At 45.2% G+C, this 144,179-nt stretch overlaps 1 protein-coding gene across 3 annotated transcripts; it reads right to left on the bottom strand.

Moving 5' to 3' along the window:
- Positions 1 to 22,694: 22,694 nt before the first annotated feature.
- Positions 22,695 to 123,608, bottom strand: MBOAT1 (membrane bound glycerophospholipid O-acyltransferase 1). Of its 3 annotated transcripts, XM_080918304.1 has the most exons (13): positions 123,470 to 123,608; positions 72,729 to 72,874; positions 71,665 to 71,742; positions 65,014 to 65,109; positions 49,693 to 49,748; positions 46,651 to 46,705; positions 44,870 to 45,053; positions 43,062 to 43,254; positions 37,451 to 37,554; positions 33,849 to 33,913; positions 31,071 to 31,203; positions 27,743 to 27,894; positions 22,695 to 23,856 (listed from the first exon to the last, which is right to left on the bottom strand). In XM_080918304.1, exons 1-13 carry the CDS (start codon positions 123,563 to 123,565, stop codon positions 23,736 to 23,738), a joined length of 1,479 nt encoding a protein of 492 aa, XP_080774430.1. In that variant the 5' UTR covers positions 123,566 to 123,608; the 3' UTR covers positions 22,695 to 23,735. The 3 variants fall into 3 exon arrangements, with proteins under 3 accessions (XP_080774430.1, XP_080774431.1, XP_080774432.1); XM_080918305.1 differs by lacking the exon at positions 65,014 to 65,109; XM_080918306.1 differs by lacking the exons at positions 22,695 to 23,856; positions 27,743 to 27,894 and adding an exon at positions 30,404 to 30,507.
- Positions 123,609 to 144,179: the final 20,571 nt, after the last annotated feature.

The raw sequence follows: 144,179 nt of genomic DNA, 5'->3' as shown, positions 1-144,179 counted from the left end.
CCAGTGTCTGGCACAGCACTGGGCAGACAGAAGGCACTTAGTCTGAGTTGCTACAACAGTAAAAGCCACAGTTTCTGGTAGATTGTCCTGAAGCTGTTTGTATTTTAATGTTAACTCCACTTCCCCAAGAAGGACTGGCTAGTCACCTGACTCCAATTGAACCTTCCCATTTTAATTAGTAAAATAAAGGAAAGCCAGTGACTGGCGGGTGAAGAGAGGTCTGAGGAGGTCAGAGGTCAGAGGGTGAAGGTCGTGAAACATGGAGCTTCCCAAGGGCCAGCTGGACCCAGGTGGGATTTATTGGTGTTAAAAGGCTGTGAACATCAGGGATTTTACAGGTCTAGTATCTCATATGGAAGGGCAGTTTGTATCTTTGTCTATTTGATGCAATTTTGTTGTGTAGAAGGTTTGTGGGTTGAGAGTTGAATATATAAACCTGTATGAAAAGCTATTGGGCTGTAGAGTTGTGTTTGTGTGGGATTTTAGGGTACAGAAATACCCCGGGACAGAGGTGGAGAACAGGCGGTAGTAAACCGCCAAGGGAAGGGAGTTTCGCGGACAAGTTGGGCAGTGTTGACAGCTCAGACTGGCCTCCAGAGGTGCACACGGCTCCGTATCAGGGTCGGGCCTGAGGAGTGAGACCTCAGGGCCGGTAAAGAGATAAACTGATTTTTATTTTTTTAACATTTAATGCAACATTTCTAAAATGCCACAGGCAGTCATGTTATGGTCTGAGGCGCTAATCTCCAAATACTGAGCCAAACTATCATCTGTCAGTGAAGAGTTCCAGGGCCCATCTTTATTGTCTCCCCAAATACAAACAATTCAAGTGCTTCCACGGACCACTGGATGAAATTAAACTCTGCTGAACTTTGCTCTACCTCTTCCCTCCATATCAGACTCTTTGATCTCCCTCTCCCTCCACATCAGACGGCTTCTTCTAAGGCTGTTGCTGGGCATCTGGAGTAGACGCTCCTATGACTGTACCATTCTAAGACCCGTGGAACCTGGGAATTCCCAAGTCAGTTCTTATCCTCTGTTTGGTTGGTTTTTTTGAAACGGTGTCTTCTTGCAGCCCGAGCTGGCCTCAAATTTGGGACATAGCCACAGACGATATTGAACTCCTGATCGTCCCACCTCCAACTCCCAAGAGCACCAACGTTCCTGGTTTTATGTAGTGGTGGGGTTGAATCTTTGTCTTCCTCCACACGCTGAACCCAGGTCAGAGCTGCATCCTCAGCCCATGGGACAGTCCTTGCTCCACATTAAAGAGGTTCTCTTCATGAATGTTTTATAAGGGATGGAATTGTACAGGATCATTTGACTTCTCTAGTTTGGCAAATTATATTATACCTATTGGATCAGAGGAGTTTGGTGTGTTCTTTGACGTAACTACTTAACTGAGGTCAAAGGGTGTAGTGTTTGAACACATAAAGCCTACCACAGAGTTGGAATGTGTGTGTCTAAGGCTTGGCAACAACAGGCCAAGGGGAAGTGAGTGTAAACAACATGCTGGGGCCACCGTATCTACCTGAGTGTTAGGGTGAACTGTGCCAGAGTTCATAGCGTTGGTCTGGAGTGCCACGTGGTGGGAGGACCGCACGGTGAGTACTCAGCTCCGCACAGGAGCTGCGTCCACAGAGTGAGACATAAAAAGTTAAACCATCCTTCTAACATTTACTGCAACATGCAAATGCTTTGGGCATCTTAGAGTACCGTGTTCTGCTGCTGAATTATTAACTTTGTTGGCCTCAGCACCGGCAGCTGAGACCCCCAAACCTGGAGGGGAACACCCAAACAAAGAGGGGCTGACAGTCCCTCTGGCTGTGAGTGCTTTGCAGGAATAAACGAGAATCCACAGGGCCAGCTCCCTCCCCCTGCACCCTAAGTCCTGAGTGCAGAGTTTCCAATAATTTAATAACATTCACCGGGATATTTGATTAATTGGATTTTAATTCTGAATAGCTGTAAATGAGTCACCAGCCTGTATTAATGCAAAGAGCTATAAAGATTGTCTCTGAATATTTCATATCCAATTCATCAAATTCCATCCACCATGCATGACACTGGTTTGAAACATCAATCGAAAAAACAACAACAACAAAAAAAAAAAAGTCAACGGGAAGGTTACTTGAATCTTGCTGCCAGCTGATTACAGGAGCAATGGCGACACTGGGTGGCCCTCTGTAGATCGGCTCATTAAACTTACCATCAGTTAAAAAGACTAACTGAAGCTTTAGTGTATTGCAATGAACCGCGAGCAGCTATGGATAAACATGGCTCCCTCACAGCTCCCCAAGCTAGCAGCTATGGATAAACATGGCTCCCCAAGCACTGGACCACTGAGTAGGGCTGCAGGCTCCTTCAGCTGTCTTGGCTTCTCCTGCTCTTCATCTTGGCAGGAAGCAGAATCTGTCCAGTTTCCCTGCTTCCCCAGACCCCAAACAAGTCTGTGATAGCAAAGACCTGTGGAAAGCCTTGTCTGGAAGTGACCAGTATTTCCTAAGAGGCACATACACTTTTACCTTGCTTTCTATGTCCAAAGAATAAATACAAATTATTGTTCTTCATAGTATGACAAAGCAAAATATGACATCATCCCCACCAAAAAATAAGGATGTACAACTGGGAATCCCCAACAGATTTTTGAAGTGAATAATGGACATTTAACTTTCCTATGTGGAAAAAAAAATTACAGAATGTTTTGTGAGTGAAAAATTAGAAACAACCCAATATGTATTAAAAAGAACTCTGGGTGACTAAATTTAACATTCATATACGCTGCCTCCCAGATGATGGTTTAAATGGCTTCCAAGGAAAGCTACACTTATTGATCTTGAAAGCCATCTGTGATGTGTGCTTGTGTGGTCACAAAAGCACATCACAGAACAGATGCAATGTGTTCCTATACACTGTGGCTTGTCCTAAAGCTAAATGTGTGCTGAAAATGTACAGTTTTAAATCAATCCCTGTCTATACCCTTTCATAATCTCTCAGAAATTAGTGGAATGAACAAAAAAAAGATTATTAAACCCAACCTGAAAAAGAAAACGTAAGCGAGTCCCTGGCTCTCTCACAAACACACACACACACACACACACACACACACACACACACACACACACACATTTATACCTCCACAATTGACTGCATTTGTTTGCAGCTCCAGGTCTGTTTCTCTGGAGACATCTGCCTAAGGCATTTCTTTGCTCTCTACTCTCGCCAGAAAGATTCCCACTTTCACTGTTTCTGTCCAACACAGAACTGGAAGACTTGGCCTGAGTAATTAATTAATCAAGAGAAAGAAATCAATGGTGCCTGATGAGAAAGGGAGAGGGTAAGGTGCTCCTTTACCAATATGAATTTACATTTCAATTTATATTTAATAAATTTAATTTTAATGTTATTAAATTTATATTTAATATACTTAAATTTTATTAAGTTTATCTGTTTATATTTAATAAATTTAAGTTTTAGAGAATCTTAGAGACTCTATAAGACAACCTATTATAACGAAACTATTCCATAAAGTTGTAGGATTATGGGAACACATGAAAATCAGAAATATGTCCACACATACATGTGAAGGCTTTTTGAGAAACCGATCAAGGCAACAAACCCATTTATAACAGCAGCTGTGAAAAAAATAAAATGTTTAGAATGTTTAGAAATAAATTTAGCTTGGGGCAGGGGTGGGGCTGAATCCATGGCTCAGAGGTTAAGAGTTAGAGCTCTTGTAGAAGGTCCAAGTGCAGTTCCCAGCACCCTTGCCAACTGGCTCACAACCACCTGGAACTGCAGTCCCAGGCCATCTGATACTCTGACCTCTGGCGATACCTGCATCTACATGTACATCTTCTTGTAATTAAAAATACTATAAATAAATAAATATTAAAAGTTTAACTCGGGAATTAAACGGCTTGCATGCTGAAAACCACAAAACACTGGTAAGAAAAACGTAGGAGACAAATGAGGAGCTATTCCAAGTTCATGAATTAGAAGAAGTAATATTCAAATACCGATAGTTCCTAACATGATCTATATAGACTTGATATGATTATTTTTTTTAAAAATCAAATGACATTTCCTATAGAACTAAAAAAAGAAAATTCTATCATTCATTTGAAACCTCAAAAAATATTTAAAGTAATCTTAAGAAAAAAGATAGAGACATCATACTTTCTGACTTCAAAATATTCTATAGAGCTATAGTAATCAAAATGGCATGCGATGATGTAGAAACAGGCGTATGCACAGAGAGAGGGGGAAGGAGAGAGGGAGAGAGGAGGGGAAACGGGAGGGGAGGGGGAGGGGAGACGGGGAAGGAGGGAGGGAGGGGAGGGGGTTGGGGGAGGGGAGAGAGGGAGGGGAGAGGGATAGGGAGAGAGAAAGAAGAAAGAGGGAAGGGGAGGGAGAGGGGGAGGGAGAGGGAGAGAGGAAGAGGAAAGAGGGAAGGGGAGGGAGAGGGGAAGGGAGAGGGAGACTGCCTTCCCTCAGTGATTGACTATTGTGGAGAACAGATTATTGATATAGGCAAAGCCATGACAAAGGTCCTGCTGCCTCAGACCCATGTGAGGGGCAAGACCTTCCCAGGGTCAGGCTCAGAGGAACCGCAAAGCTGGCTCAGGGTGTGGATGTTGACAGTGTGTGAGGAAAGCATCAGCTGTAGCCTCCTCCCAGGGGACTCCCTACAAAGATGCCCTACTTAGATCAGCTCACCTGCCTCCTCCTAGTGGCTGCTGTATATAGCAAATGTTTCCCGGCTGCCAAGGCTAGCCCATCCCACTGGACCCAGCGTCTCTGTTGTTTCCCAATCGGTCCAGATAGCTCAGCCCCTAAGCCATAGACCGCGGTGGTCTAGAACGTGCACGTCTGAACCAATAAACACTTTTGCCTCTAAGTAGCTTTTGGTCAGAGTGGTTTATTAAAGTGGACTGGAGTCTGAGGCTGAAGAACACGTGGTTTTCTCCACTTACTGATTTTTCTGAGATCTGAGTAAGCAGCCTCACCTTTGCTGCGAGCTGCAATCACCACCGCAGTGTCCCTACCATGGTGAGCCAAAAGGAATCCTCGCGCGCTCCCCTCTCAGTTACTTCTCTGTGGCTGTGCTAAAGCACCAGAACCAAGGCAACTTAAAGAAGAGTTTATTTCAGCCGGGAGGCATAGCGACAGCCACGGCTGCTAGAGTAAGAAGCTGAGAGCTCACACCCTCAAAGGCAAGCACGAGGAAGAGAGAGCAACCCCCCCCCCCATGAAGTACTTCAAGTCTGCACCACCCAAACCTCCCCCAAACAGCGCCCCCTGCTGCAGACCACATGTTTAAGTGCCTGAGACTGTGGAGGACATTTCCCATTCAAACCATCTCTGGTTGAAGTTGCTTCTTGTCAGGCATTTGATGAGCAACGAGGAAATTCAACTAACAATGTGTTTCCTCTACATTTTCCAAGATAACATAAGCTATGTAGAATATCTTACTGGAGCCATTGTTTTTACCATATGCATCTCCTATAGTTGCTTCTCAGTTTTTTTATCCTTTATTCTGTATGCTTGTTTTCTTTCCTACAGAAATTCAAAAGCTGGGTTTCCTGACCCTTGTCTCTGTTTCAGATGTTTTTTTACTGCATCGGTACTACCAACTACAGGCTAAATGGCCTCAAACGTTTATCCCTCTGCTGTGGAACTACTGATCTCGTCTACTTCAGTAACTCACACACTCGGCAGCAGTGCACACAGGTCATACCAGATTAAATTCAAGGACCGTCCCTGTCAGCCTCCATCTCTGCCCTCCCTCTTCAGGGAATTGGCAACCCTGGCTCATCCTCAACTTCTATTTCACGTCCTGGCTAATTCTGGACCCGTCACTTGTCTCTGTGGCTGCTGCTAACAAACAAGTTCTCACATGCACTTTCTGGTTCTCTCTCACTGATTCTCTCACTAGGCCCTGAACGATCTCTCTTTTCATAAAATCTGAGGCGATTTGACTTGTGAGAATGGCCCTGTCCTAAAGGTACATTACAAAATTCTTTCTTAAAGAGATTTATTTATTATTATATGTAAGTACACTGTAGCTGTCAGAAGAGGGCTTCTGATCTCCTTACAGATGGTTGTGAGCCACCATGTGTTTGCTGGGATTTGAACGCAGGAGCTCTGCCGATGAGCCACCTCTCCAGCCCACAAAATGTTTTCATGGTGATATCAAATAATGATAACAAATAGTGGAGGTTTTTTTATATTTTAAATTGTTTGATTCATCTTTCTATTTTATAATATACATATATAAAACATTTTCCTATTTGAAAGTGGGTTGCACACAAAATACCTCCCTTGCACCTAAATATTTTATTATATTAAGACAAGATGTTATTTTTGATAGCCACAATATAATTAGCAAAATCACAGAATAAAGATCTAAAACTAAAAATCTAATATTAGGACTGGTACAAAATGTTCTAGTTATTCTATCATTGTCCTTGATTTAGAAACAAAAACAAGGGCTGGAGAGACGGCTCAGAGGTTAAGAGCACTGACCGCTCTTCCAGAGGTCCTGAGTTCAATTCCCAGCAACCACATGGTGGCTCACACCATCTGTAATGGGGTCTGATGTCCTCTTCTGGTGTGCCTGAATACAGTGACAGTGCATTCACATGTAATAAATAAATAAATACATCTTTACAAAACAAAAACAAAAAAAAACCAAGTCTGTGTCCAGGATCTAAGCCAGATTACCTTACATACTGCCCTATCATTCTGTTTTTACAGCCTGACACAGTTCTTCCAGGACTCTTTATAATTAGATTCTTTGTGTGAGGCACAGGCAGGTCACGTGTCTGTAAAGCGCACTTGCTGTCCAGTGTTGTTCAGTGTGGTTTGAATTCTCTCACTATCCGTTTATTCCGTTACTGATGGTGGTAACCATGGGCACCGATACCGTGACATCTGCTAGATTCAAAAATTCAAAAAGCAGAACCTCTTAGTGGTCCTTCCTGTTAGCAGAGAGAGAAGATCATCAGATCTCTCTCCTGTCCCCAAGCAATGCTGTGTGTAGTCACTGTCGGTGTACAAGGTTGTGAGGGTACCAGAGGGGATCAGACCGGAAGTTGACGGAGGCAGGCACTCCAGTGATGTGGCTTTCCTGGGCATGACCCATGATACCTCTGTAAAAGCGCCTAGGAGACTGGGTGGCCCAGCTGTGGTGATTGCTGTCACTGACTCGGGAAATCTCCTACCCGGAAGCTCCCTACACAACTTTCTCGTACTCCGTGGTATCTGCTCCTAGGCTTTTATAACCCTGGGGAGGGTGGGCACGATGACAATTTACTCGCTAATTTACCCTGGGTGAGCTTCTGTCTCCTGTCCCCATTCTAGATCCTGCCTGGTAACGCGTCCTGAACAAAGCGTTACAACGTATCAGTAAATCTTTATCATGGCAATTCAGAACACCTTTCTTTCTCTCCGCAGAAATTATGCCACATTCAAAGATTACCAAAGCCAACAGTCAATAGAACCAGAGGAACTTTTTTATATAACCCCCAAAATGGATACAATCTGGGCACTATCAGAATCGGGCCCAAAGGGAGGTGGAAGCTTCAGGTCCTGATACAGTCATCTGCTACCAGTATGTCCTCAAGACAGTTACTTCCGGTTTAAAGAGGAAGATGGACATCTGGCTCCTAAAATTGAAGAGATGGCTCAGTAGCTAAGAGTGCCTACTGCCAGCACTCACCTGCAGCAGAGTAGAGATGGCCCTGGTGGTGTGGCCCTGCCCCTTGCTGTGTGTGGCAGGCGGGAGTGCTGGCTCTGGCCATACTGCCTGGACCAGGTAAGAGGCAGGGTGGGGCAGGGCTGGAGGGCTGGCTGAGTGGCTTGGATGCAGAAGAGCTGCGCGCCAGAGGGTGTGAGCCCTGCAGAGCGGGGGCTGGGGGGCGGCCGATTCAGCTACCACCCTGGCCCAGATCCAAGGCTAGTGTTGTTCCACCCCCACATCTACCCCATCTATGAATGGTTGGAGGGCATGACAGGGCAGGTCCTGCAGACCCAAACCTGCAGGAGTCCCAGTGAGGATTCAGAATTGACAGGGTAGCAGAAGCCGGAGGCCTCGGACCAGACCAGTGACTCACTGCAATGGACATTTGCAAGGGAAGCTGTTTGGGTGTGCTGTCACCGTGACACACCGCAGCTTCCACAGTGAGGGTTTTTGTTTTGTTTTTTTTAATTCTTGTTTTTTTCCTTTTGTGAGGGAGATTTCAAGGGTAGAGGGCAGATATGTAGCGATAGGGAGATGATTGGGGTCGGGGTGAATAATGCGGAAATCACAAAGAATCAATTAAAAAGTTAAAAACAATAAAAGACTGCCTGCTGCTCTTTCGGGAGACTTGAGTTCACTTTCCAGCACCTGAGTAAGACAACTCACAACAGCTCGTAACGCCAACGGATCTACCGCCCTCTTCTGGCCTCTACAGACACTGCATTCAGATGCACGCACCCACACTGACACAGCATGCATGCACATTTTAAAATAATAAAAGTAACTCTCTATAAGATACTTGGTCCCAGGCTGGAGAGATGGCTCAGAGGTTCAGAGCACTGGTTGATCTTCCAGAGGTCCTGAGTTCAATTTCCAGCAACAACATGGTGGCTCCTGACCATCTGTACTGAGATCTGGCGCCCTCTTCTGGCCTGCAGGGATACACATAGGCAGAACAGTTTCTTTTTTCATTCTTTTATTGGTTATTTTATTTATTTACGTTTCAAATATTATCCCCCTTCCCAATCTTCCCTCCACAAGTCCCCTATTCCCTCCTTCTCTCTGCCTCTATGAGGGTGCTCCCCCACCTGCCCACCCATCTTGCCTCAGTGGCCCAGCGTTCCCCTACCCCGGGTCATCGAGCCTCCACAGGACCAAGGGGCTCCCCTCTCAGTGATGCAAGATAAGTCTATCCTCTACTACATATCCAGCTGGAGCCATGAGTACCCCCTGTGTACTCTTTGGTTGGTGGTTTAGTTCCTGGGAGATTTAAGGGGTCTGGTTGGTTGATATTGTCCTTCCTATGAGGTTACAACCTCCATCAGCTCCTACAGTCTTTGCCCTAACGTCCCCATTGGGGTCCCCATGCTCACGGTGTTTGGCTGTGTCCATCCACATCTGTATTGGTACAGCTCTGGCAGAGCTTCTCAGGGGACAGCTATACCGGGCTCCTGTCAGTACGTACTTTTTGGCATTAGCAATAGTGTCTTGAGTTTGGTGTCAGCAGATGGGATGGATCCCCAGGTGGGGCAGCCTCTGAACGGCCTTTCCTTCAGTTTCTGCTCCACTCTTCATCCCTGTGTTTCCTTTTAACGGGAGGAATTCTGGATAAATATATTTGAGATGGGTGGGTGGGTGGGTGGCCCCATCCCTCAACTGGGGGCGGTGCCTATCGACTGAATATAGTCTCTACAGGGATGCACATAGGCAAAGCAGGTGTGTGTGTGTGTGTGCGCGCGCGCGCGCGCGTGTGTGTATGTGTGTGTGTGTGTGTGTGTGTGTGTGTGTGTGTGTGTGTGTGTGTGTGTGTAATAAATCTTTATTTAGAAAAAAACTTGGTTCCTCTACTTCTGATTGTTTGGGAACCAATGAGGAGAACATATGGCAGGCTGTAAATTACAAATAAAACGTGGCTGAATTGGGATGTGTGAACTGAAGTTCCCAGTAGACACGCTGCGCCTGCGTTACAAATGCCACTTTGCTGATTGGCTAGCGAGAGCATGCAGGCTGAGCAGAGCACCCCGCTGATTGGCTAGGGAGAGCATGCAGGCTGAGCAGAGCACTTTGCTGATTGGCTAGAGCGAGCATGGAGGCTGAGCAGAGCACTCCGCTGATTGGCTAGGGAGAGCATGCAGGCTGAGCAGAGTTGAAATGTTCCAGAGACAAAATTATCTTGGGTTTTCCTTGGCCTCTGTAATGGCCACTGTTTGCCCACGGATGTGCCTGACCTAACATCCCGTGACAAGCAGGTGAAACCTTTGTAAAGTTTTAATTTAGCAGCTGCTCACTCCCATGAGCCCCTGCACGAAGAAGGTCATTAGATGGGATGAGAGCCCCAGTCTGCCGGATGCCGCTTACCTCATGTTCCCATCTTGCATTCGAGAAGTGCCTTGATTTGTGACTGTCTTCTGTTCTGCTTGCCGAGGCCTTTAACAGGAGAACATGCTCCCTGGGCGAACCGAGTCCTGTTCCCAGACTGTAGTGACTCACCTTAGCCTCAGAACAAACTACCTCTCTGACTTGCTTTGAGGCAAGAGCTATGCTTTATATCAACAGAAGTTGCTCTCCTTGGGAAACTGGACTGTTGGGGCAGGCACGGGTGAGGGCGGGGGCTAGAGAACGCATCCCAAGAAAGGAACAAAGCGAAGAGAAGGATAATGTGACAACCTACAAGACTGGTCACTTTCTACCAGTCTGTGATAATGAGCGTAGCTCAGCTTACAGCATCCACCTGGGTCCTAATGTTCTGTTGCAAAACAAAAGAGACAGGAAGAGAAAGGCAGAGAGCCAGGTTAAGCCTGGCTGAGCCTGGTGACCCCAGGCAGGAACACACAGGTGACTGGTTGTCCCGTCCTAAGTGAGCCTTTTATTGCCACCTCTAACAGATCACCGTAAAGATTACATTTTCCCAGAATGAGTTTCTTTCTTGGTTCAGAAATGTGCTCAAACCACCAGGACCAGAACATTAAGTTGTCAGCAAAGAAACCCCGAAAGGCCTGTGTTTTCCTCCAGACACTAGTCACACAAAATAAATTACCTGGAAAACACAACACTTTCCACAAATTGTAGACCCAAATAAGTGAGCTCACACTAACAACAACAGGCTGGGGAGCTCACCACTGGAAGAAGCTCCGCAGGAGACAAAGTAACAAACTATAAAAGGTTAAAACACGAGCAACACATGGTCATCCTCGACATCCCTCTCACAGGCAAGAAAAGCAATAATCAAAAGAATTTCATGGTGACATATTTAAACTATCAATCACTGCAAAAATCTTTGACTCAGTTCCTCACACTGTGTTTACTGACTCACCTGACAGGGAGAGGGCAGAAAAGCTATCCATGTTCTCCAAGGTCACACAACAAACTCAAAAAATAAACCTTAACCTGTAGCTGGTTCCACCTCTAACGATTCTGCTTTTTTAAGTCTACCCACCACCCCGTTCTGATTCGTAACTAAAGTAGGAAGAGGCAACTAGGGGTCCTCATTTTCCTGACAGACTAGCAGTTACCATTCAAAGTGGGGCAGCAGAGAAATTAAAGAGAGCAACCCAGGTAGGTGTGCGCAAAGCCACAAAGGAACACTTGGCTTGGAATTCAACACGCAGAGCCACCTGAGATTACTGTAGGTGGCCACAAGAGGTCGCCACTTCACACGACTTCAGAGAAGTCGCAGTCAAGCAAAGATGGGGAGCTGGCCTGTTCTGAGATGGTTCACTATGCAGGCGCGGTCATTTCTCAGGTACTCCGGGATTGCTGGCTCTCAAACCTACACTGCAAGGCGTAGGCTTCAAGTCAGGCTGAGGACCAGGGGGATGGCTCAGCGGATAGAGTTGCTTTTCATCACCTTTTAAAAAAGGGAGCTGGAGAGGTGGCCAAAAACAAAAGCTACAGTAATAAAGTAGAAACCTAGCAATGCAGTGAAGTGCTGACTGATGCTGAGGCACAGGGGACTTTACCATACCGTATTTTCTATTTTCTTCTAGAATTCTTCTTTAATAAATGAGCCACTAATCACGTGCTCAGACATCAGAGGAATCTTTCTTGAACCCATGATAATCCCACTTCCAGACTTATACAGACATTACAAGCAATGTTTAGGGGCCAGTGAGATGGCTTTAGTCACTAAGGGTTAGTGGGTCAAAGGGCTTGCCGCTAACTCCTAGCATGTCTTCTGAGCCTCACATGCGGGCTGTGGCACCATCACATCTGCACTCATATGCACACATGCACACACACACACACTCACATATAGACACACATTCATACACACACATACACACACATATACACTCACATACATACACACAAAGGCTCACATACACACATACACTCACACACATACACACACACACACTCACAAACACTCACACAGAGTGATCCCAAGTACTGATTTAAATATTGGCAAGGGAAAGCTAGTAGGGCCTTGCTCCCGCCTGGAGATAGACTAGAATGCACAGGCACATTGAGATTCTGTCTCTCTTTTCTGCCTTCTGAAACAGACTCTCATTTCATAGCCCAAGCTGACCTCAAAGCCAAAGCAATTCTGCTGAAGCCTACTAGAAATTCTGTTCCTTTACATTAGCGTCGTAACGTTGGTCTCTGCCACACCTATCCTGTCAGTCACACTAGGTGTGTATACCAGAGAAATGCACAAGGATGCTCTCTGCATCATGGCTTGTTACTATGGAAACAATGAGAAAAGCCTACAGGTGATGGGGGCTGAAATTCATCCTCCCCAAACTCATGTGAAAGTCCTACCCCCAGTGTGTGAGAATATGGTCATGTTTGGAGACAAGGTTGTCAAAGTGCTAACACTGAGACATTTACAGAGACTCTAATTAATATGGCGGCACTCCTACAAGAAGTTAAAACTACAGGGAGCCCGGAGAAAGAGGAGACAGAAACAAATGGAAGAGCCAGAGGGGAGAGAGGTCACCACGAAAACAAGACCCTTTAAATCAACATGATTAAAGCTCATATGAACCCAGAGAGATGGAGACACCATTTGAGGGTCTGCACCAGATTGTCTGAGTATATACTGACTTCCAGCCAGTGTTCAAATGGGATTCCTGGCACGTGCGTACATGGTTCTCTGATTCATGAGCTTCTCTGGGGCTCTTCCCTTTCTGTTGGTCTGACCTATCCAACTTTGATGTCAGAGTTTTTGTCTTGTCGTCTTATATTTTATTTTGTTATGTTTTAATATTATCTCTTAGAAGCCTGTTCTTTTCTATTGAGGGAGGGAAGGGAAATGGGTCCAGATTGGAGAGGGAGTTGGGGAGGAACTGGGAGAAGGAGGGGAAGGGAAATTGTAATCAGGATATTATAGTATGTGAGAAAATAATCTATTTCCAACAAAAGGAAAAATACGGGGGGGGGGAGCAGAAAATAAATATAAGGTTCATAGAACCGAAATAAAAAGAAGTCAGAAGTTATTCTCTATTATCTTTAAAATAAAATTGTGGTTAGAGGAAAAGGAAATGCAGTTGGGACGTAAGCATACTCAGAGGGACAGTCTCTAAGGACACAGGAGGAAAGACAGCCCCGTGTAAGACCAGGTCTCAGAAACGAAGCCTGCTGACTCTCGGACCTCAGAGGTTTACTGATTGACAGGGTTTCATGAGGCCCTAGATGGCCTCAAATTCTCTATGCAGCTCAGAATCACCCTGAATTTTTGTTCCTTCTACCTCCACCTCCAGAGGACTGGGGTTACAGACATGGGCCATAATGCCCAGTTTGTGTGATGCTAGGTATCAAAGGTAGGGCTAGGTGCCTGTTAAGAGAACACTCAAATGACTGGGTGCTGACCCCAACATGGGTTTCCTGCCGTCAGGATCACTTAAAACACACAGTCTCTGGGGTTTGGCAGAGTCCATAGTAGAAGATGAACAAAACACTCGCCCTTAGTTGTGGAAAAAAATGACACAACACTTCTTCAACAGAACCAAGAGCTACAGGACGCCATAGGTCAGGTATGACCTAAGCAATGGGGGGTCCAGCATATGCCAAACTCCCAGAAACTTAGATTCAGCTCAATTGGTCTTAATGTCACTCAACCCTAGTGAACAAAAAGCAAAATACCATCCAAGTGCGAAGGACTAGATGGGAAAAGGCATTCACGGCTGGTGGCTTGTCACCAGGGCCACCTGTACTGCCCATTTTGTGCAACAGAGGTCATGACCCCAGCATCAGCTCTCTTCTCCCTCCACCCAGAGAAGTAACAGCATCATCTTCCCATGGTGAATAAATTCTCTCATTACTCAACTAGGGTTGATGCAGAACTGCTTTGAGCCAGGACTTTGCTAGGTATGGAGACAGAAGGGAACACACTGGACAGCTGCCAGTCGAACTGCAAAGAGGCAACTGACATCAAGAGAACCAGGGACTATGATGTCACTGGGGACCAGTGAGCAGGATTCAAAGGCCACCGAATGGGGACTTCTCGGGGAATATGGTTATACGCAATACTCCGCATAGGAGGTAGAGTTGCGGTTTTTTCCTTTTCGCCCCCTGGGTCCAGTCTTTCCCTGGAGAATGATGCTGCTTCAGTCTCTGCTTAGCGAGTGCATCCCCTCCCCCATCAGGAATGTCCCTTGCTGCTGGAGGTAGCTCATGCAGGGACAACTGCAGGCCTGAAAGCAAGGTTGGAAGGAGGCAGGTTAGGAGGGACTGCAGTGGTGTGGGCTTTGTACTGTATACAGCTGGAGCCAACAGGAATCATAAATCGTCAGGACCTGGAGTGCTGTTCAAGAAGTCCTTGGCAGCCGCTTGGAAGGCTCGAGGGGAAAAGGTCACTGGTGAGTAGGCAGAAACTTAGTCCTGGCATTTGCTGGCTTTTCCCGGAGCCTCCTACAGAGACAGCTGCAATTGGCTGCCCCTGGAAATGCCAAAGGGTCGTTTTGTTGGCAAAGCAAAGACAATAGGCAGAAATCGCAGGGTGAACGGTTGCAGCTGTCAACTGCTTACTCTGTGCTTTTAAAACTCAAACATGCTGTTCGGCGTGAATCCTCTGTCCAAGAACAAAAGGGACCATTGGATTCAGAAAGTTGTGTGTATCCAGAATGGATTTTCTCTAGGAAAAAAAAAAAACACTGCTCCATCCAGAAGACTAGCACCTTCCTTGTGGGTGGGCCGAACTCTAGCATGATGAGCCCAGATGCTGAGACCTAAGGGACACACTGACCCAATGCTCCCTTTTAAAGGCAATTTTCTTAAATCAGCATATAATATGGTAGATACCACTAGGAGATAGTTTGTGAACCTCCCTCCAATTTTCTGTTCCCTCCTCATAGTCCCACCGTCACCCCAGCTCTTTCCACGGTGCCTTTGCCCACCCCTCATCCTTACCCATCACCGAATATCACACATCACAGGCTAGGGCCGCATGCGAGGGGAACACATGGTCTTTCTGAGTTTCAGGCACTTGCTTAACATTATATCTTCAACATCCACCCATTTTCCCAAGTAATGATCCGTTAGCCTATGCCCACGCTTCTGCTGTACATTTGTCTGTTGGTGGACATCTAGCTGGTCTGACACTCTTTCTATTGTAAATGCAGCCGTCAGGGACATGCACGCGTTTCTGCGGTAAGGTACAGTCCTCCGAGTATGTTTGCCCAGGACCCAGGAGCGGGATAACTGGGTCATATGGTAGATCTATTTTTACTCTTCTGAGGAACCTCCACACTGATCTCCCGAATGGTTGTACTAATTTGCACACGCCCCCATCAGCGTATAAGGATTCCTGTTTGCCACAGCTGCTCTAACGGTTCTCAGATTTTTTGGTAATGTCTTTCTTACTGGGGTGAAGTACTATCTCAAAATAGTTTCAATCTGCCTTTCCCCAGGGACTGGGGATGTTGAAAACATTTGTAAGCACTTACTGGCCATTTGTTACTTCTTCTGAGAACCAGAGAGTTTGTTTCCCTGGCTCATTGTTTGATGGGCACTTTTGTATCTGGGCTGTTTCATTCCTGAGCTTCTTTGTGGATTCTGATATTAGCTCCTGCCTGAAATCTGGCTGGTGAAGACTTTCCAGCACTCTGCAGGCTGGTGCTCTGCTGACGGTTTCTTTCTCATGCAGAAACTTTTGAATTTTATGTTGCCCCATCTGTCCGCACTTGGGGCTAGCTCTTGTGCGAATGCAGTTCTGTTCAGAGAATCCTTGCCCAAACAAATATCTTAAAAAGCAGTCCCTGGTTGCTTCTAGCACTCAGACTTTTGACTTTAACTTGATGCTGTTGGTCCACTTCAAATTGATTTTCTGTATAGGGTGAGAGGTGTGGGTTTAGTTTCATCCTTCTACGGGTGGGGTGCAGTTCGGCAGCTCCATCTGTTGACTAGGCTTCCACTCCATGTTTTTGTTACTTTGTCAAAAATTAGGCTTTAGAGCCTGTCTTCTGCCTCATAGGTCCACCTCTCTATTTTAATACCGGGCTGTCTCTGTCACCGTACTTCCACATCTTAATTTGAGGTCAAACTATAATACACATGATAAAGTTTTTATTAAGTGAAAGTGTTTTGAGGGGCTGGAGAGATGACTCAGTGGTTAAGAGCACTGACTGCTCTTTGAGAGCTCCTGAGTTCAATTCCCAGCAACCACAGGGTGGCTCACAACCATCTGTAATGGGATCCGATGCTCTCTTCTGGTGTGTCTGAAGACAGCTACAGTGTACTTATAATAAATAAATCTTTTTAAAATCTGTTTTGAGGATTTTATGAATGATATTGTGTTCACATAATTTCCATGATCCCCCCTCCCCCACCAACTCCTCCTGTCTCTCACCAACACACACACTCACACACACACACTTTCACACACATACACTCACACACACATACACTCACACACATACTCACTCATACACACACAACTCTCACACACACTTACACACACACTCACACACATACACTCACACATACTCACTCATACACATACACACACTCACACACCACACAGACACAGATACACACACACACACACACTATTAAGTCCATACACTCACACATACTCACTCATACACATACACACACTCACACACCACACAGACACAGATACACACACACACACACACACATTTAACGTTGCTCACATGTATTGTGTTTAAAGGGATTGGATGACTTCTCAGGGGGTCTATGAGAGAGATTCTTCCCCTCTCAGCAGCCATGGCCTGTCTGTAACTCTTCATCTGGGGGTGAGACCTTGTAAGCTCTCTCCCATCCACATTGGCATAGCAACTGGAATGTCATGATCTGGATCTTGACAACAAGGGGATCCTCTTGTGATTATTCTGAATCTGGTTTCATCTCAGAATTATGTTGACCGAAACTAATAATACTGACTCCGGCATAGCCCCAGACACACTGGACCATGTATCTGCAGAGCAAGACTCTGGGATGCTCAGAACCAGGAACCTGTGAAGGCACCTGCAGAGAGCGGATGCATTCCTGAGCAGATGTGTTCTGTTGACTTTACCATGGCTATGTCAAGGACACATGCCTCAGACCCATAGGAGTGGCAAAGCTTTTCCCAGGTAAGACTCCAAATGTGGAAAGGCCTTTCTCTGGGCCTTACACAGATGCTGGCTGAGAGTGTAGAAAGCTTTGCCCTTTCTGACCAACACGTACTCCTCCCTAATGCTTGTAGCCTGGGACTGCTCTCCTACAGAGATCTTCCCTGGAGACTGGCTTCCCTCCTCCCGTGCTCTACATGAGCTTGCTGAGTCCCACGCTTGTGATGTAGGTGCCCCCACCAGATCAAGCACATCCAGTCCCAGATTTTCTGCGTTTGTTTGCCCTTTCTTCATCCATGAGGTATCCCCGTGGGCTTTGCAGTACCAAGCCACGAAGGATGTGGCAGTATCTATTGCCTTTATATCCCAAGATCTCGTGCCTTAGAGACATGTGGAAATGCAACACAATGCAACCTTCAAACACACAGACGACACCGTAGCCAGCACAACAGCAGATCCTTGCAGGACCCTGAGCTGGCTCTAGGAAGATCTGTCTTTAGCTCCTTCTATGTTCTCTGACTTATCCAGTGTTTTCTCCTTTCTCTTGCCGGTGTTCACCAAAACTGGAATGGGGCATAGCCTTTCGGGGACTAGGAACATTTCTAGGGATCTGCAGGTGTGGTTTGGTGATCGACCTTTGCAAGCATGAGGTCCCAGCATGGCAAAAATGTGTCAAACAACTCAGGAGCTAGACGCCTTCCTGTGCTTAAAGGTCACTAGAGCAGCCTACATACTAGGGAGTCTCTGTCTCCGTGGACTTCAAGCTTCTGCCATGTCCTTGTTCTGTTCCGAGTGCTCTGTACCTAAGACCTCCCGCAGCTGCATTCACTTCTAGAAAAGCAGCTTGCTTCTCACAACAGGTTTTAAACACCCCAAGCCCAGGGAAATCTTTGAACTTTTACATATCTCAAAATACATCAAGAACCATATTAAACCAAAGGGCCTTTGGGGTGCAAAGGTGTTGGCGAAGGTCCATATCTGTAACATTAGCCACCAGGCAGGCTTGGTTTCTACCTTCCTGTACTCTCTGCTCCCATGCCCTGTGGGATAGAGGCGAGGATTCGCTACTGTTGCAAAACAGCGCTCAGCTTAAATGGAACAAGAACAGGGTTATCCAGAGCCACAGGTGACTGAGTGTGGTCCAGGAACACAGAGTCAAGCTGCCCTGAATGACCTGCTCCGAAGTGGAACCGGTCACATGAACTCCATGGGTTGCTCTGTCCCTTGCATGTCCAGTAAACTTCCAAGTGCCAGGGCTACCAGCCTGCATCGGGAAACCTGAGCCAGGTGAATGTCTGCAAATGAATGCTAATTGGATCTGCAGCCGACTCGGTCATAATTTTGTCTCCTGACACCTGTAGTCTCTGGGCCTTGGCTTCCTCCTGGGCTAGAAAAAAAGACACTGCCAGGCTCCCAGAATGGCAGGCAGGAAAGCAACTTAAAAATGAAAGTGTTTGGGGATGCTTCTGCCTTTCTGTGTGGCCAGGAGTAAGCAAGGTTAGACAGTTTGACAAAGACAACTTCCCTTATACACCCCATGGAGTCACTTGCAGAGCCTGGAAATTACATCTGTGAGCTGCGGAAACTGCTTCTTGGTATGGCTGATGCCCTGTCTGCTCCAGGTTGAGATGTGTTCAGACAAGGTCAGACTTAACTCTTTCCGAACAGCAGGCCAGAGGACGGTGGAGCTGCTGCCCAGGTATTCCTAAGAAATGGCTACTCTAAACTCAAAGGAAAAGCAGGGATTAAGGCCACCAACCTAACTGCTGCATGTCTCCAGGGCATCCCTGTAGTACAGGGGTCTGGACTACATCTTTCTAAGCTCAGTGTATAAGGCAGAGAATGGGTCTCCATCATCTGTTGCTTGCAGTGTCTAAGAGCATGAAGCCCACATCAAATACAACACTGAATGGGTGGGTGCAGCAGGCAGTGTCAGACTATGTAAACTAATTGTCTGAGTGATCACCCCACCTCCACCCCATAGCATGCTTCCAGAGTTCTCTGCAACCACAGAAACTAATTTTGTAAAGCAGAACATTTCCCAGTGCAAACACAGCTCAATCAAAACTGTCAAGAGCAATGACGCATTAAATGAATTCATTCAATCCTTCATTCACTCAACAAACACTTACTAAATCTTCATTATGCAGCAGGCACTATGCCAAGTGCCAGAGACAATGGTAGAGAAAAGATGAAGTTTCTAGACCACTGAGGCTCTGATTTTCTTAAAGCCTCTTAAGTAGTTCAGATGCACAGCAGAGGTGAGAAAGCGGGTCGTTCATTTACTGCCCAGACACTCACAGAACGTCTGGCTTGAGCCCCACCATTTCCAGGAACACATGTCAACCTCGATGTTCCTGTCCCGACCCCTCCTGCTGCCTTTTCTCTTAACTAGTTGTAATCTCAAACTAGATTTCTTACATTCTTCTCTCAGCTACCAACTAGTAAGTACAGGGCTGGCAGTGGTTGGTTGGTGGCAGTGGTTGGTGGCAGTGGTTGGTGGCAGTGGTTGGTGGTGCATGCCTATGATCCCGCAACTCCAGAGGGACAGGGAGGTAGATCTCTGAGTTTGAGACCAGCCTTAAACAAACAAACAAGCAAAAAGTCAAGTACAAAATCAAACCATGAAAATAGACTATTTTACATTTGTAATAAATAAATAAATAAATAAATAAATAAATAAATAAATAAATAAATAAATAAATAAATAAATAAATAAAACTAGGAGCTGAAGAGAATTCTTAGTGGTTAAGAGCTCTTGCTGTTCTTGAAGAGAACCCTGGTTTAATTTTTAGGACCCACCACCCAGCAGTAACTCCAGTTCCAGGAAATCCATGACCTGTCCTGAGGTTAACAGGCACACACACACATACACCACATACACACACCACACCCACACACATACCCCCCACCCCCACACACACCCCCACACCCCTCACACACCCCCACACCCCCACACACACCACACACTCCAAAACACACACACACCACACACTCCCAAACACACACACACCACACACACACAAACACACATACACAGGTACCACACACCACACACACACACACACACACACACACACACACACACACCTGGTGCATATACATACATACATACAGGCAAACACTCATACATATAACACTTTTTAATTTAAAAAAAGCAGACAATGTATTGATTTTAACCCAAAACTCCTCAGCCAACTGTGAAGAATTTTTGGGGTCACCTGGCAACAGTCTGACATGGGGCCAGGACAAGGAAGTAGAGCTACTCCAGGCAGGAATTTGACTTTGGGCTAGGACAGGGAAGTAAGCTCAGAGAGGAATCTGGTTTTAGGCTAGAACACAGAAGTAGACTTCAGGCAAGAGTGTGACTTAGCCTAGGACGGGGAAGTGGGCTCAGATAATCCTGTTGCCCTTAGAAACAGTGATTATGGGATGGCTTGTTCCCTGACTATTTGTGTTCACTGTCTTGCTGTTCCCTTAACCTAGAACTGCCCTTATTATTCCTTGCATGTAATTAAGATGGTATAAAAGCAGGCTGGAAGAATTAAATCACCTTTCAGCCTCAGAACTGGCCAGGGGTCATGCTAAAGTATTGTCTAACCATCTCTTTCTTTTTTAACCCTCGCTCCGCTGGAGAACCCGCTGACTGAGCCGGCTTGGCCACCCAACCCATCCTCAATAAACACACATTCTACTTTACACAGCCTGGAAATCGAAGGCAATAAATACAGCTCTACCTACCGGCTTAAACCCTGGTTCATGGGGAGCAAGCCCAAACTCCCCTTCCGCGCTTACGAAAAAGCCTCAGAAACAAGATGGCTGCCAAGGAGCCACCTCTCCTCCCATCGCCAGGTGCTGCTCTCAGAAGTGAGAGGGTAGGGAAGCCTGGTGAGAAAGAGCATCCCTGCAATGCGGGCTGCTCATGCTTCATGCCAGTCCTGACCGTTACCATGCATGCTTTCCAGAGTGAAATCTTTTCCACATCTGTACCTTCCAATATTCCTGCTGGAAGCTCGGGGGACATTTCGGGCACCTGTATCCTCTCCTCTACACAGTGGTTCTCAAGCTGGCTTCCTAATGCTACAACCTTTAACCCTCATGCTATGGTGAGCAACCCCCATACAATAATTTCATTGCTACTTCCATGACTGTAAGGTTGCTGTTGAGATTCATAATGTAGATACGATACGTAGGCTATCTGGTATGTGACCCCGAGGGGTTGGGACCCACAGGTTGGTGTCTCATAAGAACTGTTGGTGTCTCACAAGCACTGTTGTTGCATTCTAGGGCAGGCTTGAGTTCCTGGTTAAATCTAAGTGAGCCTCACACACTGAGTTCATACAGGGAAGATCTAGAGGGCGGGACAGTCTGTGCCTTTCTGTTCAGCGTAGTGCGCCCTCTCCTCTTCCTTCAGCTTCTACGGGGTTTCTTCTCTAGCTTCCTACTGACTCTTTTCTGCATGCATCATATTCAGAAGAGGTGATGAATACACTGAGCATAGGCCAAGTTTCTTTCTGTTCTGTAAACATCACGTGCTAACGATAGTTTACCCAGAATTCATACTTTATTAGTGATCACAAAAGCAATCCACAGACTAGTTAAAATACATAGGAGGTAATCCATATGCTTTATGCAAATTGCCATTTTACTTATGGGGAACTTGGCCATCATTAGCCTCTGGAATCCAAAGGTGGCTCTTGAAACAATCCCCCACTGATACCCCAGGAAGAACTAATTTTTCTCCTGCCAGCATCAAGACTGGATAAATGGTTTAAAAGTCAAGGTAAAAGACTTTCTTGTTTCATCATCCTGAGATACACCATAAAGGTGGCTCATGGGCAAACATCTGGATGGTGCTTACACAAGAGCGCCCTGGCCTTAAGTCTCAGTTCTTTCTGCAACACAGGACCATGACAAATGTCTGTCATTCTCAGTGACTTCCTCTGTGACTGAAGATGAGGAATCACGTGAAGGGGCTGGAGAGATGGCTCAGCAGTTAAGAGCACCGACTGCTCTTCCAGAGGTCCCGAGTTCAAATCCCAGCAACCACATAGTGGCTCACAACTATCTGTAACAGAATCTGATACCCTCTTCTGGTGTGTCTTGAGAGAGCAACTCACATATATGAAATAAAATAAATAAATCTTTAAAAAAAAAAAAAGAAATCACGTGAAGAAAACAGTCCCCATTCCTGACTTGGTGAGTGCCAATCATGGGCTAGAACTTAAAGACAACTTCAGCTTTGCACGCATTTGTGAAAACACACACGTCTTGATACAAACAAACAAAAATTTCATAAGGAATCATTTCTTAAAATAGAAATATATTATTTATTCAATGAGAAACTATTTTTTTAATCATCTAGTCAGAACAAATGTTCGCCTTACAGGTCATTTGACCAAGGCACATACTTGAAGCATATATTTCATTATTATCACCACCATCATCATTATTATTATCCACATTATAAATACTACGTTTCCTTCTTTCACGTAGACAATTTTATCCAGTAGAAATCCCCCAAAGGAGCCACAGCACATTCATAATAAAGACAGAGTGGACCACTGTCATTCGATTGCAGCTTCCCAACATGACAGTTCGCCTAAAATAAAGCTGGATTTAATCCATTACAGACGTCACCTAGTGTCTACACATTGGCCATGATCATTGACACATCCAGGACATGCAGAGAGGAAAGAGAGCCTCTGCATGCTGAAAGCAATTATTTCTTGAAAAGACATTTGGCCACCTTTGACAGTGTTGGTGTCTGGGTACCTTCTCGGGGCCAACACAGGTCAACAGATCAAAGCAGGGGAAATGGAAACCAGTAGCCCCCGCTCCCCTCCCCAGCACCCGGGTACACAGGCAGCTTTCTGATGTCAGATTTTGGCTCAGTTCAGAAGGGAAAAGAGGAGGTGACAGCGCAGCTGGGTTCAGGGCACACCTATCCGTTCAAGCGTTCAGGGTTAGTCCCAGTTTGTGGAGTTTTATTTCACACCCGGAAAAGCCTCCCTCCATAATCACTTTCCTCCAAAGGGCGTTTCAGCACAGGAGTTTTGTTCACAGCCTGGTAAGTCACATATCCGAGGGTCTGGAGTTGCCAAGAGCAAATCCTGCCTGGGAACGTTCTGATTTCAAAAATCTAGACAAGTCATCTCAGCAAACACCTCCTAAGTACTGGAGGCAATGGCTGGATTCATGCTTCCAGATTTCAGTGGGCACAAATGATTTCAGAAGAGCCTACCCAATGGCCTGCTCTCTATGCTGTGTTGCTGAAAGGCCCTATAAAGTATGCAGACAAAGCCAGACATGGTGATTTAATCGTACAAAAAAAAAAAGACATAAAAATATTCCCTGCATTGAAAAAAAAAAATTACATGTAAACATCTCCCCAAGTCACTGGAGAACCCTTGAGCCTGTCCGTTACGTCTTCCCAGTGTCCTGCAATTCTCTTGTTCATCTTTGCTCCGTGGGCATCAGTCTGCCTTCTTCCTTACAGAATCTGGACTCTGAGACTCCCTTGGAGGCTGGCGTGGTTTCACTGGCAGGAAAAGGATTATCAGCAGACATAGGATGTGTAAGAAAAAGAACATGGACCTAGAAGTAAAGACACAAGAGTTGCCTTTCAGGAGACCATAAACATATATGACGACATCATCTTCAGTTGGGTAAGAGGAGGCCATTCTCAACAGTGGCAGGAGCAGTGAGTCCCAGTGACTTGTTTGCCATGTACTCCTTGCTTTAGTGGGCAAGCAGGCCAGGGATGGATGAAAACACAAAGCTCGATGAGGCAGAGACAGACAGACACAGCTCTGTCCCACCGACATGATCAGAACACGAGAATTAACTGTGTGAAACCAGTCATTTCGGCTGATCAAAAGCCAGGGATGCTCAGAGCACACCAGAGCTCAGTCTGTCCTCTAGGTACAGCCTAATCTTCCATGTCTCTCCAGCTTGAGGGGTCCTTGACTACTTCAGGAGCTAGAAGGATCCTGATTGTTAAAAGCTCTTACTTTATGAATCACTGGAGAGGCTTGTGCATGTGTGGTCACTTTTAGGAGCCATTTTGCTCCCTCTAGCGTGAGTTACAGGGACTAAATTCAGGCTGTCCAATTTGCATACCGAGTGCTTTTAGTGGTTGAACCATTTCTTTGGTCCAGGATCCAGAGTCTGAAAGCTCCATTGAGAGCCTTGAAAATAACTTTCACCCAAACTAAATAAGAACCAAATTTTACTCTTGAGAGGTATTTGGGTGCTACTGTCTCAACATAAAAGCTAGGTCTACACTGGATAAAAACGGCTAATAAATACATGTAAATAGGAATTGTTTTTGTTAGCGTAACTGTTCCAGATCTAAAGGCTAAATTAATACTATAATCCAACTTCCTCAACTCTGCCCACCTGCTCGCCTGCTCACCGGGGCTCTACCTCTGTCTCTCTGTCTCTCTGTGAATCTCTGTCTGCTTCTGTCTCTATCTCTCTGTGTGTGTCTCTCTCACCTTCTCTTGATTAAACCTAGGATTTTGTGCATTAGGCAAGCACCCCTTCACTGTTCTCTTCCTCTGTGTCCCCAATCACCACAATGTTCTCTAAAATCTAAAGAAAAACGGTTCAAAGACAAGGAACCCATTCCTCGGTAATGACAAGGCCAAACACCTCAGATCTACCCTAAGCTCCTCCACTTTAGCAAGACGAATGGCTCCCTAAAATGTTTATGGAGTAGTCAAGAGCACCACCGTCTCTTCACAATGGCTGAAGCACAGAGCCAGGACATAACTGAGTGGCGGAGAACATGTTGTCATTCGGGGAGCCCGTCTTTAATTCTTAGCACTGAAAAGAGAGTTTTAAACTGGAATTTCCAAAAGAGCATGAGTTTCTTCACTGTCCCCGGGGAGAACAGCAACAGGAAAGGTACAGTGGTCCTTTGGTACTCACAAGTGCACCAGTCCCAGGATCTCTGCTGCTGCCAAATTTCCAGACACTCCGTGTCCTTTATAAAATGGTGCAATACTCGAATATAATCTACAGAAGCCTTTCCTATGCTTTTAACCACCTGTGGTACACTTAGAGAAACACACATACTGTAAACAACTATAGAAAAATAGCAAGAAGAAAGCTCAGTACATGTTCCACCATAGAACCAGTTTCCTCTGGATTTGACAGGAGCAGCCCCATCTTCAAGCAGAATGGCTGAAGTAACCCAGAGAAGACCCTGGACTATAGTCATGACAGCGAATAAACTGAACTATACAAGAGAAAACAAAGCCATGGAAAAAAAGAGGGGGCTATTTATACTCCTCCCAGGAGAGGAAGAGGGTGTCACATGATGCTTCCCTGAGGTTCTAATTACCTCTCCCTCCATGCCAACCAACCAACCATGTTTATAAGATGTAAACTTGAAGGGGGTTTTGCTTTGCAGTGGTAAAGCCAGCATGCAAATCATTAATGGTTTTGTAGCTAACACCAATAAATTCACCCCCCCATCTGGACTTGAGGATCTTTCTTTGATCTGTCATCGTCTTTTCTATCTGGGGTGCAGATGTTTATTTCTTTCAAGGAAAGTCACAAGAGACATCAACAAGACACCACGGCATCCTAAAAATATTCTCAGTTCATGGATCGGAGGGTCAACTGTGTATGACGAACTGCCGTTTGAACCGCAAAGAAGCAGTGACCAACTGTCTACCTTAAGTGTAAAAAAGACTGTGATTAAAGGAGACCTCTTGGGGAAAATCCTGGGCATAGACTGAATTCTCAGAGGTTAAAGTCAAGGCTACAGTAAACTATGACTCTTAAATGAACATGCTTAAAATACTTTGTTCTTTTCGTTGCCTCAGTTCCCACAGGACGTGTGGTCAGTATGTTAAATTAAATCCCAGTACACAATCATGAAAGGTAAACTTCAGTGTCCTAATAAAGTTTAGTGACCTTTCCTGACAGTCCATATCTCCTCTAGAAATTTACGGAATGTTTTGTCTCTCTATTCTAGAAAGTCTCAGGTTAGCTACCATCTACTGAGCATGAGCAGTACTGACTTCAGGACTCTAGACATAAACAGTTCTCAAAAAGCTGGCTATCTACAAAAGCTATTTCCAAGTCCTAAGCCATCTATTATTATTATTATTATTACTATTATTATTATTATTATATAAATACACTGTAGCTTTCTTCAAACACACCAGAAGAGGGCATCAGATCTCATTGCAGATGGTTGTGAGCCACCATGTAATTGCTGGGAATTGAACTCAGGACCAGAGTAGCCAGTGCTCTTAACCAAAGAGCCATCTCTCCAGCCCCCCATCTTCTTTTTAAAACGTGTGCATGTGCTTGCTTTGTTTGATGTGTGCATCTGTGTGCAGGAGCCAGAGCACCAGCTCAGCTGTTGCTCAAAAACACTGCTGGTTTCCTCCGAGACAGTCTTTGATTGGTTGGCCTGGTACTCTCCAAATAGGCTGGGCTGGCCCAGAGATCCGCTGCCTCCACCTCCCCAGCACTGGGATTACATCACTGCCACATCCTGCTTCTTAAGTGAGTGGTAGGGATCAAACTCGGGCCCTAAGCTTGCTGGGAAAGTGCTTTATTGACGGAGCTGCCCCAGGGCAAATTCTAACATCCTCACATATTGGATTTAAAAGAGCATTGCTTAAAACTAAGTGAGTGAATGAATGTCTGTTTGTTTCTTTCCCTTCCCCTTTTATAACTTCTGGTTTTCTCACACAGACCATATCAGGGATGTAGATGGGAAAAGATGGAGACTGCCTGAGCAATGAGTTTGTATGTACCTGTCCTTCACTGCTTTGCTGCTGGTCCCTAAACTCATCCCCAAAATAAGCTCCAGATCTGCAAGGCAACTACTGTCACCTTCTGCAAATGGCTGTGGCATTTGAATTTCCTTTTGCTAGGTTTAATGGCTCTTTTAAGAGTGAGTCGAGGCTGGAGAGAAGGCTGGCTGTGGAGGCATAAAGACCTGAGCTTAGATCCCCAGAAAACGTACTAAGAAAAAAAACCCAGGCAAGTGGATATGATAGCAAGTGGATAGCACCTGTATTCTGAGTACTAGTGTAGGGTTTTCGGCTAAGGGAAGGACGCAGGGGCAGAATCACAGTGAGCACTTGGGCTTGCTGGACACCAAGCCTAGCTAAAAGATGGCCGGCAGAATAGAGAGTCTCAGGCTCAAGGTTCCCCCTCCTCTACTTTCCGAGTGCTGGGATTATAGGTTGTATGTTTACTACCCTGTCCAGAGAATCCTCGGTGAATGTGCTGTATCTGTCCCTTCCAAAAGTACTACCAGAGCCCTTCACACATTAGGAATGAGGCTTGTAAAGCATCATCACAGGTACGGGTTGCTCATGGGTTGGCATCTTTGGGACAGTGATTTCCTCTTAAAGCTTCTAAGGGCACTTCCACAGTCAAGTCACACTGAATAGTTCTTAGCAGAATCCCTTGGGATGCTGGTCCTAATCCTGAAGTCAAGGGAACTTACTTGTACAAACCGATGGTTGGCTCAGTTGCCAACAGGACAAAGGGTGCTGCTGTGTAAGAGACAGCCAGCTGAGTGGCAGCCCAGGTCACCACGTCATAGGCAACCTTTCGAGCTTTGGAGGGAAGGAAGTGGTGGCGGTAGTTGTTCCTCACCTGCAAGACAGGAAGGAAGAAGTAGGAGGCAGGAGTGAGAACTGAAATCGCTTTCCACTCACAGGATGTAAAACCAAAGGGAAGGACACAGGCTTAAGAGCATGACCAATCCTTCAAGTTCTACTTCCAACCATAACCAACCCTCTTTTCCTATCACACATGTATGTAACACACACACACATGCACAAGGCACACATGTACACACATACATATACACACGCACATACACACAAATGCACACATGCACACACACACACACACACACATTAAATCCTTTTAACCGTTCCTTCTCCAAAGGTTTAAGAACCTGTTCCAGAGCCTTGCAAACCTTTTCTATTCACATGTATCTACATTTATATTCTTGATGACACTAGTGTATTTCTTTAGCCTATTTGAGATTTTTTTTTTGGGGGGTGTAATCTGTTATAGGATTTTTTGTTTTTTGGGCTTTTTTCCCCATGCAGTGGTGAATATTAATCGTCGGTGTAATTTGCAGCAACTGGAGGAGAGTTAGCTCATCCGCCTGGTCCTCGTCTTGTTGTTCCAGTTTTGTGGTGCATACTCTTGTTTCCATGTCTACAGCACAAGTGTCAGCTGTCACCACTACTAAAAGCAGTTTACTGCTATTTACTGGGTGCTAATGACCTACAGAGATCATGTCTGTTGAGTCTTCGAGCAAAGCCACCAGCACTGCCTGGCGAAGCAAAATCCTTTCTTAGGCTAGGGATGTGTGGTAGTTAGAATATGCTTCACCCAGAGAGTGGCACTGTTAGGAGGTGTGGCCTTGTTGGAGTATGTGTGGTCTTGTTGGAGGGGTGTGGCCTTGTTGGAGTGGGTGTGGCCTTGTTGGAGTGGGTGTGGCCTTGTTGGAGGAGGTGTGGCCTTGTTGGAGTATGTGTGGTCTTGTTGGAGTGAGTGTGGCCTTGTTGGAGTATGTGTGGTCTTGTTGGAGTGGGTGTGGCCTTGTTGGAGTATGTGTGGTCTTGTTGGAGTGGGTGTGACCTTGTTGGAGTATGTGTGGTCTTGTTGGAGTGGGTGTGGTCTTGTTGGAGTGGGTGTGGTCTTGTTGGAGTAGGTGTGGTCTTGTTGGAGTGGGTGTGGCCTTGTTGGAGTATGTGTGGTCTTGTTGGAGTGGGTGTGGCCTTGTTGGAGTGGGTGTGGCCTTGTTGGAAGTGTGCCATTATGGGAGTAGGCTTTGTCAGTCTTCTCTTGTTTGCCTTCAGAACAAGATGTAGAAGTCTCGGCTCCTCTAATGCTATGTCTGCCTGGCTAGACACAGCCATCTTTCCTGCTGTGATCCTGATGTATTGACCCTCTGCCACTGTGAGACAGTCCCAGTGAAATGCTGTCCTTTGTAAGACTTGTCTTGGCCAAAATGTCTGTTCACAGCACTGAAACCCTAACTAAGACAAGATGTGTTCAGTTTGTAAGTACTTGTCTGTGACACACAAAACTCTGGGCTCAGTCCCTAGAACCTCTGAAAACCAGGCACAATAGCTGAGTCCATTCTCTTGCTAGGAAAAAAAAAAAAAAAAAACAACTGGAAATTCTGCTCCATCAACCCCCTCTTTCCATCCGCTCACTAACTTCCTTCTGGAACAAAAAAGAAAAAAAAAACTGTTTCCAAGGCTGCAATAGACAGACGTACACAAACCAAAGCTGTGGCAGCAGAGGCCGCCGGGGAGTAGATATTTTAAGGAATGATAGGCTGGCTACATCAGCAGAATAAAGCGCTGACCTTTACTTCTTCGTTTGCTCTGGCAATGTACTCTTTACTTCTGTTTCCGAGTCGGGCTGCGCGGAAGAACAAATAAAAGCTCTCCCCCTTCTCCTGCTCAAATATGTATTTAGTCCAAAGAACGACCCTCTACCTTGTTCGTAGGTAGAATCTACTATACTGCATCTAAGCAGAGGAGAGGCCTGCTGGGGAGAGCTCTCGGCTTGTTCACTGCGGTGTCTGGGGCTGCTGGACTTTTCACAGGAAAGTGCACTGGAGGGTCAGTGGGTAGCAAGAGCTTGGAAGATAATCCAGTTGTGAACTGAATACCCAGAACCCACTTTAAAAAAGGATTCAAGTCCAAAAAAAAAAAAAAAAAATCAAAATCCAGGCACAGTGACATCTACTTGTACTGGTACACTCGTAAGTGAAAAAGGCAGATTCCGGGGCTCATTAGAGGCAGCCCTGGCCTGCTTTTGAGTTCCAAGCCAATGAGAGATCTATCTCAAACAGTGGGTGACATCTAAGAAATGATATCCAGGGTCGTCTGCTGCTGCACACACACAAACACACACACAGAGAGACAAACACATACACACAGGTAAGTGCACCTACACACTCGCCAGCCCGCATCCCACCTCACACCAAAGGAATAAATAGCAGAATTTATATATACCATGGTTAATGTCATTGAAACCTCTTAGAATCTAAATAAGAAAGACCATAACCATGATCAAACAACAAAATTAAATCAAACACAAAAGTCTGTACTTAAATAACTTTATGCTTTGAGTCCGACAGAGGTTGGTGGGTCTGTCTCTAGAAGACTTGGTTCCCCGGCTGCTGTCTCACTGACTGCCAGAGCTCCGGTGAATAACTTCCCAGCTTAGATAATTCTGTGACATATTAAGAGGGGCATAAATGAACTGAAGTCTGATAGAGCCTGCACTAATTAATAAATTCGATCATTTTTACACACACATTTCATCTTTAATGATTAAAATGTCTCCATTTCTCAAGGGAGTAATTTGCTGCTCATAGAATTCTTACTGTTTTACTCTCTGCAAGTGAATCGGTTAACCACTTTTACAAAGGCAAGTCCTTTTTACAAAAGAAGTACTTTTGCAATATGACAACTTTTTTCATATTATTTGATCTTTTCCCCAAATACTATTCCAAGAAAACAAAAAAAGAACTTCAGGGAGGAAGTTAACACTTAGCATCAAAATGTCACTCCAAACACCCCCACAGCCCAACTCACTAGAGCAACCACCACCATCACCACACAGACACACACACATACACACTCACTACACACATACACTCCATACACACTCCACACATACACACTCCACACATCCCCCCCACATACACACATTACACACACACACACACACTCACACATTCCATACACACACACCAGGTTGCTAGAGAGAACCAACACCCAAAGGAAGCTTACCGCTCTAGCTGCCCATGTGACAGGGACTCCAGTTAAGAATGTAAAGTAGTATCCAGGGTAGACACCATGCCAGAGAGCAGACAGGAGGAACGTGAGCACAGTGGGGTACCGGGGAACCCGTTCATAGCACACACTGTGAAGAGAGGAAGGCCCAGCAAAGGCCTGGTGAAAATACTGCAGGCCTCCAGGACACCTGCATCCCTTCTGGCCCGACCACTCGGAAGTCCCGATATCCATTCTGAACGACGCCTGCCTGACTCTTAGCAGGAGCTGGTAATGAAATTCAGGAAGCCTGTGCTTTTCTGTCACCTTTGGGCACTACCAGCGCGCACTTCCTAGGTCCACTGTGAATCGTAACCTCATTCGACTACATGGTCTGGACCCCATCTCGTGGACTATTATCACAAAGGTCTGGGCGGTCTTCCCCAACTCGTCACAGGTTCCTGCCTTACAGAAGCAGGCTCCACCAAAGGGCACAGCCACTAAGGGCACCAATGTGTCAACGGCATTAAAACACCGGGACTCCAGATGAGCATCTTTGGAAATTACCTTCATTTAGCCAACATCCACTCATCTTTCCAGCAGGCCCTTGCGCCTGACTAGACCAACACTTTCGTCTTGTAACTCCAGATAGAAATTAGTGTTCTGGTTAGAGGACCTGCTCAAAGCCCGCCAGATTTTAACTGACCAGGATAGAGACTGAACAGCCCTCACCCCAGGGTCCTGAGACAAGCCTTTTCGACTTCAGACTTTCTTTTACAGAGTTCAGAGTGTTTGCATATACATGAATTATCTTGGGGATGGGACCCCAGGTATGTTCCGACTGCCATCTGCCCTGTGAGGTCAGAGGTGGAATTTTCCAGTTAGGATATTATATTAATGTTCAGTGGCTTCAGATATGGAGACATCTGCCTCTTCATGTTTTCAGATATATGACACTCAACGTGGGAGCCCCACTGTGGGAAGCTGGAAAAGTTGGCTGGTTCCCTTGAGCTCTTTGGTCTTACTGATTAAAACAGCTGATAGAAAGTCTCGGGCCTTTCCTCCCCAAAACCCAAGTCTATTATGCGTTGCCAGCGGCAGTTGAGGGTGGTCGCTATGCACTGCAGAAGGAAACAGAACACTCAAGCAGTTATCACAGATTCGCCACCGATGGTCCGAAAGTAACTGATTTTTAAAATTATTATTCTTCTAAGACAGGGTTTCTCTGTATAGCCCTGGCTGTCCTGGAACTAGCTCTGTAGACCAGGATGGCCTCAAAATCAAAGATCTGCCTGTCTCTGCCTCCTGAGTGCGGGATCAAGGCATGTGGCAGCACAACTGAGTACACTCCCTTTCTTTTCTTTTTTATATTTATTTATTATATATAAGTACACTATAGCTGTCTTCAGACACACCAGAAGAGGGCATCAGATCTCATTATAGATGGTTGTGAGCCACCATGTGGTTGCTGGGATTTGAACTCAGGACCTCTGGAAGAGCAGTCAGTGCTCTAACCACTGAGCCATCTCTCCAGCCCCCATCTCCCTTTTCATTAGAGAAAAGGAAATATAACTGAGATTAAAAACTTGGGATTAGAACTATTCTCAGTTAGATTTCTTAACATGAGGACCAGGAACATGCATTTTAAAAATATTCTTTGTATCATTTTGCATGAGTGAAACATTTTCTCTAACACTTTTCTTTTTTCTTTTTTTTAAGATTTATTTCATGTATGTGAGTGAACTGTTGCTGTCTTCAGACACACCAGAAGATGGCATTGGATCCCATTACAGATGGTTGTGAGCCACCATGTGGTTGCTGAGAATTGAACTCAGGACCTCTGGAAGATCAGTCAGTGCTCTTAACCTCTAGGACCTCACTCCAGCCCATTTTTTATTCTTAATCAATTTGGGCTGTATACTCCTAATGGAGACCATATGACTCTAGGCATGTTGGAACTACTCAGCGTAAAGAAATACATGCTGGTGTTAAAACTGCTTGCAATATTAATTTAAAACAACCACATTCACATCAGAATTTATAAACCGCAGGAAGGTGGTCTTCAGACAGCATCGAGTAAGCTTTATTGGAAGAATTGCTACATTGTGTCTCCTCTGCCTCAATAGTTCTAAAGATTTGTTTGCTTTAAATATTTTTCTTATTTCTTGAATAAAATTTTAAATAAAAATCGCCTTAAGGTAGTTTGAAAGATGTTTTGTGTCTGTGTGAGTTTGTACACATGAGTGAGCATGTCTTAGACACCAGAAGTAAACAATGGGTACCCCACCCCCAGAGAGCTGGAGTTACAGGTGTCCCCAGACCATCTCCTCTGCTCTGCCTCGGTGTGTGAATTTGTGGAAGACACTGCTCATCAGAAGCAAACTCAGTATTTTCATCTTCTGTACTGGGAAGAGCAGCAGCTCTCACCAGGAGTCTGACAGTCACACTGACTTCTAATATCTACACAGACTCTCCTGGGTTTCAGGCCACACACAGCAGAGAGACCAGAAACCTGGCTGTTGGAACAGACCTTCCGCCCTGGGTCTGTCACTCAAAGCCCTGTGACTTTAGGCATGCCATGTAACCCCTCTCTTCTACTTTCCACAGCTGATAACTGGGTCAATACAACTAATGGTGTGTCACAGGATTGCACGAGAAGTAAACGAACATGTGGAATGGGGTAGTGAGCATTATGGGATGAAATGGCCTCAGACGGGATTGTCTCAAGTTGCTCACCTAGGAACAGGTGAGCAACATCCCTGCCAGGAGCAATAAGGTGGTTCTTGTATCCCTTACCATTTCAGCCACGTAGATGTCTGAATATTCCAGTTTTCCAAGTACATTTTAAAACTCGTGGCAGTCTAAAAACAAGAAGATAACACCTATCATTAGCTTTAAAAATATCCAAGCAACGGAAAGTCCTGCCCAGGCCTCCACTGCTTGGAGCCAATGCAGATTCCAAGTGTGATTACTCACAACTCTGTCAATCAGCTGTTCCGCCACAGGCAGGAACATTCTCCAGCATTTACAAGATGGACTTTGCAGTTAAACGTTGGCTTGGAAACTTGGGTCTGCTCAAGATTTTATTTTTACATGAGAGCAAAGCGGAAGGGGAGTCGTCAATCCCCTCCCACTCTGATTCCCTAAAAAAACGAAGTCAAATGACTTACGACTACCCTAAAATGGGATTTACCAGAAGGAAAGTTCAGTCACCGGATTGTAGAGCTTTTGGGACAAGTTAAATGAAACTGTTATCTCTGTACTATGTAACCATGTGCAAACTAGGTCAGCCTTTTACAGTCCGTTCTATAAATAGCTGCACAGTCCCAACTGCATCCAGTTTTGCCTGGAACAGTAAGCGCCTTCCTGCAGGAAGGGGTTACAACACAGAAATGAAAGTAAAGAAATATCACCCATTAGGAAACAGGGTAAGTCAGTCAACCGCCAAAAGAAGGCGGCCCCAAATAGGCCATGAACTGTGCTTTCTCATTCAAAGGGTAACAAGAAGTGTGGCTTTTCCCCATGGAAAACCTTCATCCATAAGAAACCTTGTTTGCAGGAAAGGGGAGGGAGGGGAAGGAAAGGAAGGAGGGGGGGGAGAGGAGGGAGGGAAGGGAGGGGAGGGAAAGGAAGGAGGGGAGGGAGAGGAGGGAGGGGAGGGAGGGGAGGGAAAGGAGGGAGGGGAGCGAGGGGAGGGAAGATAGGGAGGGGAGGGAAGGGAGGGAGGGAGGGGAAACTGCTGTGTGAAAGAAGGAAAGAAGAAAGGAAGGGAGGGAAGAAGGAAGGAAGGAAGAAAGAAAGAAAGAAAGAAAGAAAGAAAGAAAGAAAGAAAGAAAGAAAAGAAAGAAAGAAAGAAAGAAAGAGCAACAAAAGAAGGGAAGCCCGTTGTTTACGCCACATACCCACCTGATTTAATATGATGGAAAGAGCGTAGAGCAATAGAAGAAACAGAAGATGGACTGACAGATGTTGACAGAGGGTGGAGAGCACAGGCTGGTTAGACTACAATAACAGATGTACAACAGCTTCAAAGGTGGTTCTTAGCTTTTTTTGTCAACTTGAAACAAGTTAGAGTTATTTAGGAAGAGGCCATTTAATTGAGAAAATGCCCCAACAGATTATCTGTAGGTAAGTGTATAGGTCTCTTTCTTCCTTGACAGTTGGTGTTGGAGAGCCCAGCCCACGTGGACAGTGTCACCCCTGGGCACGTGGTCCTGAGATGAATAAGAAAGCAGGCTAAAAACGCCACCAGTGGCCACGCCAGTAAGCGGCATTTCCCCTGCGCCTTCCTGCCCTGAGTTCCTCAGTGAGGGGCTGTGCTGTGGAAGCGTGAGAGGAAGTAACCCATCTTTTCTCCAGGCTTCCTTAGGTCACGAGGTTTTATCACAGCGACAGAGACTCTAAGACGGGTAGATAGATTTGGACAGATGGTAATTAGAGGAATGACAGACAGCAGAATAAGAGACAGAGGAAAACAGATACACACATGACAAATGAGAGGTAAATGGGAGACAGGTAACGACAGATGGTTTATGGTTGTCAGGCGACCTATTATTTACTGGGTTATTTCTGTCGACACAGCTAAGAAAATGCTTTAAACATTGCCTTGCAGGACTGTAAACAAATCAGACTTTCCTGTTGCTCCTTTGTTCCTGTCCAATACCAAATGGGATGAAAATTAATATTCTCATTTTCTCTTAGAATAACTATATAACAATACCAGCCTTTGACACCCCCCCCCCACACACATACCCATAATGGAAGGGTTCTGTCTTTTGGTGCACAACGGGAGTATATATATTCACGGGCAACCAAAAGCCAGCGGGGTCAGCTCTGAAGGACAGCTTTCCAAGGGAGTGAAGTTCCTAAATCCCAGGACCTTGCCTGACATCTGCATCGTAAAGAGAGGCACACAGTCTTAAGGTTTTCCGAGAACGGGACAGGTGCTTATGCTGTCTGGAATTTTTCTGGTGGAGGAGTGGCTTTACTAGAATGGGACAAAGTGTCTTTGCTCACCCAGAACCAGTTCTAAGTTTGAGCCATTTTTTAAAACCACACTTGCCAGGGCTTTCTGACCCAAAGAGCCCTCAGATTCTCTAGAATCCAAATATTAGCATTTCCCTCCACGGTGGGAGCTGTTTAATGCAATCTGGTCAGTCTGAGGCATCAAATAGCACCATGAATTCAAATCGAATATCTGATGCAATTTAGTTAGGTAACAGGCAAGAGTGCTTTTCCTTCTCTCTTCCCATTTACTGTCTGAAGTAACTGTGGAGGAAGAGGATGGGAGGAAGAGATGGAAGAGGAGGGAAGAGGAGAAAAAATGGGAAAAAGAGGAGAGGAGGGAGTGAGAAAGGGGTGAGAAGGACAGGAAGGAAGAGATGGGAGAAAAGAGGAGAAGGAGGAAAAAGGAGAAGGGATAGAAGGGGAGAGAAGGAGGCAAGAGGGAGAAGAAAAGGAGGAGGAGGCAGAGGAGGAGAGAGAAGGACCTAACATATTTCTTACAATGTTTTGGTAGGTGGAAGGCAGGCTATCTTCCCCCTCTGGAGGCCTTCCAAATGGGAAAGGCCTCATGAGGAAGAAGGAGGAGGATTTCTGAGGTTCATTTTGGTCAGCTTTCCACTAAACGTGGGTGGAAGATGGAGAGTCTCCCAGGCTTCCTGTTCTCATGTCTGCCCCAGCATAGATGGAAATCAGAAACTATCATCCGCCCTGAGCAGCTGCCTGGGTGTTCCCACATGTTGGGAAGCTTGGCCTTCCTCCACTGCTGCAGGATGAAGGCTCTGGAGCCTGGTAGTCCAGCCCACGTGTGAATCAGGCAAAGCACACTGAGAGGATGTGTCTAAAGGGAGCAACGCCTGTTCCCAAGGACACAAAGATTGGTGAAGAGATGCACTATCCTAGTGGCGTGAAAGGTGCGCCTTGAGAGAATTCTCCAAAACCCAAATGAATTAAAACTACTTCCAGCAAACAAACAAAATAACAATAGTTGGGCAAGCTTAACTCTAAAGGCATGAGCCTCTCTCTGGTCTACATTCTGACCTGAGACCCAAGGGAAATGCAAACCAGAGAAAATGGTATCTTCCTTTTCTAGCTCATAGAACAAGGATTAAACAACGGTAAGGTTTTCCTAGCTCTTTTTCAAATTTGCCGTGTCATTTTTCCTTGAACCATGTCAAGTGTCAAGAAAGTGGGTATTCTGAACACAAGGTGATAAACCTCCGAATAAGGAGGAGGAGGAGATCGAAGATACAAATGCTGAGGACAATTTGGGAATGGGCATCCCCAAAACAGCTTTCCCCAGACACCCTGGTGAAGAACTTTGGGAATCCCACACTCACAGAAACTGCTTGCTTGATTCTCGGTGGCCCTTTGTTCCAGAAACACAATATTCTCACCTCAATCTTCCAGATGTTCAGGTTAGATAGTAGATCCCAACGAGAATTCCCGTCCGCATCTGTGCCGCTGAACCCAAAGCCAGCTGCGTTGTGCACTGCGTCCGCTGTGATTTTTAAGACAAAAACATCAGGATCCAGGCAGAGGTTTTTAAAGGAGTGCAAACATTTGTCTAGTTCCAACACTGGAAGCCTGTTCTGTTTCTTGGAAAATGAGCCCAAAACGAAATCCACAAAAAGGATCTGGTCTCGTTCTGAATTGGTGACCTTGGTTTTTATTCATCTGTTCTACAACTTTTAAGTGGGTGCTTGCTATACGGCACAAGACTGGAGGTTCAGGAGCTGGCAGGGGGCTAGAGGAAGGGAAGGGGGCACAGAGGTCAGTGGGGGACGTGCTAGAGGGCTAAGAGTTCTCACTAGAGATGGAAGAGTGCCGTGACTCAGGCAGCTTAGGGAAGAAAGGGCTCGTTTTTGCTCACATTGGTAGGGGTGTCACACCGCACCCTCAGTGAGGCGGTAGAGAGGAATGCCGGCTCCCAACTCCCTTTCTGCATTTTATCCAATCCAGGACTCCAGACCATGGTACCACTCTTCCCGCCCTGGTCAGACCTCCCTGGACATACTTCAGGTGTGCTCAGAGGTGTGTGCCCAAGGTGATTTGAAACCCCACCAAATTGAATGTCAACATTAACCATCTCGAGTGTTCTAAGATAGGTGTGCTATGTCAGGAGGGACCCAATATTGGATGCAAACCAGGACTTTATCCTGGACACACTACATGCATGGGGCTGATAGGCTAACGCAAGATGCAGTTAAGGAAAGTTTTAAACCCACAACAAGGTACAGAAGCCAAGCTGTGAACTGGGAACCAGCTGCAACAAGAGCCATACAGTGCACGGGAACAACACCCTCCACAGAGACTGAAGGGTGTACAGTACAAGATTACAGAGACTGAAGGGTGTACAGTACAAGATTACAGAGACTGAAGGATGTACAGTACAAGATTACAGAGAGTGAAGGATATACAGTACAAGATTACATAGACTGAAGGATGTACAGTACAAGATTACAGAGACTGAAGGATGTACAGTACAAGATTACAGAGAGTGAAGGATGTACAGTACAAGATTACAGAGACTGAAGGATATACAGTACAAGATTACATAGACTGAAGGATGTACAGTACAAGATTACAGAGAGTGAAGGATATACAGTACAAGATTACATAGACTGAAGGATGTACAGTACAAGATTGTTCTGGGCTACATAAGCAAATACAAGGCTTGAACTACACAAGAAAATTTTGAAAGAAGGAAAAAGAGAGAGAGAAACAGAGAGAGAGAGAGAGAGAGAGAGAGAGAGAGAGAGAAAGAGAGAGAGAGAGAGAGAGAATATAGCAAGCTAGCTTCTCCACAGAGTCATTCTGAAAGCCCCGCTTCTATCTTTATTTATTTAACTAAACTATAAGAAAATGGCTCCCAAAGGAACAATTTGCCTCATGATGCCTTAATGAGGTGTTTTGTAACCAACAGGAGCCCTGACAAGCTCCTACGGTTATGATGAAGACCAACAGACTAATTTCCTCCTTTCTCATAGTCCAAATTCTGTTAGATTATGCTCTTCAAGAAAGTGGTCATTAGTGACTCACACTAATCAAATCACAGTGCTTCGGAGTTCTACATCTGAAGATCTTAGAGGATCGTCCCATAAAAGTTCAAGTTCAAATGCGGACAGCCTTCGAAACCTACTGGAAAGGAGCCCACCCTCAGAACAGCCACTCAAAAGGAGGTGGCCTTTTCCAGAATGACTCTGAGCTTAGTGCTCCAGCACTTGTCTGTCACTTACCATGGATGCCATCCCCAAAACTGGAGAGAGGGAGAGAAGAAGAGAGGGAGGGAGGGAGGGAGAGAGGGAGAGAACACAGTTCTATGTTTATCTCTTCTATTTTTAGCGTAGTTGATGATTTAATGATGCTTATCTTAGGCTTGGCTTCAGTTGAAAACTATCTGGTTTCTCGTAGAAGAATTTAAAAGGACAGAGCCCTATGCCATCTTCTCTCCTCTAGAGGGAAACTCAGTAGAGAAAACAGATGCCCAAAAGGGAGCCTCACGGTTCATATGTGAGACCAAATCAAGAAATGTCTGATGTCAACTCGGGGACAGCCCATGGCAAGGCCAGCATAGTAGTTCTTAACTTCCTAGCACACAATGCTGAAGGAACCAAGCAATGATCACGCACAGAATGCATGTGTTCTATGGTCATCATCTGGGATACTCAGGTTTTCACAAGACACCTGACGAAAGCTACTTAGGGCAGGGACCAGTTTACTTCAGCTCAGCCCCAGATGTTGTAACCCATCACTGTAGGAAAGGTGTGTGTGTGTGTGTGTGTGTGTGTGTGTGTGTGTGTGTGTGTGTGTGTGTGTGTTTGGCAGGAATCGGGAAGAGCAGGAATGTCAGTGTCCCCATCTCTCTCCTTCTCCCCGATTCTGTCCCACCCTGGAGCCCTCAGCCAACATATGGTGCTGCTGGCAAACAAGACTGGAATTTCCTCTAGGCTAACTGTGTCTGGAAATGTCCTTACATTCACATCTAGAAGTGTGCTTTACCAATAGCCTATGTGCTTCTCAATGACAGCAAGCTGACCATCAAGCTGAGACATCACATACCCTCTGTGTCTCTGTACCCAACACCTTACAGGTATTCTTTTCCTCTCACACATGTGTTAGGAGGGACAGTCAGGGTAGGCTCGGCAGCATATGTGTACACAAGCTAAAGGAGGTGACTAACTTCTAGAGACCTGTTCCCTGAGAGTAAATGGATATAACACTGGCATCCAGGTTAAAGAGCTGCTGAAGTGTGTATAAAGGGCCCATCCAAAGAAGCAATCAAGAGATGGTGGTGGCCATTTTTACTGTAATGGCCTCTGCCAATGGGACTGCAGAGGGGGCTGAGACCAGAGATGCTGTTGGTTCGGTGTGCAGGCCATTCCAGTGTAGGCAGCACTGAGTCTGAAGGCCAGAATTGATTCTACATCCTAAAGGGTTAAGAGCTCCTTTTCAATATGACTGGTTCCCAGAATCACCCTATTTGGAGAGTCAGGATTCTCTGTTCTCACAGTGCTTTCTGCAGAAGTTTATCTAAGATTCCATCATGGCCCAGAGCAGCCAGAGTGAGGTTCTGACTCATAGCCCAAACCAGCTTTCCTTTCTCCATGCATGGTGTAACTTACTATAGCAGACAGCTTGCTTGGATAGCCCTTTCTTGGAGTTTGTGGTCCTTAGGACATAGCCTATGCTACCGCTGAGCCTCTAATTAGTACCAATTAGTTGGAGAGAATCAGAACTGGATGTTAAGTCCAAAGAAAATAGTTTCACTAATTTAATATAAACAGTAACGAGAGCAAGCCTAACATAGTGCAGCCGAGATCCATGAGAGGCCAGCTTTAAGGATCCAATTTATAATCATTTATAATTAGTGCATCAATGATATGCAAATGGAATTTTAAAGAGTTGGATAAAACAATTATTCGGCTAAGCAGTTTAGGTATTCCCTGACAGGCTATCCATTGCCTCTTTATTCATAAATAACACAAAGGCTAAGTTCAGACTAGCCCATGTAATCTAAACTGGAAAAAAAAAAAAAACCCTTTGAATCGAAGCTATGCAAATTAATAAAGTGTCTCCACTATGTAACCAGGGAAACAGAGAGGGGGGCAGAAGGGTTGGGAGATAAACATCTCAGTGCATAGAGGAAGCTGTCCCAAAGCATCACACCTACATTCCAGAGTCTGAAAAGTCCTCCTAAGGATAGAATGACATCCTGTTCCCTGTCACCACTCCCACCCAGACCCTGTCAGCACAACGCACCTTGTGTCAGACTCTCCCCATGAGGCCACCGAATGGCCTTCTTTCCTCCTTAAATCTGGAGCTGATTTAGTTCAAAGCCAGCCCTTAAGCCCTGAGATACAAAATGTGGGAGCAGGAAGGGTGGTGGAAAAAGAGAAGGCAAATAAGTGAAAATAGAGTCAGTTAACAGAAAAAGACTCCCACTCTCTCCCATCTCCCCCCCCACACGTGTGCATGCACACGTAAGCATACACGCATGTAAGCATGCACACATGCACAGCAGAAACGAACACCTGCACACATCCTTCCTCAGGTTAGAGCACGGGAAAACATATATGTGCAAGGATCCAAACAGACTCCCAGCCACTTGAGGTAGAGTTGCCTACAGCACTACAGAGATGCGGAAGGCAGCATTTTTAACCAGCGAAGCAACAGCAGAATCAGGAAGGAGGGGAATGAACTTTGAGACACATTTTTCCTCCATTTTATGGCCACTGGGGCAGCTCTTGATGCCTCTCGCCCAGCTGATGGAGAAGGCTGTGTTCCCACAAAATGTCCTGAGATGCAGAAGGTATTTCCTAGGACAAAGCCTGGTACTCAACAAACACCCCTAAATTAAACTGAGCGGAAATGGTAACAAAACACAGCACGCCATATGTTCTAAAACAGCTCTGATGCTCGTGAGGTAGCTCACATCTTTAAGTCCCGGAAAGGCAGGCAGATCTCTGAGTTTGGACCAGCCTGGTCTCCACAGTGAGGCCTAAGTCAGCACCTCATGGTGAGATCCAGTCTCACAGAAAACAAAGCAAAATCCTCCAAGTCTGCTGTCTCTGGCCATTCATTAGGGAAGTAATACATACATATTTTTGCAATAAAAATAATCTGACCCAGGGAGAAATTGCTTACTGTGCATACCGTTTGTCCTTGTGGCAATAAAAAGTATCTACCTCTCAACATTAACACAGTCATGAAAAACCTGCTAATCCTGTACTGCCTACCTAAATGGATAAAACAGTCTATTTCATATTACCAATATGAATAAAGAAAGGAATCTGAATAAAGAAAGTAATTTTGCATACGCCAAGTTTAATTTGGAACTTAAAACCTGAGGCACAAACTAAGAAAAGGATCCGAGTCATGCGCTATTCCTTAATCTAAGGTCTGGATTCAAACTCCTTTACCAGCCTCAGTATGTGCATAGGTTCATCTCTTAGCAAAGCTTTATACAACTCCATCTAAAATTCTTCCAAAGGAAAGCTATAAAACCTGGAGATTGGCCTGCACTCCCCCAAAAGAAAAGTGTGATTAAAAAAAAAAAATGAAGCTGAATGTTCTTTCCACCATGAAGAGGGGAACTTAACTCAGCTTCTTTCCGAAGCAGCATGCCTGTTACCAGAAGCAACCTACACTGGAGTATGTGGTAGTAAAATTCATCAAACATACGTACAACCCAGAAAAATGAAATGCAAGCCAGACTGTACTGGAATTTTCTCTCAGCTCCGCACCGCATGCAATGGCCGAGTTCGGTGGTTGGAAGCTGTTAGGATCATTGTGTTTAAACATCAGCCCAGGTTTCCTCTTCTCACTGATAGTAGCTGAGTTTGGAGGGTGGGAGAGAGGAGCACAACGCTGAAGACTGAAACTGGCACTGGCTTCCCTGCCATCTGGGAAGGCATGGGCTTTATAATGAGTCAGTGATACAAACATTCTGGCTAAGCCATCCAGGGACGGCCACAATGTCACTGAGGGTCACCCCATCAAACTTACCTAAGGTCCATGCAAAGTAATACTTGGGCTTTGCGGCTTGCATGACGACATATAAGTACCAGAGACGACTCAGAAAGCTGGCCTTATGTACAAACCAGTCATCAATAAGGAAGGTGACGGGAAAGGACTTAGAGAGCGTCAAAAACAACAGGAGAGACATCAGGGTCAAGCACAACTTCTGTATCACAGCTCTCTAGAAATGGGGACAGAGGAAACCCATGTAACTTGGGCATAAAGAACCTAAAGAACCCTGTCATCAATTACTTCCCTGGGAGGAAAAGCAATGGGTATGGATTTTCTTCCTCAAGACACAGATCTGATAGGTTTAGGTTAGGCAATGCATTTATATGCAGAACATGCATGTAACCCTTCAGGACTGGAAGTTTTCCACTGTGAACATGGGACATAGTTGAACCTGTTTTCAGTGCTCCTACCGACATAAGTTAGATTGGGCTGTTGTCCAAAGCCTAACAGAAATGAATTCCATTATAGGGTACCATAGCCAGGGAACTTTCCTGGAGACAGCAGGCAGGAGGGAGAGGCTTCTGGTGTAATGGATCCTGCACAGGTAATTGAACACCTGGGCAGATCGTGGATGACTTTAGCTGCCGGAGATGATTCAAATGTTAAAGAGTCATTGTTAGCTTCAGCTGTCACTGGGACACAAACCCACAGTCATCAGGGAAAAGGAAAGCTCAGTTGATGAATGCTTGACCAGATTGCCCTATGGCGTGTCTAATTAGGGCATTTTCCTGATTGCTAATTGATGTAGGAGGGCACAGAGCCACTAGACTGTTGTTTCTTTTGTTCTGGCTGCTCACAGGCCTAGAACTTGTAAGCTAAACAAGGCCCTTTCTCTTCTGGATGTGTTTGTTTGTTTGTTTGTTTGTTTGCTTGTTTGTTTGTTTGTTTCAGGCACACCAGCAGAAGACATCAGATCCCATTACAGATGGCTGTAAGATACCATGTGGTTACTGAGAACTGAACTCGGGACCTCCAGAAGAGCAGCCGGTGACCTCTGAGCCATCGCTCTAGTCCCTTCCTCTAGATGTTTTTAGATCATGGTTTTATCACAGCAACAGAGACACGAACTAGAATAACCTGAGTTTTAATCAGGATTCAGTAATTTTGCCCAGTTCCTCTGACTTCCAAAGAAATGTCACCCTACGTATCTGTAATCTCCAACTTCCTAAGAATGGGTGTCCTTTGTAATATGGTTTAGCAATGGCATCCTACTCTGAAGGAACTTAAGGACATGACAAAGAACTGAGAGCAGTGTCTGGCTCTGAACCTCGGGATCTTACACGGAGAACAGCCTAAGTACTTGCCTATATTCCATTTCAAACAATGGGTGATTGGTCACGCTCTCTGCTAAGCTATTTGACTTTGGTTGCTACTGTTGACTTTTTTTTTTTAAGAGTTATTTATTTATTGCTTATACAATGTTCTGCCTGAATGTACACCTGCATTCCAGAAGAGGGCACCAGATCTTGCTATAGATGGTTAAGCGCCACCATGTGGTTGCTGGTAATTGAACTCAGAACCTCTGGAAGTACAACCACTGCTCTTAACCTCTGAGTCATCTCTCCAGGCCCTACCCGCCACCCCGTTTGTTTTTGTTTTTGTTTTCTGTTCTGGAGAGCAAACCTAGGAATCCATGCATGCTAAAGCAAATACTCTATCACCAAGCAACACTGCCAGCTACGTCTTATTAATTAAAATGACTATCAGCAAGGGTCAGCCCTGAAAGTAAAACCCATTCTCTGAACCCCACCTGCCCACAAACATCCTGAGCCCTAAAAACTTACAGTGGGAGAAGGTTCTGGCAAACTGTGGAAACCTGTTTGCTTCCAGTTCACTTCCAGCATTTTCATGTGTATGTGTCTCCCTTCGATGAAGGCTACGTAGTCCTTGAAATTGTTACAAGGGCCAGCTATGACACTCATGAAGTTGAGGTGGTAGCTTAGGTATTCTAAAAGCGAGGGCTTCACTCTGTGAACATAAGCAAGATGTAAAACGTGACTCTTCATCCGTGTTCAGTTCTCCTTTAGAGCATGCTCGATACCTGACTGTTCTCATTCATGACAAGACCCTTCATTTCTCTGTAAGATCCAGCTAAGACAGACATTACTAAGACAGGAACCATGAATGTATAGGTAACAGAGATGGAGGACCTTGAATTCGGAGAGGGTACCTCAGGCAAAGGTTACAGACCCTGAACTCTGAGGGGGGTACCTCAGGCAAAGGTTACAGACCCTGAACTCTGAGGGGGGTACCTCAGGCAAAGGCAGGGTGAGAATTTGACCTAAGGTCATTTGCTGAGACTCTCCAGACAGCGGCATTCTCTCCTGGCTGCTGACATAAATACAAAGGAAATGGTGGGAGGATCAAACCGGTTTCCCCTTGGAAGCCACACAAAACCAACTGTGCAATCTGTTGTCTGCTTTTGGTGTCTAGTCCTGAATGACAGCAGGGAAAATGTGGGATGCATGGCTCTCCTGGATTGCTTCAAGAGCATGTGTTCTCTTGATCCCCTCGTAGGTTATCACGGTAGGGAGGGGGCACTGGAAATACCAGTACTCATTAGGCCATCCGACTGTGCCTTAGACTGTTAATAGCCACATAGCGCTGAGCCAGAGAACGGACATATTAGAACCCTCCAGTTAAGCTCTCGGTACCCTCTTGTAGGATTGTAGGATCGTATCCTGCGGCTGTGACGGCTCTTGGTGAGCCATTCCAATGATGTTTTCATCCCCCACCAGTGTTTCTCTCCTGGTTCTTTAGGGGCCCCCATTCTTCTCTCTAACACCACTCCTGTTCCCTGTCCCTCCACAGTAGCCAATGTAGCCAATAACCAACTTCTGGACACCCCAATAACCGACTTCCGGACACCCCAATAACCGAATTCTGGACACCCCAATAACCGACGACTTCCGGACACCCCAATAACCGACGACTTCCGGATACCCCAACCTGGATTCTCTTCTTACTCACTTCCTGTCTTTCCTTGTGCTGGAGACCTAATCTCACTACATGAGTTAGTAATTATTATTTCTAAAACGCCCCAGACACAAATCCATTAAAAATAATTCTGGAGTAGATATCCCGCCTAGGAAAGGAGAAACTCACAGGACAGACAAAATTAGAGGGAAGATGCATCTACCCTTGACCTCTGCCCTACAGGAGACCCAAACATATACAGAAATGATCTATATCCAAAGTCAGCCATTGCCTGGCATTGTCCAAAGGTGAGGAGTAGTAGACAGAACAGTACCCATCAACAGCAGATCCAATAGTAAAATCATATCCATATAGTAAAATTGCTAAGTTTTATTAAAATGAGGAAACTCAAGACCAATGGTTCTCAACCTGTGGATCACAAACTTGTGGGGCTGCACATAAAATATTTGCATAACGATTTGTAACCGTAGCAAAATTACAGTTAGGAAGTAGCGATGAAAATAATTCTATAGTCAGGGGTCACCACAGCATTAGGAACTGTATCAAGAGGCCGCAGTGTTAGAATTGAGAAACACTGCTCTGGGCACATGCAAAGGGCTTGAGAAAGTACTGCTAATTGCTAACTTACTTCACAGCAAGTCGCTGCTGCTCGGCAGAAAGGTCTTCAGCTTTTCGGCCTAATCCTACAAAACAAAATTAGGAAATTAGGAGTCAGGTGTTTAAACTGAAAGAAGAAACTGATCCCAAAAGAGGCTTCCCAAACTCATTTGGAAAAAAAAAAATTTTTTTTGTTTGTTTGTTTCCCAAATTTTGCTATAAAAAGTCCTTGTCTTCATTTGCAAAAGCCCAACAGAAGGAAGGCAGGGAGCTGAGCACATACAAGTCCTGGATCCCTCCTTATGACAGGTATAAAGATCCTGGATCAGTTATTCACGAGACCACAGGTCTGTATGAACCAAGAACCTTCAAGGTTACTCGTATTTAATTTTCTTAGTAGGATATTAACTCCAGAGGCAGGGTTCCCTTGCTCTGGCAGCCCTGAGAGTCCCTTTTGTGAGCTGAACCAGTTCACATGTCTGCCTCATGATGCCCAGTGGGAAACACAGTGTGAGCATTAACAGTGACTATTAAAGGGACAGGACCTAGAAAGCCTGGGAGACCAGCCTCTGGGCATGCCTGGGAGGGGTTATCCAGAAGTGGTTAAGGGAGGTGGGAAACCCACCTTCACTGTAGGCAGCACCACTCCATCAGGGGGCTGGGGCTTCGTCAAAGTGAGCTAGGACCACCAAGCATCCCTCTCTGCCTCCCAACTTCAAACGCAATGGGACAAGGCACACATGTGCCTGCTGCTGTGCCTTCCCAGAGGGATGGACTGTTCCTCCGGCTGTGAGCCAAAATAAACCCTTTCTGCCATATGTTGCTTTGGTCGGAGTATCAGGAACAAAAAACCCTAATGCACCTGAGACTAAGGGGAGGCTGGAATGGGGGAAGCTGTGAGGAATGGGATGAGAGACAATGGGGAAGAATCAGGAGCCTCTGAACAGCAGAAGGAATGCAGCCCTAACTGCAGGGAAGACACAAAGAATGACCAAATTTTATTCTCTTTCTCCAGACTCACCCAGAGCAGACAGACTTCCAACAGCAAGCGATGTTCCTTTCCTGTACATTTGCTACTTACGTGCTACCTTGGAGTCAAAGAATCTAAAGGAGTACATTTGTGTGTTTTCACCCCTCTCTTGTTTCTGTGAAATGAGATCTCACTGTTCATCCCAGGCTGGTCCTGAATCTGCAGCCCTACTGTGTACCATAGCAACATGAGAGACTATATCTCCCTGTCAGCCATGAAGGCAATTCCACAATGACTTTAGCTATGTGCACTCGCTCGGGCCTATAATCGTAGCATGTGGAAGGCAGAGACGGGAGATGGAATTCCAGACCAGCTAGGAGACATAAGATCCTGTGGAAAGAAAATGCCTAAGAAAAGACAGAGTGTTTCTAGACTCTCTTACTCATCCCACACACAAGGGGAACAAAAATAAACGCTTTACTCCATGTTAGGAAGACTCCAGGAAATGTGGGAAGGGGGATACTTTACAACGTGAATTTAGACCCAAAGTCTATTTCAAATTTTTAAAAAAGAAGGAGAAGGGGAGGAGGAGAAAGAGGGAATGAAGGAGAAGAGGAAGTGGAGGAGGAAGAGGAAGATGAGGAGGTAATGTCAAAAAACAAACAAATAAAAAAGGAAACAGAATAATTCCAAATTCAGGACTAAGCTGGGATACACACTGAAGCCATAGAGAGGGGGAAAGACACCAATTAAATCCACTCTACCTTTCAGAGCTCAATAAGTAATACATCCATGGAATACATCCATGGAATACATCCATGGAATACATCCATGGAATACATCCATGGAATAATCCATGGCGATCTGCAGAACTGAACTGACTTAGACTATTGGTTATGTTATCCTGTTAGTCTACACTGGTAGACATGCCAACCCTTTGACAGGGTCACACAAAGCTGTCATGAATATAGTTTATAATCAAGAACAGAATTGCATAGCTAACCCCCACCCCGCCTCTATGCCACCCCGAAAAATCTTAGAATGTTTGATATAAGTTTATAATTTGGGGTAGAGCTACTTTCAAAGCTGTCCTAAGCTTCCTCAGGCCCATGGGCCATTGACTAGACATTTCTGGCAGCCACTACCAAGCAAGATTTCCATTTTCCTGGGAATTTCTGTGACAATGACTGTCATGTTTTGGGATGTGTCTGAGCACCGAGCAAATCAGGATGGTTGGAAACTCTATAAACACCCCATTCTAGCTATGGGGACACTCCATTGTAGCTATGGGGACACCACATTCTGGCTATGGGGACACCACATTCTGGCTATGAAATGACCGAGCTCTCACGGAGCTCCTTGCAGAGTATCTGAAACCCCAGATGTGAATGAAATGCACTGGGTCAAATGAAATTCAATCTGTCCCGATGCTTTAACTAAAACAAGGAAAGGAGCTCTTGGAGAGAAATCTTCTCCACCTCTCTACTATAAAGATGTCAACAGCTTTATATTCCCAGAGCATCTCAAACCCTCAGGGCACCTGCCCACTGCACCTCTTAGTATCTTCCAGTGTTTCACACTCCTCCTCCCTTCTCTGGAAAACCACCCTAAGGGTAAATACATGTTCTGGCCATTGTTAGCAAGAACTTAAGTGTGGGGGGGGGTCAGTTTTAAACATGCAAAAGGCTCTTCTTTCTCCCAGTTTTTTATAGGACAGACTAATCTTGCCGAATGATTTTTCTAAGTGCGCATCTCCCTTAACGAGTATAAAAAAACATAGCATTAAAAGCCAATGCTGTTAAATATTTTATCAGAGATAAAATCAAAGCAGAAAGAAAGCTGTTGTCTTAATAAATTTGGGGAAAGGTTGGAGTACATCATGAATTTAACTTTAAAATGTAAACAGCCAGTGTTCTTGGGGCAAACGTTTTAGCAAATGAAGGCAGTGGGTCCACAGGAAACAGGAGTGTTGGCTGGGAGGGAGAGTGGGGAGCCTGGGAACTCTGAACAGAAAAGTGCAAGGCCTGCAGTGTGGGAAAGCCCAGCCTGAGTGTGAAATGCACGCACAGAGCTCCAGATGCCAAAGGAAAACTGTTTTCTCACCGTCATGAACTTGGAACGCCAAGGTCGTGATCTTCTGGGTGACAATCATCAGAGGCCTAGAAAGAGGACAGAAAATAGAAGCTTTTTCTTTTTAAGAATAATAACAGAAACTTCTATTTCTTTACCTGATGGTTTTTCACCTTGAGGTTTACTGCATCAAATGCAGAAACAATGAATCCAACAGAATCTATTTTTATCCCCCTTGCAAATCGCTCTGCATATGCAGACATCACTTTCTGTGGCTCTCTGTCCTCTGGTGTCGATCTAGCCTTCGCCATCTGAGACAGTCTGGGATATCACACACGCGACTTTCACACAGGTCAATAAACACTGAATCATGGGAAGGGTAAAGAAAGGCCAGCAAAACGGAAAGTTCTTTTCCATGTTTCTAGCCTGAGTTTGCCCATATAGTTTAGACGGATGGCAGGCCAGACTGTTTCGTCTCTATTAGGAGATATGGGGCTATCATCCGTCTCTCCATCCACATCTGCCACAGTCTGGTTTGTTCTGTTAAAGCGAAGCTTACAAGTATACATGTAAGATACATTTGTAAATACAGCTGTCTGTAAATAAGCCATTTGTTAACAAAAAACCTTAACTTGATAAAGCCGACCATTGTAGCAAGACCTTTCCTGGGGGACATAAATAAACTTCAAGTCATCCTGGATAGGGCACCAGTGAAAGACAAAAGAAATGGGTTCACTCAAATCTTGCTTGCTGACACAGTACGTTTAACTTGTGTTACTCACAGGTTCGTGGATGAAGAGTTGCCGTCAGGAACACAGGCAACTTATGGTCAGCTAGTGCAGTGAAGAGAGCTCTTTCTCGCCCCTGTGTCCCCAAGCAAATATCAACAATGTGTAGACTCCACAGGACATGTCAAGAGCCCCAGGGGTTTAAGGGCATCCTGTGAGGAGCCTCATACACCTTGTCAATGGTGTATGAGCATTGTAACTACTCTAATTTTAAAACAGCAGCCGCCACGTCGTGCACAGAGGATATGGTCTCACAATAACCTAAAGTAAAATTTTACCAGGAAAAGAAAAGCTAGGATAACTGGATGATGGTAAAGATCACCATTTTAACCTTCAGCTACATATATCACATGCCCGTAATAAGGCAAGGAGATGAGGACTTAGGGGCTAACCTGGGTTACCTAGAGAGACTCTCTCTCTCTCTCTCTCTCTCTCTCTCTCTCTCTCTCATACACACACACACACACACACACACACACACACACACGCACGCACACACAAACTTATGCTTCAAAGTAAGAAAAGTGAAAATACTTATAAATCATATATTTTATAACTTTTTAACCTACAGTTTAATTTAAAAGTAACCATAAAATCTCAAGGAGTAGCTCTCATGGTGTGTGTGTGTGATGTGTTAATAAGCATATGAAAAGATAGCAGTTAGTAATTAGCAGTCACAGAAATTCAAGTGGGAAGCACTTCGAGGTACCATTCCCAAGCACCAGAACCTCTGCAATCGGAATGATGGACAATGAGAAGTGTTTGCAGGGATGCAGGGAAATCAGCGCCCTTATACACACTGCTGCTGAGAGCATGCAGTGGTTAATCTCCATCATCAACTTGACTTGATTAAGAAACACATAGGAAATTAATGAAGCACACTTTTGGCTGTCTCTGTGAGTGCACTTTGAGAGGTTCACCTAACGAGGGAAGATTCACCCTAAATGCAGATAGCATCGTGCCAGGAACTAGAGTACCAGACTGAATAAACAGGGGGAATGAGCTGAAGAGATGGCTGAGAAAAATACTAACTACCCTGAAATCTTCCTACCTCCAACATCGTGTTTGCAGAAACCTAATCCCCATTAGTCAGGACTTAAAAACAACATAATGCAGTGCTTTAAACAAAAATGTAGGTCTGCCTAGCAGGGACATCAGAGCTCTGCCCCAACAGATAACAATACGGATAGAAGGAGGTAACCAGGCAGGCGCCCTAGGGCAGCAAGCCACGCCATCCTGCTTTGGGTTGAAAAATAACTGAACACCATGGTTTTAGTCCTTGTAATAAGGGCTACCTCAGAGCTTCTAGAAGACCAACTTGGTCATACAGCTCCATGTGTCTTTGTAGCTCACCGTCTTGATGATCGGAAAGACCTCTGACCCAACAAAGTACAACAAAAGCTAAGGGCTATTTTTCTTAAAAGAAGTTTACTATATATAGGCACGGCATTCAAGGTAGTTTCTAAATATGGCTTTTACAGCATCGTCGCTTTCTTTCCAAAGCCCTTCTGTGTTCCTTTGCTTTTTTTCTCAAAGCCTGGAAATGCTAAGACTCCAGCTTCCGATGCAAATCCCCCCATATATTTTTAAATGTGCGCCATGTTCTCTGGTGATCATGCTATTGAAAAAAACTCTTATGGCTTCACAGCCAAGTTAACCCATACCTTTGCCATAGTGTCTGAACACAGGTACATCAATAATGTGATAAAATAGTATGGAATTAGCCTAGAATTCCATTTCTGTAAAAAAAAAAAAAAAAAAAAAAAAAAAAAAAAAAAAAGTATATTTGTTTTCATCTTCCAAGGGCTGCATTAAATGTCCTCCATTGCACAAGCATTTAATGGTCTAATAAGCATAAACTCCGCCCCCCCCATATTACCATGGATTAAACCCAGGGTCTCATAATACTAGACAAGTACTGTACCACTGAGTCCTGTCCTCCGATCTTTCCTAAGAATTTCACTGAGTTGCTCAGATTTGCTTTGAACTTACTATGAAGCTCAGGCAGGCCTTGAACCTGTGACATTCCTGCCTCAGTCTCCTGAGCAGCTACAATCATAGACATGTGCTGATAAGCCTGGCTTAAGAGTTTGTCTTATGGGAGACCCTATCCATCCCCAAAAATCTTTCACCCAAGAAATCTTCTGTATTTGTATTCCCATCTGAATATGTGTGTACCCACATTTATACACACTCACACATGTGTGCACACTTAATACAGGAAAGTCAACACTTCACAGTGTAGCCATGTGTTTATGTATGTAAAATCCACAAGCGCAGTTAATATATTATCAACCGACAGAATCTCAGATCAGCAGGGAAACAAGCCAAAAACACAAATGCTGGGTGGGTGTGTCAAACACTAGCCATGAATCTACGAGGTCTGTGATGTGCATTTAGAAATATTTAAATAACATTCAGGATTTGTCATTACAATCCTACTACCAACAAAAAAACAACAGCGTCACTAGTAACAGACCCTCTAGGAAGACACTGTCTTGCGGTTGTCATTTCTTCCCATTTCCTTTCTAGAGATGTTCAGGTTCAGAGAAACAGATTCATCTCACACACTTTAAAACATTTTCTTATTTCTCTGCTTTTTTGGGGGGGAGGGGTAGGGGTTGAGATAGTGTCTCACTCTTTAGCTAACTCTGCCCTCCAACTCAAGATAATCCTCCTGCCTTCACTTCCTGAGATCTGGGACTGCAGATGTGAGCCATTGTACCTAGTTTAAAACCCTCATTACCAATGGTAGCATTAATTAGCTCTTTGAGCTAATTGTTCACATTTTAGGCCACACAGGATACCACCAGTTTTTCACTATTAATGAAAACAGCCAAAACTTCTGAATAATTTTTTTCTTACCACAATTCAATTCCTATTAATTTTGCCTATTATAGAATATGAACTTCAAAGAAAATTTTTGAAACTTGTAGGAAAATTGCCTCCCAGAAGGGTTATGTGTATTTATATTTCTACCGGTGTGAGAGAATTCACATTTCATGTTTTCAAAAACACTTGGGTGACCTGAATTGCCAACATGAGGGGGGAAATTATCTGCCTGGATCTTGCCTGGACTGGAAAAAAGAAGTAATAGTTCTGGTTACTGCCCTCAGGAAAAAAAAATAACTTCCTTTGCACCCTTCTGTGAGTGCAAAAACAAGAATCAATTCACTACAACAAGCCTGAAAAATATCAGCTTTGCTACAATTGCAGCATTTCCCCAGGGAGAGGGGCACGTAGTCTAATGCCGTCTGGAGCCATGTTCACGGAGAAAACATGAAGATATTCACAGCTTCTAATACATGTGTCGATTTAAATTCCATTAGCAACGCTGACGAGGTGCATTCTGTGTGATTTCTTTACAGGTTCAGCTCACGGCCACTTGATTACTTCTGAATGATAAATAAATTTTCAAGTCTTGAAATCACCTAAAGTCTAAGTGCATACATTCCTCCAAATTAAAGCTATCCATATATGTTCTGACACTAATCACACCCAATCCCACTTAATGCCTGTCTGTGCCCTCACACTAACGATACAATAAAGAGTGCTAAGCACTAAGATTCGCACTCACAAGACAGATGCTCCCACATGCTTCCACTCTGAAATTTTATCTCTTGACAAAGTCTGAAACACCACCTTTCAGTTGAAAGAGATAGCAAGGCTAGGTCAACACCATTGTAACAGAAAGCTTATGGCTGGTGCATATTTACAGTAAGAACCAGCATTCCGGGGCAGTGAGATGGCTCATCCACCACCCAGCCTGATGACCTGAGTTCATTCCTCAGGACTCACATGGCAGAAGGAGAAAACAGACTCACACAGAATATCCTCTGACCTCCAACACAGGGGCTGTGCCATGCATGTGTGCACATGAACATGTGTACGAAACCTAAATAAGGACAAACTATTTTTAATAATGGCTAAGATCAAAAACTCAGGTGACCGCAGATGCTGGCGAGGATGTGGAGAAAGAGGAACACTCCTCCACTGTTGGTGGGGTTGTAAGCTGGTACAACCACTGGAAATCAGTCTGGAAGTTCTTCAGAAAGCTGGACATAGTACTACCCAAGGAACCAGCTATACATCTCCTGGGCATGTATGCATAAGATGCTCCAACATACAACAAGGACACATGTTCCACTATGTTCATAGCAGCCTTATTTATAAGAGCCAGAAGCTGGAAAGAACCCATATTTCCTTCAGCAGATGAATGGATACAGAAAAACGTGGTGCACTTACACAATGGAGTACTACTCTGCTATTAAAAACAATGACTTCATGAAATTGTTAGGCAAATGGATGCTACTAGAAAATATCATCCTGAGTGAGGTAACCCAGTCACAAAGAACACACATGGTGTGCACTCACTGATCAGTGGATATTAGCCCAAAAGCTCAAATTACCCAAGATACAATTTATAGACCACGTGAAGCTCAAGAAGAAGGAAGAACAAAATGTGGGTGCTTCAGTCCTTCTTAGAAGGGGAAACAAAATACTCACAGGAGGAAATACAAAGTGTGGAGCAGAGACTGAAGGAAAGGCCATTCTGAAGGAAAGGTCAAACTGAAGAAAAGGTCAGACTGAAGGAAAGGCCAGACTGAAGGACTGCCCCATCTGGGGTTCCATCCCATATGCAGCCACCAAACCCAGTCACTGTTGCTGATGCCAAGAAGTGCATGCTGACAGGAGACTGATATAAATGTCTCCTCAGAGGCTGTGCCAGAACCATACTGGAATTCAGATTAAGATACTTACAGCCAACCATTAGACTGAGCAAAGGGGGACCCCAATAATGGAATTAAAGAACTGAAGGAGCTGAAGGGGTTTGAAACCCCATAGAAAGAACAACAATATCAACCAATCAGACCCCCCAGAGCTCCCAGGGACTAAACCACCAACCAAAGAGCACACATGGGGGGACCCATGGCTCCAGCCACATTTGTAGCAAAGGGTGGCATTGTCTGGCATCAATAGGAAGAGAAGCCTTTAGACCTGTGAAGGCTCGTTTCCTCAGTGTAGGGGAATGCCAGGGTGGTGAGGTGGGAGTGAGTAGGTGGGAGGAGGAGCACCCTCATAGAAGCAGGGACAGGGGTGTGAGGTGGGGACCAAGAAAGGAGATAACATTTGAAATATAAATACATAAATTATCCAGTCAAAACAAAAAAAAAAAAAAACAGAAAAAGGAAGCCTTCTTTGATGAATTAGTTTTTGCACAGAAATACAGAAACAATAAAGATAAACCTTGAAAATAAAAAAAAAATGATAATAATTTCCGAAAGAATTAACATTGGTAAAGATCCCCTGTAATTTGTGATTGAAATCCATTGTCAATTTCAGGGTGAGGGGTACCTCTCCATTTATGTTGATGGACATTAGCCAGGAAGACAGGCTTATATCTGCCATTTCTTAAAAGAAAATATGAAAAAATAAACATTAATAAGAAAAAATGGTGGTACATGCCTTTAATCCCAGCAACTGGGAGACAGAGACAGGTGACTCTGAATTTGAGGCCTACCTGGTATTAAAGGACAGCCAGGGATACACAGAGAATTTTTCAAAATCAATAAATAAACAAATAAAATAGAAAGAAACAAATCTCCACATAGTAGATAGCATTACCACTAGCAATCAGAAAACTAAGTCAGGGACAACCTCCAAGTAGCAGGCTCACCCTCTTTGTTTCTGCTTCCTAACCACTTACTTGTAAGCTGAAAACTCAGTAGTTTTGTGTGTGACCTCCAGAGATTTCTTACAGGAAATTAAAAAAAAAAAAAAAGAATAAAGAAGCCACAAAATATACACCACTTGAGGAAACTCACCAGGACTCAGCTTGCAGAAAGAGATGGAAGTTAATTTGCACCTTCCTTGTAGGCAAACATCAGCCCTGTGGTGCAAGCACTTGACTATTTTCCCCAAATGCCCTTGAACTTCTTCTAGCAACTTCCCATGATTTTGAACATGCTAAAAGTAAAGCAAATGATGCCAAGTATATGATGCATACCCATAAACCCAACATATATCTGAGAGAGTTCAAGCCCAGTTTATGCTATGGAGAAGAGACCAACCTAGAACAGACTGTCTGGGGTTGGCATAGGGTGCGACAGAGAAAAAAAACTAAGAACAGGAGAAAGATACACGGTGTTGACAGGCCGAACGCAGGTGTATGTGTAACACCCCAGCTACGAATGATGACGTGTTCTTATCCAACACGGAAGCAGGAGATGCATGCTGGCCCATCAAAAGCTAAAGAATCGTAAGTCCATGTATGTGAGTTGCTTAAAGCTGCTATGAAAAATCGCCGCACACTAGATGGCTTACGAAAAACAATATTTGGGTTCCAGTTTTTAAACTCATGTTTCTTGACAAAGGTCCAAAGCTAGTCAGATGTGCTCAGGGGTAGCTCTTTCTACAGGCTCAGCAGGGCAGTGTGCCCCATGCTCTCCCTGACTTCTGCCGGTTGATGATTCTCAGCATGGCTGACTCAGGCTATACCCTTAACGTCTACCACCGCCTTCAAACAGGCTTCCCTGTGTGTGTGACTGGGCCTTCCTATCCAGACGCTCTCACAAAGACGCCGGTCAGACTGCATCTAAGGCACATGCACTAGCTCAGGGCCGTTGATTCCATCTGCAGAGATGGTATCCGGGAAGGAGCTCGGAGCCGGAAGCTGAGTGGCCAGGAGCTTGGGAAGAACACACGCAATCCTGGACATGGCCACATGTTAGTGCTCTACGTGTTCTGGATTATGAGACTTTGCAGCTGTGCTCACACCTGTGTGTCTGCTGTACACAGACTTCGCAGTCTATGTCTGCTGACTCAAGAATGAAAGCACCTTAGATGTCGGACCAGTGTAGCTCTCCTGCACAAAGGCAACGCTTGCATAGACCCCACCAGATATATCAAGGGTCATTCCCTAGAGGGAGGTTTAAAACGAAGGGTGCTTACAAAGAAGCCTCGATGTTTGCAGTGTTCTCTAATGCTCCCAGCAGCCTCAGCCGCATGCCGTTCAACAGCCATTACTTTTAATGTACTACACTTCCTTCCAGTGGCTTCCCAAAGTCCCTAAGCTGGGTTTAGACAAACGACTCTCTTTTCATATCCACATATCTGTATTGATTCTTTTCATTTATATATATATATATATATATATATATATATATATATATATATATATATATATATATACACATACATACACACACACACACACACACACACACACACATATTTATATATAAGTGCATACCTGCTCAGCCTCTATGTAAACTGAAAAAGTTAATTTTAGGTCCCAACTCGACTGCTTTAAAAGGTGCTTTTCCTTTTGGGTATGTGTATGAGAATCAACAGCATGAGTGAGGTCCTGTCCTCCCTGGGATCCCTGGTGGCATTGTCCAGGCCACTGTAGGCCTGGCCACGACAAACAGTCAAGTGTGAATTCTCCTAATTTAGAGCCACAACATCCACCTTCTTAGCCTTATTGCTGCAACAAAGCGCCAGGACCAAAAACAACTTGAGGAGAAAATGTTTCATGTGGCTTTCATTTCCATATTGATGCTCATTATTGAAAGAAGTCAGCACAGGAAGTCAAGTGAGGCAGGAGCTGATGCAGAGGCCATAGAGGGGGGCAGCTTACCGTTTGCTCTCCCTAGTTTGTCCAGCCTGCCTTCTTCGAGAACCCAAGACCACCTTCCCAAGGGTGTCTCCACCCACAGTTAGCTGGACTCTCCCACGTCAATCACTTACTAAGGAAATGCTCTACAGTTCTGTCTACAGCCTGATCTTTGAGGCAGTTTCCCAATTGAGCCTTTCTCCTCTCCACTGACTCTAGTTTGTGTCAAGTCGACATAAAACGAGCCATCGCAGGATCTGAGATACAGGTGGCAGCCCCTGAGCCTGATTACCATTAGCCTCAGCCTGGGAGTTACAGCTTCAGGTGAGACTTCTCGGTCTTCACAATAACAGGAGACAATTCTCCTAAATAAATCTCTTTGTGTGTGTGTGTGTGTGTGTGCATGCACACACTCACAGTTATCTCCTGTTGCTCTGTTTCTCTGGAGAGCTCTAACAGACATACATAAACACAACTGGAATAGACCAGGGTAGAAATCACAGAAGACACTTGTAGGTTGTTGGTCTGGCACTGCTAGGTATTCAAAAGCTAAATACGCCCCCCATCCCCCAAGATCTGGTTGCCCACTGATCCAGGAGATCCTCATGTACAAAAAATGATGTTACATACCTGTTCCCAAACTAATTGATCTAAAAAAGGCTAAAACCTATGGTTGGGTGGTAGATAGAGGTAGGCAGATTTTCAGTTCCCTGGCTGGGCACTGTAGGTAGAGAGAGGAGAGAGAGAAGAGACAAAATGAGGAGGAAGTCACCATCAAAGGAGATGGACCATGAGCACATAGCCAGGAGGAACAGCAAGTAACAAGGAACCTACGGCTGGGGTGTAAGTTAGAACAGCTCCAAACCCCATACCGTCTAGGCTTACAGCCTGTAAAAAAAAAAAAAAAAAAAAAAAAAAAAAAAAAAAAAAAAAAAAAAAAATACCTGGATTGCATGTCTTTTACACAGGCTAGCAAGAATTTACATTTTCTTTTACAGACATACATAACACAACTGATAAAAGTATCCACCACTACAGCACTCGCTGTTTATATAAACACACTGGGTAAATATGGTTGACGGGTGTATTGGCAAGTTGTGTGTCAACTTGACACAAGCTGGAGTTGTCACAGAGAAAAAGACACCTCCCTTGAGGAGACGCCTCCATGAGATCCAGCTGTAAGGCATTTTCTCAACTAGTGATCAAGGGGGGAGGGCCCAGCCCATTGTGGGTGGAGCCATCCCTGGGCTGCTGGACCTGGGTTCTATAAGGAAGCAGACTGAGCAAGCCAGGGGAAGCAAACCAGTAGGTAACATCCCTCCATGGCCTCTGCATCAGCTCCTGCTTCCTGACCTGCTTGAGTTTCTGTCCTGGCTTCCTTTGGTGATGAACAGCAATGTGGAAGTGTAAGCTGAATAAACCCTTTCCTCCCCAACTTGCTTCTTGGTCATGATGTTTGTGCAGAAATAGAAATACTAAGACAATGGGCAATGGCAACCCCAGTCAGTGACACCAAGGTGACAGTTATCTTGCTACCCAAACTACTGCATGACAGGGACAAGGACAGGGCTCAGGTGGAGAAGCTATAGTGGGTGGCCATCAGGACATGGAAGTGGTCTGTAGTTAGGCATCTTGAAATAATGAAGTTTCAAGGCTGCTTGTGGGAAGCCACTGTATTCGCCATTACAAGATGGCGCCCAGCCCGAAGGGAGAGTGGCCAGTTTTGAGATAAACAACCTAAGTGCGCATGCACGCCTGCCTGTTTTTGCTGAATCATGGTGACTCTGAGTATGCTAATTAGAGCGCACAGAATGCACCAATCAGGTGGCGGCACAGTCCTCCTAAGCATATATAAGGAGGGCTGGTTTCTGGGCTCGTGGTCTTTCGCTACTTCAATCAAGCCCGCTATAAACGCCTGTAGAAGGATCCTGTTGTGGCGCGTCTTCCTTGCCGGCGACATAGGCGATCGCTACACTGCTGAAGTTAGCAAAGGCTCGTCTTCTATTAGAGGATTAGCCCAAGTCTGAAGGAGTGAACTAGACCACTAGTGCAGACCCCAAACTTTCACAAGTCACATAATACAGGTAGGAGACGGGAGGGAGGAGTGTTACTACCCATTGTGTGGACCATCACTCTGGCAAGTATAGACAGAGACTTGAAAGGAGTCAGATCGAGGTAAGAATAGCCAGCCAATAAGGAAGGGATCTTAGACCTGGGGTGGCCCAGCATGGTGACAATTTAGTGAGTCTGACAGTACCCAGGCTGCTGACATCATGCCTGCCCTGTTAGTGGCAATAAATTGCTGGATAAATCAAGTTATGGACATTTCCTGCCTCAAAAGATATATACAAGAAATAGGCAAATGAGTATTTGCCCAACACTCAGCCCTAAGTGGAATTTCTCCAGCAAATCACCAGGGCCCAGGGACCACTGTGGAAGAGACAAGAAGAGTCGTCCACGGATGTGTTACAGTGTCTGTGCTTTGTGTTTTTATGGGTTCCCGTGGTGTGGGAAGTGTGGGTGTCTTGTGCCTTCTCCTGGTCTCTTTCCTTCTGTTGGTTTGCTTTGGGGGCCCTTCTAAGGTGCTGGTTTTGTTTTGTTATATTTTTAATATTTTCTTTTGCTTCGTTGTTATCCATTAGAAGACTGTTTGTCTTCTAGTGTGATGGGGGTGGGTCTGGATCAGAGGGGAGGCTGAAGGGACCGGAAGGAACAGAAGAACAAAAGCAAAGCTGTAATCAGGATGTATTGTGTGAGAGAAGTTTCTTTTCAATAAAAGGAAAATACTTTGGTTAATATCCCAACTGCTATATCTGATAAGGGCATCTATAAGTCTTCCAAAAACACTGCATGTATGCTGTTCTTCTTGCACGTACTTCCGTGTCCTGGGTGCAAGATTCCAGAATAAAGATTATGATCCCCGTGACTGGAGTTACATGTGTGTGGACTGCTATGTGTGTGGGTGCTGGGATGTGTGTGGACTGCTATGTGTGTGGGTGCTGGGATGTGTGTGGACTGCTATGTGTGTGGGTGCTGGGATGTGTGTGGACTGCTATGTGTGTGGGTGCTGGGATGTGTGTGGACTGCTATGTGTGTGGGTGCTGGGATGTGTGTGGACTGCTATGTGTGTGGGTGCTGGGATGTGTGTGGACTGCTATGTGTGTGGGTGCTGGGATGTGTGTGGACTGCTATGTGTGTGGGTGCTGGGATGTGTGTGGACTGCTATGTGTGTGGGTGCTGGGATGTGTGTGGACTGCTATGTGTGTGGGTGCTGGGATGTGTGTGGACTGCTATGTGTGTGGGTGCTGGGATGTGTGTGGACTGCTATGTGTGTGGGTGCTGGGATGTGTGTGGACTGCTATGTGTGTGGGTGCTGGGGATCATACTCAAGTCCTTTGGAGGCACAGCCAGTGTACTTAACTGCTGAGCCATCTCTCTGACCTGAGCTAAAGTATTCTATACATTCACTCATGGAACACCAGTTAAGTGCCTAGAACCCTTCTTAGTAGGACTTCAGAGTGAAACCAAAACATGAATAAACTGTACAGGCAGTTGTGATTCCCACTAAAAGCCTATTTTTAAAAGATTATTTATTTATTTTTTATGTATGGGTATTTTGCCCCTGTGTGTGTATCTGCATAGCATGCATGTGCCTGGTGGCCTATGAGGCCAGAAGAGGGCATCGGATTCACTGGAACTGGAGTTATAAATATGTGTTAGCTGTTGTCTGGGTAGAGGAATCAACGGTGTGTGCCTGATCCTCTGGAAGAGCAGTCGGTGCTCTTAACCACTGAGCCACCTCTCCAGTCCTTAAACATGACTTTTAATGCATCCTGGCTATTTTGTAGTCCTTGTTGTTACTTTATTTTATAAGCAGCACACATCATTAAAAAGTAGAAAACAATAAAACAAGTGTGTGAACTGGTTTCAGGACGATTGAGGAAGCATTTCATGGTTTGGGGACAAGATACACACAAGTGAAAACAGGAAGCAGAAAGCTGTCGGGCCCCGTGGTAGACAGGACTGAAGAACAAAGAATGTCACCAGATGATGATCCTGAAGACTTAAACAAGGCACGCTTGCCTTCCAGAGCCTTCTCGAGCTGGGCAGCTTTGTGACTCAACTTACAAGGTGTTGGGAATGAGAGCTGCCCTGCTTTATAGGATGTTTGTATCCCAGGCTCCACCCAGCAGACCTAGCATCCGCCCATGCCTGACCACGTGATTTCATGAAAGCTAGGATCCGCCCATGCCTGACCACGTGTATTCATGAAAGCTAGGATCCGCCCATGCCTGACCACGTGATTTCATGAAAGCTAGGATCCGCCCATGCCTGACCACATGTATTCATGAAAGCTGTGCCATTCAGACCCTCATGATGCTCGAGTCATTCAAAAGACAGCACGCTCACCCCAGGCTGCAGACTTCAGCCCTTTGCTGACGACTGCCTGGCACTGGCGGGCAGACCTCTCTACAGGTGAGTTGCATTCCAGGGCCCCAGTCCTACTGATTTAGTTAACTTCTGATGTTGTGACCAAGTATCCAATGGAAACAGCCTTCAAGGAGGAAGGATTGTCTTGCTCAGGGCACACGGGAGTCAGCCCATCTCAGCAGGAAGGACCCGGTGGAGCAGCTCACATCATGTAGGCAGTGAAACAGTCCGTGAGGATTCCTCATCCCGTGAGACACTGTGGCGCACATTCAGGGTGGGTCCTAACCCTTCAGCTGATTTTCTGCAAACACTCTCTAGACATGTCAAGAGGTGACCCTCACCAATCTCCTAGGTGACTCTAAATCTAAACAGTTAGACCATGGGCCGTCACCATCGCCATTTCTGATTTCAGGCGCCATGGCTCCCTTATGGCTATGTACACCTCCTCAAGGATATTCACAAACACCCTTTATTTCATACCTGTAGGTCCCATCGTTTTTGAAGCAACACCATATAAAATCACAAGCAGCCTGAAAGTACATCTGAAACGATCAGACTAATCTCTGATTAACTGTTTTAGGAAATCACTAGGGAGTAAGTCGGGTCAAGGACAAGTCTTGGGGTCCTTCCTGGTACTTGGGTGCAGCTTGGGTTCAGCTGCAGGACAAGTTTTCAGGATTTATTATTTTAAGGTGCAAGCTAGTCCCAAGCTGGATTGGTTTGGCCTCTCAGCACCATCTCTCCAGTGCCATGACACAGTGCTGTGTTTTTATTTGCACGACAACAGTTGTCACCGGTACTGGGGATTTCTCCTGTAGTTGACCAAAGTCAAGGGGATCTGGAAGTGGAAGCATTGGTTGCAGTAGAGACACAGGATGCTAAAAGGACACCGCCTGCTTATGTGTTATTAACTAGTAAGGGACGAAATGCCGGGGGCTAGAGAGATGGCTCAGCAGTTAAAATGCTTCCTGCTCTTCCAGAGGACCCAGGTTCAGTTCCTCTGGCTGTTGTCCATTTATAGCTCTCTATAACTCCAGCTCCAGAAATCCAATGTCCTCTTCTGGTTTCCACTGGCGTTACAGTCAAGTCACATATACTTACAGACACACCCATGCTCCCCAGATCTCACACACACACACACACACACACACACACACACACACACACTCACTCACTCACAAATACACCTTTAAAATCTTTTTTACAAGAGATGAAACACTGTGATGGTTTGTATATGTTCACTCCAGGGAGTAGCACTTGTAGAAGGTGTGGCCCTGTTGGAGTAGGTGTGTCACTGTGGGTGTGGGCTTTAAGATCCTCATCCCAGCTGCCTGGAAGTCAGTATTCTGCTAGCAGCCTTCAGATGAAGATGGAGAACTCTCAGCTCCCTTTATACCATGCCTGCCTGGATTTATGGTTTTTTTTTTTTTCCAACTAGAACTTGTTCTGTTCTAGGCTGGCCTTGAACTCAGATATCTGCTTGTCTTTGCCTCCTGGGATACCTCCTTGCACTACAAAGCCTGGACCCAAACTTAGCTGGGTGAGATCTTGCGCCAAGGTCACCTGTTTAATAACCTTGAACACAGGATTCTGCTCTGTTTCACTTCCTGGTGCCCCTTTAAAATTCAAACCATATATTTTATATTTCTCCTTTCTCAGCTAGGATGAGGGTCTTAAAGCTCACACCTACAGTGACACACCTACTCAAACAAGGCCACACCTTCTAATAGTGCCACTCTCTGGGGCGAGCATATACCATCACAAACACATAAGGAAGTGTGCTGTAAAGTTTTATGTCAACTTGACACAATTTAACATCATCTGAGAAGAAAGCTCAATCAAGAAAATATCTCCATAATATTCAGCTGTAGGACATTTTCTTAATTAGTGATTGATGGGAGACCGCCCAGTCCCTTATGGGTGATGCCGTCTCTGAGCTGGTGGTCCTGCTTCTAGAAGAAAGCAGTCTGAGCAACTCATGTTGAGCATCCGATAAGCAGCATCCCTTCCATGGCCTCCTCAGATCCTGCCTCCAGGTTTCTATCCTGCTTGAGTTCCTGCCCTGACTTCCTTTGATGATGAACTGTGATTTGGAAGAGTAATCCAAATAAACCTTTTCTTCAATAACCTGCTTTTTGGTCATGGTGTTTCATCACAGCGATAGAAACACTACGACCAGAAACATGTATATTCTTCAGTGTTTACAGGCCCTGCATTGTACTAAAAGGGACGGAGACAAGGCATGAAGACATGCCTAACTGATCCAGTGACACTGAAAAGGGAAATGGGATGGCTCTGAGGCTCCTGGGTTGTACCTTCTTGCTACCTTCTGTGACCTCCTTATGATTGTACAGAGTTAACAGTATAGATGAAGTACATTTTAGCCTCACCTCATTACCATGATGTCTCGCTGTGATTTAGCTGGGCATGATTAGCTTTAATTGCACATGTCGTTTATAGACCCTAAGAGTTAGCCAAGGTCACCGGCCAAACACTCCCCCTTACAATTAAGATACTCACCCAGAAAAATCTGTAGTGAGAATTCCATAGTGGAAGATGTATATGCGGCTGATGTGACATATGGTGAGGTAGCCCATTGCTACAAAAAAGGAATACCTGAAACCCAAAACACAAGGGACCAGATTAATGTGCAGGACAGCAAGGTGCCCGACAAAAGCTTGCGTCATCCTCTCGCACGCCCTCTGCAAAAAACTGTTCACAACATCTTGAGTGCTCCAGCCCTGTCTATCCCATCTCCCCTTTCCTCCCACTCTTCTGAGCTCTTCGTCTTCTTACCCAGACAACAGCTTTAGCAGCTAAAAGAGCTGTGCACCAAATGTGTAGTGTCCACACAGGCCAAAGAAAGCATCCGATTCTCTGGAACTGCATTACAGGCAGTTGCAAGCCACCATGTGGGAGCTGGGAATCAAACCTGGGTCCTCCGGAAAAGGACCCAGTGCTCTTAACTGCTGAGCCATCTCTCTAGTCCTAGCTGTTTACTTCTGAGTATGAGCAGCTATCACCAGACTCTAGTTTCTTAGCCTTCCAATGTGGGCTCAGTACCCAAGGAGCTCCAAGCTTTAGTGCCAGATACTGACTTTGGAGATGTCAAATCCCTGGACTAAGGAACTACAGGGTTCTGATTTCCTGGCAGACAGCTATTGTAGTACTCAGTTTCTATCATGTAAACCAGTCTAATAAAGCCCCTTTGTTACATAAGTATGTCTGTCTATCTATCTGTGTCTCTTTTTGTCTTTCTGTGTCTGTCTCTCATCTGTCTGTCTCTCTTCTCTCTCTCTCTCTCTCTCTCTGTCTCTGTCTCTCTCTCTCTCTCTCTCTCTCTCTCTCTCTCTCTCTCTCTCTGTGTGTGTGTGTGTGTGTGTGTGTGTGTGTGTCTGTATGTCTGTGTTTATACAGGGTCTCACCTGGACTGGAACTCATTCTGTGTAAACCAGACTGGCCTGGAACTGACAGAGATCTACTTGCCTGCCATCCAGACTCTGGGATTAAAGGCACATGCTATCATGTCTGGATGTGTGTTTTCTATCGGTCTTGCTTCTCCAGAGCATCCTCCCTAGCACACCACCCCTGCTCCCCAAGCCCAGCATAAGTCACTGCTTAGCTGATTGAATTATGCTGATATAGAACACTAATAAATTAAAATCATCCACGTGGGTGTCTGCTTTCCCAACTCACTAGAATTTTGAGCGTCCCAACCCTCAGCCTAACACATGGATTGGGGGTAGAGAGGGTATCAGTGACTATTGTAGAAATGAATACACTTACCATTTTAAATGTCTCAGGAACCCAACAGATAGAGACACAAATCCAAAAGCTTTAACTTCTAACATATGTCATAAACCCGGGAAGATGAATATTCTGACATTAAGTTGTACTGAAACTCACATGTTCACATTAAAATAACTCATGAATTCTAGGTCAACCCAGGGAGCAGTAGAGAAAGGAATGTCTCCAGACAGTGAGCTAAAAGAGTTCTATAGAGCATTACACAACATTAGGTTCTTTCATCTTAGCTGTGGAGGACGATGTTCCAGCCAAAAGGCAGTGGTTGGGCATCTGCCTACCATGCATGAAGACCCAAGCCTGCAACTCACATAGCCAGAGAGAAGAAAGGAAAACAGTAAGAGTCAAATAGACTTAGCCAAAAAATTCAAAATATGAAATGTTCTAAAATAAAAAATGCTCCACAAAAAAACAAAGAAAGAGTTAAAAAAAAAAAAAAGAGTCCTGTCAGTTCCCAAAAATGTTCAGATCGCAAAAGATTCCCAACCTTAAGGTCTCAGACTCCGAGAGTCAAACCATGTAGGTCTATGCTCATGTTCCAAAACCTTAAAGCCTTCGTCGAGACTGGAGGCACGTCTTCCCAAAACACATTAGACAACAAACAGTCCACCTGCTCTACACAAAAAAGGCTCCTTACCGTGGATCCCCCTAAATCCCTTCTAAGCGTGCCCAAGAGCAAATGCTCTGAGCAGCTAGAGCAGGAGGGGAGGAGGAAACCTCATTGCCCCTGGCTTCCATTCCCTTCCAGTCTAAAAAGTTCATGGGTACAAGACAGAAATGCAGAGCAGATTTATCAGGCAACAGACTCCTGTAGAACCAGGCCAACTGTAGCCACAGCTGCTTCTACCCTGGGTTACAGGGTAAACAGACTCAACGCAGTGGTTGTAATTAAACCACAGCTGTCAAAAACAGGAATATGTATTGAATCCTAACAAAACAGGGCAGGGCGTTCTTGCCCTGGCTAGACCTGAGTCCTCTGCGACTCAGGAAAGACATATTTGAGCACAAATAATAAGAGAGCAAACCCCAGCACCCATAAAAGCAATCGGTGGTATGAGAAACCGGCAGGATGGCTATTTTTGGAAAGACAAATTGGGACAGGACAGTTAGTAGTGTTCTCATGTTGACCTGACTGGTGTCTTCTGTATAGATAAAAATAATTATCAATCTGAAATTCTTTACATAAGTATTCATTTCCTCAATTCAAACAATAAAAAATATGAACACCCTACACACTTGTTTCTAGAAGAACGGTGTTAGCAATGAAGCCAAACATCAACTGATACATTGATCACTCTGTACTGAGAATAATGAGACACGCTAAGGAGAGCTTAGCCTAGGACACAGCAAAGCAAGGGCTCCAGAATCAAACCTGCACCACCAGTTCCCAAGGCCTGCATCCTAGAGGATACGAACAAGATCCGCTTAAGCTGACACCTGTGTTTCCTGTCTAATACTGTAACATGGGATGAATGAAAACAGAAGTTGTACCCCAAGAACTCTCTCAAAACGTCCTCAGTAGCTGCTAGGCCAGAAATGGGCTCCCTGCAGACAGCAGACAGCACTCCCTCTCTTCCCAACCACAAAATAGAACAGTCAGCAGGGGACATGAACAGGAGAACAGTTCAGACGGGGTCACAGACTCAGTCTTCAGAATTCTCACTCAGGGAACTGGGGAGGTGGCTTGGTGTGGAGGAATGCTTGCCGTGCAAGCATTAGGACCTGAGTTCAAACCCCAGCACCCATATAAAAAGCTGGTCACGGCTATCCTTGACTGTTACCCTGGCAGTTGCAGGCAGAGACAGACAGATAGGTCCTGGGAGCCTGCTGGAGAGACTGCCTAGACAAAAAATAGTAAGTTCCCAGTTTCAGTGAGAGACAGTGTCTCAACGCAGTGAGGTGTCTAGTGCCAGAGGAAGATATCTGATAGTCTGCTCTGGTCTCTGCATGTATGCATGCACACTTGAGCATGTACCACACACATACACCTACACACACACATACACACACACACACATACACACACAAACACACATACACACATACAGACACACACATACACACAAACACACATACACATACACACACAAACACACACATACACACATACAGACACACAGACACACACACACACACATACACACACATATACACACACACACACACACACACACACACACACACACAAAGAGAGTGAGAGAGTTATTCATAAACATTCAGAAATAATCTCAAACTGTTTTTAATTAAAAAGAAAACTCTGCCCCTCTCGGGAGTAAGGGAAAGCTAATCCATAGGGAGGCTTCCCATCTACCCAGACCTCACATTTTCCAAACCCAACCTCTTGCTCTCTCCCTGCACCAACTGGGAGGAAACAGCTTTGGGACACATTTTAGAGTTACACGAAGTTCTTCCTTTGGGAACTGGACCACTCCCTACTTCTGCAAACTGGCAGCCATTCAAGCAACCAGAAAGAGGAAGAACGGGTTTGGGCTCCCAGTTCACTCTCTCGGTAGAGCGTTCAGCTGCCACCACTGTGGTGAAAGTCACTGTCTGGGAGCCACTCAGCTCCACCTTGGCCAGAACGTCCCATTCCCAGACCCTAGAATAGAATGCGGAAACCTAGGCCTGCCATGGAACAAGGGCTCAGATAAGTTTTGAAACCTTTAAAGACCAGAGCACACCCCACCAGTGTCATGCAAGTATGAGGAAGAGCTGATAGATTATCATGGGTAGGTAACTGGCAAAGTGCCATCCCTAACCAAGAGGCTGTTTGCAGCTGAGGGCCGGTGGGAGACGCTGAGTGGATCGACCACAATGCTTAGGGCAGCAAGCGCAGGAATACCAGTAGTAGCTAACACAAGACAGAATCTAGGTAGTCTTCTGTTTGGTTTTGTTCCTGCTGTATTTGGCTGTTTAAGAGAAAGAATGTGAAGTGAAGAGGGTGCAGAGATCTGGGAGAATCTGAGAAAGGGGAACAATATGACCAAAGCATGTTGCATTAAAATACCTAGAAATAAAAAATAATAATAAAGAAAAAAAAAACGATGTGACATTGAAAAAAGGAAAAGGAAATGTCCTATAAAGTGCAATATTTTCATTAGTCTTTTAAAAGCATGTTTAAGAAAAGGCAAGGCGACTATACGTGCACACCCATGCACATTCACACACACTCAGCACACACACACAGACACCACAACATGGCTGTCTTTTAGGGCTCTTATAAGCTTTAAACATATTGTGTAAAGAAATTCTCAAACTCTTCCTTCTCATGTTAGAAAAATGGACCTCCTAATGCTCCTCCAGAGAGAATGACACTCTTTTCAAGGAGAGGCAGGAGGACAGGGAGATCAGAAGTCACATTCCCACAGCTCATTTGGATACAAAGCTGGGAGACTATGAAGTTTAAAAGCCTATTTAAAAAAAAAAAAAAAAAAAAAAAAAGACTTTCCTCCCCAAAACAAAGATTTAGCGTAACTACAAAATTATATTGAAACGTTACATTTTAGTGTTTTTGACAAGTGTGGTGTTGGCCTCACTAATCAAAGGGCTTCCTGAAAGCAGAAGACTTTTCAGAGAAGTCCTGAACAAAGAAACAGTACAGTGCAAGCACCTTCCCGCCCTCCCTCTGTCTCTCTCTCTCTGCCTATCTCTCTCTCTCTCCTCCTTCCCCTTCCCTCTCCCTCCCTCCCTCCTTCCCTCCCTCCCTCACTTTCTCCCTCCCTTCCTCTGTCTCTCTCCCTCTCCCCCTCTACCTCTCCATCCCTCCTGTCCTCCCTCCATCTGTCTCTCTCTCTGCCTAGCTCTCTCTCCCTTTCCACCTCCCCTTTCCCCCCTACCCCCTTCCTACCTCCTTTCCTCCCTCTGTCTCTCTGCCTATCTCTTTCTCCCCCTCTCCCTCTCCTCCTTCCCCTCTCCCTCTTCCTCTCCCCCTCCCTTTCTCCCTCTCTCTGTCCCCCCAGGATCTCTCTACATAGCCCTGGCTGTCTTGGGACTCATTATGTAGACCAGGCTGGCCTCAAACTCACAGAGATCCACCTGCTTCTGCCTCTACAGTGCTGAGATTAAAGGCCTGCGCCAATGTGTGTGGCCTGAAAGTATCTTTTCAGAGCGCCCAGGCCATCTTTCATAAATATTTACTGAGCCTTCACTCTCGCCTGTGCCAAGAAACTTTCTAAACACTGAAAATGCAGCATAAGAAAACTAAAAGTCTTTATATTTACAAATACACTGGAGGCTGAAGTCGAGGCTCAGCAAATCAGATTTCTTGCAGCTCTGACAGAAGACCCAGGTGAGATTCCCGGAATCTACATTGTGAGGCTTGTAACCCCGGTTCCAGGGGGTCAGGGGATCCAGTGCCCTGCTCAGGTACCTATACATACATGGGACACGTGCATAGTATAATTAAAATAAATCCTTAATCATTTACTCCAGTTTTAATTGCATGTGAATGCAGGTTCCCATGAAGACCGTAAGGGGAAGCTGGATTTTTCTGAAACTAGAATTACAGGCAGGTGTGAGCACCACATGTGGATAATGGGAACTAAACTCGGGTGAACCTTCTCTCCAGTCCCCCCAAATATATTTTTTAAATAAAGAAATTTGAATAAACAAACAAACCCAATGTTCTAGGGGCCACAAAAGGCAAAATCAACAGGGAGATTTTGGACAGACCACAGCAAAGTCAGACACTATAAAAGACACACACCAGTCTATCTGCTGATTATGTGACCCTGCAGACGTCAAGGAAGAATTAAACTGCTTCTAAGCCTTAAAAGCAAACATCACAGAAAAACTTCACTCTTTCTTGTTGAAGAGTTTTCTTATATGTTATACACTTACATATCCAAAGAATATAATTAATGAGTTTGGATGTATGCAAACACTCAGAAAATGGTACCCGAATCTAAGTCTGGACCTTTCCTTCACTGCTGAGCATCGTCCCATGCCAAGTAATTTCTGGTTCCCTCACCATCGCAGATTACCTTGTATTTCCTAAAACATACTGTGGGCGGCTTCCTTCACTCAACACATTTATTTTGAGATGCAAACATGTCAGACGTATCATTCTGTATTTCTACTGTTTACTCCCTCTACGGCTGCACTGCACCCCAATGTGGCAACTATCTAAGCTGAACCCAGCTTGAGGCTGCCTGAAAAACCTTCTTCCAACTGAATCCCACTTTCTATCTTTCTTCCATGAAGATTTTTGTCTTTTCCCACATTCTTTTCCCTGAAAATTCCTATCTTTCCCATTCTCTTACATCCCAGAGACTCTTAGACACATCACTTATGGGGAATAAGAGACATACATTTCCCCCAGAAGATCCCAAAATTCTTCCCGTACACTGCTCAACTCCAGGATCTTACCTGTGAATGTTGGACACACTTGCAGTGACCATGACCCCATAACACATCAACACCAGCACAAAGAGATGTACAGCATACCTTTAAGATATAAAAGGGGGAGATGCTAAATCTGACTCACCTCCTGATCTCCCCTCCCACCCATTCCAGAGAGCAAGCAATCAATTAACTCACGAGAGAACAAGTCAAATTTTTGTTCTATGGAGTCAGAACACTATCTCAAAAGGACACCAGGAAAACTGAACACAGTTTACAGTTGCAGCTCTAGGAATGTCTGGAATCAGTAAGTGGTGATGTTTAGAGCTGCTTTACAGCCATATAAAATTGAAAGCCCAAAGAGAATTCTTTTGGGTGGGCTTTATGTTTTTAAGTCTCAAGGCTATCTTTCTAAGTTTAAAAGTACCAGTACCAAAATTCCACGCCCAATATAACAGGGCTTTTTTTACACGGTGGCTGATTCAAAATATGCGTATTTTCCTAATGGTTTGTGCCGGTGTTCTGGTACCTTTACCAAATTCACAATATTCCTGAAGAGTCACTCTTAGAAATGTTAGTGTCTAAAGAATATGCCCTAAGAAGTGTCATTTCCTAGGTATTTGCAGTCTTCAGGTGTAAGCAGGTGTCTACACTAAGCTAAATCTCACATCTGTTAGAGAATGACTCATAACCCTAATACCTGCACTGAAACCTTTGGACTAAAACCAAATCTTCAACAGGAGGACAAGAAACACACCAACATCTGCAAAGATTAGGGAGGGTCCCCTGTTGGGAAGAACTAAACCTTATAGCATTCCACCTTTACGACTAAAGGAGGTCTGTAGAGATCTAGTCTTAAGAAGAAGAAACAAAGCAGACTTTCAACACTTAGCCTTATTGCTGGTTCTAGTCCTTCACGTGAGTGAAGGCTCCCACGACAACCCCATTAATTTACAATAAGGTTTCTACAACACGATCCCACCATCTTTTCAGTGCACGAGATATTTTACAATGTCATGCGTTTCTTACCAAGAATGACATCACAAGAGATTCAGACAATAGACATTAGAATTTATGAGACTTATACTCACCAACCAAAACAAAACACAACAAAATAAATGCCCAAAATGGTGGCCAAGGTGTGCCGGACCTCGGGGCTGGCTTTCCCAGGATGTAAGTAGATTCTGAACCAAAAAGCAGCAGACAGGGCAAAGAGCTGGCAAGCCACAAAGTTAACCTGTGGAGACACAGAATAAATACTTTCTCAGTGCTCTGCCTGTGTGTAAATCCACTTGTGGTTCTGTGGCCATTTATACCAAGATGCATCTGAAACTTAGGTTTCTCCCTCCCGGCTGAGGGTCTGATTGGAGGAGGGATGAGTATAAAAACCCCAGGCTGGAGCAAAGGCTTCGAGGTCAACAATGCTCATTTCTCAGAGAAAAGAAGGGTCTGAATCATCAGAAACTTCATGTACGGGGGATCTGATACACTCTTCTGTCCTCCTTGGGTACCAGACATTCAGGCAAAACACTCATAGATAGATAGATAGATAGATAGATAGATAGATAGATAGATAGATAGATAGATAGATAGATAGATAGATAGAAGAATGGATGAATGGATGGATGGATGGATGGATGGATGGATGGATGGATGGATGGATGGATTCATGGATGGATGGATTCATGGATGGATGGATTCATGGATGAATGGATTCATGGATGGATGGTAGGTAGGTAGGTAGGTAGGTAGGTAGATATAAGGCAATGCTTCTCAACCTTCCTAGTGCTGCAACACCTTAATACAGTTCCTCGTGTTGTGGCGAACCCTAACCGTAACATTATCTTGCTGCTACTTCATAACTGTAATTTTGCTACTGTTATGAATCACAATATCTGATATGTGGGCAACCCCCACGGGAGTTGAGAACCACTGGTCTATAGAGACAGGAAGTCTATTGACTTTTTGTTTTTCTGGGCACTTCTGTAAAAGGAAGAGTATATTATCTGCTAAGCCCTTGTTCTGTAGTTTAAATGTGAAGCACGTCCTACAAGCTGATGTGTTGTGACATTAGATTCCACAGCTGCTGGTGCTATTTTTTGAAGGTTGTTGTGTCTTTAGGAGGTGGAGCCTCACTGGAGAATGTAGGTCATCAGTGTGGTAAGCCCCATTTCCTATCTGGTCTCTGCTTCCTTACTATGGATATAGTATGATCTTTTTTCCCACCATGACATTTTCCCATGGTGAACAGGATCTCACACACACACACACACACACACACACACACACACACACAACATGAGCCAACTTCCTCCTTACGTTGCCAAGCATTTGGTCACAACAACAAGGATAGTTAGCCAATATGCTTTTTCCCCTGAAAACTTAAAAATGCAGTGTTTTGCCAAGATGGTCATCGAGTGTTTTCTGACCCACTTTTCTTATTTTAATCTTCAAGTTCAAGATGAGACACTGGACATGCATAAGAGACACAACCCACATTAGCCCTTTAGTGTCAACCACAGCCAAGTATAACAGAGAGCACACTCCCTCTGACACAAGTCGATGATCTGACTCGGAGGAGAATATTTTTGGGAAGGGGTGTGGGCGTGGCTTAGCAGTCATCTTGTGTGTGTGAGGTCCTGGACTTGATCCCCAGCACTGACAGTAAGGGAAAGAAAGTAAAGCAGAGAGGAAGAGAAGAAGGGAGGGGGGAGGGGGAGGGGGGAGGGGGAGGGGGACAAACCAAAGACAGAAGAAGAGATGGAGGGCGTTATCTAAAACTTTAAAGCTGGGTATGGTGGCTCAGGACTATAACCTCAGCACTCAGGGGTCAAAGCAGGAAGGTCAGGAGCTCAAGATGATCATCCCTGGTTGTCCTTATGAGATCAAGGGCAGCCTGGGCTCTCTGAGCAAGGAAAAAGGAAAGGGAGGGAAAAAGAAAAACACATAAAAAAATTCCTCAAAACCCATGGGAAAAAAAATCAGCTAATTTTCGAAAAAGAACCGACATGTATCTTTGCAGTTTAAACATAAGGCAAATCGGATTCCAAACATGTTGAGTGGTTATCAAAAGCTAGAAAAGTAATGTAAACTCTTTAAAGTATTAAAGAAGAAAACCAGTACCCAGTCACTTTTAAAAAACAAAGAGTTTTAAAAAAAAGATTTAAGTCATGAATAAAACCACAGGATTTCATCAGCGCTTTCCCGGGTCTCAAAGAGAGCGGCTGTTACTGATGCTCATTAGCTGCATTCTGGGGGACGTGCAGAAGGGGGAGAGGGAGGGGAAAGGGGAGGAGGAGGGGTAAAGGAAGGAAGGGCTCCATTGAGTTCACTCTATTTCCTCCAGAAAAAGCAACACTACTTTAGACCCCTTACAGAAAATGCAACTTTCAGAAAGTTTTTGTTCTGGCTTTGATGATGACTTCATTGTTTCCTCTGTTTGAAGATGTCTCAGCAGACACTCACACACCTGCTCCCACTAGACTCCACCTTAGGACCTTACAGGACCCAGAGAAACGGACTTAAAAGCCTACTCTGCAATCTTTGACCCTCTTTTAATCTAGGCTAAATGAACAACCAACAACTGGAATACAACAGTGAGGGTCAAGTGGGAGAGCTCTCGTGTAACCCAACAGAGGGGAGCTGAGGCAGGATTGCTAGTTCAAGGACAGCCACAGGCTGCATACTAAGATCCTGTCTAAACAAATGAAAAGGTGTGTGTGTGAGAGAGAGAGAGGGTGGGGGAGGGAGAGAGAGATTCTCTCCTCTCAACCCAGCAAGCAGCCTACAGTAGGGCATATTTATTCAGGAAACTGCCCACAGAAAAATTTGTTCCATTCCTTCTGTTTGGCCAGGAAATGTGGAACATTGGTAGAAGAGAAATGATTCAGGGGATACAGCAGTATTCTTTGGAACAGCAGCAACAGCACTGCCTGGAATCCAGTTAAAAATGCACCTTCTCTGGTACCCCAGATCTACTGAGTCAGGGCGCTTTATGGGTGGAATCTAGTAATGTGTTCGTGTGTCCCTCTACCCCATCATAATCCACTTCAAAACACTGGTGTGAAGGAAAAAGAATGCTTTCAATGTGCTAAATATTCAATAACACAAGCTAGCCAGGTATAATGGTATATATATATATATATATATATATATATATATATATATATATATATAGTGTGAGTGTGTATGTGTGTGTATATGTGTGTATGTGTGTGTATAATTGTGTATGTGTGTATATGTGTGTATGTATATGTGTGAGGTATGTCTGTATGTGTGTGTGTATGTGTGGGGTATGTGTGTTATATGTGTATGTGTGCATATATGTGTGTGGGGTGTGTGTGTGTATGTGTGTATATATGTGTGGGGTATGTGTGTGTATGTGTGCGTGTTTATAATTCCAGCACATGGGAGGCAGAGGCAGGAGTTTTAGCACAAACTTGAAGCCAACCTAGGTTGGGTGGTATGTTTCAGAAGCACCCAAGCTACACAGAAAGACCCTATCTCAGAAGCAAACCAAAAGAAAACAAAACAAAAAGAACATAGCCTACAAGTGATTGTGAAGTATTGTCTGAACTAACAAAGGTTCCTGGCTTGGCCAAACTTCAATGAGGTTCCTGCATCTTCTGGATCTATCTCCAGTTGTAGCAAGAACACACTCCATCCTCCCTGTCTGTCACCCTTAGTATTGATTTGTTTCATTTCACTATAACCTAAAATCAGCTTCAGACTAAAGAAGCTAACATACAGGACCACTTGAAGCAGCGTGTGCAATCTCTATTCACCTACACTACCAAAATTAATGTGTGCATGAGCCAAAGACAGGACTCACCAACTACTGTGGGCTGTTTCAAACTGACCTTCCCAGCATCTTCCTGCCGGGCTGGTACCCAGACTCTCTCCCGCCCAACATTCACATGGAAGCCCAAGCTTCTTCTGCAAGAAGAGGCGCCGCAGCCATGAATCCAGTCAGTCTCTGGGTTTTCAGCTCCTAAGATGAGGTTTACAAATCTGCAGCAGAGACAACCCTAAAAGCCAAGGCAGTCTCTCCGGAAAGGAGAAAGGTTTGGGGGTTTGTTTGGTTTGTTTTGTCTTCCTAATTTTCATTCTAAAAATCCGTCTTTGTGAAAAGGATTCAACATATACCAAATCCCCCCAGAGACTGAACCCCACCTTTCAGAAGAAGCACGGAGAAAGACAATGTGCCAGCATGTCTGTGATAGCCTTTATTAAATCCTCCACAACTTCAGAACACAAGTGGGTATTTCCTTTTCCACTGCGGTGGCCCTCGGAGGCCTGAGTGCTGCGTCCTCCAGAGGCACGTCAGGGGCTGAGGTTTCATTCTTGAGTTCTAAGGACACCGTCCCCACAATTGCAGTGTGCATACTCCACAGTACAAAGACAATGTAGAGACCAGCTGTTTTGTTGACCAGACTCCCAAACACCAGCCAGCGGGCAGGACTCAGATCTGGCCCGAGCTCAGTTTCTACAGCCTTTGTAAGATTTCGAAGTCACTGGAAAGAAATCAAACACACCCCCTAAGTGTGTTCTTATTCTACTAGCCCAGGGGTGCTGTGCTGTGATTTTCAAATGTGGCTTATCCCCCACACACACACACACACTACTCCCACACTCTACCAAAAAGCTGTTATTTGGGGATTTCTGTCTCATGGTCTTCATGGCTTTCAACTAAAAACAATCAGGACCTAAAAATATTGCCTTCCTCCTAAATGAAGAGAGGCAAGCACTTTAATTTTAACAGATAGCAAATATCAATAGTCCAAAAATGATTTCCCCTCCTCCAGTGGTGTACCAAGGTGGGGCAGGTGAGAGGGCAGACCGGAGCGGCTTTCCTCAGCTGTACTGCTTTGTATGCACCAAGACAAAACCAATGTGACTGAACTCGCAGGCCCTGACTCGAAGGGAAGTCATTTTCTACCACAAACAGTGCTCTCTGCCTTGCCCTGCCTCCCCACGCCCCAAATGAGGGGGGAAAAAAGCAGAAAGGAACTCAAACTGTGATTCCCTTCTGTTTCACAGAACAAAAAGTGTCTGTCTGTCCCACACCCTTTAACTACTTTTCCACTTTCAAAGAGATCCTTATTCCCAAAGCCTTGGAATGTCAACAAGACATGTTTTTAAATCTCCAAAGAGTCCATTTTCTTCCACTGCCCGTGGATAAGCAAATGTTAATTAAAGATGGATAGCCAATGTGCATAATTCTGCAAGCCAGCAAACACTTCAATGGATACCTCTTCTCATTATGAACATAAATGTCTTTTACTGAGTGTTTACAGAGGGTGGAGGACAATGACTCTGGCCACCACACTGAGGATTCCGAGGGCTTTAGGCCCTCGCCTGCTTCTCTAGACACAGGGAGACAATTAGGAACAACACTGCCAAGTGCAATGGCTGAGGTCACAGCAAAGTCCGTGGAGGTCACATGCCACCCTCCCTCTCGGTTCCTAGCATTCTTTTCTGCCAAGCATCCCCTGGAGAATCTTTGCTGGCTGCCTGTAGGAATGTCTACAGGCCATAACGAAAAACCACAAACCAGTTAAACAACGGAGACGGATCGCCTCGATTCTGCAGTTTGGAAGGCTGAGACCAGGATGCGGGGGAAACTGGCTTCTCTGGAGCCTCTCTCCTAAGGTTTACTGTCTTGCTCTGTGTCCTCACATAATCTTCTCTCTGTGTGTCAGTGTCTTGATATTTTCCATATAAGGACAGCAGCTATATCAGATTCCATATGGCCCATCCTCATCACCAGCTCTTTAAAGACCATCTCCAAACATGGTTACATTCTCAGACACGGAGCATGTGAATGAAAACTGTAACACTGCCCAATAAAAACCCTCTTCTCAAACCCATGCGTTAAAGTTGACATTACAGAAGACAGAGAGTAAGCAGAACCCAAGGCCAAGGCTTCAGGGGATGCTGTGGGTCTCCTCACAACCTGGAGCTACTGCAGGCTACAACAAAAGTGGCCACCCACGGGGCCACCCAGCTACTGGCTCTGCTTGAATGCTACTTGATAGTTCATTCTAGGTTTGTACATGCTGAAAAAGTTCAGTCCTTTAGCCTCTGTTTGAAACACAGAAAACAGTGACAAAAGGCACATTTTAAAGAAGTGTGTATTCTTGTGTACGTGTACTGGTACCGGAACCCATTTAGTCTCTTCCTCTGCCACGCCCCACCTCATCTATCAGTGACCCTGAAACTCACCAATTTGCCTAAAGGGCTAACCAGCAATCCCGGGGATTTACCTATCTCAGCCCCAGCACTGAGACCATTGGTGGGTACAACTCACACGTCCAACCCGGCTCTCTATCCTGATATAGCAAACACTCTACCTACTGAGCCATGTCCCCAACCTGGAAATCAGCATTTATTGGATCATGTTGTATGTCTGGGGCTCAACAACTGTCAGTTGTCATTCAAAGTGCTTATTACCTATTATCTAATCATCTCAGACTGTCAGCAACTGTCAAGGAAAGGAAAATACCAACTCTTTAAACACTCGGCTAGTTACACAGTAGCACTATGAATTGGCCCACCAACTCAGTGCTGTCCACAGAGAATTTGGAGTGATACCCCCAGAGCTAAAAGTCCTTGCTAGTGACAGTTTTCTGAGTGAAACTCTCCAAGACTTCAGAGTTTGCATTCTCACATACCAAGCCTCCTTCAGCAGTTCTGAGTAAGATGAGATTATCCCTCTTAATTCTCAGAGAAACAATCCGCACAGACTTGGTTATAGTTTAAACTGCACAGGAAGACTTCTGACTTGCTGTGTCCTGATACTATGTAGCATTGTACTTGTTACAACTCAGAATGAAAGCTCTTTAAAAATGGATGCAATGGGCACAAATGGTCACTCTGTCTCCCTATCCAGGACAAATGTAACCTACCCAGGAGTTCTATTTATATCCCTTGGCTTAGTTGATGGAGAAGAATGAATAGAATTCAGGACCGTGTAGGATCTAAAAATTCCCTGTCTTCAAACACACCATCATCCATCTCCTCTGAAAACAAAAGTTACTGTCACTGTTGGCCTGTTTAAAGAGCCAGTAATAAAGAGAGTGTGGCAAGCCCTTCTGTACCAGCCACATGACCTGAGCGTGGCCACACCTCTTTTATGTCTAAATACGTCTTTCATCTTCACAACTCTGAGGATACGCGAAGTAAGTGGTAGACAAAGAAATTAAGTCGCAAAAGGGTTAAGAAATTTATCAAAAGATCACCTATCAGAAAGTCAGTAGCAATGCTGGATTTGAATCCAGGGACTTTAAGGCTGAGAGTATAGCTCATTTTATACAGTGCCTGCACAGCGCCCTGGGTTTGATGCTATCCTCCGGTGTACAGAGAGTTCGAGGTCAGTCTGGGTTATGAAAAGCCTTGCCTGGCTCCTGAGTCCACCAGTGAGACACCTCATTCTCCAGATGAAGAAACTTGGCCCTAGTAAGCATTCTGGGTGACAGGGCTGCTGCACCTCAGAATTGGGACTAGGAGCCAGTATCCTACATGAAATCAGCTTCCTGTGGCTATAATTCATAGCTGGGAGAAAGCATTTTAAAAAGAAGAAAGGTATACTTAGGCTCACAGGTTCAGTCCATGGACAGTGAGCTTTGTTGCTTCTGGAACAAGATGGCACAGAACATCCCACAGGGGTGTGTAGGGTGAGGTCTGCTCACCTCATGAGGTCCAGATTATAGTCAAAAGAAGCAGGAGTCTCAACATCTCCAAGGGCACAGCCCAGAAACTTAGCTTCCTCCAATTAGCCTCACACCTTAATACATGGGCATTTGGAAGACATTTCAGGCCCAAATATGGCTACCTGACTCATACCCAGCAAGCCTTCCTGTGGCACAGCCTTGGATACAGTCTGCACAATTTAACTGGAAACTTAACTAACAGACCACCCTAAGAGAAAGGCTCTTGGCTGACCACTAGAATCAAAGGAATGTTAAAAAGAAAAAATAATAATTAAATTCTTTCTAAAGTTCCTCCAGAGACAAAATTGAAAACAACTGATATTTGGGCTCATGTAGGAATAAAGTCTTATCAAAGAACTCTGGGCATCTGGAGGAAGTAAGAGCTGCTGAAGAGGCCAAAAAGAGGATGTGGAACAATCGTGTATGATGTTGTAAGTTTGAATATATCAAGATCGACATATAGAAAAAGAGCCCTACTACTAGCAAGAGTGTGTTTGTGTGTTTGGGAGGGGTGCATGTTTGTGCGTGTATGTGTGTATGTGTGTGCATGCATGAGTGTGTGTAACGCATATAAACAACACGCATTTGTATAATGTCTACATGGCTAATATAAGACATTAACACTATATGTATATTAACATAAATGTACATATATACTTATGTATATGCTTGAGTGTATATTTATGTGTAGCATATATTTTTAGGAAATCTGAAATTTTCCATGTGACTCAGTTCCACCCAGCTGAGGTTGTCTTCAACTTCTGTCAGTCTGACTGAATAATAAACTATAACGTCCAGTAAAGAATTGTCACCAAGTTCTCAGTTATACGAGCAGATAACCTCTATCCACAGGATTGTAATGGGCATTCAGTGGGATGTGCTAACACTTTCTAAGCCATAAGATGCCTCGTGAATTAGCTGAACTACAAACTGTAAAGTTAGCTAGACAGTGCTCACACACACCCTTAATCCCAACACTGGGAGGCAGAGGAAGGTGGATCTACATCGGAAGTTTCAAGAGCCAGAGCTACAAAGAGAACCCCTGTCTTAAAAAACTAAGCAAAACCAAACAAAAACAAAAACTTTAAAGTGAGCTGCCTAGCAGACCACCCTGAGGAAAAGACTCTCAATCCACCACTAGAATCAAAGGAATCTTTCCCCCCTAAATTTGGTGGCATTATTTGGAGCAAACTCAGTTCCCAGAGCTGGATGGTTGAATGCAGGAGGAGCTGCACCAATTGCTTCAATTCCTTCCATTGCAGCAGCTTGGCCAAAACGTTCAGTTGTCGGTGGAGTCAATCCAAGGGTTCCATCTGGTGTCCTAGTGGCAGGTCCCCGGGGAGCTGGAGTACCTGGTGGCACAGGAGCAGGAGGTGTGGCACCTCTGATTTTTATGCTCATGGCCATTTGGCCCATCCCTTATCTCTTGTCCTCTAGCATCAAGGGACGTTCCCTTGAATCCTTCCTGCTCTCACCGCACCTCTTCCTCACGGCACCTGCGTTCCTCTTCCTGCAGAGTTCTAACTGCTTTCGTTTCTGAACCGCTGGGTACACAACTCCTCCAATCTCCGAAGCTCTTCTTGACCGTCTTGTCAAACCCTGCCTCGTTAGCATCAGCTTGTCCTCATGGCCTGCTGCCTCCACCTCCACCTTCTCACGAGCCTCCTTGATGTTCCGGTCCATGTGATCCTGCGGTGGCTTCTGCATCTCAATGAGCACCTTCCAGCGCATGGCGCACTCGGAAAGGACAGGAGCTGCTGATGGTGATGCTGCTGATGGTGCTTCCTTGGAGAATGCTGCTGCTCCTCCAAGTTAAAGGTTTTACTGCTCTGCATTTTTGCACCCTTGACTTGGATTTGAACACAGCCAAATGTCTGCCTCCCAGTCCTCTCCAACCCTGACCACCTCTGCCCACATGCTGCACGGCCTCTACCATCCTGAGAAAAAGCCAACGGAATCTTTAAGAGAAAATTTTTAATTGAAAATTTAAAAATTCCTCCCAAAACTGATATTTGGGCCAGAGATTCATCAGGTGAATACACTTACCACCAAGCCTGATGATCCGAATTCAGTTCCCAGGCCTCATTTGGTGGAGAGTGAGAACCATTTTCAGCAGGTTGTCTTCTGACCTCTAAACCCATGCAACACACACAGGGACCACACACACACACACACTCACCACACACACACACACACACACACACACACATCACTACGCACACACCACGCACACACATCATAGACACACACACACTCACCACACACACACACACAGACTCACCACACAGACACTTACCACATACACACACACCCACCACACACACATGCATACGCATGCGCACGTGCACACACACAAGTCAACTGGTCCATATGGAGTATATAAGACCATTCAGACAAGTTAAATTCTGCCCTGTCTTCCAGGACTGAGTGGAACATGCTGCGGGGACGCCATGCATCCTTCTTCCAGGCATCAAATAAAACCACATTTAAATGAAGCCCATCATAAGAAGCCATCTGATTTTTCACTGATTTCCTTTTATTATAAACATTAATAAATCCTCACTTTAACTAAAATGACGAGAATCCATTTCCAATAGAAGATGTAACAAATCAAATGGAGGGAAGACCTCATCCTCCACTCTCCTTCCTTCTAGACCAGAGAACACGCCTTAATAAGTTTCTAAGTTTAATTTCAATATTAAAGGTGGTTTCTGTTCACAGACATTGGTTTCTCCTTTGGCTTTGTTCAGTTATGATGTAATGACAACCCGAGTTGTGGTTTTCCACTCAGCTATGAGGGCGGGCATCTTTCTCAGTGTGTTGATTAATTCTGTCAACTTGATTGCATTAGAAAATGCCTTGGGCATTAGCCAAGTACTCCTCTGGGTAGACCTGTGAGGGTGTTTCTGAAGAAGACTGGCTGAGAGGGAAAGACCAAGCCTGAATGTGTGGCACCATGCCACACACTGGACCCAGACCGAGTGAGAAGAGAGGGAAGTCAGGTGAGCACTGGACCCCCTGCTCTGCCTCCTGACCCACCATGATGAGAGCAATCAGTCTTCCACCACCACGGCCTGAGCTGGTTCCACAGCCAGGGCCTCCCCTGCAAGCTGAACTGTATCTCCTGCCCTGTGCACCTGAGCAAGCTTCCCTTCCTCACGTAATTCCTCTATAGCAAGGCAGCAGTGAGAAAAGCAACCGACACACCGCACTCAGGCATCTCCATTAACCTGGATTTTTCAAAAGCTGCAGAGTACACCACAGTATGGGGCGGTCAAGGGTGAATGGCCATTCCTTGCTCCTTAGATATTTACAAAGAACCTGTCATTTCCAGTTCATCAGTCAGCTCTGGGTTTCTGTGATAAAATACTTGGGGTAAGCCAAGTATCTTTGGTTCGTGTGACAAAATACTTTGGGGCTAAACCAAGCCACAAAGGTTTTTGTGGCTCACAGCTACAGAGGTTTCCATCCATGGCCACTTGGTCCCATAGCAGTGGCCCTGTTGCCGGGCAGAACACCAGGGTGGGAAACACACGACGAGGAGCTGTTGTTCACCGAATGGGCACTGGGAAGCAAAGTAGGAGAGAGGAAGGGCCAAGGTCTCCACCAGCCCCTCAGTGCTGTACCCCACAACCATTAACTAGGTCCCCATCTTGCAGAAGGTTCTATCCAACACTGCCAATGACTGACAACCAATACCTCACCACCCTGGCCTTTGGAGAATGTTTAAGATCCAAACCAGTAACAAGGAAGATGCATTCTACTTCCTGTCCACCCAGAGGAGTTGCCAGAGAGGGGATAGTGACTGAACAAAACTTAAAGGGGAGCACTGAACATGCCCAGGCTAAGCCCCAAGAGCTTCCTTCATCAAGAACCAGCCTGTCTCCATGGAACAGTCCCAACCCTGTGCTTCCTGCACATTATCCCACCCGGGAGTCTTACCGCTAAGCAGCACCAATATGGAGGGACAAGAAGTCAGTTCCCTGCAAGAGTAAAGATGTGTGCAAGGCCTGACGGTGCGGAGGCAAGAGAATCGAGTGTTCAAGGCCTGCCCGAACCCTTGAAGACAAGGCTAGCCTGAGGCACTTGCAATAAATAAGGGAAGAAAGGGGCGTGGCTGGATCAAGTTCAGTGATAAGAGCACTAGCACAGCAAGCATGAGGCTGGACCCCGAACACTCCGCCAGTAATAGTAATCAGTCGTCTATAGACAGTAAGCCCTTTGTGATCCAAGGGGTCCATCATTATTCAAGTACATGTCAGATGATGAACACACCACCCACTGTTGTGGTAAATATTTAAAAAGTGGCTTAACCTTTTATCTAGCGATTTGTGGGTTCCTGTGGGGCCATCTGGAACTATGGGGATTTTTAATTTGATGCTCTACGCTGCCTCTAGGAACTTGGAGCAATTCACTCCACCACCCCTACTATGTCCCGGGTGGCCTACGACCTCCCCAGTGTGTCACATTTACACACTGTCCTCCACAGCCCGGTACAAACATGACTCACATCCATTAACTTATCAAACAGGTTTATATGTTAAACACTCAATCCACAAGCCCTCTACCCAATAAGATTACAACCAGTGGACAAAGATATAAACTGCCCATCCAGAAAAGATAAATTAGACCCATAGAAACCCTTAGAAATAATCATAACAACCGCACCAAGCTAGAGATGGGCTGAGAGGAACATACATGTCAGCTTCCATGTTACCTCTGTAATCTCCTCCCTCTTCTGCTCTTCCAGCCTTTCCCCGCCTACCTCTCCACCGTCCAATCATGTATTGTCTCAACATCAGCCTAAAACCCACCACAGCATTAAGTGTGCAGCACACACTACATGTTACAAATAGTATAGGATGAAGAGAACTCCCCACAAGTAACAACACCTAACTAATAGTAAACCCCCCACACAGTCTAGTAACCAGCGTGGCCTATCAGCACACGGATTGCCCATCATTCCCAAATGGCATTCGGGTTCATAACTGTACTTTAAAGAGGCAACATTCACAACTCAATTCCCAATCTCCTCTTTCAAATTCTTAGGTACCGATATTCACATTTGAAATATAGAAATTGATTTCAAAAATGAGTCCAGCCAGCATCAATAATGTGATAATGTAGTACCCTATAAAAAAAAAGTCTCTCTCCCACCTTTTCCCTTCCCCCTCCCTCCTTACACACACACACACACACACACACACAGTGTTTAGCTATTTCCTGTCACTTACAAGGCAATCAGTATAACTATCACCAATGTTTTCCCACTGGGTAAATTGAGGGTTAAATAAGGTAAAGAAGAAACAAAACAAGACAAGACAAGCTCCCAAATGGCTTCTTTGTCCCATAACCTATGTTGTCTCCTAAACAAACAAAGGAAAACTATCAGTGTTTTTCCTGGTAACCTTAAGATAAAATGTTATTACTCCAAAGTAAGTCTCTGCAGTCATACCCATCAATGATCATAATTATTACAACTATAATTACTATTTCTGTGGAAGATCTTAGGATGAGTGAGACCTTTGGGGACGAAGGTAAAAGCCGAGGGAGGGCTGCTGGCTTATGCAATACCCGGGGGCAAAACCAATTACCTCAGAATATGTTGTGAAACTCTCAAAAGTCCCAAAACAAAATTAATTTTAATTTGTCTTAATTTGAAAATAAAATACATTGCCATTTAGTTTTGATAAAACAAAGCTCTCGTGGGGCCAGGTGAAATACAGCACAAATGTCATGTCACCAAAAGTGGAGGAACCCAAAGACCTGGTGGCCACAGCAGAAAGGAGGAGGGTGGCTGTCAAGAGGGATGCTGTGTCTGTGTATTCCCTGGGACCTAGGCTATTCTGAGCTCACATTACACCATCACTTTCTCCAAAATATTTGTACGATAAAAGGAAATCAGCATGTGCCAAGAGGCAAAGCAACTGCCTGTCCTTAAGAACCACCCCTTCCTCAGGTGCAAAGACACAAATTGCCAGCTATAGACAAAGTTGATTTCAACAGTGGGCAAGCTTTCCTTTAGGGTTCATTGATTTTCCAGCCTTATCAGCTCTGTACGGGGATCACAGAAAAAATAACATTGTTTATAGTTTTGTTTGTTTTATTGTGACAGGGTCTAGGTAGCCCAGGCTGGACTAGAACTTCCGATCTTCCTGCCTCTGCCTACCATATGCCAGGATTACGGGCATGGGCCACCACACTCAGTGTGGATTTCCATTTTTAAAATCAGACTTCATTGTTGGCTCCCACCCTTCATTCACAGACGACACAACATTCCTACTGTTCCACGGGTGCTCTGGACAAGGCGTAGATTCTCCTACTTGACCAGAGCCAGTGAGCAGAATGGCTCTTAGCAACGCTTGCCCAACAAGACGCTGCTGTTTCTTCTTGGCATGGAAGCCATGTTCTTCTGCCTCTCTTCTCTTGCCTCTCCTCTCTTGTATCTTCTCTCCTTTGAGGATGCTGCCTCCCAGGGCCTGTGCCAGGCTTTCCTTCTGCCATGTTATAAGAGCAAGGTCACCTGTCACTTCTGTGCCACCAAAGCCCAGCCGTTGCTGCTGTGTTCTCTTCTCCGCCCAGATGTCTCTCCTGAGTTCCCAGGCACAGACCCCCTGCCCTTCTGCGATTTCAATCTGCCTGTAGGAGCTCATTGTTTCCCTCCCTCCGTTCATTCAACTCTACTATGTACCGAGAGTGTGTCTCAACCTTCCTACTGTCCCCCTTCAACATGGTGCTCATGTTGTGGCAACACCTCAGCTGCAACATTACTTTTGTCGCTACTTCATTGTTGTTTTGCTGCCGTTATAAATAATGATGTAAATGTCTTTGGAGGTAGAGGTTTGCCAAAGGGGTTAGGACCCACAGAATGAGAACCTGACGACTGCCCCACTCTGTCGTACACCCACATAAACAGACATAAGTGCTCACACCGTGTGTTGTGCCTCCTCTGCCATCTTACCCATCTTAGGTCCACTCGCTTTCTCCCTGTCCCCCTCCCTGCCGTCAGACCTGCGTATCATAATGGTAACTTACGATGATTCCAGACACTGTCTACCTGAGCTCCCACCCCGGCTCTGCCCATTTCTCCTCTTTAGTCCTGATCTCAGTTTAGTCACCTCCTGCTGGAAGCTTCCTCTCCTCGAGTTCCGAGACTATAGATTGCTTTTGCTGCCGCCCCTGGGTAGTACCCTCAGTGACCAGAGGCACATTCTTCTGTAGTGATCTCTTTCCTTACCTAAGCACAAACCTCCAAGGAAGGTGGAGGCCACGCTTCCTCAGTGGAGCTGAACGTGACTCAGCAAATGTTTATCCACCCCACACGGGGCCCCAATAACCAACCAGAGGAACCATTCAACCCAAACCTTGCTTGAAAAATTAGTGAATTTCCTGGGTGACTTACAGAAACATGGGCCAGGGCTGATTCTCTGACTGTTACATCCCCAAAGAGCTTACGCTGACTTGGGTATTGGTTTGTGGAAGTCACACCACTAACTCCCTTCCCAATTTGCAGGCACCACCCCCAGAAAGTATCCTCACTCCAGCAGCTGCTTACGACTGAGATGACCTTGGGAAAGAGCACAGTGAGTTCTGTAAGTCTCATGAACTTTGGGGCATTGTATGTTTCCTATTTTATGAACTTCCTATCCCTCCAAGCAGGACTGCTTCAGTTCAGAAGAAACAGCCACACAAATGGGTGCGTAGTGTCTACCATCTCCTTTAGGGGCTCAAAACTGTTAACGGATGAATGAAGAGAACGAACGAGAGTTAGGCTGGGAAGCAGAGAGGTGAGTGTGTCAGGAGGGATTAGGTAGATACAGGGAGACAGACTGGAGAACTGACAGGCCAAGGCCCATAGTCTGGACAGTCAGTGTCCGCTTGGTCTAGCCTGGGACAGACACTCAGAAAACATTTGTCACAGGTTTGAGGTGTGACTGTGTATGCTCTAGAACCATCATCAAAGCTGTGGCCCTTTGAGAGTCAGGCGACGGGTTTTCACCTTGTTCAGGTCAAATCCTGCCTCCCACCTTGAATGGGAGACACTACAATGAACCCTCCTGGTCGTACCAAGGAGTAGACCACTGGCATAGAAGACACATTTTAAAACCTTAAGAAAGGAAAATAAAAGCGATGTTATTACATATACCAGAGTGGCTCTCATGGAGGGGAAGGTTTTTCACAGTATACTTACCAAACCAATGAAGGGTCTGCATCTTTGGCTCCTCAAATCTTGTTTTAAAGCTAAGCAGAGTGCCTAGAGAGACGATCTGGCTGTTAAGAGCACTTGTTGGTCTTACAGAGGACTTGGGTTTAGGCTCTTGGTACCTACGTGGGAGGCGGCTCACAACAGTCTGTAACTCTGCTTCCAGAGGGTGTGACACCCTCTTCTGATCTCTGTAGGCACTGCATACTGACAGGCACGCGCGCGCGCGCGCACACACACACACACACACACACGTGTACACACACACACAAAACCACAGTGGACAGACATACACACAAGCAAAAATCCAAATATATAAAACAAAAACAAATGCATATAGCCAAAATTTTGCCTCCCCAAGTCTGTAGTTACCAAAGGCCTTATATGCCTAAATTGTTGCAAAGAAGTTGCCAACAAACAACCAGGTAAATGTGAAAATATAAAATTACTGGTGGCATATATAACATTTACTTTATGTATCATGAGTATACTTATCAATTGTGTATTTAATGGCAATATATTTCATACTAAGTAAAACTATATGCAGACATTGTTTCACTATAATAGATGACACCAAAACCGAGTGGTGGTAAAACACGTATGAGATTGTATAACTGTCCTGGGAAAATGCACGTCCTCTTCCGGTACAGCAAACGGCCCTTCTAGACCCTGCTTCCATAGAGAGGAAAGAAAAACCTTCCAACAGCAAAACTAGGATTTGAATCTCAGACTTCCACGTGACACTCACATGTTAAAGAAGTTTTAAAAGATACCAACCACAATCTCAGGGGAATCTTTTTTGGAAATGATGGATTGCTCGTGCTGGAAATAAATACCCGAGACCGAGTCAAAATGCACTTGGCTGTTTGCAAACCGGAACACACAAAGAAGAGTTTGGATGTGTTTGGCTGAAGAAGAGGTAAACCAGGGATCAGACAACTTTTCAAACTCTGCAGAATTGAGCCGCGCAGGTAAATATTTGGGAACACGGAGTTTAAAGGATGAGGGGTGGAAAGACGTAAATGTTTGGGAAGGAAAATACGTAAGACGCAGAGCAGCAAAACAGATGTGGCAGCACCGTAAAGCTCAGATGAGACCCTGAAGTTAACAGAGCAATGAAAACAATCAGGCTACACCGCGCCGGACACACTCCAGGTACACAGGAGGGGCAGGCTCCTCCAAACAGAACTGCTTCCTCCTGCAGGGAGATGGGGGCTCATAAGGCTCAGAAAGCTAATGAGGTTCAGAAATCCTAAGAACGTTACAGGATCTACAGTGCTCCATCCAAGGCTACGAACGCCATGGACCATCGCTGCAGAGAGGAGACTGTGTGTGACGCTGCCTGAGATGCAGGGCTCTGGGAAGGCAGCTCCAGGGGTGTGGCATTTGTTAGCCACCTTTGAGGCATCCACGCCAGTAACTTTCCACCCATGCTCCTGTGAGTAAGGGCTCACCTCTGCTCCTGTACCTGCTCACTCCACTGGTGTTCCTGTGACTACCCAGTCATACTCCCGTGAGTAATTCCAGCAACCCCACTGGCTCACCACGTGGGTGCTTTGTTCTGTCACAGCTGCCCTGAGGTTACTTTGTACCTTCTTATAAAGATCGCAACAGTCTCACTCAGTCACAGGAACCTTGCCTTCTGTCACTCTTTGGAGCTGTGCTCTCACTCAAAATAAAGCTGAAGAAAACCCAGGAGAAAAAGACTCAGAGTGTTAAGAGGATCTCAACAGGTATCAATGGCTCCCATGTCCAGTGTCTCCAAGAACAAAACCCTCCTCCTTCTTGACGCAGCATCGCTAAGTCATGTGCTCAGCCCAGAAAGGCAGACATTCTGCTTGAGTGAACGGGAAGACTAGCTTTTGTTTTGTCCAGAGATGAAAAGCAAGGGAAAACCAATCTCAAGGCTCCCCACCCCATTCACCGCCTGTCAATGCCCAAAGGTTCCATCCTGCCAGGGAAGCGAACGGACCGGTACAGACCAAGGCTGAGAGCAGCCGCCTCACGACTCCGAGGGTCAAGTTTACAAGCTACATGACAGAGGCCAACAACACAAGCCAGGCACTTTCTTTTATAGCCTGTGGCTTCAAATGAAAAATGAGGCTAATAACCGCTGGGTCTTCTGAAGAATTTATGTGCTTTAAATACAAGAATTTGAGGGAACTGAAAAATGGCAGTGCCCTAAACCTATCGAGAACTAACCACAATTCCAGTGGTCCACTGTGTGCATCGGTGTCTGAAGAGAATGTCTGTGAGTATACATAAAAGACAGATGCCAGGGACCCCCCCACTCCCCCTCCCCCCGTAGCAGTGATGCCAGGGACCCCATGCCCCTCCCATAGTAGTGAGGCACAGTTTATTTTGAGAGTGAAAACTGAGGTTGATAATGCATCTGTCATCATGGCTTGAATACAGTGTATCTCCTACCTGGATAACATTTGCTGGAGACATAGACCCCAGTGACATCAGGAGATTTGGACCTTTGGGAAGTGGGGCCTAGCAGAAGGTGGTTAGGTCACTGGGAGAAGCATCTTCAGAAAGAGTGAATCTAGTTCTCAGGAGACCCAAGGTAGTCTTTGCACGGTCAGTTGTCAAGTGAGGCCATCCAAGCATTTTCCATTTTCTACAAACAGCTGCTTCCTTTTTCCTCTCCTACAGCATAGTGACACAAAGGGACCTTCCTTGCCAAGGCCAGCAGATATGGCTACCTGGTTTTGAACTTTTACCCTCCAAAATTGGGAGCCAAATAAATAGAGGCAGTTCAGTAGGTAAGGGAGTCTGCTGCCAAGCATGGAGACCCGAGTTCAACTTCCAGAACCCAAAACAGAAAAACAGAAATAGTCATCTGACTTCAGCACACATATACAAATAAACAAACAGGGGCTGGAGAGATGGCTCAGCGGTTAAGAGCACTGACTGCCCTTCCAGAGGTCCTGAGTTCAAATCCCAGCAACAACACGGTGGTTCACAACCATCTGCAATGAGATCTGATGCCCTCTTCTGGTGTGTCTGAAGAAAGCTACAGCGTACTTACATATAATAAATAAACCTTTTTAAAAAACAAATAAACAAATATGAAGAAAGATATTGTGAACAACATTCAAGATATTGAAACACCTTTAGCACAGACATTGCTTTCTAAGTACAGTACAGAGACGAAGATTCTCAAAACAGTCTTTTTTCCCCTTGAAGAGAAATTGAAGGCACCATACAGTTTGTTAAAATGGTCACTGCAATGGGTCGTGTAGCCCTAGGGCATTTCCATGGTTGTCTGCAAGGAGCTGGCTACTGAGCTCACTTGCTTGTTTCCTACTCTGCTTTAAAATAAAGGAAGTGCCCTGGCTGTGAGCACAGAATCTGGAGCCTACCTGACCTTCATCGGTATTCACCCACCATCTATTATCTTCATCTGTAAAATGGGCACACACCCGACCACATTCAGAGGAAATAAGGCTTTGTTGCCCATTAAGATACATAAAATCATCGTATTCCTATCAGTGCCAAGGACTGTGTTAATGGAAGATGCCAGTATTTTATTTCAAAACTAGCTGTTTTATGCTGAGCCTTTTTTATTTTTATTACATTTTTTAAGTGTATGTGTGTGTGTGTGCGCGCGCGTGCGTGCGCGCACATGTGTACACTGCCTTTGTACAAGTGTGGAAGTCCAAGGATAACTTGAGAGAGCCAGTTCTCTTTTTCCACCACGTGAGAACTGGGGATCAGAGTCAGATTGTCAAATTTGGTGCAAGCGCCTTTATTTACCTGCTGAGTGTCTCACCAGCCCTTACAGCTTTTCCTTTAAACAGGTCCCTTAAAGGATTCCAGAGAGAAGTAGAAAGTACTCATTTCTTTTTAATTCCATTTCAAAGACGACGGAGAGGTTAGACTCACAATTGCAATTACAGTTAAGAACAGAACTCGGCCGCTTGCAAAGGTACTTCACACAGAGAAGAATGCCCACGTTCCTTCACAGTCTAACTCGCCCACCAAGAATGACTGGCTACTCTGAGAACTCAGAACACAGTAATAAGGGCCTTGCTGGGGAGGAGTTCATCAGTGAAAACCGCCGATGTTAGTCACTTTCTGCCAACAGTCTGGCCTTTGATCTTCGGGAAGTTTCATCTGTTCCCGTTTCTTGAGCAGCAAACAAAAGGCCTCTGATCTACCTGGAGATGCTGTGACAACAGGTGTGACTATTTTTAAAACCCACCCGGAAATGCAGCTGTGCACACTGAGTGCCGAGGGTGTCCTGAGGCGTCCTAGAACTCGGCAGGTTTGTTAGAGACGTTTCCTAAGAGGCCAGCTTTGATTTTTTGATTCTTTTTCCATTTCTGTTCCTTTCCCCAAATCTCAAGCTGTGGCTCCACCCCAACAGCTCCACCTTCCTCCTTCCTTTACCTCTAGAGTAACTCCAAGTCCTGATGGCAGAACTGAATGCCACTTGAGAGACTCATGTCCTCGGCTGTCTAAAAGGTTCTTGAACTAAGTCTACTCTCATTACTTGTAATCAGTGGTGCACAATCCCGGCACTTCAGAATCTGAGACAGGAGAAGGATATATCCAATGGCTGGATGCTATCTATCTCAACAAGTAGTACTCACACCTCCAGAACTCTGCTAAGCCCACCTGAAACTTCCTGTCTCCTCTGGTAGTCCCCTTTCTGGTTCACATTTGAACTGGATCATTCCACACAATAAACAGAAGCTGTTAGCTGCTGCTACTAGCTAGCTTCCAGGAATGTAAGTTCTAGGGGAAGAAAGGCGGTGTTGGGCAAGGAGACACCTGCACACAAGGAAACGGGACTCGAAAGTCCCTGTAATTTTGTTAGGGATGTGGCCTGCCCCTTCCCAAAGACACCACTTTTTTGATCAGAAGCAAGACTTGTTAGAGCTACCAAGTAAGATGAAGACTCATCAGCACAATCCTTATCTAATGGCCCACCAGTGTGGAGACGCGTGGGAAGTAAGTCTGTAAAACTAAGAGTTACTATTGGGATGTGACTTAGCAGTTAGGGGCACTTGCTGCTTTAGGAAGGAGCCCAGTTCTGTTCCCAACTCCAGTATCTGACAACTCTCAATTGCCTCTTACTCTGTCCTCGCGCCACCTTCTGGTCTGCACAGGCAACTGCACACATACCGTTTACATATACTCATGCACATACACATAAAATAAATAATTATTTTAAAAGTTACTGCCATCTTAAACATGGCGGTCCTGCCAAGCACACGCAGTGTTGCACTGGGGACACTGGTTTCCTAGCTCTGTGACAGGGGCATGAAGCTGTCGACCTCTGGTATAAATTACATTAGAGAGCGTTTTTGGAGATGCTATGGACATAGGTGTGACAGTGCTGCTTTAAGTAAACTGTGCTGGCCATCCAAAGGAGGAAGGAGAGAGTGCTCACCTCTCCCATCTTACCCTGCAGTGTTAAAATGCTCTGAATAGGAAAATCTGGATCTCAGATGCACGATCTCTCAGGTTCCTAAAAACTTCCTATAAGATAATTTGACTCATCCTAGGGAAGTGGGCTCCTGGCCACTCTGGCTACCAATGGTGAGCTGCTTCTCTACACATAAAGTTGCCATTGGCGAGGCAGTCAGTGGACTACTGGGGATGCTGCATGCACCCTCCACAGGGGAGGAGCAGTTTCAAAGCATCAAACGTCTTCTCATCAGCTATGACCATGGTGGCAGTACCCAGCACATGGGAATTCCCAGGAGAAAGATAAAAGAAATAAGAGTCTCTATACCAGCTCTGGGGGAGAGGAAAGCACCCAACCTTTGCCCACTTTTGATGATTGCTGTAATTGACATATGCCAGTTTTATTGTGCTGTGACATCCTGTCTGGGACTTAAGCATCTCCACTAACAGAGTGTGCAATGATTAATTTTGATAGTCAGTCGGGTTGGACTAATAATCGTGTAGGGCGTCAGTGAGGCACATTTTGGGGTGTGTCTGGGGGAGCTCTTCCAGAGAGGGCTGGCTGAAGAGGGAAGGTCCGCCCTGAACGTAGGCAGCTCTCTTCCATGGGCCAGGTACCAGACTAAATAAAAAGGGGAAAGCGAGTGTGCTGAGTGTTAGCTTGTCCCTCTACTTCCTCATACACCATGATGAGGACAATCTCAGTACTCAGTTTCCATCAACATAGACTCCAGCATGAACACTTGAATACAGAGAGAGAGAGAGAGAGAGAGAGAGAGAGAAAGAGAGCTCACAGACACACACAGAGAGAAAGACAGAGAAGCAGACACAGAGAGAAACACACAGAGATACACACAGAGAGACAGACAAATACACAAACAAACATATACACAGAGAGACAGACACACACATACACACAAAGACATAGAGACACACAGAAGTAGACACACACAAACACATACATATACACACAGAGACACACATACATACAAACACAAAAATAGAAACAGACAGAGAGAGACACACAGAAAAACCCAGACACACACACACAGAGAGAGAGAGAGAGAGAGAGAAACAGACATACACAAACACGTACATATACACACAAAGACACAGACACACACATACACACAAAAACACAGTAGACACATACAAACACATACATGTACACCCGGAGAGACAGACACTCACCAACACAGATATATATATATATATATATATATATACATATAGATAGATAGATAGATAGATACACACACACACAAAGAGAGAGAGACAGACATACACAAACACATACATATACACACAGACATACATACACACACATGCACACACAGACACACACACAGAGGCACACACAAACACACACACTGACTATAACCTTTGAAACTGTAGCCATAAAGGAGAAAGAAAATCCTGCTTTCCTCCTGGCCTTAAGCCACCTCAGTAAGGGACTTTTGTCAGTACTACCCATATCCTCATGGGCTAACACAGACTGCTGCTTTCATGGGCTCTTTCCCGAAACCCCAAGCCACCGTTATCTCCTCCCACTTTCCCTAATGACCCTTTTCTCCAACCACCCCCACCTACCCTGACCTCACCACACCATACCTTCTCCAATGCCACGTCCCTTGTTTTTCAGGTCTCCGTGCCTCGCTCCCTCTTCTTAAGAGTATGCCCAGTGAGCTACCCTCTGCTAGCTGATACCAGTATGTTCCCCAAGTGCAGATTGCCTCAAATCCTACTTCCTGAGTCTTCCAGAAATAGCTGCTCCAATATTCTGCTAACTAAGCTCAGGAACCGCAAACACTTAGAAAGCTGCCAATGAAAACCCACCTTGCCTGGCCCTTGGCGTCACTGGAGCTGCTATACTTTGAAACAGAATTCTGACCTCTAAGTGTGACCCCAGCTCCTCCTCTGCCACTTAAATACCAATTACTTGTGACATTTTTCCTAATTCAAACAGATAGTTTATCCATGCGTAAATGAATCCGATTAAAATTTTAATTTAGTAACTGGCCTCTCCTCAAGAAAACTCACAAACTGCTTTAAATCGAAAGTGTACAAAAGCTTAATTGGAATTTGAGAATTGGGAGCAAGAGAAAATGAGCTAACCAGATAGAGGTTGGAGGTAGGCCAAGCTGACTTTAATGAGACATGTAATTAAAGTAGATGTGCCATCAACTAGAAATGTTCTCACTGAACCTGGTTCATCAGTTCAGTTAGTCTAGGGGGGTGGCAGCAAACTCCAGGTAGGGCAGCCTGTCTCTGCACTACCCAGTGCTGGGATTACAGACATGTGCCACCGTACCAGTTTTATAGATGAAGGTTGGGAATCTGTGATGGTTTGAATAGCTATGACCCCCATAGACTCAAGTGTTTGGATGCTTGGCCCATAGAGATTGGCACTATTAGGAGGTGTCACTTGGTTGGAGTAGATGTGACCTTGTTTGAAGAAGTGTGTCCCTATGGAATGTGCTTCGAGGTCTCATATGCTCAAGTTATAGCCAGGATGGTACTCAGTTTCCTTCTGCGACCTGCAGATCAAGATGTAGACTTCTCAGCTGCTTCTCCAGCACCACATCTCTCTGCCCACCATGTTTCCCGCCATGACGATAATGGACTAAACCTGTGAACCTGTAAGCCAGCCCCAGTTGGACGTTTTCCTTTGTAAGAGCTGCCATGGACGTGGTGTCTGTTTGCATCAATGGAAATCCTAAGATGGAATCTGAACTCAGATCTTCAACTTGGACAGCACTTTACTGCCTCAGCCAAAGGCCATGTGTTCTTCTTTCTAAAACCCCAAAGTGAAAGAAGAGTAGACATAGATCTAGTGAATTAAGTCAAGATCTCGCAGAGCCTAGCTCCGGTTCAGCACATGCTATACATGCTACAAATGGCAGGAACTTGAGAACCACCTTCAAGAAGGACGAATTCCATACACATGATGGCTGTTAATAGGGTACGTAAGGTTCAACCCATGCAATGTCTAGAGTTCATGTCTGCATGGAGATGCAACGATAAAGGAAGAACTGCTCAAGATAGAGACTCTGTGTGGTAGCTCGAATGAGAATGATATGCATACACTCGTACCAGTTGGTGGAACTGTTTGGTAAGGACTGGGGACTGTAGCCTTGAAGGAGGTGTGTCACTGGGGCTAGACTTTGAGATTTCAAAGACAACATGCCTCCTAATTCATTCTCCCTTTCCCTCTCCTTTCCTCTCCCTCTTCTCTCCCGCCACCCCCCCCCGTGTGTGTGTGTGTGTGTGTGTGTGTGTGTGTGTGTGTGTGTGTGTATAAATACAGAGTGGGATATAAGCTCTTTGCTCTTGCTCTAGCACCATGCCTGCCTCCCTGCTGCCATATCTTTGCCATGGTAGTTGTGGACTTTAAGCTTCTGGAGCCACAGGCTCCTAATAAAACCCTCTTCTAATAAATTGGTTTGGTTGTGGTGTCTTAGAGCAATGTAAAAGTAACTAAGATTCTGTGTTCCAACAGCAAGCACTAAGAAAAGTTACATACAGTTACTGTCTAATGCTTCAAATGGCCGATGACTTCCCTGCATCTGCATTGGGTGTAAGAAGCGCATACCGACACATGACACACACTGTTTTCACAGGCAGCATGGTATCACAAGACGACATACACTACAGTTGAAAGTACCTGGGTTAAGTCCGCGCTCTCCTACATGGACAGCCAGTGACTCAAGACGCACTGCTCAAATTCCTTAACTCTAAAACAAAAGTATAAATCGTGGGTGGTGGCACAAACATATAAACCCAGCAGAGGCAGGTGAATCCCTGTAAGTTTGAGGCCAGCCTGGTCTAGACAGCAAATTTCAGGACTGTCAAGGATACAGAGAGTCCTTGTTCTAAAAAAAAAAAAAAAAACAAAACAAATGAAGCCAATGACTAATGGAGATAATGCTGGTGGAGATGATGATTAAATAGAAGTATAAATATCCCAGAGTTATAGAAATAATATAACGCATAACTATCTTGGTGTTTTGTGCCAGTATAGCGACTCACTTTGAACTACGTAATTTGTAAACAACAGAAACAGTTCTAGAGGCTGGAAAGTCCCAGGTCAAGTTGCCAACAGACTTTGTGTCTTCTAGATGGTGCCTCCTATACTTGGCAGGAGCTCCTTCAAGGTCTCTTTGCATAAGCAGCCCTCTCTTAATACTGCTGCATTGGGCACCCGGTTTCATTACAATTCCAGAGAAGACTCAAGCGTTCCACCAGGGTCCATACATTATCAGGGCTGTTCCCTTCCTAGAACTCTGCAAAGTGACCTTCTACCATTCTCCCTGTCCTCAGTCATCTCCTGAGGGAGAGGAAAGGCTGATGTGAGAACACACTTTCTTCCTCTGGGGAGTCCAAAGCACCAAGGACTCACCCTTTTAGCCTCTCTCCTGCTTCCAACCAAGAGGCTGCTGTCACCTTACTGTGCGCGCGCGCATGCGCGCGCGCGCGCGCGCACACACACACACACACACACACACACACACACACACACGTCAAGCATTCCAGTAGCATTACCTGCAATGAAGACAGATCAGATCAGCCCAGGATGTAGAAGCACCTGCCTAATCTCTGGATCCATACTGACGCATCCATGTTAGCTTTGCTGGGATGTATGTGAAGGGCTGGAGAAGTAACGCTAGGGTTAAATGAACTGGCTGCTCTTCCAGAGGACCCAGCTTCAACCCCAGCACTCACATGACAGCTCACACCCACTTACAACTCCAGTCCCAAGACATTCAGTGTCTTCTAGTTTCTCAGGTACTCCATACACAAACACATATTTAGAAAAGCACTTTGTGTGTCCCCAAACTTTAAAAGGTTAGTGTGATAGCTCAGTGGATTAAGGCGATTTGCTGCTAAGCCTTTAGACTGACACCAGTGTGAGTGACAGTTTTTTAAAGCTGCATCTTGGGGGCTGGAGAGATGGTTCAATGGTTAAGAGCACTGTCTGCTCTTCCAGAGGTCCTGAGTTCAAATTCCAGCAACCACATGGTGGCTCACAACCATCTATAATGAGATCTGATGCCCTCTTCTGGTTGTCTGAAGACAGCTACAGTGCACTTATATATAATAAATAATTTTTTTAAAAAAGGATGGCTTAGATGATTAAGATTATTTGCTGTCAAGCCAGTATGGTGGCACATGCCTTTAGTCCCAACACTCAGGAGGCAGAGACAGGTTATCTCTATTGAATTCAAAACCAGCCTGGTCTACCAGGAAAGTTCCAGGCCAGCCAGGGCTATGAGCCTATCTCAAGAAAACAAAACAGAAGCAGCGGTTCCCAGCACCACCCACAAAGGTGGCAGGTGGCTCTTCTGACCTTTATGGGCACCTGTAGGCAGGTAAGAGGCACACATTCATACATCCGGCCTCATACATAAACAATAAGTAGATAAAAGTCTTTCTTAGCGCAATTATTTTATTCTTTAAGATCCAAGGACTTTCCGTTTTTTCTTAGCACCACCTGAGCCTACCGTCCTCTTTCAGAAGATGAAGGCTAAAATTTAAGGACCGAGTGCTTGCCTAAAGTCTCGCTCGTTCCTATACATTTCCAGTTTCTTCTGACTTGAAGCCTCTCATCAATATGTGATTCGGGAGAAGGAGACAGACTCAAATTCACTGCAGGCCCAAACCTGCTTGCACGCTCCATGGACAAGGAGGGTATGTCGTCCTCTACAGTTTGCTAACCGCATTACCACCACCGAGGCATCTGACGAGCCCACTGCCTGGGCTCTCTGCTCCTCTCCCCAGGTCTGCGCGCTTGACAATCCACACAGCCAAGTTTCCTCATCCTTCCTACAGCCAAAGATGAGGGCCTGAGAAACAGAGAACCAAGCGTGGTCCTAGGTAGGACAGAAGACCAGTGGCTTAAATGACTTGGGACCGAGGTTGGCTGCGAAGCTCTGAATCAGGAGAGTCTACAGAAGGCCAGCATAAAATTCCATCACTTATGGATAGAGACAGTGCAAAACCCTTCAAGACATGGCGCATGTGGGGGTCACAGTGTAAACCGTAGGATTTAGAAGAACTGCACAAGAAAAATACATGCTTCTGAGTTGAACTTAAACTAACCAGAGATTTAGAAGGAAACCCACACCACAGAACCTGGGGTAAGTCGAGATAACTAGTTCTAGTTCATTAACAGCTCTGCTCTGCCTTCCAAAGAAGAAAACAGAGGTGTTGGCATGGTGACCTGCTCAGCTTTGGGCCAAAGCTAAAGCTTGTAAACGCAGTTATAAACTACTTTCCAAGTTGGTCAGAAATGCTTATGACAAATTTAAACATCTTTAGGACAAAAATAGCTTTGCCTGTTCATTCCTCTAGACCGTCTTTGACTCCCACAGCTCGTTTATTCAGACATTAACAACGTCTTCCCAAGAACACCAGAGAGAATTCCTAAGCTGCTTGAAATTTTAAACACCAATCAACAACTCCATTTGTAGGAACCTAATTTGGATGTTTAGCCTTCTCTTTTATTTTTTTAAAATTATTTTTATTCATTTATTCATTCATTCATTCACTTGAGACAGGGTCTCACTGGCTGACCTGGAACTCAAGGAGTAGATCAGGCTAGCCTCAGACTGACAGTGATCCTCCTGCCTCTGATCCCACAGTGCGGAGTTTAAAGGTGTGAGCAGTCCTCTACCCGACCCCAGGTCTAGCCTTCTTAATGTGGTCACAGTTTACGGATTCTGAAGAGAAGAACGGAGTAGAACACATGCAAAATTTGGAAGAATGTGACTTATGTCGAAAACAAAACCCAGTGTCCTTCGGCAATGCATGGAATTATGACGTGCCTGGATCGTATCAACAGTAAAGTAGGAAAAGGGATAATATGTGGTAGTTTTTAAACTTTCTAGTCAAAAACAAACAAAGCATGTTAGATGCATCTAAACGGCCCATCCACAGCACACTAAATGAGGTATGGTCAGAAAGGCAAGAATGCTGGGGTCCCAAAGCATTCACATACTTCCTTCCGCCCCTCCTCTGACGAGTTTCATATTTGAGTTTTATACACTGAAAACAATTTGCTGAGCTGAAGAGGCGACTCTGGGACCACTTGCTGCACTTCCAGAGGAGCCATATTCCCAGTACCTCAGGCAACTCACAGCCGCCCGTCAGACAAGCTCTAGGGAACCAAAAGCCCTCCTGTGGCCTCCGAAGACAACCCACATGCAGACCCCGGAAAAGACACCTGACACATACTCATAAAAAGTATTTTTAAATATATGGTAACAAAGAATTCAGTGATCTCTGCTTTCAATGGAGAAGGGAGGTTGGGGGTCATGACATGGAGAACCGGGTCACTGGACTCCTTATGAAAGGCGTATTAAAGGATAATGCCCAAGGGTTTCCTACCTACAATGAAACCTGGAACAGAGAACCGAGTATTGAAAACAGTAAGCCGCCTGACTTCTGTGGCAGACAGGAAATTTCCAAGGGAGCAAAAATTTAGACCAAACCCTGACATGGGTAAAAGCTGAAATAACGCTTTGTACAAAGCTCAGACTTTGTGACCTGGGAAATTCTGCTTCCTCATACAGCCCCACAGTGCACCCCAGGCAGCTTCTAAGACTCTCAGAAAGACAAGAAGCCGACAGCGGTGTGCGAAGGCCCGGGATGACCGTGGTGACGAGAAACATCGATGACGGGAGGTCACACTGTAGAACCGTTCAGTCCCCAAGAGACCCACGTCCCTTCTGGCTTTGGGCCCCGCCCACCATCTGAGTATTTCCATCTATTGGTTCTTTCTTAATGAAATATGTAAACAGAGATGCAAAAAAAAGCACATCAGTGATTTCCGGTGTGTACTCAGAAATGACTCTAACTCACCACCAGCCCCACACCTTCCCCATGTGTTCAGTCAGCCCTCCATACCCTTCTTCACATTAACTTTACTCTCTCTCACAGCTTCTCCGGTTTGGTGGTTTCTTCCCATCTGTCTTCCAATACAGCCGAATCCTCTCTCTCTTTAAAAAGAACATTAAGCAAAGCTCTCGCCCTTCCTGCCATCTTCCTGCCTCGTTCTCTGACGCCATCAGACTTACCTGCGTCCAGTCCACTACACACCCTGTCACTTCCTCCTCCCCTTCTGAACTCTGCAATAAGCTGTCCACACAAAACTCCCCTCTTCACTAACCCCAGCTTTCTTCCCCCACCTCCTACGGGCCTACAACCCTCATCTCCTTGCTAAATGGCTTCTGTGGTGCCGTCTCTCGGGGGTCCTCTGTTGCTCTGACAAAGCCTGCTCAAAGACTGAGGGACCTTGAACAGTCAGTCAGTCGAGGTTGAACGCCTTTTTCCAGTTCACTTTCCCTCAGCCCCACTTCAAAGTGCTAAAGTCCTTCCCAAAACCCACTCACAGAGGGACACGACTTGACTTGCACAGTGCAAATACTGTGACCCACCTGAGCAGTTTCTATATCACATGCAAGGGACAAAGGTGGAGAACAAGTCCCCTGGTCAGTTACCAAGCTGCTGAGGAGCTGACGTGTTCCTACACTCACCCAAATATCTCCAAGACGTCCCTGCTTGGAAACATGGAAATCAGCGAAGGGCTGAAATTCAAACAGCCTGGGTCAAAATCCAGACTGCACTTGCGGCCAGCCACGGAACCAACACAAGTCACTTACCCAGGGGACCTATTGTTGGGGGATGCTATTTCTTACCACATAAAGATGTTTTGCGGCTTAGAAGAGATAATATGGTAAGAAAGGAAGTCCCCAATTTGAAGGTCTCACTCACAGCTCTGTTAGCAATATGACCAGAAGCTTAAGTCAATGTGTGCTATATACCCTGGTGTAATGCAATGAATGAGAGTACCTCAGGCCAGACCTTTTCAGGAAGTAAACATTATTTCCAGACCTGGGTGTGGTAGCCCATCCTTAAAATCCCAGAAACTGTCAGGCTGAGACAAAAAAACAAAAATAAACAACCACGGCTGGTGTAAACTACATAGTGAGACCCTAACAAAAAGACAAAATTCAGTCCTTTTCTTTTTTCATTAGAAGAGACACAAATTACACCTTTTTATGTATCCAGATGGCTGGAGGGCAAATAAACCTGGTGGCTCTTTGGCTCAGCGTCTGTTCAGAAGACAACTGAAGGGATTTACACAGGCAAAGCCACTTGGGTGGTGAGTACCACGAACCCCCCACGCTCACCATCCCAGCATCTGAGAGATTAAAAACAGTCTTTCTCTAACAAGAGCCATACCTTTGGCATCCTGGATACATCAAGCTTCCTTGAATTCTGACATAAGTCCATTCTCCAGTTTCACTACAATCAAACATTCTTTCTTCCAGCCTGCCATTCATATATCGTGTGTGTGTGTGTGTGTGTGTGTGTGTGTGTGTGTGTGTGTGTGTTTGCCTTCTCCTGACCCCCACTCATCCCCGTTTTTACTGCCTTAAAGATCCCTATATTCCTTTATTCGGTCATTAACCCTAACTTGAGATTCTTCTCTCTTCTAGAAACTACCCAAACACCACTCACACGGCCTCCCTGCCCCATCACCCCAGACACTCGCTAAGGAAGCTCCAAAGGCAGGCTGAAGTCTAAGACGGTACCATGGAGCTGCCCATCTCAGACCACTGAGAAGCCAGCACCTAGGGTGGCAGGTATAATTCGGAGGTAGAGCATTTACCTGGCATACATAAAACCCTGGGTTCTGACCCCAGAAGCACCAAAACAATACTAAGCTCATTCTTGGCAGATAACAAGGAAGACTCTCTGAGTTTCAAAACCATGGAGCAGATAGTATGTGCTAACTGAACATTTACTAAGCTAAGCTTTCCCAAGAGCTGACCACGCTATCTGAATTCACGGTTGGCCCTTAAGGTCCATCACACAGCCTGGCTCTTAAGTTTCCTGTTTAATTCCTTCAGCTTACCACTCCAAACCCCTTGCATTAGAAAAACTGAGTCCTCATGAACAACAACCTCTGCCTGGAGCCTGAGAGACTCCTCGGCAGTGAAGAGCTACCGCCCTTAGAGGGGACCCGAGTTCGGTTCTGTGCGCTTATCAGCAGCTCCTGGCTACCCAGAACTCCAGCTCCAGAGCAATCTGATGCCTGTGATCCTCTCGGGCACCTTCTCTCACACAGAACTCGCAGAAGGTCCTAGGAGACTGAAGAAAGTAGCAACCAAAAGCTGTGCTCAAATCCAGGATTACACATGAATCCTTTATTAGAGACTTACAGAGAGGTGGATCCCTGAACCCCAGAGACAGAGTTGGGGGCTCGGATGCAAGTCTACACAGCTAGTCTCTCAAACACTAGCAAACTGTCAGAGTCAATTAAGAGACAGAGTGTCCATGCTGTACTGAAACTCTTGCCAGAGTCACCTGACTGGCTTAATGGTGCTGAAGAGAGCCATAATTCTCTCAGGCAGATACCTGTGGTCCTTACACGTAGCTAACGGCACGGGCCTCCTGCTGTTTGAACAACATGCACTTGAAGGTCCCATAATGAGACTGAATGGAGAGGGGACGGCGGCAACTTCCTATGATCATGACCAAGGTCAAAGCCTAAGGACAGACTTGTGAGCTGTGTTAAACGCATGAGCGGTTGTGTAGGCGGGCCGGTCTCTGTGGTTGAGGGTCAGAGAAAGAGAAGTTAAGAACTGCTCGCTCTCAAAGATTACCCAATCAGGAGCTAAAATTCTGTCATCTTCACAGAAATGACCTAGGATGTAGGCAACAATTTTTAATAAAGCCAATAGTAAGATAAAAATAAAACCAAGCATAGTTACATACTGACCGGACTGCACATCAATGTTTTGATCTTTCTTTTAACCGGAAAGTCCCACTGAGGCTGGGGAGGTAGCTCAGTTGAAGAGCGATGCCCAGTGTGAGCCCTGAGTCCCATCCCCTGCACAAGGAAAATTACGAAAGGGAGAAGGGAAAGAGAGACAGAGGCAGATGGAAGAAAAAAGGAAATAAAGGAAGAGGGAAGGGGAGGGAAGGAAAGGAGAGGAGAGGAAAGGAGAAAGGGAAGGCCCCCCAAAATACTAGTCCTAATTCAATTTCTACCAATATAGTAGATATGAAGTTGATCAGTGGAATAAAACTAAGAGTCCCAGGTTACAGTGAAAGTCGACATGGGCTTTATGAAAGAGTCTCGGAACAAGAAATGTACCCACACTCACCCTATCAGCATCTCCCTGTTGACTGGACTTTACAGCCAATGAACTGTTTTGACACATAGTTGCAATTAGATGTAAGTTAACAGGGATCATTGTTCTAGACTCCTGCAAATAGAGCAGGCTAAAAACAAAGTTACCCTGGCAACCTCTCTACCACTGAGCTCCTCTATCCGACCACACCTCAGTTTCAAAAAATTAAAATAAGGAAATTCTCTCTGCCATAATCCTTACACACACACACACACACACACACACACACACACAGACACACATACACACACAGACACACACAGACACACACACAGACACACACACACACATACAGACACACACACACACACACACACACACACACACACACACACACACACGTGCCTGACGATAATTAATTAGCGATTTCACTTTTTTTTTTTTATCTTCTACAGTTTCCACCTTAAATGTGTTAAAGACCCAGTCCAGAGTCTGCAACTTTATGGGAAGATGGTTGAGTCCTAAGAGGTGGGGCCTAGTGGAGGGAAGTTAGATCATTGGAGGTACACCCTTAAAGGGATATGTAGACCTGGGACCCTTCCTGAGTTGAAAGTCTCAGATAATTTGACAAAGCAATGGCAAGCGTCCTCTCATGGGCTCTGTCTCACGGAAGAAACTAAAGTGACCATCCATGGTTTGGGTTTTGTCTCTGCATGATTCAAGAGCTCTGCCCAATAACTCAAGATCCTTTCTCAGATCACAGGAATCCTTGTTCAGTTTTATGGATTGAAAAGTTGACTAATCTACAGTTGAAAATAAAACGGAAAAAAAGGTAGATACTTAGGGAGCTGGGGGAAGACTGATAGATTATAAATAACAAACATAAGAGATTATAGATAGGTGATGGATGATAGATTGGTAGATTGGTAGACAGTAGGTAGGCAGGTAGGTAGAAAGATGGTAGATGAGGGAGAAAGGGAGGGAGGGAGGGAAGGAGAGTTTTAAGGAAACAAAACACTAAATGACTTAAAAGAACAAAACAGAGAGAAAACCAATTATTCTCCTTAAATTGTTATAACATGAGCCTTTTGCGTTAGTAACTAAAATTCATGGTTTGCTCAGATTCCTGATTTTCCTGATGTTTCTTCTCTGCTTCAGGATTCCAGAATGCTACATTGTGGTTATGCGTCATTTTAGCCTCCTCTGCTGCAACAGGACCTCAGAGTTTCCTTGATTTTGATGACTCTGACAGTTTTCTTCACCTGTGTGTTAGATTTATTACATACACACTACATACCACCCTGTAGGTTAACTTTAATATACTACACGTTGGGATTCTGTAAACCCCACCCCTCAGTTACCTGGCAATAGCCAGGTTTGCTCCGCCCCAGTGACGTGACACTATAAAAGGGGCTGCTTTCCCCACTCCCCCTCTTTCTCTCTCCTCTCTTGCCTCCTGGCTCTCTTGCTCTCTCCCCTTTACCCCTCCTTTTCCCCTTCCCTTCTCCCCTCTCTCCACATGCTCATGGCCAGCCTCTACTCCTCTATTCCTCTCTTCTCTCTCTCTCTCTGCCTCTACCACCCTCTTAACTCTCCCATGACCTGAATAAACTCTATTCTGTACTATACCGTCGTATAGTGGTATAGTACAGAATACCACTATATTCTGTACTGGTATATACAGTCAGATATATACAGTGGCTGGTCCCTCAGGGGAAGGGATTCCCAACATGGATCCCTCAGAGGCATCCCCCTTTTCCCCAGGCCTCACCGCACCTCCATGGGCCACACACCCCCACTCTCTTCATCCTTTTCCTAACACTACACACTGTCATGTTACTACATGTATACTACACACAGCCCTGGATGCTAAGTTTATTGCATGTACAGGGCACACCGCCCCATGTGTTAAGGTTATTGCATGCACACAAGCACACTACACACCACAGGCTCACTTTGTCCAGATCTTGAAAGTTCAGAGCTGGGTGTGCACACTGTATGATGCTGGAACATTACACGGTCTCTGCCCTGTTCTCAGGGTTAAGCTTGCTTAGCGTTATCATTTTGAGATATATTTTACAGAGACCTGGTCAGTCAGTTCCCACCTATGCTTGATCCTCCTCCCCTCAAACTAACACCTTACCTGACCATTTTCAAAAGCAAGGAATTAGCTCTGGTCAAACAGTGCTCTTAGGTTTTAGTGTGAACTTACAGACAATAACTTACAGGCTTATGCTATGCTAAGACATGCACAGCATACAGTGAGGTGTTTCCTTGTAGGTACACTATACATAACAATTAAATTTGAGTAACTAGCCTGTCACCTCACACTTCTATCCCATCACACTATGAACATCAAAAACATCCTCCAACTTTAAAATATACAATACATTATTGCTTGCCCCCGGGAAGCTTTGGAAAATCTTTGTAGGAACCCTCAACTGATTTAGGCGTGATTGTGCACACCTGTCACCACCTGTCACCCCGCACTTAGCGGCTGGAGACAAGGATGACCTGTAGCCAACAGCCCCAGATGCACGGGAGTCTGCGGTTAGCCACAGTGACATGAGGAAAAGAAAAAAAAAAAAAAGCACCAGAAACTCAAACTCAGTGTCTGTCTGATACTTTGCTCATAATCACACAGGCTTTCGGGGCCATGTGTTTCTGCAAGGAAGGCCACTTGCACACTTTCTGAGTGACCTGATGTGGCACAGCCACCTCCCGGTATGAGCACTTGCTGAGGTGACACTCACCTGGGCTCCACTGTAAGGTTATTTGCCCCAGCCTGTCCCCACACTATACTATTCAGAGCAGTGACGGGGGAAGAGTATAAATTAACTAGCATTCTATAGAAGGTTCTAGATGTCCTGTGTAAAACATGGCATTCTATACCGCTAAGTCTGAGGGGAGCTTACTCCTCAGCTTCCCTCCGCTTATTGATTTGGACAGCTTCACTTCCTGGTGTGAACTTTCAGACGCTTTGCACTGTAAATTACATTGCGAAGTGCATATCATCTCTAAGTAGGCTATGTTGTAATGTCTTTAATTTCTCCTCCCCGGTCTTATATTTCTTTCTTTATTAGCTGCTCACTTTGCTCCAGGATTCCCTATTTTCAACCAGCTCCTGAACTATCTGAGTCACCACTGTCATGTATGAAATTTATTTATTTATTTGGTTTTGATTTGGGGGTACTTCTGTACTCTCTGAAACTAAAAGAAGAAAAGGCAGAAAAGGAAAAAAAAAATCCAGGTTCATATTTAGATTTCACAGTCGAGCCCTACAAGTATTTCTCCCAGGACTCCATCTTGTGATGGAGAATGGCATTAGAAGGATGGTCTAAGCTTAGGAGCTCCCGCTGCTGATAGTTTTATTCTTACAGACTGCCCCGCTGACAAACCAAAGAACTGTAAGTGTGTGTGCTAACCTTTGACTCTTCAAATATCTATATTTTCCTGTGTAACTTTCTATATTTATATGAAGCTAGGCATGGGTGTGTAGTGACAGACTGGTCATTTTCATGGGCACCTGATCTAGTAAAACAGGGAATTCTTGGGGCCAGCGAGATGGTGAAGATTGCCACCAAGCCCGATGACCTGATTTCGATCTCCAGGACCCACATGGTGGACAAAGAGAAGCTGATCCCACACGGGGCACTTGCAGGCCGTGGTTCTGGGCCGAGACAACAATTCACACGCCCCTGAGGAAGACAGGTCACACACGTGGAAAATGCTGCTTAGATGAGCCAGTGCTAAGAATTTCTCTGGTTGGCTGGCGAGAGTAAAGCCAAATTATGTCAAAAGGTTTGCCCTGTAAACCCCGGTCTGAAAGCATTCCTGTAGAAGAGCTCAGAGCACAATGACCCAGCTAAAATTCACCAAAGACCCTGGGTGTGAGGTGACAGTCACAGAGAATCAAACATAGCAGCCGTACATTCAGAGGCAGTGTGTCCAGGGCAGGCAGTTACGTGGCCGTGATGAACAGGGCAGCCTGGGCTAGCAGGAGCGGAAAGGCAGAGGCAGGATTACCAGGAAGAGGAACCCGCTAATGAGATGGGGCTTCTCTTCAGAGGGAATGGACAGTTCAAGAATTAGATTGTGACAACTGTTGGTCAGCCTGATAAGTACACTAAAAATATATAAAATCGGTGGGTATGGAATACTAGCCCATAAAGAACAGTAGAGGAATTAGTAAAATAAATAAATAAATAAATAACTCTGGGGTTATTTAGTAGTGACGGCATAATGTCGGTTGTTTTACTTTTTATGAATGCGGTAATAGGATTTTCTCAGGAGCTGTAGAGAGCTCCTTAGAGGTTAGTGGAACAAAGAAGCTGCCCTCCAGGTTCAACATTCTCTTCAGGAAATGAGTCTCACTGATATCCCACCTGCCCCGCTGATACCACACCCTGCCGCACCAACGGTGGCCTACACCCTACACAGCTGGCTGAGCGGCATGCTGAGGTCTTCCTGAGCCTCACCTTCTGACAGCCGGTCCCTGATCCTGAAGCTTCACACCCTACTTAGTGAACCCGTCTCCTTCTGTCTGTGGCCAGTCTGGCTTTCTTAAAGCCATTTCCCCAGCTCTTTTCTGATACCTCTCATTCTTCTAGAAGCTACCATCCGGACCCAGACCTATACACACAATGCTCTAAAGGTGTTGGCAGGTCAGCAGGTACACAAAATGTAGCTTTACAGTTCTGATAAAGCCATGAGTAGTTTATCTCTAAATTGCTTTATCACTCACTGCTTCCCTTCAAATTGTCTCTATCATTTCAGCAAACTAAGGCACACAATCATAATTCATTATTCACGACCGTGAGTCAGGGCCCCACCTTGATGAAATGGCCGATTTTCATTTACAACCTCATTATCCTATAAACTACGATAACAAAGAAAGCCAGCAGTCAAACAGAGCCGTCTCTGAAGACACTCTAAATGCCTAAGGTGGACAGAGGACAAATGCAGCAAATTAAGTTGTGTAAAAGTAGGAAATTAACCATAAACAGAATAAGGGCTGGGGTACAGCTTGCTTGGTTGGCAGTGGGCTTGCCTTCCACACACACAGCTCTGGTTTTTGAGCCCTGGCATCACATAAAGCAAGTCTGGTGTTGCATGCCTGTAATCTCAGAACTGGAGAGGTGGGGACAGGAGGCTCAGGAGTTCAAGGCTTTCTTCACCACACATACAGAGTTTGAGGCCAGCTCAGGATACAGGAGACTCCGTCAAAAAAAGAAAAAAAAAAAAATAGACTGTGCAAAATGTTTACAAGGCTATAAGGAGCAGGGAAGGTCGGCTTCTGCGACCGTTGTAAGGTTCACCACACCGGGACCCACACAATTAAAAAAAAAGAAAAATTAATTTTACTTGCTCTACACAATCTACCCACATCAGTTTACTTCCCTCCTGTTAAATAACTCTAGGTAAATTGACAGCTGCTGCTGTAGACAAGGCCAGTTCCTTTCCAGTGGCGACTGAGGCTAAAAACCCCACTCTTGACAGTCAAGAGTGAACAACTGTTCTCTCTGCATGAACTCTTCCCGGAGTAGACATTCTGCCTTTATTCTAACAGGGAGAAGATTCTAGATTCACAAAGGTCAATCCATTCTGGCCAACACACACCAAAATGAACCCCTTTCGTTTGTAAAAATAATAAAAACTGTCTAATACACTGCTGCAACCTTTAAGCCAAGACCACTGAAAAAGTAGAAACGAAGGTGAAGGCTCTTAGTTTGTGGTCCTGCCTCTAAAAGGTCCTCCTTTACAGCCTAAAGCTATACATCTAAGGTACTGGAATCACACAGCTAAGTGTGTCTGAGAGAGCCTAGTTTCCACAGCTTCTCATCTTTCGGCTAATATCAAGTGTAATTAATCTTATCAGTTTATTATCTAGTGTGTCCTCTGACAGCAATATATTCAATGGATTTTTTTAAACAGATTCTTCTGTCTACTCCATGCACCCACCTGGTACTACACTACCTCCGAGAATGATGCTTATCATCGAATACTAATTGTGAAGAGCATCATTTCCAGGGGACGATCAAGAATCCCAAGCTAGTACCGTGCTCAGTCATCTCTCGACAGGCAGAGCGGTTTTCAGTTCGACACACAGGAGAGCTTAAATTCTGAGGGGACAGTGAAAACAAGTCTCTCCTCTCGTAGCTCCCGTGTGAAGGGGCGATGGGGTGATCAAAGACCCTGTCCCATCCCTCTTACCCCATGAACAACAGATCAGTATGTACGAAGGGCCACGGCTGTTCCTAAACTAGAAATGGAACAGAAAGGGCAGACAGAGGGTCAGGTACCTTCAAAGCTCCTCGTACTGGTATCAATCAGTTCCTAAGAAATAAGGGTAAGTGCGGAAGAGCACAAGGTAGAAGTAGCGAGAAAAGGCAACCTGCAGACCTGTAGGCGGTCCCGTGTGCAGAAAGCAGACAAAAGAAAAACAACCCTGCGCATACGTAAACACAGTCTACCTCTGGAAGGAGAAATGGGAGAACAGCCATCTAGGAAATGGGCCAATAGAAACTGGCCTTCATTACCCACCCTTCTCTGTCTGCCCACGCATCTGACACCAAGAGTATATGCTACAGTGTCAAAGCTAAGGTTGTGTTTAATTGCTTTTGGGGAGGGGATGCTGTTTCACTGTAGACCAAGGCTGGCCTAGAACTTAGCCATGTAACTCAGGCTGGCATCAAACTCTTATCGATCCTGCAGCCTCAGGAATGCTGGGATAATTCTCAAGAGTATCCAGGCCTGTCTGAAAGGTGAATTTTCAAAACTCATCTGCAACAACAAAATTAGTCATAAAGCATTTAATATACAGGAACGATACATAGTAGACTCTTACTGGCTTCAGAAAATAAGAAAAAGTATAAAACTAGTACTTTAAATAGACTAATACTTTAAAAAAAAAGGTCTTAGGAACAAAGGAGTTTTGACTGGGACAAGTGACCTTTGGATGGGGCGAATGCCTGTTTGCAGCCCCTCTCTGAGCACCTGGGTTGACTCATCCCGCTGAGTCATTTGCCACAGGTTGGGACTGCAAAATGATCAGCAAGGACCAAGCAGAGAAGGAAAAGGAAAGGAAACGTTTTTAGCTTTAACTCCTGGTGTGAAATGAGAGTCTGGACGGAGCAGAAAGCAAGAACATCACATCCTTTGTCCCTTGCTTTTCCCAAACTGGACCAGAACCTGCTCAGAGTCCTGTGTGTTGTTTTACAAGATGGGAGATGGTAGGGACAGCCGTGGGAGGCCCTCAGCAGCTCAGACCAGACATCTCAATTCAGTATTTTAAGCTGTGTTAACGCTACCGTAGTCTTCAAATCCATACCTAAGTCAGACAGGATCACGAACACATAAAAGAAGATGAACCACCAAGAACTTAAGTAGTGCTAACAAACAGAGCTCAGGCTCCTGTATTACAAGGAAGTTGGTCAATGATTCACCAAGCTCACATTTTTTTTTTTTAAAGAGAACTAAAAAGCACATTAGAAATGGGCTAATGAGTCCAGTCATCTGGGGGTAGTCGAAATTCAGCCTGAGGGATAGCAGTATTATAATGAAACACATTTTTACCCCAAGCCTCGTCTTGTGCTCCGGGCAAATTTTCTAGAAACTATCATTAGGCTGACGAAAGTTTTTCCTATATCTTATCTACTCGGAGGCCTAACTTGCTTAAACAGGAGATGTCCAAAATCCATAATCACCTTTATGAGCGACACACACCGAGTGTGTACAAATTGCTGTCACCAGAGTTGTATGCAGACTGTGTCTCCTCAGGTATAGTCTTCCCCTACAATCTTCCTTACAGTGTTCAATCAAGGACCATATCAGAGAATATTTGAGAGATTTTTTTTCTTTAGGTATGGTTTGAACTTAGACAGAAAAGCAAAGCATTACGCACACCGAAACATGAATCAGAGACAACTCACCCAGAAACAGCACCGAAATCAATAGTACTGTCCTATCCAGGTGTGGTACTTCAGCTACACACGAGGAGATCAGAAACAAGGGATGTTAAAATTAAGCATAATCAAATTACCAGTAACAGGGCCAGAAACCAGAGACAGATCTAATTAGAATGAAATTCAGGCTCTAAATAATGCACAGGCCTAATGCCCTTGGCAAAAAGATACATAAACAAAAAACAAACAAACCAAAAAAAAAAAAAGAAAAAAACACCTGCTGTTTCCCAAATTTATCCCAACTATAAAGTTCCATCACAATTTAACACTCGTAGATTTAGGTCCTGCTTTGTTGTAAGCACACAAAGGTGCCTAACACTCACTTCCACTGATGCTACTTAAAATATTTATTGAGACCTTTGTTGAGAATTAGCTTCTGCTCTACTTCAGCATCCTATAAACCAGACGAGTTGTGTGAGGAGCCGCACACACACAAATATAAGCATCAAGGTGGACGGACCAGTGGCTGTTTGTGTGTTTGTTTAAGGAGGTCTTGCAGCAAGCAATGTTTACATATGTCTCCGAGGGTTAAAATGTAGTTCAATTATTGAAATACTTATCTAGCATATGAAGCCCTAGGTTCAATTCCTAACAACCGCCCTGTGCTTCAAGAGAAGAAAAAAAAAAACAGACCTCCCAACCCAGGAAATCTAAGCTACTTGACAAGGCTTTTTTTTAACCTTGTATGTAATTTTGAGTTTACTATTTGCTTCTTTTTATTGGTGTAGTATATGTGTTTCTCTGAGTTTCTGTGTGTCTCTCTGTGTGTCTGCCTCTCTGTGTCTGTGTGTGTCTGTCTCTGTGTATGTTTGCCTCTGTGTGTCTGTGTCTGTGTGTATGTGTATGTGTATGTGTGTGTATGTATGTCTGTATGTCTGTGTGTCTGTGTGAATGTGTATGTGTTTGTGTATGTGTGTGTGTGTGTGTATGTATGTCTCTGTGTGTATGTGTATGTGTTTGTGAATGTGTGTGTATGTGTGTGTGTGTATATGTGTTTGTGTATGTGTGTGTATGTGTGTGTGTATATGTGTTTGTGTATGTGTGTGTATGTGTATGTGTATGTGTTTGTGTATATGTGTGTCTGTGTAAATGTGTATGTCTCTGTGTGTATGTGTTTGTGTATGTGTGTGTGTATGTGTATGTGTTTGTGTATGTGTGTGTGTATGTGTTTGTGTATATGTGTGTGTGTGTGTGTGTGTGTGTGTGTTTACACAGGCTTGGTGGCAAGCACCTTTACCTGCTGCTCCATCTCACTGACCCTGAAATGTACCTCTGGCATGACAGGCTGTTTTTGTTTCTTGTTTCTGCTTCCCTTGGTTTCTCTGCCTGGAAAGCCACCTCCTCTGTTCCACTCAGATTCCTAAACTTAGAAAGACAATGGGTTTTTAAACTCAGTTTGCTGACATTCTGCTGTGATGGCAACTGAAACCCACAAAGAATGTGATTCTGAAGTCTCCAGGCCTGTGCTGAAACAGCTTCTTTCTAGAATATTCTGCTTGTCCTATCTAAACAGACCTCCCCCACAAATTCTTTCCTTCGCCTTCTCCTAGAGCATTCCTTCTTGACCTCAAGGCCAAGGTAGTGGAGTGCACGCATACTGAATACTTTGACATACCAAGAGAACAGTGGAACAGGCATCTACCGTCCTCCTGGAGGACACAGATCCTGGTAACCTCTGCACCTCACAGTCAGCCGAGGTGTACCTGGCCACTGAGCACTTAAGGTACTCAGTGCATAACTTTGCAAGTAAGTCTGTCAGTACTGGGCAGGGCAGAAAATATTGAATTATAAATGCATGCCTAAGACATGAGGGAAGTGGCCAGATAATAAGAAAGGGGGTGTCTGAAGAACCAAAAGATGGGAGAGTTTTACAGGTGTGGCTCAGCCATAGGTTCAATCCCTAGCACAGGAAAAAAAATTGACTTTATTTTATAAGTAGGATCTTCTGAGGGAAACAATGCTTCGTGTTTGCTGCTATTGTATTAGATAAGCTACAAAAAATTAAATCAGCTGCAATAGTATTCGGCATTTATTGTCAATGCCAATAAAATATAAACTAAGACAAGATGATAATTTTTGTTTTTGTTATTTTGGTCTTGAATTTTTTTGTCCATTCATCTGTTTGTTTGTTTATTGACACTTGAGGGGACTGTCTCTCTTTACAGCCCTGGCTGTCCTAGAACTCACTTTGTAAACCAGGTTGGCCTCCCTTCCCCCCCTCTGCCTGCCCCCCCCACCTTCCCACCCTGCTCTTTGCTCCTCTGCCTCCGGCTCACGCTGAGATTAAAGGCATGTGACTCTATACCCAGCATAATTTTCTTTTAGAGAACCTACTGTACCTTAGGCATGAATGGGCCATTTATACAGGATGACATTCTCTGCTTTATTCTTGCTCTAGTCAGGTGCCTTATTCTCATTCAAACCTAGCTGCTTTCAAATTCTTAGATGCTGTGCCCAGATGAGCAGTCCTCCAGTATCTTTATAAATTTTAAAACATAGTAACCATGGGTGATCACAAAAAGAACTGAGGGAAAAGCCAAGAGCTCTTCCAAGCCATGGGGGACAGAACAGGGGGATGGGAGGTGATAGAAAGGAAGGCAAGGGCTAGGAATAACATGGGGGGGGTGTGCAGAGGCAGAAGGCTGTGAAGACATTGGAGGGGCAGGATATCAACCATCCGCTGTGGTGAGAAGATGGCTCAGTGTGTCTGGGAGGACACAGGGCCTTCAGCCACAGTGCTGGGTCCAAACCTTGCCACTCTCCTTTTTTCCTGAAGGACAGATAAGCCCCACAAATTCTGGGCTTGATTGGAAATATTGGAAATACCTCCGTGTGTGTGTGTGTGTGTGTGTGTGTGTGTGTGTGTGTGTGTGTTCATGTGTAAGCAGGTGTCATACTCGTGTCCATGAACAGGTAGGTGTGCATGAGGAGGTCAAGAGTCAACTTTGAATATTATCCCTTGGAAGCTGCTTAGGTTTTTGAAAATGGGTCTCTTGCTAGAACCCAGAACTTGCCAAGTGGGCTAGGCTGGCAAGCCGGTGAGCCCCAGAGATATGCCTCTCTCCACCTTTCTAGCCCTGAAATTACAAGCCTTCATGGGATCTATTGCAGGTCCTGATGTTTGCATGCACAGGGAGCACGTTTACCAAGCCAGCTGTCTCCCCCACCCCTGACTTTGGGTTATTTGGTTTTGCATATCAGTTGATTGAGTGCGTGTAGCCACACCCATTGGCTGGATGCCAATAGCTCAAACCTTCCATATGTGGAGTTGAGGAGTGTCCTTAAGCCAGATAGGTAAGCTGAAGCCAACATGTAAAGACCACCTATTGTTCACAACAGCAAAGCTAAAGTCCCAATCACTTCTTAAAATGCTAGGGAGTATATGGTCACCTATACAACCTGTCAACCCTACCTTCAGGCCACCACACTGTGGCATAAGCCAATATTCTGCATGAGGTACATCTGGAGACCCGAAGATGGAGACTGTTCAAGCTTCTGATCCATGGGTACAGGGCCTTTGTCTAAAGGAAGAGGGCTCGAATGGGGGTATCCCCACCCCACCAGCCTTGTCCTCGCCAACTGCACGGAACAGAAAGCTTATATCTGTGTGATAGTCTCTAGCTGCTCCCCGAAGCCACATTCTACCTCACCATTGTCATCTCTTCAGAAGCACAAAGGGACTTTCCCCCAGTCATATATTGCTCTAAGAAAGACTGCAAGTGCCTCAGAGGTAGATCACTGGACTCACTGGGTTCTGGGGTTTCCGGGCGACACCTGCACCTCCCTAGACCCAGGCCATTGCCCTAACCTCAGACCTACACGGGAGCTCTGGCTGTCAACTTTCACCGGTGCACTACTCCTGACCTCCTCTGTGACTCGTCCTCCCTCCTCCCTCCTCCCTCCCACTGACAACCTCACTTTGCTCCCATTTTACCACTTAAATTGAAAAGTTAATGTCTAGAGAACGGAGCCCATGCTTTTTCAAAACCCCCACGGCTACCGGGATCTTCTTTTTTCTTCAGCATTCTCCAAAGCCCCGCCTCCTTGAGACTCCTCCCACTTCTCACGTTTAATGAGATGGCGCACGCAGGAAGGCCGGCATGAGCATGATCGTTATATCTTCCTCTTGTCTGTCTTTTTCCGCTGCCGGGAAAACTTCCACAGACCTGAGATATCCCATACCGCAGGATCTTCTCCATCTCAAAGCCTCAGATACACATGAGGAGCTCCAACCATGAGGAGCCCCAGTACTTGTGTAGACGACCCTGACCCCAATGTACACACCCTGCACCTAATCCTTCAAGTTCCTCACAGCTTTCTCTCCCTCTTCACTGTTACCACGTTCACCTACTTGTCAGCAGCCTTCAACACCCCTGCTTAGATTCGCAATAGCCTCTGAAAATATCATCTGTTCCACATTGCTCCTGGAAGAGACACAAAGGTGTGATTCGTGCTCTAAAAGTCAGATGGCCAGAGGACACGGTTCAGTCAGGAAAACGCATCCCTTACAAGCCATGAGGGCCTGAGTCTGATTCCTAGCACCCATGTAGAAACTCTTGAAGTGCTGGCACACTTATAAACGCTTCATGCAGCCTTGGTGATGGAGAGACCTCGGGACCCCTCCCTAGGCGGGTCATCTGGTCTGGCTTAATTGGTGAGCTCTAGGCTAGTAAAAGCCCCAGTCTCAAAAGAGATGTATGGTGACCCTGAGAATGACAGTGGAGGTGTGCTCTGGCTTCCAAAGACATGTTTATGCCTCTGAACACATACACATGTACACACAGCACACAGGCACAGGCAGGTGTATGTATGCATGCACACATAGTAAACAACTAAAATTTTAATTTCTAGCAAGTTGAATGATGCTCACCAAATTGACCTCTTTCTCTAACCCCCATGTTGTGATTTGGGTGTGTAATGTCCTCTCCCCCCACAGGCTCCTATGATTGAATACTTGGTCCCCAGATGTGACACTGGTTTGAAACCTTAGGGAGGTGAAGTGTCACTAGAGAAATGGGACGCTGAGTAGCGGGCCCTGTCCGTCATGGCTTCCTGGTCCTTCTCTATTTTCCCCATGCCTGCGGATGTGAAAAAGCAACCATCCCAACCTCAGCTTCCGCGATGTCTCTCCCACTATCTGCCTTCCCACCACGATGAACTACACCTTCACATTACAGGCTAAAACATGTCCTTTCTCTCACAAGTTGCTCCTTTTCAGGTGTTTAGTCACGGAGATGTGAATAGTAATCGATGGAGCCCCTGAATGGTCTCTCCAAACCCTTGCCCGTCCTCCAAGCCCCCTCTGCAGCCTTTCCTCCTCCAGACATGATCTCCTGTGTCATTGATAACACGACAATCTTCATACTGTAAACCCTTCGATGTCTTCCCTCAGATCCCCTCTATAGACCAGATGGGCCTGGGGGTCTCAGAAATCCTCTGCCTTAGCCTCTAACTGGTAAAATTACAGATGTGAGCCACCACGCCTGGCTTAGATGGGTCATTGCTCCTAACAAGCCTGGGGAGGACTCTGTTAGTCCGGGTAGCATCCAGGAAATGGGCCCCCATTTCACCCAGAGTGAGCTTTTAGGGCTGGCATCGTCTTACTCAGCTTGAATCACAGCCTCCCATGACTCGACAAACACTGTGAACACAACAGACACTTGACAGGCGTTGTCTGTGGCCTGCCTAGATTAATTTCCTCCTGATGCTGGGGGTGGGAAGCCCTGGGTCCTGATGGGTGTTCACACCCATTCTGAGCTGAGGTGAGCTGGAACAAACCCAGGTCACAGTTTGAAGGCTGAAGGTAATAGCAATGTTAGAATGAGGCACCGTCTTCCAAAAGGCCAACCAACCTGTACCCTTTAAATACAAGGTCCCTGGGCTGGGAGTGTCTCTTTGGTAGAGCCTGTACCCTAGTGTTTTCAAGGCCCTGAGTTCAGTCTCATGAGACCAAAAAAAAAAAAAAAAAAAAAAAAATCACAAAAGCAAAGTTGTGTTCTGCATGGGACTTCAGTAAGTGACAACATTGGTATTTACTGTTTGAGCAGCAAACACCTATTAGACATCCAAAATTCCCTGGGAGGAGGGACAACATCTAAACCCATGAAAAAACTAGACTTTGAAATCAAGACTACAAACTCAGCAGGGTCACAGTATCACGTGACTACCACCCAGTGCCTTGATTGTGCAGCAAATCTTACAGGAGTCAGTATGTCCTGGGCCTCCCCCTGCTCCCCTGAGGTGCCAGCTACAGTCTTTAGAATCCACACAGCCTGTTTACCCGTGAGAACCTCTCCTCTGCTGGTACACACTCTCCTGGAATGGGGACCTTGATGTTATTTCACCACACAGCCAAGTACCTGGTACTAGCAGGATTAAATAAATATTGAACAGATTTAACAATGGCTGTGGAATGTGAGCCAAGATTTTAATGTAGGGCAAGACTTAGATAAGAACAGAACCGAGGGCTGCGTTTTCCAAGCATACCCAAGGACTTCAACCAGGTGAACGAAAACTGCAGGAAATGTAAAGTCACAGATCCCAGCGTAACCATTTTCTGCTGTGTCACCATTAGCCTAGTGCCAGGTCTCTAAGGCTGGTCTTCAAGAGTGCACTTACAAAACAATAACAACGGCAACAGTAATAATAATGTTTGTTTTCACGTGTATGAGTGCTTTGTCTGCACATATGTACCTATAGCACATGTGTGTCCCGTACCATCAGAGGTCAGAAGAGGTCAGATTTCCCTGTAACTATGGTTACAAGGTGGTTGTGAGCCACTGCTTAGGTGCTGGAACTGAAGCCAGGTCCTCAGTTAGAGTAGTAACCACTGAGCCATCTCTCCTGCTTCATGAGTCCTTTACAAGCCTCTGTTAAACCCTTAAGCCCTGGTTACTTCCATCTCAGAATTTATTTCCTGAGTCAGGGAAGCTCCGTGTCTAGGTAATCCCAGGTCCACACAGACAAAGGCTCATGGAAAATGCAGTTTTCGTTAATATTAAATACAGGTGTGTATGCAGGAGAGGGCATTTTGTGGAAATTGGTTTTCTCCTCTCATTGGATGAGCTCCTGGGATTGAACTCAAATCATCAGACTAGCCTCAGGTGCTTACACTGAACCATCTCTCTGGACACCATAATACAGCTTTCAGCCAACATCTGCCACTGTGGAGACCCTGAGACAGCCCCCGTTCCTGTATTTCATCTCAATGGCGGTGTCTCTCCTTAAGTAAGAGTTGTACATTTATGAGCCAAGTCCCCAGAGGAAAAAGCTGTAGGCTTCCATCACAGACACAGCTGCACGCAGCATTCCTATTTCACACTGCTCAGAGGAGCAGGTACACAGGCACACCATAGTCCAGGGGCTGCAGATAAGAAACTTCTTTAAAGATTTGTCTTTTGACTGTTGTCTGTACATGTGTCTGTCAATGTAGGTACTGTATGAGATGCGTGCAGACTCAAGTGTGGGGGTGGCCATGGAGCAGAGAAGCTGCCTGATATAATGAAGGAAACCAAAGTCAGGTTCTCTGGAAGAGCAGCAAGCACTGGGCACTGCCCAGTTATCACTCCAACCTCAGCAATAAAAGTTCCTGATGCAGAGAAACCCAGAGACTGAAGGGAGTCGCAGGGAAGCAATTTCCTAGGAGTTACAAACAGGAACGTGAAATCTTGTTTTAATTTTTTACTTATTCTCTTTACATCCCGCTCCTCTCCCCCTCCTGGTCACCCCTCCCACAATCCTTCCTCTCTTCCTCCCTTTCTCCTTTGAGTGAGGTCCCCCTGAGTACCCCCCAACCCTGGCACCTCAAGTTTCTGCAAGGCTAGGCATTTCCTCTCACACTGAGGCCAGACAAGGCAGCCCAGCTGGGAGAGCACAGCCATGTTCAGGCGACAGCTTTGACAGCCCCCGTTCCTGCTAGGAACATGAAATCTCAAGACACTGGGAAAAGGCTTCAAAGACAAACCTACTACCACAGTTCGCCATCAAATCATACTATTTACGGCTTAGAATTTTTCCCCAGGCTGAAAACAAGTGATTGGGGTGTCATATGATTAACACTTCTGCCATGTTGCTCAGACTGATCCACTGGTCAGGCTGACCCAGGGTCTCAGAGATACCAAGTGTTCCATGATTTTCTATCCATCCCATGATAATCCAAGTTCATTTATGGAATGAACTAAAACCCATCATGTCTGGACTGTTCTTCTCTTTTAATAAATTAAAACCAGGGCTGCTTTGGAGACTGTGTAGATGGATCAGAGGTGAAAGCAAAGATAGCTCCTTCACAACACCCAGCTCGGTTCCCAGCACCCACATTCAGCAGCTCACAAATGTAACTCTAGCTTCAGAGGGTCCAAGACCCTTTTCTGACCTTGGTGGGCATGTGTGTTCATGTACATATACCCACACACGGGAAACACACACTTTAAAGTAATAAGTCTTTCCTAACAACCAGGGTAACTTTTACGAAAACCCTGGAGCTTGGGGACAGGTAGAAGCAGCCAGAGGCTTAATAACACAGCAGTACCTCCCTGCTCAACCTTCTCCAATCCTTTTCTTTCTGTCAGCGGTAAGGAGGGGCCTGGGGGACAGAGCTGTAAAATAAATTGTTGTAATGTTTTCTATTATTGTAAAATAGACCAGTATGAAAAAGAAAATGCAATTACTACAGGCTCTGCTAGTAATTGGAGAGGTCGGCGGGAAATGGATTCATCCTAAGGACATTCAGCAACCAATACATTTAGTTTCAGAATGAAAGAACTCGCTCTGTGCCTGCCCCTGCCAGGGTCCCTTGGACTCCTGACTGCAAACTGAAGATTCAATATCTGATACTTCTACCAAGTTCCTGATTCTTGAGGTTTTGCAGCTGATGGGAAGGCAGCAGTCAGAAGCTAAGAGTTAGGATAAGGACCACCCCGTGAGTAATGGAAACAGCCAAGTCCAACTTCCTCCTTGTCAAGGGAATGCAAAGAGAAGAGGCTGCAGGTACAGGTAGCTCCAGTATTAAAAGAAAGGAAGGACAGACTAACAGACAGATGGACAGACGGAAAGATGGAAACAACTCTAAGGAGACAGGAAATTTTTGTTTTGTTTTTCATTTTCTGGAGCCAGGGTTGTACTATGTAGCCCAGGCTGGCTTGGTACTCTCCATGTGGCCTAGGCAGGTCTCCAACTTGAAACAACCTCCTGCCTGTCTCCCTAGTACTAGAAACACAAGCATGCACCTTGATACCCAGAGGGGAACGCAACTGGGGAAATTCAGCAGAAACAGATCAGTAAGGACAGCAATGAGTCTTACTCCAACCTGTCCTGCCTGATTCCATTTAAACCATTAGGCATCCTACACAGGGGACATAGCCTGAGGCACAGAAAGAAATAACGCAAGACACCTCAGGAAGACTTTCTTTCCTTCAGTACTGAGGCCAGCAGCCAGACCAGTCCCTCCAGGGTACTACAAATTCTACCACTAAACTGCACTCCAGGTGTCTTCAGCAGGATTCTTTAACAGGTTACTGTTGCCAGTTTTACCTGTAACCTGGTGGGCAATTCCTGAGTCGTTCCAAAGACTTCCCCCACAGCCCCTCTCCTCCCAGGACCTGCCCCACAGAGATCCGCTTCACCCAGCAGGGATGAATGGGAACTGGGCAACAAAGGCCCGCTGAGAAGCATCTCAGCACTGTGTCAAGAGGATGGTCATGAGCTCTAACCCAGCCTAGACAAATTAATCTTCCATGCCAGCCTGAACTTCAGAGTGAGTGCCCAGGCAGTCTGGGCTACAGGGTCAGATGCTGTCTCAACAAACGAAACAAAGTCATCACCACATACAAGGAGGAGAAAGCCTGACTCCCCAGACGTGTAGGTATACAGTCAGGCATTTTACTTTTTGTGTGGTTTTGTTTGGGGGTGGAGGCTTCTCACTCATTACCCTAGACAGAGAAGATTGGACCTCGCAGAAATTTTCCTGTCCGGGACTCTGAAAAACTGGGATTAAAGGCGTGATCCACCACACCCAGCTTGATCAGACTTACTCTAAAAGTAGGTTCGCCTCAATTTAAAAATCATGAAGACTCAACTACTCTGGTTGGGGAAACGCTGGGTCCGATCACAGACCAAAACTTAATTAAGTTCAGTCCAACTTGCTGGCTTTAGATGGACGGATAGTTTGCACACATAAGAAGCAACCAACTCAGAAAAAAAAAAAAAAGGAAGAAAGGAAAGAAGGGAAAAAAAGGAAAGAAAGAAAGAAAGAAAGAAAGAAAGAAAGAAAGAAAGAAAGAAAGAAAGAAAGATCCCTCTCACGTGTATGGTTTATAAGCTAGGCTGTGAGCGGAAGACCCGGTCTCAATTCTGGCCCCAGACGAAGGGTCTGGGTAGCGGGTGGGACGCGGTTACCTGATCTAGCGGGATGCCGAGGAGCTGGCTGAGCGGGTGCAGGCAGGTGGAGCCCGTGGTGCGGTAGGAGAGGCTGGCTGGAGGTCGCGCTGCCATCCTGCATCTTCAGGGTGCTCTGTCGCCCGGGAGCTGCACACTGGCCACCTCGAGGGCTCCTGGGGACCTAGCGGGAACCTGGCGCCGACTCCAGGGTGCGGACCTGGCGCTGCGGGACCCCGCGCCTGGGAGGGCTGGGCCCCGCGCTCTGCTTCCCGCTCCGCGCCTCCCGCCGCCCATTGGCCAGCAGCCGGGGACGCCCTGGAGGAGGAGCCGGGCAGTGAGGGGCGCGGATCCCCAGGAGCCCGGCCCCGGGCCGCCGGGAGACGCCCTGCCGGTTCCCCAGCTCGCCGCCTTCCCCGGGGCGCACAGCGGGGCCCAATCCGGCCTCTCCAACCGCCTTGCGGGCCTCCCGGGCAGCAGGGGTGTCCTGAGCTCTTTTTTCAGGCCTGGATCCTGCTGCTACTCCGGAAGCCAGAAGAGACTTTCCAAGCTAGCCAACACCGCAGTCTGTCCACATTTTAAAGATTTGTTTATTTATTTGCAATTTAGAGGCAGGAACCGTGTAGCCGAGACTGCCCCTGAACTCCCAAATACCGGAATTACAAGTGTGCACCAACCATAAAACTCCACTCCAGATTTTTTTCCTGTTCTTCCTGTCCTCCTCCTCCTCCTCCCCCTTTTCCTCCTTCTCCTTCCCTCTCTCTCTTCTTCCCTACCTACTTCTCTCTGTGTGTTGCTGTTGTTAGCTTGTGTTCTGAATTCCCGGTCCTCCCATCTGGTGTTCTCTCTCCCTGCCTCCCCCACCCCCCCGTTTATTTTACTTTACATGTATGTGTGTATTTGTGAGTGGGTGCCTCTGGAGACTGGAAGAGACCATGGAGTGATGGAGTGACCATGTGGGTGCTGGAAATAGAACCCAGGTCCTCTGCAGCACGGCAATTGCTCTTAGGTCCTGAGCCATCTCTCCAACACCCAAGGTTGTCTTTCTTTACCTTCTCTGGTCAAGCCACAGTCTCCAGCACCCTGAACTCCTGCTGCCTGCAAGCAGACAGCTTCTGTGACTTGCTTCGATCCGGACTGTTTCTCTCCAGTGAGCTCTTGTTACTGTTTACTACGCACGTGGTGGCAGATCTTTCACTTACTGCAACAGCTCTGCATCACCATTTCACTGATAGATATTTTTAAACACCAGAAAGACCCTTCCAGCACCCCACCAGTCCCTGCCGCATCTAGCCCGATGTCAACGTAGCTGTGCACATTGGAAGTTTGAGAAACACTACGTACTGAATGGAAAGTCAGGAACTCAAGTGATCCCTATGTGCACACACACACCTTACAAAAGATTTATTTTGTGGTGTGGTGTGGTGTGGTGCTGGTGGTGGTGGTGTGTTTGTGTGTGTGTGTGTGTGTGTGTGTGTGTGCGCGCGCGCGCACACGTGCACGAGCACACAGACCTGTGGAGGCTGGGAGAGTCAGAGCAGGGGTTACAAGCAGTAGTGAGCAGTTAATTCATCGTGGGTGCTAGCAACTGAAGTCCACTCCTCTGGAAGAGCTGGAAACATTCCTAACCGCCCTTGACCACTGAGCCATCTTGCCAGCCCCTGCAGCCCTTTGATTTGACCATGGAGTGCCTGGAGATCAAAGCCTTTCTGTAGGAGTGAGAAGTAGTTGAACATGGAGTCTGCCTCAGAGAGGAGATCCACACTGAAGCTATTTCTCAGCATCTTTACAAGATGGTGATGATGATGATGAACTGGAGAGGTTGCCAGGTACCTATGAGCTTACAGCATCTCTACTGTCTATTCATACAGCCAGTGAAAGACTATGGAATGGAGTAAACCAGTGCTTGTCCTCTAGAGAGATGTGAACAGGATGCAAGGACAAGGACACAGGAAGAATGACCCTGTCTGATCTCATAACTCCCACTTGCCCTCCACCTCCATGTCCCTCCAGCTCCATGAACCAGCTTCAGGACTATGACATCTCTGCTCCATATAGGAAGAAGTTTCAGTGGCCCCCACCACTCATGGTCGGTCCATCACCATGGGGGGTCTCCTAGCACCCTGGAGCAAGCCTTGACCTGTGAGTGCTCTGGACAGTTCCACACCGGTTCCTGCCTTTGCCTGGGAAAACCCAAACAGTGCCCTGTGCCCATCCAGACATGCAACAAAGACACCAGAAACACTGCCGTCTATCAAAGGCCTGCAGAACTGTGCAGGTTTGTCCCCAGGAGCTCCTTTCTCCACCTGATACGGGAGTAAAATGTGCAAATAGAGAAACGTCAGTCCTCGCAGTGTGGAAGGCTGAGGTCACAGGATTGTTTGAGCCTGTAGTCGGGGACCAGCTTGAGCAACATCCTGAGACTCCATCTGAAAAGTAGTAATAAACATCCATTTCAGAAAACACTAAGTGTTAGCTGATAAAGAGGTTTTTAGGACCACAGGGTACCTGGCTGAAGTATAAAAAGCCAAAGGAAAAAAGAGCTTTGTGGGCCCAAGCGAAGCATGTGGAAGCTGCCAGTCAAGGATTGGCTAAGCAGAAATATCCAACCAGAAATGTAGTCAGTGCCTTTGGGTAGATTTTACGGATGTGGATTCGGGTTTCAAATGAAATGAATAGGCTGAAAACTCTGACAACTTCCTCCCGGAGATGTAGGCTTTACTGTTGATGGTTAGAAATGCCATTCCTAGAAAGCCAACACTGAACTGATAGGCCACAGGTTTTAGACCCATGTCCTCTGCCAAGGAACAGGGGAAACAGCTACACTATGTTACTCCCAAGCAGACACATAGCACAAGCACATGCACACACATAAGTGCACATGCTCACACATAAACATGCATATGCACATACACACACAGAGATACACACACGGGAATATGCTTGAAGCTGACGAGACTAGTCAGAGTCACCAAGCATCGACCCTGGAAGATAACCAACTTGAAATAATACTCATCGTAAATGAGGTGACCACTTAAGTGAGAGATTGACATCAAACAGGGGCCACAAGCATTTATTTTAAAATGAAAAGGGAGACATGGTAACGTATCTGTAGTCACAGCTACTGGGAAGGCTAACAAGGTCACACTTGAGCCCAGAAGACAGCCTAATATATATCTAGACTTTATCTAAAGAAAGGAATAGAAACCCTAGGTAGAAATGGACAGAGTAGACCGCGGTTTAGTGTTCTCAAGCAAATGTCTTCCATAAATAAGGTCATGTAGGTTCCTTGGACTTGTAGAAATTGTCTTCTAGCAAGAGAGGTGTCTCAGTCATTCAGAGCACTTACTGCACTTCCAGAGGAACTGAGCCCCCCACCCCTTCCACCTCCAACCCACCCCACCCCAAGCCCCCATCCCATCCCCCACCCCCACACCCAGGTCATCAGCTCACAAGGTCACTCCAGGTCCAGGCAACTTAACTCTTCCGGCCTCCAAGGGCACACTCGCTTAAAATCATAAACAAACCAACAAGCGGGAGAGAGGAGGAAGAGAGGAGAAGGTGGGGGAGATCTCCATGAAAATGAATGTTATCTACTACAGCACATCAAGATAAAAACTAAAGGTCAGGTACAGAGAGCTCTGATAAAGATTGTAGCCTGTTCAGGAAAGGTATATGCTACTGTTGTGGGAGCACAGGGTCGCATAGCATTTCTGTGGGTTTGTTTGTTTGATTGTTTGATTTTGGTTTTGTTTTCTTTTGATCCTCCCAGCAACTCAGAGATGGGCACTTCAATTACTATGTAAGTCTCTGTTTTTATTCTTTTTTAAGATTTATTTATTTATTTATTCTATATGAGTACACTGTAGCTGTCTTCAGACACACCAGAAGAGGGCATCAGATCCCATTACAGATGGTTGTGAGCCACCATGTGGTTGCTGGGATTTGAACTCAGGACCTCTGGAGGAGCAGTCAGTGCTCCTAACCACTGAGCCATCTCCCCAGCCCTCTGTTTTTATTCTTAAGAATACCAAATACCTGGTGGCTTGTTACTGTCACCAGGTATATTCGGCTGGTGCATGGCAGTTATGCAAATAAAATCCATGATCCCATTTCCACTTTTTAACTATCTAGAGAGTGGTTTTTTTTTTTTTTTTTTTTTTTTTTGGTGCTAGGAATCCACCTTCAGGAAAAAGCAAAAACTGTTGGCTGTGACGTTAAACTGAAGGTTCGACCTGGGAGAACTGATCTGGGGTGGGTAGCGACTCCCCTGCAGGAAGCATTGTCTTTGGGCTTTGAGTGGTTTCAACACTACCCGCAAAGCTGCAAGGAACTTCAATTTTGCAATCCAGGCTCCAATTTCTTCATGTTTTAGCTCAGCTGATAGATCTGTGTGTTTGGACTTACTGTGTGTTGGCCAAGCATGGTTTACTGGGCTGGAGATCAAAGATAACACCATTCTTCTGTTTTTCACATGTTCAAAAAAAAAATGAAGAAACTTAATAAAACCAAAAAGCTTTCCAATGTATTACCACCACACGTACCACATTTTTTTCTCCTAAAGGATATTTTGTACATGTAAGGCATTAGAGATATCTCAACACTAGTTATCTCAGTGGGCTAGCCCAGGAGGTACTCATAAATCCGAGGACAACAGAACCTACAGTAAGATCAAATAACACAATCATGAAAGACAGATGCAGAGAGCAAGCCTGGTTTAAAAAAAAAAAACAGATTCTTAACCGGGATACTCATAAATACGATTCTGTGCATCTGAGTCACCATCATTTGAGGACTGTCAATGAAGTCCCCCCCAATCCTGAAGGTCTTGAGTAGGCTACTAACCTTTTTCCTCCTGGTTTGGTGACCTTGAGCCATCCATATCTCAAGCCTCAGCCTCCTTCATTACAAAGTTGGCATTAGAATGATGCTTTTGCCTAGTGTGGTGGTATTGACCTGTAATGGCAGCACTAGGGAAGGCATAGCAGCAGAATCACAAACGCAAGGCTAGCCTGGGCTACGTAGAGAGATGCTATCTGAAAAAGGAGGAGAGGGAAGGGAAGGAGAGCTGGTAAGGTGTTTGTTGATAAAGTGCCTGAGTTCCCAGAACCCATAAAGAAGAAGCCGCTAGGCTTGCTTGTAATGCCAGCACTGGGGAAGCAGAGACGGGCAAATCCCTGGAACTCATTAGCTGGCCAGACCAGCTCACCCAGTGAGTTCCAGGCTAATAAATCACCTTGTCTCAAAGGGAGTAAAGGGAAACCGCACCTGAGACAAGACTTGAGGGTGTTCTCTGGTTTCCATATGCACACACACACACACACACACACACACACCTGAAGGAGAGGCTGTGTAGAATAGTATGTGAACACACCCCTGCTCAGTTGCTGCTCACCCTTGGTGAACCTTTTTCTAAATGTGATTAGTGTCTTACCTAAGAGTACCACACAGATACTCTGCCCTCTGTCGTCTTCATCAGAGACCCATCAGTTTTCAATTACCTGCTTTTTGGGGTCTGGGGAACCCATTGGCAGAGCACCCACTAGGCTACTGGAGAAAGTGTTTCATTCAAGATTAACTCCAACCTGTCCTGGGACACATACCCAGCTGCTTTGACAGGATCCAAGATAATTTTTTTAAAGATTTATTTATTATTTATAAGTACACTGTAGCTGTCTTCAGACACACCAGAAGAAAATATCAGATCTCATTACAGATTGTTGTGAGCCACAATGTGGTTGCTGAAAATTGAACTCAGGACCTCTAGAAGAGCAATCAGTGCTCTAACTGCTAACCCATCTCTCCAGCCCCGCCCCCCTCCCTGATAAATCTTATTGCAAACAAACTGTAAATAATAAAACTTGACAACAGGTAATGCTTCAGAATCTAGGGGTGGTAACTTGTATACAGGCAAAATCTGAGGTAGGTTATGGGGGAATGTTTTACTGTTTTTGAGGGGCATTTGTGGTTGGGTTTGTTTTTGTTGTTGTTTAAAGAAAGAATTCACACAGGGTCTTGCTGTATTCCCCAGGCTGACAATGAACTATTTACAATCCCCCTGCATCAGGTTTTATAAACACGACCCATCACCCGTGGCTTAGGTTCAGCTTCAAAAAGCATCTAGATCTCTACTAACATCCCTAAAGCTTTGAAGTATCCTAAGATGCTTGGACCTGACATACCCCATTCTTACTGCCTTCCAACCTCTCCAGGGGTGTTGGTGGTGAAACCACTGCTGTCTTCAGCATCACAGGCTCTGTAGAATAAGCCCTTCAAACCCAGGCTGTGCTCTTTGGGGATATTCAGAATCACCTTTGACTCTTGGCTTGGCTCTGTTCTTCATTTCCTGCTTAGCAACCTTATTCCCCAGAGCCAGTGTTAGGACCAAGCGCAGCAGTTTTGTGGCACAAATCAATGGATGTTTCCTGGCAATCAACACAGCCAACCTGACTCATGACTGTCTCTTCTATTGTTCACTAAATGCCTGTATGTGGTCGGTCAGCACGTTAGACTGGCCAGTGCAGACACTGCATGTTTAGGGAAGCCTCGCGTCTAGAGGACTGGTATTCATATACCTCACTCCATGGCTCTTCTCATGTACTCCTAATGTAGCACACCTTAACCCTGAATTTCACTGTGAGTTTTCAATCATTCAAACATCAGTCAATGTTATGACTAGGTAGCTTTGTCTGTTATCACTGGTTTTATTGGTTGTTCTATTTTGTTCTGTTTCTAACAGGGTCTCGCGGTGTAAACCACGTTGGCCTTTAGATTGCCATCCTCCTGCCTCTGCCTTCCAAGCGTTGGAAGATTAGGTATACACCATAATGGGGGCTATCAGGGGACGCTTCTTATGTCTGATCCAAGATTATCTGACCGCCACAGCTCCGTCTGCATGACATGCTTCCTGAGACACGCACATCACACTCGAGAACCCCGCCTTCTTTCATGAACACTGATTCTCTCTTCAGCAAATACTTATTTTAAGAGGCTGTGGTTTGTTCTTGTTGGTGGTTGGTTTGGGTGGGTTTGTTGTTTGTTTGTCTTTAGACGAGGTTACAGTGTCACCCTATCCAACCTGGAACCCACTCTGCAGATCAGACCAGCCTCAGCTCTTACAGTATTCCTTCCTGTGTGCGCTGAGGACTGGGGTTCAAGGCTTGTGCCACTCACTAATCAGGGGCTATGGTTTGTAAAGCTCTGGGCCACAGAGACACAGGAAACAGCCCCCATCCCGAAAAATCTATGCCCTCATGCCTTCTCCAAACATCCAATAAATCGCTTAAAACCAGTGCTACTTACTAGACAGTGGTGAGTACATGAGAAAAAAGAAAGAACAGCAGGGAAGACAGGTTGGTGGATGACATAGGTCAATGCAGAAACGGCCCTAACCATCAAAGGAAAAGGGACCCGCGTATGAGGGATTTCAGCCCATCAAAACAGATTCCAGTCAGCCCACGTACCCTGCTCTAATGTGCTAAGTTTAATGAAGGTTTTACAGTTGTACAACAAGAGAAAGCCATGTGTCACAGCACTTCTTAAAAATGGTGGTCGAGCCACCAGGGCCAGCAGCCAATAGCTAAGTGAGTAAAACTCTGCTCGGGCCTCTGATGATGTCAGATGGCAATCGGATGGAAGCCAGTGGTCTATTACGTTCATATGTCCCACAAGGTGTCACATGACAGTCACAAAGGTGTTAGATCTGGCGTGGAGGAAGACAATGAACGGCTATGATGGAGGGGGTACAAATGGCCCAGAGCAACTTGGCTCAACTTCAGGACAACTTCTACCGTAGTGTTCCAACTCTCCACAACAATGTGGTTCTTAGACATGGAGCTGTGCACGACCTGTAGGAAGGGAGTGACTAACCAAGCCGACTTCTCTTCTTTCTCTCAGTAAATGAGGCAGCTGGTAATGTAGATAGACTTTGGCCCATGATGAGGAGGTTGAGAAAGGGGACACTGTCGCTCAGCCGGCTTTCTCCTTTGTCCTTTCTGACTGCTGTGACAAACTGCTGGCCACAAGCAATGCAAAGGAAGCGTTCCCTTTGGTTGACAGTTTGAAGTTACAGTCCATGACAGTGGAGACGGCCTGGCGGTAGGAGCTCCAGGCAGCTGATTATGTTGCACCTACGGTCAGAGAGAGAAGTGCCGGGACTCAACTCACTTCCTTCTAATTGTTCACTCTTGGTTCCCAGCCCCTGGGTTTTCCACAGTGTTACTTTTCCACCTCAGTTAACGCAGTCTAGAAATTCTCTCACACACTTGCCCAGAAGTTTGTCTCCTAGGTGGCTCTAGATTCTGTCATGGTGACAAAAATATTAACCATTTCATCTACTACACGAAAGAAAATAAGTATAGGGAAAAAGCAGGGGTATAAGCTGTGTGTCTGGAACTGTCTAACTTGGTATGACTGTTGCCATCTCGGCCATGACCTTCATTTTGCATATCCCATGACCCTGGTACGTGCCACAAACTCTTTAGGCCAACATTGTTAAGCAGTCGGCCTGGTATAGTGTGCCGGCCACTGAAGGCTGAACGGTTTGTTAATGGACCTTGAACATGCTCACGGTGTTTTAGAATGGTCAGGCACATTCCAACTCAGCATACAGGCTACTTCCCCACCCCCACGCCTTGGAGTTCTGCAACCCACAACTTGGTGCTATACATAGGTCCCTCATAAAGTCGGCTCGTGTGATCCTGCATCTACCACCTCTCTTTACCCTTGGGCATTCTCTGCCTTTGTCTGCAGGTTCTCCTTCCCAAGGACCCAGCAGTAATAATGGTGGTGGAGGAAAGTGTGGTCTTAGTGGATCCTCTTCCCTTTCAGCATGGCTGGATTTGAATCACCTATGAAACACACCTCTGCTGTGCCTGAGCATTCCCAGACAGTCTGAAGAGAGATGATCTGTCCTGAACGTGGGCAGCATTATCACATGGGTTCAAGACCGAATAAAAAGAAGCAAGTGTGCTGTCCACCAGCATTCGTCTTTCCCTGCTTCCCAACGCTAGGCCCAAAATGACCATCTGCCTCCAACTCCATCCTTCTCCACCATAACTCTAACGTGAAGCTGGGAACCAAAACAAGCCCTTCCTTCCTCAAGTGTCTCTCGTCAAGTATTTAATCACAGAAATCAGAAAAATAACTAATTTCAGAGGTTAGCGGGGCCGTTCGGTGGGTAAAGAACTGGCTACCTAAGCCCGGTGTCCTGAGTTCAGTCCCCAGAAGCCACATGAAAGACACAGCTCCATGTTTTAAGGATTGGTCGTCTGCCATCTTTAATGTTGAATTCTTTTTTTTTTACATTTATCCTATTGTTTATTGATTGAAATAAAATAAAATTTTCTTTTCTTTTTACATAGAAATGCAAGAAACATGAAAAACTCCATTGTCAAATTCAAAGATAACTGTGTAAAATCTACTTCCATTCAATTACTCTTTGCCTATACAAACACACCTTGGAACCAACAATTCAGTGACACTTCTATTAGATATTAAAAAATTGTAACATCTTTCTCTAGATTTTATATAATTAACACTGTAAAATATTTTGGGGTGAAGATTTCATATTGCAATATTACATTATGACTTGCTCGTGAATTGATACACGTGTAATTTCTTCAACCTCAAGTGTTTCTTATAACCCAGAATTTTCTAACATTCCCTGAAGTCCCTAACAAAGTTTTCATTATATAAAGACTAGTATAAAAATATCACACTTGTTTCAAATACTACATTAGAGAGTCTATAAACAGCATCTAAGAGCCAATGTAGCCGACTGCTATGGGAACTTTTTTTTTAATTATTATTATTTTGGAGAGGGGAAGGTTTATTTTTCTTGAACTTCATATAGTCTGTAAGTTGTTTCTGGGGTGTTCAGAGCTTTCTGGGGTTAGTATCCAATTATCAGTGACTGCACATTATGTCTGTTCCTTTGTGACTGAGTTACCTCACTCAGGATGATATTCTCTAGATGCATCCATTTTCTTAAGAATTTCATAAAGTCATTGTTTCTGATAGCTGAGTAGTACTCCACTGTGTAAATATACCACAATTTTTGTATCCATTCATCTATTGAAGGACATCTGGGTTCTTTCCAGCTTCTGGCTATTATAAATAGGGCTGCTATGAACATTGTGGTGCATGTGTCTTTGATGTATGTTGGAACGTCTCTGGAGTATATGCCCAGTAATGGAATAACTGGGTCTTCAGGTAGTACTATGTCCAATTTTCTGAGGAACCTGATTTGCAGAGTGGTTGTACCAGTTTACAACCCCACCAACAGTGGAGGAGTGTTCCTTTTTCTCTGCAACCTCGCAAGCATCTGCTGTCATCTGAATTTTTGATCTTAGCCATTCTGACTGGTGTGAGGTGGAATCTCAGGGTTGTTATGATTTGAATTTCCATGATGACTAGGGATGTCAAGCATTTCCTTAGATGCTTCTCAGCCATTCGATAGTCCTCAATTGAGAACTTTTTGTTTAGATCTGTACCCCATTTTTTAATAAGGTTGTTTGATTCTCTGGTGTCTAACTTCTTGAGTTCTTTGTATACCTTGGATATTAGGCCTCTATCAGATGTGAGGTTGGTAAAGATATTTTCCCACTCTGTTGGTTGCCATTTTGTTTTCTTGACAGTGTTCTTAGCCTTACAGAAACTTTGTAATCTCATTAAGTCCCATTTGTCGATATTTGACCTTAGAGCACAAGCCATTGGTGTTCTGTTCAAGAAATTTTCTCCTGTCTCGCGCCTAACGTCTCGCCAGCAAGAACGACGCGCAGCAACAGGATTCTTCTGCGAACAACCTTTATTGTACAGTACTCTTGAGCAGGGGACCCCGAGGAAGAAAAGTGCACTGCTTATATATGCCCAGGAGACTCGTGTCGCTACCTGATTGGTGCGCCCTCCAGTACCTCATTAGCATGCCCCGAGAGCGGGCTGTGACGTGTGTGGTACATGCGCACTGCGTCCCTCGGGCTGGACAACAGCTCTGTTTGCTGAATCATCGGCAGGAAGCTGGCGCCATCTTTGGGTGCAGCACAAACGGCTCCCAACATTCTCCTGTGCCTACGTGTTAATGTTGAATTCTTCCATGAAGGTTTCTTTCTCACACAGTCTCCTTTCTTCCCCCTTTCAGCTGAAGAGACTGCCAAACAGTAGTTTAATTTCTGGGGCTAAAATAAAACATTCTGGTCCATAGCAATTTAGGGGATACAAGCATTTACCTCATCCTACATGATACAGCCTGCAAGAAAGGAAGTCAAGGCAGGAATCTGATCAGGAGCTTAATGGCAGACTGCTCGCTGTCCCCTCGCAGGCTTCCTCTGTAAGAGGACACGGGACTCACTGCAGAGAAGTGCATCAGGTACCATAGATGCTGCTCACTCACTGGACTACATCGTCCAGGGACACTGGCCCAGGGAATAGTACCACCCACATTGGGCTGGCTCTCTCTACATGAATTAACAATCAACACCCACAGACATGCCCACGAGCCAGGCTGACTTAGACAGTTCCTCTGAGATGACTCTAGACTGTCACGTTGACAGTTAAGATAACCAGGATGTTCAAGAATGAGACTTGTTCTGTCTTCCCAGGTGAAATTCCAGGATGGACTCTCATCGGCCCTGGGAGGGTCATGTGCCCACCTCTGAACCAAGGAATGGGTGTGCCGCTCTAATTTATACCCTTTATCCTTCTGTGGGGTTGAAGCTGAAACTGGATCCTTTCAGACTGAAGGTAGGAAGGGGGCAGTAAGTAAGGCTTTGCAATCAACATACAGGAAATAAACAGCAAGCTTTCAATAGAAACAGACATCTACTTCAGCTCTGAATTTTACATGTATCCATCCTCTTCTGACCCCACTGATATCATCAATAGCTCCCTCTCTGGTTTTGGCTAAATTAGTTACTTGCTTTGAATTCATTTGCTCACCATAGCATGAAGAAGAAGGTAAAATAATTACAAGGCCATTTCCATCCTTAATTCACTAAGTTTTTTGGATATACATGTTAATCGATTGAAGAAACAGAGATTTTGAAATGTGGTCTCAACAGATCGCAGTGATAAATTTAACATTTCCATGGCTGTAAAGTGGACACCAGCTCCCCGGGAATGCCCAAATTAAATTCTAGCGATAAATACCTCAAATCAATTACCAAGCAAGCTCTTACAAACATGAAGGAGTCTCAGAAAGCACTTGGGAGGGAAAAAAATCTGATTTAATAATTATACGTGACCCCACAAGGGTGAAAGAAGACAAGGACTAAAGAGATAGAAATAGATTTAAATTGTGGTGGGCATTTTGTGATTCTGCTATCAAACATTTTTTATCACAATTATTTGTGTGTGTGTGTGTTTGTGTGTGTGTGTGTGTGTGTGTGTGTGTGTGTGTGTGTGTGTGTGCAGGACACTTGCCATAGTGGATGAGAGGAGGAGAGGAGATAATTGTGGAAGTCTCTTGTCAACCATCTGAGAACTGGTGGACGACAGGTCATCTAGTTTGCAGGGAAAGAGCCAGTACCTGCTGAGCCATCTCACTGGCCCATAATTCAGATTTTTATAAAGATACTCATTAACCAAATAAGACCAGGAAAATCAAATGTATGTGCAGGAGTGCACATTTGAGAGTGAGAGAGAGGGGGGAGATTTAAAATGTAAAATGTACTCCCCAGGTTCATGTACTGAAACAGTCGTCTCCAGCCATTTGCAGTGGTGGCAGAACCCCTGGTGTGGGAAACATGGCTGACAGAGTCACCAGGTACCTTAGAAGGTCACAGTTGAGCCTTCTTTCAGTCCAAGCTCTCTCTGCTTTCTGTCTACAACCACATGACTAACTGTGTCATGTTCCCACTGCTGTGAAGAGAGTTTCTGCAGCTACCGTGCCTTCCCCACCACAAGCCAAAGGGAATCCCCCTCTCTTAAGCTGCTTCTGTTGGGCATTTTATCATACCTGACAAAATGGCACTTTGACAGTGAGCTCGTGACAGTGATAAAGATAGTAGTGAACACGGTGTGTAGCATGAAGCAAGGAATCCACACCCCGTTCTCTGAGTCCACATCATGAAACACGCCTTGGACCATGTGACGGACGTCCCCACTAAGCTTTGCAGGCTGCAGAACTGCAGGAAGCTCCCAACTCACTTCATCTCTTTGCTCTCGTGCACAAGGAACGTACTCATCTCAAGAGAATGGGACGGTATAAATAGTCCGTGACCTCCAACAGATCTGACCTGATAAACAGTCTCATTAATGACTTATCTGAAATGAGACACTCAAGTATCACAAGACGGCAACATGGGTTGCAAGCACAGCTTCGTGCTGCCGACTCTGAGCAGCCTGAGACCTGCTTTTCACAGGCCCCTCCTCAGGGGAAGACTAGATTCTTGATTGTACCAACAAAAAGAATGTGGGGACCTACCTGTACAAAAAGGGGGTGCAGTTTATTAAAGAGATTAAAACACGGATCCAAGCAAGAGGGTTAGGAAAGAGATGCTTAAAGAAACAATACAACACAACACAAATTTGTGGGTGTGGCTTCTCAAGAGAGGTTGCTCATAGTACTGTATCTGGAATAGGAATTTCAAGTCTATATTTCGTTCTAAAAAATCCCTTCTCCTTGACCTCCTTTTGTTCTGGTTTTTGATGAGTGCGTTATAGAATTGGTGGACTTACATTATAATACTGTTAAATCACAGGACACAAAGGCTGGACAAGGAGATGAAATGTGTCTTTTACCGTAAGTGGGGGGGGGGGGTTGGAAAATTCCTAGAAATGATCAGGTTCACTGCTAGAGAACAGAAAGAGTTGTGTGTGCCCAGACCTTAAGCATGACTCGCTGCTATTTTGACTCGTTTAAAATCCATATGAAGGGAGATTATCTACATGTGCCCAGCCTTCCCAGCAGGTGTTTGCCATGCCGGAGTTCTCACCTCTGTGACAGTGAAAGTCTCACTCAGACTTCAGAAAAGAGGCACCTTTCCCTTCCCATATCCCCACCTTCCCCATATTTATATCTAGCCTCATGGTGTCAAGATACAACGGCACAGAGTAGGTGAGGTTGCTCAGCAGGGAAATGTGCTGCAGAGCCTGAAGGTCTATGTTTGATTCCCAAGCCCCACATGGTAGAAAGAAAGAATTCTTGCAAGTTGTCCTCTGTCCTCTGCACATACATCAAGCATGTAAACATTCACAGATGAGTTAATTAACTAATTTCATTGTGTGGTCAATTTTCTTAGCTACACCTGCTCTTTCTGTTTCCTCTCTTTTCTTGAAGGACTTTGGTGTATTTTTGATTACTTGTGTCTGTGGTGAGGCATACATACGTGACCGCAGTGTGGTGAGGTATGCGTAAGTGACTGCAGTGTGGTGTGTATACGTGACCGCAGTGTGGTGAGGTATACATACGTGACCGCAGTGTGGTGTGTATACGTGACCACAGTGTGGTGAGGTATGCATAAGTGATTGCAGTGTGGTGAGGTATGCATAAGTGACCGCAGTGTGGTGTGCATACGTGATCGCAGTGCTCCCAAAGGCCAGAAGAAAGCAAGAGACCCTCTGGAGCTGGAGTTACAGGCAGTTTTGAGCTCCCCTGTGTGGGTGGCTGTCAGTATGACTTTCCCTGGCCCCATCCTCATACTGGACAGTTCTGAAAATGCCCATAAAATGTATAATAATGCTATAGCAACCACTACCAGTTTATATGAATATATATATATATTTCACATCTATATGGTTTCATTTATATACATAATCATACAATTATACATAATATATTATTTTTCTACTGTATTTATTAGTCAAGAGAAAGGACTCACGGGGCTAGGTTTTATAATGGACCTTGAGTGACCCACTGACCTCATGAGGGAAGTGTCTGCAGATACAGCAGCCGCCACTGTTAAAAGTGGAAACTGTCAATTTCTTTGTCCAGGAAGAAGAGGAGGAGGGGGAGAGGAAAGAAGGTGGAATGAGGAAAGGGAGAAGGAAGAAAGGGAGTGGGAAGAAGGAGGAGGAAACAGAGGGGGGAAGGAAGAGAAGGGTGAAGAATAGAAAATAAGGAGGTAGAAAGCAGACAGGAAGGGAGGACGAGGAGAAGAGGAGGAACAGAAGGCAGAGAGGGAGAAGAGGTCCTATCACACTGGGGACCAAACTTAGCCCATGGACCTTAAGGAAACTGACCATAAAAACTATAGGAAAGCAGGGCGGGGTGCCTTCCGACAGCAGGACCCGTGCCAGCATACAATGTTCAAATCTACATTCAATTTAGTTACTATGTAATGTGTGTCAGACAATTTGAAGAGCGTGTGTGTGTGTGTGTGTGTGTGTGTGTGTGTGTGTGAGTGTGTGCGCGAGGGGCTCGAAACTGGAACTAAGGTGAATGTTATTTTATTGGAGTTTAAGTAAGGAAGAAGCTGTGCTTAAGTGTAGTTTGAAAGTAAACGAGATAATGCACACAAAGAAGACTCACAGAGCATCACCGAAGGAACGGAGGAAGAGCAATGGGAAATTAAAACACACCAAAGCACAATGTACACATGCGTACATGTGTACAATTATGGACAAATTTTTAAAAATCAGGGAAGTAATCTCACTTACCATAGCTATCAAAATATTAGAAATAAATTTAACCAAAGAGATAAAAGTTATCCACTCAAAACAGTAAAATTTTAGTGCAAGAAACAGATAAAACACAAATAAGTAGAAAAAGAACTTCTGTTAACAACTTAAACAGCTAATATTAAGAAATTTATGAAAAAAAAAGAAATTTATGCTGCCCAAAGTAATCTGCAGATACAGTGCAAACTGTATCCAAACATAAAGTATAGTTAATACTTTGCTATGAGCAACACTTTGTGCAGGGCAATCTTTAGCAAATAGAACGAAGCTAGAGACATCTTACTTCCTGGTTTCAAACTAACTACAAAGCTGTAATAACTGAAACAGCACAGTGCTGACGGAAACTATATACTACAGCCAGGGGAACACAACCAATTGCTAAGAAGTGAACCCTCACGTTCATGGTCTGTTGGCACAATGGGAAAAGGGTGGTTTCTACAGCAAGAATGAGGGAAACTAGATACACACTAAAGGATGAAACTGGACCTCATTCTTGTACCATGTGAAAAATACAACACTTAAGCTGGGTATAGTGGTGTGTGCCTTGGATCCTAGCATTTGGGACACAGGGGCAGGCAGATCTGTGATCAAGGCCAGCCTGCTCTACACGTCGGTTCCAGGACAGCCAGCATCACAGAGACTCTTCCTCAAAACAAAACCAACAGCACTAATAGATTAATACAAAATTGATTTTAAGTTTAAACATGAGCTATGAAAGTATAAATTAGGGCTGGAGAGATGGCTCAGTGGTTAAGAGCACTGACTGCTCTTCCAGAGGTCCTGAGTTCAATTCCCAGCAACCACATGGTGTCTCACAACCATCTGTAATGGGATCCAATGCTCTCTTCTGGTGTGTATGAACAGCTACAGTGTACTCATAGACATTAAATAAATAAATTGTTTAAAAAAAAAGAAAAAAAAGAAAGTATAAATTATTAGAAGGAAACAGAAGAATCTACCCAACATCCATCTGAGCAAAGAGTTTTTAATTTGACCTCTACTGATTAGTCAACAGAAGGAAAACAGCCACCACATGTTTGTGACACCCTGGAAAGCTCCTGCAAGGCAAAGGACAGGACCTGAAGGAGGGAACCAGCAGGGGGACGATCTCTCTGAGTCACATAACTAAAGGGTCAATGTTTAAAATGGATGCTGAACTGAAATTTCTCAGTAGTAAGAAAAATAAATAAACTGATTTTTTTTTTAAGAAAATGAGCAAAGCCCCTGAGTAGACATTGCTTAAAAGAAAACAAGGAATGATTGGATTTTATGAAAAATTTCCTCAAAAATCACAAATTACTAGTGAAATAAAAAGTTAGACCTGTAGCAAGATAGATAGATAGAAAGATAATAGATAGATAGATAGATAGATAGATAGATAGATGAGAGAGAGATATGAGAGAGAGAGAAATATGAGAGAGAGAGAGAAATATGAGAGAGAGAGAGAGAGAGAGAGAGAGAGAGAGAGAGAGAGAGAGAGAGAGAGAAGAGAGCAAATTGAAGGCTAAGAATGAATAACTCCCAAGCACTGGGCCCTAAATGGGGCTCCTCTCTCTTATATCGTTTCTCTCTTGCCTGCACAAGGTGGAGCCCATGATGAGGGACTCACTCATAAGACCCCCACCTCTCCCTGAGGAATGCTGGCAGTTAACTGTTTCTGGGGAAGGGTATTTTTTTCCTCCAGTGGTTTTGTTATTTGCAGCACAGGTAAAGCATGAAGAACAAACTGTAATCCAGAATACTGGATGTTGTGTATAATTCCTCACTTATACATGGAATTGGAGACGCAAATGTCACAGGAGAGTGTAAGGTACAGATTACCCGAAGCTCATGGTCAGGAGGGATGGGAGGATGCTAGTCAAAGGATACAGAAAGTTGGTGAACCCAAAGAAACGGAAAGGAGTTTCAAAAGTAATTATATAAGGGTGACACTAGTTAACTGTACTGTACTTTATATTCAAAATGGCTGAGTAAAATTCGGAGTCCTAACCACAGAAAATGACAGGCACTTTTGGTGACAGATACACTATTTAACTTGATTTAGTCGATTCACATTATACATATAAATTTTATAGCAAATTATTATTTGACAAACCATTACAGCCTTTCTCTATGGAGAAAATCACACAAATGCCAAAGGAAAAAAATAACCCATAATCTTTCTAATATATATCCTTCCCAGAGTTCTGAAAGCTTCTAAATTATACAAAATGTTTCTACTCTTCCTAACTCTGCACCCCTGTGTCACTTCCTACTCCTTATTTTGTCTGTCAATAAGCAAGTCCTAAGTAGTCCTTGGATACTGAGTATCAGGAGGGCTGCCTATTTCTTATATCCACTGCACCTTTTAAAATTCTTCAAGGCATAATTCAATATTTTTCACAGAGGATACTGAATAGAAGAAAGGAAGTTTAAATGGCCAACATTATCCTGGGGACAGATTTTTATCTAGCCCCAAGAGCCCTTGGTTATTTGAGAAAGATAACAGCAAGTACATCAATGTACTGGTAGGGTGAGATAAAAGGGTGGGGTGGGTAGTACATGTTTTGATCTTCGGATCAAATCGTGCGCAGGGTTGTAGGGTGCTTCTGTGTGTACCTGTGTGCCTCTGTGTGCTCGTGTGTGTGTGTGTGTGTGTGTGTGTGTGTGTGTGTGTGTGTGTGTGTGTGCGCGCGCAAGTGCTCATGCATGTGTGCTCACGCATGTACTTGTGTGTTCCTGCTTGTGAAGGCCAGAGGTATTTTCAATCATTCTCTGCCTTGTTTTGTGTTTTCTTTTAAACTGTATCTCACTACATCTAAACCTCACCAGCTGGTTAGACTGTCCAGTGAATTGCAAAGATCTGCCCATTTCTGCCCTCCCAGGGCTAAGGTTACAGATCCCCCCCCACTGTGCCTGGCTTTTCTGTTGGTGCTTTGGGATCTGAACTAAGGCCTTGAGCAGCAGAATTTCACCAACAGAACCACGTCCCCAGCCCCAGGGATCAGATGCTTGCCTTGCGCAATCATCCTTGGGACAGGGACAATCAGAAAGTTTTGGTTTTAAGGCTTGTTGTCTCGTAGCTTTGGTATCTTTTCCACTAAAGAATATGTGTGTGGCGATTAGGCAGTGTGGCATTAAAAAGAAGTACCCACGCACAGCAGAGCAGTGCTAATGTTAAAATAAAGACAGGAGTTGAAGGGAGGACTGTTGAGGGGGGGTCTGGAAGGAGTTGGAGGGTACAACAGTGGGGTGTGCTCAAAATACCTTGTGCATGTGTGGAAATTCTCAAAGAATAAATTTTTAAAGTACTTGCAATACCTCACCTTTATAATATATAAAAATGGCATCCTTTCACAGCTACCATGGTTGCACCTGGAGCAGGCACTTGCTCACAGAAAGGTCAAAGATGTGACTCCAGACCTAGCTCTGCCCTCCACTGAGCCTTTGTATAACCCATGCCAGTCCTTCCTGGGTTCGGGCCTCCCTCTCCTCTCCTCTTAATGAGATTGAAGGGCGGGGCTGTTATCTCTGATCTCTTCCAGATCTGTGGTTAGAAAATGAAGTTTAGCATGTCAGTTCGCCAAAGAGCCTTATTTGGGTTGGAAAGTGGAGGTGTTTCTCTTGCTTTTCTTTCCTTCTTAACTCTAAGTTCAAGAGTTCTCCTTCTCTTCCCCACATAGCCCCCCCCCCTTTGATTTCAGTTCACAACCTCTTTTCCATTATCGGTTAATATATACAACCTGCTTAGTAACATGTGTATACATGTATGTATACATACACATACTGAGGCCTGGGCATTTGGTATTTGATATCCAGCTGAAGTGCCTTCCCTTGGGTAAGCCTGTTCCTTCCAATCTCAGCATTCCTTAGCTGACTGCAGTTCTTACAGCATGGTTAGGTCCCTGTGGCTCCCACACTGGCATGTCTGTTGTTGTCCTTGTTCAGCTCATGTTGAGGCTGTCATTTTGGTGTGATTTCTAAGTGTACCTTCTGTCATGCCTGCGACACAATCCGACAGGGAGCTCAGTGTTCCTTTGGCACTTACAGTCTTCCTGCCTCCCTCTCCCCCTGTGAGCGCTGAGCCTTAAATGCAGGGGTCATACTGTAGATGGACTGGTTTAGACAGGACTCCACAGCTCCGAATTTTTATTGCTCGTGGTTTCCTGTAGTGGTCGCCATCTGTTGCAAAGAGAAGTTTCCTTGGCGTAGGATGAGGGTTACACTTACCGGGAGAGTCTAAGGACAAATATTTAGAGTGTAATTAGAGGTTACACTGGTTTAGTAAACCAGAAGTGTAGGCACGCCCATGATCTGTGACGTCACTATCCCTGGGCAATTGAGTAGATTTCCCTCTTTCTCAGCTGGTCTAAGTCCAATTAGAGAATTGTTGGTTAACACTAAGGTACGTGACCCGCTATTGTGCCACAGGGCTACTGTGCCATGCTAGTTATTGCTGTGGTCTGTGGGCATCGTGGCTGGGTAGGACGACAGGATGGTTCTCTTCTGGGACCATGAAAGCTCGGCCTCAAAGACTGCCTTTCAGGTCCGTTCCAGCTCAGGGGCCTCTGGGCAGTGTGTCTGAAGGGTGTGGTGTCTTCAGCAACAGGACTACTTACCTTCCACTTCTGGGGGGTGGGCAACCAAGGGTAACAGCAACATCCTGTAATCATTTGGGAGTCTTCTGGACAAACCCAACCAATAGCTCAAAAGAGAGCTTCTCACGTCTGGTGTTGGAGTTTTTGTTAGATGGTCTTTAGCTCTTGGAGGCAGCAATGCCAGCCTAGATGAGAAATTTTCATTCAAACTATATTTCTGTATTTGTACACTGATTTACCCGTACTATGGGTACTTTTAAGGTAGATATCTACGTAGTATGTTTCTTACAGCTTTTCAAGACATTCTTGTTGCTGTTTTACCCTCTTTTTCTCCTTCTGCATCTACCTTCCTCCTGAACCCTCCCTAATTCGACACCCTGTGGGGGTTTGTTTTTCTCCTTCTCTGTTGCCCCCCCAACTCCAGCAATAAACCCCCTTTTTACTTCACTGGTTTCTACAGTTACTCCAGGGTATGTACTCACAGCTGAAGATGTGGAGCCAGGAGCCTCAGAGGAGACATGTGACATTTGTGTTTTTGG

This window comes from Micromys minutus (assembly GCF_963924665.1).
Source record: "Micromys minutus genome assembly, chromosome: 6".
In the NCBI taxonomy this organism is placed as follows: Eukaryota; Metazoa; Chordata; class Mammalia; order Rodentia; family Muridae; genus Micromys; species Micromys minutus.
The sequence above is the reverse complement of the archived record's forward strand: the minus strand, read 5'-3'. Positions and strand labels throughout refer to the sequence as shown.

What these genes read in the sequence shown, in the direction of transcription:
- MBOAT1 (XM_080918304.1), bottom strand. Translation starts at nt 123,565, where the DNA reads ATGGCAGCGCGACCTCCAGCCAGCCTCTCCTACCGCACCACGGGCTCC. An exon ending in TTACTTTGCATGGACCTTAG is followed by an intron (nt 37,555 to 43,061) that starts GTAAGTTTGATG and finishes TAAAAATCACAG; the next exon opens with CGGACGCAGTGCACAACGCA. An exon ending in ACATCTACGTGGCTGAAATG is followed by an intron (nt 31,204 to 33,848) that starts GTAAGGGATACA and finishes CTCTCTTCACAG; the next exon opens with TGTGTGCTATGAACGGGTTC.